At 44.4% G+C, this 131,342-nt stretch overlaps 1 protein-coding gene across 9 annotated transcripts; it reads right to left on the bottom strand.

Annotated features, from left to right (window-relative positions):
* Positions 1-23,130: 23,130 nt before the first annotated feature.
* On the bottom strand, positions 23,131-121,050 carry KCTD1 (potassium channel tetramerization domain containing 1). 9 transcript variants are annotated; one of them, XM_084511894.1, is made up of 7 exons: positions 64,320-64,337; positions 62,989-63,245; positions 62,173-62,228; positions 56,486-56,664; positions 30,297-30,441; positions 27,668-27,973; positions 23,131-24,127 (listed from the first exon to the last, which is right to left on the bottom strand). In XM_084511894.1, the coding sequence occupies exons 2-7, from the start codon at positions 63,062-63,064 to the stop codon at positions 23,969-23,971; spliced, it is 921 nt and encodes a 306-aa protein (XP_084368020.1). In that variant the 5' UTR covers positions 63,065-63,245; positions 64,320-64,337; the 3' UTR covers positions 23,131-23,968. The 9 variants fall into 9 exon arrangements, with proteins under 9 accessions (XP_084368020.1, XP_084368024.1, XP_084368022.1 ...); XM_084511898.1 differs by lacking the exons at positions 62,173-62,228; positions 62,989-63,245; positions 64,320-64,337 and adding an exon at positions 120,957-121,050; XM_084511896.1 differs by lacking the exons at positions 62,173-62,228; positions 62,989-63,245; positions 64,320-64,337 and adding an exon at positions 120,816-120,889.
* Between the last annotated feature and the right edge of the window lie 10,292 nt (positions 121,051-131,342).

The following is a 131,342-nucleotide window of genomic DNA, read 5'->3' as shown; positions in this document are numbered from 1 at the left end:
CTGAAAGAGAGGCTGGAAGTTGCAGAAGATGTGTAGATACAGCATGATCTATTTGACGTCTTGAAGGTGAAGCAGTTTTCCTGTACTGACGTGAAAAGAAAACATGGACGGAGGCTTGCAGCCCATGTAAGCATCTGCCTAAGCATGGAGCTGACACAGTAATCAGGGCCGTGCTGCCTCTTGTCAGGGCTGGGGCTGTAATTGTCTGCACTCTGCCTTTCACCAGCCGGTTCATTATCCCTTTGCAACACGGCTGGAAGGTGGTGCAAACGCAGTCAGGCCTCGTCTCACAGAGCTCTCAGTCCTTGCTTCTCATCTGAAAGTTTTAGCCGCCTTTATTACAGAGGAAAAAATTTGAAAGTGACCCAAACTTCAGGCACAGAGGGCAAGTATTAAAATCGAGGTGGTTTTTCCCTTTGAAATTCCTTGCTTCTTAGAGACTGCTGGTGAGTGATGCCCTGGAGCTGGGGAGGATGGCTCCAGAAAGAGATCCCCTTGAGTGTTTAATCAGCCCTTCACAGTAGTCTGCTGTGGATGCTGAAACAGAAATCAGTGTTTCTAGTTTTTTTTCCCATGCCGTAAAGAAGAACCTGTGGGAAGGTTCTGACTGTGTCCTTACACAAAACCAGGATATCCAGTAATTAGTGAGATACCTCCAGGGCAAGCTCAAATTTTGCAACACTTCCCAAGGCAGGGAGAATGCCCTGGGCTAGGGCAGTCTTGGGAAGAGAGTGAGTCAAGAAGCTTTTTTTTTTTTTTTTCTTTCTTTTAAATGTCTCTATAGTCTTGATCAAGTCAAAACTTACGAAAAGTTTGCAGGGATCCAACTCTTCCAGACCTTGCTACATGTGGGTGAGGCTTCTTCACCTCCTGGGGTAGATGGCTGCCTTTTGGGGCTTTTTCTTTGTAGCAGGCTGAAGTTCCGGGAATTAAAAGCTGAGTTTCTGATGATAGCCCAGCCTAGCACAGCCAGCCTGGGGCCACAGGACTGCCCTGCCCCTCAGCTCCTGGACGTTGAAGAGGTCTCCTGGATGAGCCAGGTTCTCTTGTGGGCATTAAGCAACACGTAAGGGGCTTGAGCCCTGGGGGATTTGGAGATGTGGCACAAATACTCTGTGGCTTTTTGAGCTAAGAGCCCTAGATGTGGCTGACTGAGGTCGGGGTGCAGTGACACAAATGATGCTCTCAGGGCCATGCAATTGCTGAAATGGGTGTTCCTACCTTCATCTTGCGCAGCTTTACAGGCACTTTTTGCACGTCTGCTCTTCCCAAAACCTTGTCTTCCCCTCCAACCTCCACAGCTGCTCTGGTTCACCTCCCTATCCCTGAAATTATTTGTTTCCTTTTGATGACGACCATCCTATCCCAGCTTTCTTGAGGCTCGGCACTTGGGTTTCCTTCCATAGGAGGACATCTGCACACACAACTCTTCAGCTGCCACTTGCCTGGGTTGCAGGACCACAGATCTCTATGGCAGGCCTGATGTCCTCTGTGCAGACAGAAATGGTGAGCTCTTGGATACCCTCCATATGTGTTGAAACGGTAATTGAGATTCAGGGTTCAGTTACTTCCTCTTCCCATGATCTTCGTTAATTATTAGGCAGTGTTGCTCCTGTCACACTTTCCCTCTCAAGAGCTTACAAATCTGGGATGTGACATCTGGAGGGCCTTGAGGCTGCAATGTTCTGCGCCATCAGCTCGGTGTCCCCCACCCTCCAGCCCTCCCGAGGTGTCAGGAACGTGGACTCCCTTTCCCCCCCGAGGAGGACAACACGAGTGGAGCAGTTTTCCTTTCCCAGACCCCTCTATGGATCAAAAGCAAGGAGCAGGAGGAAGGCTGTCTCACGCGGCTGTAGCTATTTTAAGCTGTCGAGCTGTTTTCTCTCGGATGTCTCCTTCAAGTTGTGCTTTGCTGTACTGCCAACAAAAACTTGCTATTGTTAGGCTTCTGCGGCATTGCAATGAACGCCGTAAGAAGGAAGCACTTCTCAGCAGCCCGGCACCTACGTCCCTGCGTCGGGGATTTCCCCGCAGGTAGTTTTGGTAGTTTCCCCTCCCAGTGTGCCACGTTTTGGGGATCTCCTTGGCACATGGCTAGCGGTAGCGGAGTCCATAGCCCTGCAGCAAGGCTACCTCTCGCAGCACCTCCTGGGCCCATGCGGCCAGTGGGGCTCCCTTGGCTCTCTGAGTGCTCCTCTGTCCCCAGGCGGGCAGGGATGCCTCTCGCAGGGAACTGAAAGCAGCCTCCACTCCCCTGGGCGTGGGGCTGTGCCTCGTACCCTGCCAGCAGCAGGCTGCCCATGGGAAGCTGAGCAGCGTGCTGTGGCGGCTTTGGGTAATTAATGCTGTTTCTCTGCACTGAGTGCTACCTAGCACTTATGCCCTGATTGATATCTGCACTGATAAAGATACACCCTGCAACAACTGGATGAAAAAAGATTTGAGAGGAATCATACTATGGACTGGTTTGGGTTGGAAGGACCCTACAGACCAGACAGTTCCACCTCCCCTGACACCTCCCACCAGCCCAGGCTGCCCAAAACCCCATCCAGCCTGGCCTCGAACACCTCCAGGGATGGGGCATCCACAGCTTCTCTGGGCAGCCTGTGCCAGGGCCTCACCACCCTCTGAGTGAAGAATTTCTTCCTGATGCCTAATCTAAATCTCCCTTCTTTTAGTTTAAGACTATACCCCCTTGTTCTATCCCTACACTCCCTGACACAGTCTTTCCCCAGCTTTCCTGTAGGCCTCTTTAGGTACTGGAAGGCCACTATAAGGTCTCCCTGGAGCCTTCTCTTCCCCAGCTCTCTCAGCCTTAAAAAAAAAAAAAAAAAAAACAAGGATTTTTTGCTACATGATTGAACGTGGGTCCCAACCTCACATTCACCCTCCCAAAACACAGCCACCCTCCACTTGGTGACCCCCATAAAGGCTCCTAGTGCTCTCCCCCGAGCCGACCTGTGTATGTTGTGCCCCAGGCCCCTGCCTGGAGGTGGGGAAGGGGCTCAGTGCCCCCCACACTGCTCATGGGGACACCAGGGCTGGACTGGGGTCAGGGGCAGCACCCTCCTGCCCCCCACCTGCCTCTGCCCTAAGGCCGAGCAGGGGGAGAGGAGCTGCTGCCACCCCCCCAGCTTAGTGTATGCTGTGAAGTTGTGGGGAATTTGTGTGTGTGTTGTTTAGTGAGCAGCTCGCTGTGAATTTAATGGTTGAGTTTTGCTATCGGTTACAACTCCCCAAACTCCCCGAGCAGTTTATTTCATGTATACAGGAGTGAAAAAGGGAAAAGTAAGAACACCTCTGGGGAAAATAAGGGGTTGGGAAACGGCTCGAAATGTGAGCGCGAGATTGCCAAACCCACACATTCAAAAAGCATGAATCAGATCTCCAGGAATCACAAGACTGGTGGTCTGAATTTCAAATATGAAATCTGGGCAGTTTCTGAAGGGTATTTCCCTCCTTGTTTTCAGTGCTCCGGGGGAAGCTCATGCCCTGGCTCTTGGAGCCAGCACTTGTGGGCTGGAGGCGAGGCTCACAGGAGCCCGTCCTCCTCAGCCTCCAAGTCCCCCCAGCCCACCAGGTTGCACTGCTCCCTGTCCCCACTCTTCCTCTGTGGGACATCACTGCCGCTGGTATCCCCACCGAGCTGCCTGGAAGGATGTCTGGGCCCTCTGTAGGTGGGAAAGTGGGATCTCTGTTTTGGGTGTATGGACTTTAATGAGACAGAGCCATTGCTTCAAGTAATTCAAACACTTGCATAGCCTGGGCCAAAGCAGCGCTCCCCAGGGCAAGGAGAGCTGCCCCTGTTTTGGAGGGACATGAATTACCAGAGATTGCCCTGAAAACCTCATGCTGGAGCCGACATGCCTGCACTGGGCAGCTCGCTGCCTCTTGCACCGTCCTTCCTCCCTGAAGATAAGGGAGCACCACGACCTTGTTTCCAGATGATGGAACCTTCCGGCCAAATGCTGCATCCCTTCTCAGAAGAGCAGAGCACCATGGCATACTTAGGCAGTGCTAGACTAAATCTCCCAATTTGCTGGAGCCCAAAGCCTGAGGCAGCGAGCAGCCCTCACCCACACCTCCAAATATGTCTGTGCTGGCAGGAGATGGGAGCTTCCTCCCTCTCCTGCCTCACTTGAGGGCCTCTAGATCTATCACTGATCTAAACTGCTGTTGCCCAACTCAGCCTTGCAGAGTCAGCTTTGCTGCAAGTCTTTTCTTGTCTATTCCTCTGGAGTCCCTCAGCCACTGCCAGTGCCATGGCGTTGGTCCTCTCAAGTTCCCTGGTCATGCTGCATCTGCTCAGCTCCAGCTGTCCACACCAGAGGACCTGTGTGGTGACCCTTTTGGGAGAAGACTGCCAAGGATGGTTGCCGATGCACCACCATGAGACCTTCTTCCCAAGCCAATGCACATTAGCATTGTCCCCCCTGCACTGGACCAATGTCTTCTTCCTTGGCAGACGTCACCCTCACCCTGTTGTGTTGCCCCCTTGTCACTCCTGTCCCAGCTCACAGTTACACGAGCGTCCACACCGGACCTCATTGGTGAGAAATGTGGGGAAATCCCAGGCTGAATGGCTCTTCCCGAGCTCCCGTCAGTCAGGCAAATTACCTGTCACAGGGAGAGTGTTCAGCAGTTAGAGGGAATTGCATGCAAATGGGGAGAGCAGCCAAAGAGCTCCAGTTCTCCCAGACCTGCTGAGACTGAAGTCTGCAGTCGGCAGTGCACCTGCTTCGGAGAAGGGTGGAGCTGCAGTGGGTAAAACCTCACAGGCTTTCTCCTTCAAAGCTGAGCGGTGCATTATGCACTGAAGCATTTGTACCAGCCGCCCATGGCGGAGGAATCCGGGTGACTTCTAAGCCAGTGGGCAGAGACAGCAACCAGCGGGCAGCGAAACCACTAAAACCTAACAGGAGCAGGAGCTGTTGCAACGGTAGCTCATGAGCTGGTCAGCTTCCAGCGGAGGAATGACTCAAAGCCAGTTTATGGTTACCTGTGAGCTGTCATGCCCGGCCCTGGGCTCCCCGGGGCCTTGTGCAGAGACGTTTTGCTTCCTGAGTTCGGTGAAAGGGAAAAGGTGCCTCGGCCTCTATTGATGAGTATGAATTAATCCACTCTTGCCCTAGGTTGGAGGTAATACCAACAGCACCAAGCACTCCCTCCTGCTGCATAACAAACAGGTGTGGGAGTATCCTGGCCTGAAGGACCAAGCACATTAGCCTGTCCCATAAGCGAAGTGCCTACATCAAAGACGAGGTGAGAATAACGCGTACGCGCGCAGCCAGCGGCACCTTGTAAACATGCCTGCTCACCTTGTTAAAGGCTCTTTATCTGTTAGATGGTCTCATTATCTGGTAGATGGTCTCATTTGCCAATATGAATACACAGGTCTGCTTCCATGCTCGCTAGTGGGAGGCACACCGTGCATGCAGCACAGAAGCAGAGAGAGGGAGGCGAGCCCAGAGCATGTGAAGATCCAAGGCAACGTGCGCAGTCACAGCCCCAGGGGAGCAGACCCAACCACACCCCAGAGAAGCTCTTGCTTCCACTCCTCTTCTCCCAGTCCCTCCCAAACCACACCTTCCTGAGGGGGAGAGAGACCAGGAGAAGCCCTTCTCAATGCTTACTGGGGTCATGTGTAGTAAGTCAGCCTACACTCCTGGTTGGAGCTTGATGGAGCACCTTTAGCTTCTCCCAGGCTGAGTCTCTTCAGTGTAGTCTCCAGAGAGGGAAATTTAACCCTCTCTTCACTCTCAACCCATAGCTGGCCCATCATGCTTTCTAGCTGATCAGTCAACACCATGCATGGCCTCCTGGGCACTGGGCATGGTGCTGGCTCCAGGGATGAACGACGTGGAGCTCCATGGCAAAGCCATCTCCAGCTGCTCCCTGACAGCTGGGGCTGTGATGTCTCAGCCCAAATGCTGCTCTAAGTCAACACAGCAAGCACCCACCCCAGATCTGTATGTGGTTCCCACTCTTCCTTGGGGACAGGGAGTGCACAGTGCAAGGTGCATGGATCGCCCTCTCAAGCCTTTCGTCCACACTGCAGACCTGCTGAGCTACTCACTGAATCCCACCTGCCCAGTTTCCTGGATACAAATTTCCATTCCTTGAGGCTGCCAGCACTCAGGCTGGCAAGCCATTCCTTTTGGCCCCCTTGCACACTTCTCCCACCTGCTTCTCTCCCTGGAGTTGCCCACAGTGGTTGTTTTGGGACTCAGAGAGTCAGCCGATGGGTGACTCTCTGAGTGGCGAGTGAAGAATTTTACTCATCTCAAGCTCTCCATCAAGTTCGTCAGTGTGTGCAGGCTCTGAAAGAGCTATTTTTATGAAGCAACACTCATCTGGCTTTAGCTACGTGTGCCATCAGCCTACTGAACTTTCCTTTGAAGGAGAGGGATTTCCCAGCCTTTGCTGCAAACTTCCAGTGTGCAGAGAGGTGCTTTGGTCTAGGCAAGATGGCCTCGGCGGGGATGGCTCTGTTCTTCATTTCTGAATACCGCTGACTCTTCGAAAGAATGGATTTGCTGCTTGCTCCTTGGCTTCAGAGCAGCAGCCCTTACCCAGCTAAATCCAGCTGGGGGAATTCCACCTGTAAGACGTGCAAGTAAGGGCAAAGACATCCTCTGCTTTGTCCCTGTCAAGTTTCTGCTCCCCAAGGCCTTGCTTTCCCTGTTGGTAGTTCCTGCATGCAGCAGCAAGTCTGCTCCCCATGTGTTTCGCTAAAGCAGAAATGCCCACACATTTTTTCCATTGTGAACCTGGCTACATCCCTGCCAGCTCACGCAACAAGCTATTGTTAAGTAATTGTTTGAGTCATCAGCCGAGCCCACACCCAAGCAGGCTTTTTAGATTTGACACATGGAGGATTCACTACCGTTGGTGTTGCTCTGGGGTACTCGGCCTCCTGCCTCGGCCCAGGATGGGGACAGCAGTCAGGGCTGACCGTGGCCATGTCCTGCTCCTCCAGCCACCAGCAAGCCTTTTCAGAGGAACAGAAGCTGAATGTGATGCAGAAGAGCCACCAGATTGCCCCACACAGGAGCTCCTTCCCCCCTTCCCAGTAGCTTGCCTATGCTTCCTGACGTTGCTATAGATAGAGGTCTCTCTTGCTCTCCCTGTCCCCGCTGTCATTACCAGGTAATGCAGAGCAAATATCAGCGCTGCTTCCCCAGCCGGTGCCGATGCCTCCTACTGATCCCTGTTTGACGTGTGGGATTTATAGTTCAATTTAAGTTTGGCACAGTTGCTACTCCCCGACTCCGGCAATTAGGGGATTTGAGAAGTGCATTGTGGGACCCTGATTTTTCATATGGTCATTCTGGCTGACACCACCCTCTTACCGCCTTTTTACATACACAGCCAAAATGCTCGGCACATTTTCAGAAGAGGGAAGATTAAAAACCCAACCAAAAAAAAAAAAAAAAAGAGGCAACAAAAAAAGAAAACAAAGTGAATTACTAAAGTTTATAAGGCTAATACTTTATAGGGCTAGTATGCACAGGCCTGAGGCCTTCCAGATAATATAATCTAATACTTGGAGATCCCCTGATGAAAGGCACTATATATGCAAAGTGCTTTATAAACATTAATTAGTTAATGTTGAAAATTTTGCCCAGGGCAAAAAAAAAGAAAAAAAAATACCAAAAATCCCCCTTCCCTCCCTCCCTCTAGTCCCTAACTATTCAACGTTAATGATTCTCTGTGTGCAAACTTAGAGCACATTTTAATTTCTGTTTACTTCTGGGAAGATGGAAGCACTTTCATATATATTATATTTCTGCAAGCACTAGTAACATGGTTCTTTTGCCTATCTTCTGATTTAAGCTTTGTGAATCAAGACACCTCAATGCCTACAGCATGATCTTGGCCGCAGTGTTTGCAGTAACACTGTCCAAGCTCTGCCATCAGTCTCAGCTCATCCCTTCATACTCTGTAATCACCAACCAACCAGGCCATGTGCCCTTGTGATGATAGCTTTCATACCACGCCACCTGCCCAAACCCTGGGTGCTCTGGGCAGCTGCTTTCAGTGTCATCACACCCCTTTACATATGCACAGGAGCAACAGGCACAGCAATAGACTTGTTAGTTACTGAAAAATGAATGAAATAAGGGGGTCTGAAGGGAAAAGTAGACCTTGCTTCTGTAGCCTGTTGCGTGTAGGATGAGGCTGTGTTTCAAAGCAGCTTGTGTACAGGACAGCAAGTTGTATGTTCAATATTTCCATCAAGAACATTTCATGATTCTTACTGAGGAAATGCTTAGCTTCTAGGTAACATCTCTGGAAGTGTTCAGAGTTGGGTGGGATGGGGCCTGATCTAGTGGTGGATGTCTCTGTCAATGGCATGGGGGTTGGACTAGGTGACGTTTAAGGTCCCTTTGAACCCAAACCCCTCTGTGGTTCTGTGGTTACTGGGGCTCCTTTCAGCTGAAGCCTACGTCTGTGCTGGTCTGCAGTAGAGACACTGTGCAAGATCCCCTGACAAGCGAGCACGTTGCACCTTCCACCACAGTCCCTCCTGGTGCTTTCAGAGCACCGTGCTCACCTCCAGACTTTGCAAAGTTTGGGGACCCCCATCTATCACCCTGGCACCAGCTGGGCTACCACAGGCACCAGCAGCAGGACACCCAGACGGACATTTTGTGTCCACCACAGAGAGGCAGCACCAAGGAATGAGACCCCTGGTAAGGAGTCACCATTTCCCTCAGCCTGAGACTTGGTAACCGGTTATGAGCAAACTCCTCATGTGAGACAGCCCAAATAACCGCTGGCAGCGCATCCATCCCCGAGGAGTGGTGAGAGCTGACTTCAAAACGCGCGTCCCCAGCACAGAGGCAGGCAGGGAGCCAGGGCAGCACCTGCAGCAGGGCTCGGTGCCGGCGGGGCTACCAGCCACACGCTGCCTGGCCTCAGCCCTGCCCAAACTCAGCCCAGTGTTGCCGTACAGTCTGCACCGGGGAATGTGGAAGGAGCACTGGAACAGTGGCCTGGCCCTGCTCTTCTCCATACCTAGGCTGTGACAGGCCAGCTTCAGCCAGCATGACCCAAACGAGCCCCATCCTTGCAGTGGCTACCAGAGCAGGAGGTGGGGTGGCCCCAGCCATGGGGCAGGAGGACATCTGAGGATGGGTCCAGACCTCAGCAGGCAGGCTGGGGAAGGCTGGCTCCTTCCCACCACCACAGATAGGGCTGGAATAAAACACAAGGCCCCAGTGAAACTGTTGGAGGGCTCTGTTCGGGACAAGGGAAGCTGGACTCTTGGACATGTCTTCTGTTCAGCCAGACTCCTCCAGCCCTGGGGTCCTCATGGTCTCCCAGTGTTGGGTCCCAGCTCCTCATCTTTAGAGAAGAGGTGAGTTATCAAGCTTGAACTCTTCAAGAAGAGTTTGGACAATACTTTTAGACATACATACATACAGGGCAACATACTTTGCCCTGTGTGGAATCAGTAGTTGGGCTTGATCTTCATGGGTCCTTTCCAGCTCAGGACACTCTGTGATTCTTGTTGGAGAAGCATTGCACCACAAACCCCATGTATTCCTGAGGACCTCCAATCTTAATGACAAGCCCTCCTCCTATCAGCCCTCTTCGTATCGATGACAGCTATCGATGGGGCCTTCAGAGAATCAAAGTCTGCAGGGATTTGCCCTGGCCCAGTTCAACCGCTGCCACCTCCGGGCATTGTTGCCGTTCATCTGAGCATCCGAGGCAGGCGAGCCTTCCTGGGGGAGTTTTGTCTGTACATGAACGCAAGATCAAGCTAGCAAAGAGTAATCACTTACACACGTATCTAATGCAGACGTACCTGAATGAGCTAAGCTGTGCTTTCATCTCGCACAGCTAAGGATGTTTAATTTTAATCCTGTGTCAATGGGGAGAAAAAAAAACCTGTACTGAAGTTCTAATAAATAAACCATGCCACTGAATGCTCAGATCAGCACATCCTTGCTAGCAGCAGTACAGAAAAAGCCGCCTTCCAGCACTGCAGACTGTTAAAACATCCCTTCAAATAGATGCTATTGCAAGGCAGTGATACACTGGTGCTGTTGTGTTGACTTCAGATTGTGAAGTTGTTGCCATTCTGAGTGCATAAAACACCAAGGAAGAAGAAAAATGTGAAATATTTAGTGGCTTTTGATGTTTGGCTTAACTCTTGAAGACCTCTGATTTTTAGAAACCATTCAGCATCTGCTCTCAGACAGTCTGGCTGTTTCAAGGTGCATCATGCTGGGCACCTGCCAAGTCAGCCACTGAAATCACGAGTCTTCTTGGAAAACCCAGATCAGAGATCGCAGTGGGGTAAACCATCTGCGCTGCTATTGCTGAAGTCATTGATTTTTACCTCTTCTGCTTTTAAATTACTTTGTGGCATTATCTGCTCTCAAGGAGAAAACTGGAAAACTGGAGAAAACTGGAAATTTCAAAAGCAAGAGAAGTCATTTGTAGTGCAACAGGCAAAAGACCTGATTTTCCTGTGATTTCTTGAATACTTAGACCCTGGTTAGGCTCCCACGACAGCAGCTAGCACAGTGAACTGTTGCGTCTCAGTCAGATGCTACCAATTTTACCAAAGCCGTCAGTCTGTGCCGCAGCAAAATTATTTGCAATATGTATTAGGACCAAAGCTGTTTACCACCCACTGACGAGCTTTTATGTGTAAAACGTCCCTTTCACTCTCTGTGCTGAAGCAGACACAGGTTTGTTGCTTTGATAGTTATATGAAAAACCTTAACTTTGCTTCAGGATATTTATAACCAAAACATGCAGAATTATTGCACCATAAAGTCTGCTTCACTGGGTTTTGCCAATATAAAGAGAAAAAAGGAAAAAGAAGGTTAATATAATAAAGAAAAAAAAAAAAGACAGATGAGTACACGGAACACAGTTCAGATCTACAGCACTATATCGTCCCAGCAATGCCACCAATTCAATTTAAATCCTAAGGAAAAAGCTAATGCTATTGAGGCACGGCAAATTAACAACAGCGCTGGCCTTGTACATCACCTCTCCAAGACAACGAGCACATCAAACACCTTTGCTGCTCTGTGCAGAGACGGAGCAGGGGAAAAGTAGCATGAAAGTGAAATGGTTTCTCTTCCTCCGCCATGCCAGAGGCAAGTGCCAACTTTTGCTGCTGTAAACTGTAAGGCAAGGCAATCTGAGGAGCTATGGAGAGAAAATGAATGCTACACTAGCAGGCAGGCAGGCAGGCAGAATGAGACAGAGGTATTTTTAATTGATGCTAGACGAACATAAATACCTGAAGCTGGCATTAAGCAGCACAGCCTTTTTTCTCTCAGTGCCAGGTACCCATTTACCCGGGCTCATAACCAAAGGCCAACATGACATCAGAAGCCCTATGGTGTTTTGCCTTTGGGCAACAGCCGGTAAAACTGGTTTCATCTGGCAGATGAGTGTGTGAGCTGAGGTAATTGGTGTGTTCTTTTCTGCCTCAGATTCCTTATCTCATCCTGAATATTCCCATAACCTCCCTTTTTCCAGCCCTTTTGTTTCTCAACAAAAAAATATTTACATTGAAATAAACAGTGGGAGCCTCTAGATTGCATCACGGCGAGACACAGGTGCCGGGAGCAGCGAGCAGCGCAGCGGCAGCTGCGGGAAAGGGGAGCTGGAAACGGGGCTTTTTCTGTTGGGATGTCTCATGTGGAGCAGAAGGCAGGCACCATTTGACAAAGGAGCCCAGCTCAAAAACAGCTGCCACTCTATCGGTCTTTCACTCCCGAGATCTGTTTGGACTATTTTTTTGGTTTGTTTCACAACCGAAGAATAAAAAACCTCTGAATGTGATGGCAGTGCCACGAGGGAGTCTTTCCTTCTACAAACCAAAACTAGAAACAGTCCTGGCTGTTTCCAGCGCTGCATGAGCAGTGCTTTGCTAGTGCAGTCAGCCCGGGTTATGCAGATGTCGAGTGGGCTTCCTGTGGGCATCCCCCCGTCAGTCCTTTCTTTGCTTGCTGGAGAGAGCAGGCCACAGAACAAATCCTGCTGGTAGGAGCATAGTTTCCAAAATGTCAGTGAATGCATGTTATGAATTTTTTGTTAGTTTGGCTCTGTGGGTGAGGTGCTTCACCCATCGTTGCTGTTGGTTTGGGAAGACCACAACGTGTCCACAGCATACACAGTAGCTCAGAAAGCTACTGTGGGGCAGCACCACAGTCAGGCAACATGTGAACCTGTCATCTAGGTCAATGGGACAAATATTTCCAGCTTGCCAGGAACAAGTGAACCTCTATGAGTAGCCCCTGGTAACACCTTGAAAGGGAATAAAGTTTGGGGGATAAAATCCCCTTCTTTCCAATTGTATTACTGACAGGCATAAGTATATCATAAGGACTGGGCATGATGCCTAGCAAAGAAAGGCTTTCCAGAGATAAGGTCCCTGCTCTGGCACGCTGGATCAACCCTGGTGGGATAAAGCCACCATCACCTGCAACCTAAGGAGATGTGCCCTGCTTTCCAGTGTCCTTTCTACCTACAGATCCAGCTGAAGCGGCAAAGGGGTGCTGGGTGCAGAGAGGAGCCTGGGAAATCTGGCCAGGTACAAGTCCAGAAACTTAGTTTTAGTCTCCCATATTGGAACATTTTGGATGTTTTCCCTGACCCTATGGAAATCACTGTTGAGGTTTCCCACTGAAGCCGAGCTGGATCCCAAGTCTGTCAACCCCAGCCTAGATTAAGAGGCAGAAGAAAAAGCAGATGATAGAAAAGGGAGACTTTAACTTGCTGAACAAGGCTAAAACACAAATCTAGTGGTTATGTTAAACAGTCCAAATGAAAATTATCCAAATGTACAGGATTATAGGAGAAGAAAGAAAACAGACGACTGGAAGGAGATGATGAAAAATGGGTTAAGGGAGGAGGAATATATAAAAGGTGGGAAAATGAATGGGAAAATCCACTCTGGGATGAGGGAGAGGCTGAAGAAGATGTGAGAGGAGGCCACATGGAGGAACATTGGTGTGAAAATGTGACAGAAGTGCAGGAGGTGCTGGGGGTGGGGATGGACACAGGAGGTTCAACACTGGGGTCTGAGCCCCATCAGTGACGTGAAGAGGGGGGCACCAAAACCTCTGGAGAGGCTGGAGACTCAGAGCTGTTTGTGCCTGATGCACATGCGCATCCCTTGTTGCACACCTGGGGATAGCCCTGTCCAAGGGGCTGTGGCACTGCTGTGGTGTGCCACCACTTCACCCCTACCTTGGCAGGTAGTTTTTTGGCAAAAAAAACATCTTGAGAAGATGCTGAGCCCACCCAAGAAAGTGCTTCTCCCATGGCCCAGCCCATAATGACCAGACAGCTCAGTGACCACACATGACGGTCCTTGGCCACCATTTTCTAAAACAGGTCCGTGGCTATGAATTTGGGATCACGGTTTGGTCACTGCCCTCTCTCCCCTGCTTGGGAACTCTTGGCCCCCTGCTTGGCCAGGGTCTCCACGGCAGAGCAACTCGCCTCCCTCCTGCTTCCCTCTTTCTTGAGTGAAATGCCTGCCAGCACACAGCTTCAGGGACTGGAGGAGATGAATGCCTTGCATTCAGGAAGCATGTTTCGGACTTTTAAGAATGATGAAATGAGGCAGCTGTCCATTGTGAGCAATTTAGCCTAGTGTGATACCGAATTCATCTGTTTAATACACCCAGATGCTCCAGCAGTGAGTGCATTAAAAAAAATCTTCAATAAATAATGGAGATGTGAATAAATTTTTTTTTCTTTTTTTAATGAAAATGGCAAAAACAGTAATTTGCTACTGTACATCTGCATCAGTTATTTAACATGACATCTTGCTGTAGTAATAATCCATCAACATCCAGTATTACATATGGATTCATAAAAAGGTTTATGCTTGTGTTGGTGCATTTGCTGTCTGCCAAACCAATTATATACATTTTACAATAAATTATACATATTGAACTGAGAACCTGCTGTGTTAATTGCTTGCATTTTTATAGGGGAAAATGTGGTCACAGAGTGATTTTTCTTTTTAAGCATATTGAGAACATGGCAGAAGAAGACGCTATGTCTTCAGTTTACAGAGCTGAGAAATCAATATTTAGCCTGACAGTTTACCATCACTAAAACAAACAAAAAGATCAGCAACAAACACTCGGAAAAGCTTTCTCTGGTGCCTTCACTTTCCTCATTCCTTTAGGCATCCGTGCATTAGCTTGGAGAAGTATGGACATGTATGCACAGTTTTAGTATGTGAGTGTCCCATGGAAATAAAGACTAAACTTCAAAGGTACCAAGAGCTAAGGGGACTTTTCCATGCCTTCCCGTGCTGGGGCTCCACGAAGAACTTGTGAGGAGCACTGGGTCCACCTTTCTCAATGCTCTGCTACTAGCTTGTTCATTCTCCAGCAACAGTGCCGTGTAATTATGAGCTTCAGCTTTGCTGCTCTCAGATGTTCTGTGAGTAATGCTTTAAATATGGTTCAATACATCAAGCTCAGCACTGGCGCTTGATGGTTTTCAACCCCCAGTAAGACTGAATCCCCATTCAGTTCCCTACTGAAAAAAAATTATATATATTGCAAAAGACCTCTGTCAATTGAAAACAAACAAACAAAAAGCAAAAAACAGAGGGCAGAATTAAAAACCCAGATAATATGACCAAGTGAGGAAAGCAGAATTAAGTGATATCTTAATTGTAAGAAAATCTGAGACCATTTTGATGACTCAGAAACAAATGGTGTAACTTTAGAGTGACACTTGGAGGGAGAAATGCTCTTTGGATCATTGTAAGTAGAAGGAAGCACACATGTAAAACCCCTTTCCTGATGGTTTTTATTTTTGAGGCAGTACATGAAGACTGTTCTGTTTTCAGGGAGAAAAACTACAGAAAATACAGCAGTTACAGTTCCTGTTGTATAAAAGAAGCTGAAAAGTGAAGCCATTTTCCAATGCTGCTCGAAAGGCTCTGCTTTCCTTTACCCATTTCACCAGAGCTGCTGGTTGTCACCTTCAAGAAGAGCTCTTCCTACAAAAGAGTAACAGCTTCATGCTACGGCACTTCCCAAAGCAAACTGTTACTTAGACTCTGCCACGTCCAGTTTCTCTCAAAATATATTAAATTTTAAGTTGAGGGAATGGATAGATGCAGAGTGCGTAATCGCTTATTAAGAAAAACAGTCAGGTATAAATAATTAAAAAAAAAAAAAATCAGAAAATTGTTTCTGCTTCTTTTGATGAACTTGCTAACAGTCCATAGCACATGCTGCTGAGCAAGAAAGAATGAAGGGATGGCCAGGCAGGAGACTGACTTCGTAATTAATGTAGAGATGTTGGAGGAAGAAAGTAATGAGAACATTTTCTGTAACAAAACAGGCTTTTTCAGGTTGTCTTTTCCACTCAACATCATGGTTTTTTTTTTTGTTATTTTTTTCCCTTTTTTTTTTTTTTTTTTTTTTCCCCTGTAGTACCATCTGTAGCTGTAACATTTTCCTGTCTAAAGAATGAAAACAATCATGAGCTCCTCCTTGCACTGTCACTCAGATTACTGTCCTTCTCCCACTCTGGCATGCCATGTAGAAAGTGTGTGTTAGTCCCTTCATCTGATGAATGTTTCACTTGCCCTCATCTTTTATCATTCCCGTGTTTCATCATCACAAACCTAATACCAGAGCTGCCAGTGACCTTACATGCTGCTTTTATGACAAGCTTGTTAAACATTGCTGATGACTTACAACCTCGTTCTCCCACGCTGGGACCCTTCCCTGTTTACACAGCACTTTTCCTCCCATACTCTCTTTGTACCCCTGCAAGGTTCAGCTTGCCCTGTGGAATGGCAGGGCTGGGACACGGGATGCCAAGCCCTCAGTCTGGCTAATTACTCAAAATGCACTTGTTGTCACCTGGGGACACAGCTGGCCTGTCCCTGTAAAGTCCATCTGTCACCCTGAAGTTCTTCGCCTGTACTGTCACCACCAGGGAGGCCTCAGTGCCAGTCCAACACAGGATTTGATGCCCTTCCTCAGTCTGCTTTCTTTGGCACATATATATATATATATATATGTATATATAACATATATGTATTTGTTTTAACAATGCTTGCTTAAGCTTACAGCAAAGCTGTAAAGAGTGTTTTCCCTGGTCTCTTCACAACTTCTGTAGACAGGATAATTGTCTCCCTGGATTTATTTTATTTATTTATTTTTGAGCTACAGGCACACCTTTCAGCAAAAAGAGGAAGACAATGGGTGGCCATTGGTCACCCATGCTGTTCAACCACCACATCAGTGCTGTTGAGCACCTAACTAGACCACACCGTCTGAGGCTGCTGCAATAAAAATAAAGCCAAGCAAGTATTGAGGAGCGGTAAATACCCTAATTTTTAATGACATGCATTGCAAGAGGTAGTTCGTCTTGTACTGCAGCTGTTACCAGGCCAATGAAAACAGCAAGCAAGCAACATCCAAGGATGAAGCTAAATCTCTACAGTTAAGAATACATAGCAAGGTAAGTATGTTTAAAATGAAGGCATACTGCCTAAGAGGTGCTAGCAAAAGACAAAGAGCAACTTCATCACAGTACAGCCCTGTAACATGCCTTTGATATATCTTATGGAATAAGTCAGAAATAGAAACAGTCCTGGTCCTGGGGAACAGGAAAGAAGCATTTCCTGCACATTTTAAGAAACACCTTTTTTTTTTTTTTTAATTCTTTTCCCACCAAAACAAAGTATTTATTATCTGACTGATTTATTATCTCAGCCTTTGGGCTGAACGGATATATTAACATTAACAGGTAAAGACTTAAGGATCAGCTAAAACAGAGCTTGCAGCAGAGCTGTAGATCAGACTGATCTGTGATGTTGTTTGGTGAAAAAAAAAGGACAACCAGAAACATTCTGTTAAATTTAGGCAAAAACCCAGTTGTGTTTAAAGGCATCAGTGAGAAGGAGGTGTGACAAGAGTTGGTCACCTGGGAACACTGGCCCGTCCAGAGATGGGATCTTGTGCCAAGCTGCTGTGTGAACACAGTGGTGCAGTTGGTTGGGGCTCACAGGAAGATCTTTCCCGTGAGCCTGACATTCATTCACTCTCTGAAGAGCAACCATAGGATTTTCTTTCTCTTTTCGACGAATGAGAAGATCAATCAAGAATGAACTTGACTGCATGCAACATGTTAAAGCACCAAGTTACACGCGCTATGTTTGATTTTTCTTCAACATTGTTTCTCTGTGCCCCCCCCCCAGCCTTCGAAATACTCAAAGAACTTGGCTCATGCAATATCTGGTTTCAGGCAAGCAGTGTGGCAGTTTGCCTGAGCTGAGAAAATATGCTTGAAGTCTGCATTCATAGGCAGCTTCAACGTCCTAAGGAAAATGCTTTGTTTTTCTAGCCCGAAAGTATGTCACAAACATGAATAGAATTATACGCTCACTCTCCCTCGCCCTCAATCCTCTGCACCTTAGGAAAAAATTATACACTTCCAATTACAGGGCCAGTTAAAATCAATACAAAGGTGGGAGAAAACAGATCATTTTTCTTATGGAAGTAACTGTTTTCATTAATTTTTCATTAGTCCTGCTTTTGTTGTGCTATCCATCACTGAAGGAGCTGGTATGCAGTAGATTACATTTAGGTTATCTTACATGCTTCCAGGATTTAGTAGATATTGCCTGATAAAGCTGCAAGCTTTATGGCTTTAACTTACATCTATCAATAATGCATCAGAAGAGATTTTTCTGCACAACAGCAGTCCCTGAGCCAAGCAGCTTTCTCCTGGAAGAGTTGCACTGGTTACGGCAGATATGCTAGCACAGATTTCAAGCTACTCCTCTAAAGGCTACAACTGCAAGAAGCACGAGCAGATGCTTCAGGAGGAAGACAGTTTTGGGAGGGTTTAGCCCTAGTTTCCTGGTGTTGCCATTTTGATTTTGGAGCTTTTTAAGCCAGGTGCCAGCCGTGCTTTGCTTGATGTCAGCAACCACAGCTGGAAACCTTCCTGGCATTGACCAACCTGGTGCATCTGGGGATTTTGTCACGATCACTTTATTGATGACCAAAGCTCTTTCACAAATTACATGGATTTGTTGTTGCAGGCTTTCCCCCTTCATAATGCCCAAGTTCTGCGGTAAGGAACCGAAACATCACAAATAGAAAATTACAGTCACTACTGAAGAGCAGGGCCAGAGGAAGGAGAAGACATCAGCAGAGCCCACTTACATCATGAAAGGTGAGGGGAATTTTCACAGAATAGTCTGGGCTTGAAGGACCCCTGGAAGTCACCTGGGCCCACCTCCTGCTCAGCCAGGGCCACCTAGGACAGGTTGCCCAGGACCATGTCCAGCTGTCTTTTGAAGATTTTATTTCATTTATTTTTCTCTTGCCAGGGAAGGAATTAGAAAAAAATCCCCAAGGTGTACCAAGCCTAACAGTGTTACTTTTTGAGCTTGTTCAGGTATCTCAAGGGTGCCTTGTATGTGCTCAGCTTTAAAACCGTGTGCCATAGCACCTCACCAACTCCAGCTTCCTTCCATCCTGTACGGGCATTGCAGAAGGCAGCTGAAGGTGAATCCCAAAGTGCAGCTTGCCACCCACTGCTTGGAAGTCAGCCCTCACGAGTCCCTCCCCCAGCTGTAAGACGAGCTTATTGCTACCTTTTCTCCTTACAGGTGGAGAGACGCTTAACTGAAGGTTTGCACGATGCTTTGAAGAAACCAAGTACGGCGCTGGGCCAAAATTACTACTCTTGAGATGCCTAGGCTTAGCCTCAAGCAGAAGAAAACCAAGCCTCCTGAACTGCAGAAAATGAGGGAAAGAAATGCATGGCTAGTTTTGTTATTTATTATCTGGCAATACATGTTTTTAACGTGAGCCCTCAAGATCTTAAGCATTTATTCATTCAGAGGCAGTAGGAATTAGTGAAATTTCTGTTACAGATCTTCAGAACCAGCATCCATACTTGGGTTGTTTTGCATTTTGCTTTTCCATTGACTGTGATTTCTTTGGGACTAATCAAGAAAGCATCAAACATCCCCTTGTATCCTTGCTAAGCCCCCTGATTTGAGCGGAGCCAGAATGAGAGCAGTAGGGGAGTTCAAGGGACTTCAGCAAATGCAGTTTTTGCTTTGTCAGTGCCCAGAGCAAGGTACACACTTAGCATGTTGCCACCCTGCCCTATAGGCTTGTGTGCCACCAGCAATGGGCTGTCTGGAGAGAAGACTCTGTGGATCTGCAGCTCAGCCAGGCTTGGAGAGAGGAGTCTGATTGAACGAGGCTTCCTACAACCTTCAGTGGGAAACAGTGTTGATTTTAAAAATGGCACACCACAGGGACAATGCACAAGTGCGTTTGATGCAACCGTACAGCTGACCACCATGTGGTGCCTCTTCTCATAACCCCCAAATTACACTGATCTATAATTCCATTCACAACTTGGGTGTGGGGCAAATTCACAATGAATATAGAAGGCAGAAAATGGGATCCAGCCCACAGAATCTAATATCAGTTGAAAAATAATGTACTCTATTTTAGGGGCACAGAACTCAGTAGCATATTAAGCTGCTAGATGACAAATGTGAAGAAAAACACAGATTCAAGGAAAATGGACTTTCTCCATCTGTCAGAAGACACCCCCATTTCTGGAGTTCGCTCTTATACAAATGGAGGATGCTTTTGGGGGTTGGCATCAGCATTTTCCTCCAGCATGGACATAAGCATCCCAGTTACCAGCACTGTCTCAGCTTACAAAGGGATGAATTTTTGTGCTATGCATGTGCATCTTTTATTTGGAAGATATATGGTTTTAAGCAATGAGACTTTAACAATTTTGATCTGAAATAGAGTCCCCCAAATGCCAAGTCAGTTTTGGGGTCTTCAGTAACCATATCAGTGAGGTGGCAGCCAAAGCCAACACAGGGACCTGATGCAATGTATTGATTTTTGGTGGTGGCGATCCCTCCAGACCCTCAAGAAATAATAAACCACTCAAACTAAAGTCTGAGAAAAAGCAACTGATCTACAGGCCCTAAGGGTGTCTTGGTTTCATTTCCACTGTAAATAAACCTCAGGCTGCAAGAATGACTACATACAAATACCAGTTGTCCCTAGAAATAATTCATAATATAGAACTCTGCAGTCAAGAAATGACAGATGGAAATAAATGTTTTTATTTCTCTGAAAAAAACTGCCTCATTGTCAATAAAAATACTTTCCTCATCCTCGCCCCCCAAATCAAGTCTTCTTCCCCCACGTCCCCAAAAAAGTGAACATCAAAGAAAAATGCACTTGATGACTTATTTCAGTCATCAATTATCTGTAATTATCAATCCATTTTTAAAGGTTGTTGTAAAAAAATTATGCTCATGAACAAAATGTTTCTCTTCCAGTTGAAATCAGGGCCTATTTCGTGTAAAGAAAAGTAACTAAGGCTCAAATTTAATGTTTTCAGCGGGTGGTAGGATGTCCCCATTGAATTTTGTTAAGGATTCAACCAGACCTCTAGAAATAGTGCCTCACCTCTACGTGTCTGTGGCAATCAGACACTGAAATTTGTTCTGGACATAAGGCAATGGAAAGGTAAAACATCAGCTGGGCTAGACTGCCTGGCCAGTAAGATCTTGGAGATAAAATAAATTAGCAGCGCTTGTTTACAGGCAGTACTGCGGAAAAGAGAAAGTCATGACTCTGTGGGACTACATGCATCCCAGCTGGTGAAACCAGCTCAGTCTTCAGTGGGATACTCATGGCTTAAAGGTTCATCCAAGCATGCCAGGATCCATATTTATTTTATGCACTTATTTAATACATTAAGGAGGCAATAGGGAAAGAATTAAACCTCAGGTTGATGGCTGCTGCAGGAATCCAGTTGTCACGTTGCAGAAAGAAACGATGAAGAGCCAGCTCCTCTGCCTGTGTCTCACCATGAGAAAGGGTGGCAAGAGACATCTGCCATCTCTGCATGTCCACAGCGCTTCTCCTGACAACTGCTTGACCAAGTTGCTGAAGTACAATGTTGGCAGCTACTGTTCACTGTAACTCTTCCTCTTATTGAACACAGCACCACTGATAGCAACATTTTTAATTAAAAACATTAGGTAAATTTAAGCTATGGTACATGTCAACACTACTAACCTCCAGAAAATAGCTGGCTGTAGAGTCTGGTCTTTCCCTACCCTCCACCCCCTTGAAATATTTCTCATTTGTCTCACTTTTTCTAAAGAACATTTTAAGAAATGTTATTTTTAACATTTTTTTCTAAAGAACATTTTAGAAACACATGCTTACAGATCTCATTTGCAAACAGGACTACCTCACTTGTTCTCCAAAATCCACGTCCAGCTTACTCCTGCATATTGTTTGCCATCAGGCATGGCTGTGTTTACTCATGACCTCCGACTCTGTGACAGCACTGTAATCACAGAGACATTCACATCCAGGGTCTCGGGGTGATTTGTGACTCCTTTAACAATGAACACGGCCTCAGTGGGAGGCCATCCAGCCAGCCAGAGGTGTGGAAGGAGCACAGGGGTGTGCCTTGGTGCTGTCAACTCAAACACGTATGGACTGAGCAAGCAAAACTGCTGGCTGAGCACAGCCTGACGGCACGACAAGAAGCAGAAGGAGCAAAAAGTGGGGTGAAGATCAAGTGGATCCACACCAAAGCTGTGCAAAGGCACTGTGGGGCCAATTTCGGGCCTGACAGTGCTCCCAGGCTTTGCCTCTGGCCTAACCGGAGCCCATGCCCACATACAGGCACAGGGCAGGTCTGGATCTGGGAGTACCTCTGGGCTCAGCAGCCCGGAAATGTGTCCTTGGGTGCATGTGGGGCTGCACCTCGGAGTGCAGGAAGGGTTTCTGCAGCAAACCATCTCCAAAACACCACGTCACCTCACACCAACGTCAGTCGGCGCATTGTCAGCCCACGGGACCGGCTTCTTTGTTGACATTGCTAACACCGCACCACTTCCAGAAGCCTGAAAATCTGTTAAAAATATTTATTTCCCATTTTTTTTTGTTGTTTGTTTTCTAACCGACTTCTACGCAGACTAACAACCAAATTTTAGGCAGGAAGAGTAAGCATTTATTTGTTAAGAGGACTACTTGCTGCTGATTGAAAGCAAGCACTTGTGCTTGTTTGAGGCAGCTGTTTCAGTACTGGGAATAGACCGATCAGCGTCACATTGAAGATCTAATAATCTGCTAATGAACCTTAATTTCTGGAGTCCCCCTCCCCCTCCCATTTCCGTGTTTCAATAATTTCAAAACCCACTGATTATGTGCCGACAGAGTTATTTAAATATGCCCTCTGACAAATTTTAATAAAAACCAGCAAAATTGTAGCTTTGAGTTATCAGACTATATTAAAAACCTTGTTACATGTATTTACTTTAACAATTTCTTTTTTTCTTTTCTTAAATAAATAGCAAAGTGTCACCAAAATGAATGGAACGCCGGCACCATTGCCTCGATAGAAACTTCCATACCAGGATGAGTACACAGTCATATTTTGGAATATTGCATAAAAAGATACTTTGGAGGAAAGAAGGTGGTTGCTGGTGCATCTTACGTGGCGAAAGCATCACCCTGTGAAGAGGCTGTGCAGCAGCCTCGTTACGTGGCATGTTTGCAAAGCCTCGCCGAGCCGGGCTGGCCCCAGCAAGGCTCTGCAAAGGAGCAGCTAGCAGGACAACCACGCAGAACTTACCGCCTGCTGTCACAGGGACGGCCTGACACAAGGGGCTGGCGGTCTCACTCTCTCTAGGCAGAAGAACGCTAGCTCTAAACAAGGGAAATGAAGGGCATGAAAACAAACAGCCTGGCTAACACTCAGCAGGGCAAGGTCTTTGAGAATTGGAGCTGCCAGGTCCTAGTTAAGAGGGAATGATGCAACGTGGATGCTTACAAAACTAGGCACCCCTTTTTGACAGGCTTCCCTGGGCTGGACTGGTATTTTCTGAGCTTGGCCAGCAGCTGCTCTTCAAACTGGGACAAAGCTTACAAGGGACAGTGCTGAAGGAAGACAAGCGCACTGGACTGACCCCACAAAGCAACCCCACAACAGCACCTGCTGCCTTTAGCTCACTCCACCGCGCCGGACTGCAGTGAGCTAAATCCCACTTCTCTGCTCTTGTTGGCTGAAATCAGACCCTCGTTACTTTAAACAGAGTTTATTGTATTTAATACATTATAAAATTTGAAAAATTGTAGGAAAGCAGCAGATTCAAACCAGAGCATCTCTACCAAATATTAATTATTCTGGCCCCCTTTGAAAAAACACAAAACGAAACAACAACAAAAAAAAACAACGAAAAACTCATTCAAAAGAAAAGTTAACCTTTCACATCTGTGAGGGCAGACAAAACGTGTGCGACTTCTGTACAAACTACATTTAAAATTTCAGTCGACTAGCTTTCCAACGCAATGGATGGTCGTCTCCTGAACGCCTGCCCATCCACCTCTAAAAAAGACAGACATAAACCTCCATATGCAAATAAAGTTGAATCAAGGTGTGTACACATTAAAAATTGGATGGTGTTTGGCAATGGAAAATGCATTTTGTATGAGCAGTCTATGTATTCCCCAATGGTAATGGCTTGTACACCGTTAAGTGGGCCCGAGTCAGGCCTAGGACACTTAATGGCCATCACAGCACCAACCTCATCTACTTCTTTGTTGTTGCATTTCCTACTCTTTGACATATACATACATATATGCATGTACATACATACCTATACATACATACATATATATGTGTGTGTGTGTGTTTTCATTTACACCTTGAGGTTATTATTATTACTACTATTCCAAGTGTTCCCATATGAATTCAGGTGTGGTCTCTATATTTGATATAAATGTGTCTTTTATTCAATTTTAGTTCCAGGACGTGTTTGGAGTCCAAACTGCACATGAAACGTCCCCCTTTTTTTTTCTTTTTTTTTTTCCTTTCTATCTTTTTTTTTTTTTTTTTTGCATAAAGAAACATGTCCATTTTAGTCCAGAGGCTCTTGCTTTATTCGAATGACGGAGGGTGCACGAGATGTCCTTCTGAGTTCTCGTCTCAGTACGTATTCACTGAATTGGGAAGAGTCCACCCCACCTCCACACGAGCCAACAATCTCAAAACCTCTTTGCTGTAACCTCTCAAGTACCTGCAAAAAGAGGAAACAAAACACCAATGTGTAAGTAAATAAACAGACTACCCGTTGTCCAAGGATGATAGTTGCTGTGTTCAAATGGATCCAGCTAGAAAACAAATGTGGTTACACAGATCCACTAAGTGGTTCCCTAAGCTCCATTGTATTGTCTGATTTCTGCTGACTTTTGGGCACAGAGCAATAAGAAAAATGGAGAAAAATAGGTATTCTTTAGTACTGTCAGCAAATACAGTATTCTTCTATCCACAGATTCATGCCTCAAAAAATGCATTCTCTGCTTCACACAATTTACAATACAATAGGGCAAATACAGGATTGCACATCAGACACAGAAGCATGCTGAGCAAACACTTCAGTTCAATTGTGATAATGCAGATACTGTGGTCGCAATTTCAGAAAAGTTACCATCAGATTTTCTAGAGATTTAAAAGGTACCGTAACTGCAAAGATCTAAAGCTATACTCGTACCAGTGGCAAAACCTGGGACCTAGCTAGGACACGTGCTAGGACAGTAAGGGCAAGCAGAGAGCTGGGACAGGGGCAGAAGCGAGCTGGGATTCATAATGCCCATAAAACTACAAGACACGTCACATTTTTACATTCATTAATTCATTACATTACATGCTTTAGGTTAGCAAATGTCTTTCCAAAATCCAGCTAATTAACACAGCAGACAAATCTCAAAAAGCAGGAGGTGGGAAAAGAGTCTCAGAAACCCCCAGTGAAGAACAAACATCAAAACTTCAGTGCAAGTTTTATTTAACCTGAGCTTTATCTTTTAATAATATAAGCCCAAATACGTCTCAATGCAAGCCACTGAAAAATAGAGGAAGAGAATTTCAGTGCTGAGAGAAAATGTGATGGGTCAGGAAACTAGTGAAGCCCTGGGCGAATCACTGAGCCTGCACTCCACTTTCCAGGCCTACCACTAGTCCTTGTCTTGCCTCATACTGTTCTTGGAACAGATGCTTACTTCCTCCAGAATGGAAGATTTGGCATCATCAGCGTGGGATCAGCATCTCTCTTGAACCCTGTGTGTATTTTGCCACTCTGACTTGAGTTTTGCACATCACTAGGCTTGGCAATCCTTATTTGTGTGACAAAAATGTAAATATCAGGAAAAAAGCTAAGCTGCTGATGGATAAAATTGTTTTGACAACTATCATACGACATTTGTCCCCCTTGGAGTAAGTACTGTGTCCAGGTCCGGGGCCCCCAGCACAAGAAGGAGGTGGATCTGTTAGATCGGGTCCAGAGGAGGGCAACGAAGTTGATCAGAGGGCTGGAGCACCTCTCCTGTGAGGAAAGGCTGAGAGATGTTCAGCCACGAGAAGAAAAGGCTCGGGGGAGACCTTATTGTAGCTTTTCAGTACTTACAGGGGGCTTATAAAAAAGATGGAGAACAACTTTTTGATCAGTCAGATAATGACAGGACAAGGGGAAACTGTTTTAAACTAAAAGAGGGGAGATTTAGATTAGACATAGGAGGAAATCCTTCACTCAGAGGGCGGTGAGGCAGTGGCACAGGCTGCCCAGAGAAGCTGTGGATGCCTCATCCCTGGAGGTGTTCAAGGCCAGGCTGGATGGGGCTTTGGGCAGCCTGGTCTGGTGGGAGGTGTCCTGCCCATGGCAGGGAGCTTGGGACGAGGTGATCTTTACGGTCCCTTCCGACCAGCCCAAGCCATTGTGTGATTCCACGGACATGTGGCTAAATATCCCTCTTTGCATGCAATATCCCTTTTCCATTATAATCTTGCATGCAGCGGTGTTCTAAATTTGAATTAGTCACTCTGACAAAACAACTTTGATGTTTCAGCATGACAATAAAGGCCAATTATTTAAGAGACAACTGTCCAAGCATAGCATGCATTAACCATGTCTTGACAGGTCAGATAGGACTGTTCTTTCTCCTGTGTTGAAGCACAAGCATTATATGCAGCATCTAGAGAGCCCTCAGCACATACCACATTGCTCAACCCTCTTCATCAGGGGATGGGAGCAGAGCTTTGCTACCTGGAGAGCAGGACCTGGCAGCAGAAAGATGCCAAGCTCAATTGGCAAGTCTCCATGTACGAATTTGCTCCTAAGTCTGGAGCATTTAGGAGGTGTACCTAAACCAAGCAGCATCAATAGTGCTAATGATGATTCCAGATGTTAAAAAGTGCTCTCACTCCAAATTGCTGCCTGTGCATGATGTACGAACTTAGATGAAGGTGGGTGTGGATTTTTGTTTCAACTAACAAAGAATAAAACAGATGACACTACAGCTTGTAAGCTTAATGCAATTCTTCCAGAAATTACCTGCGTTTGTCTCACAGATTATTTTACCCATTTCACAACTGTTTTTTTTTTAAACAAATACTACTGATTTTAGTTATTGCCACATCCTCTGAATGGGGAAAAGGAGGCCCTTCCTTAAGACCACAGAATTAGATAGGTCAATTTTTGCAATACGCAGATGTGTCACTGTTGTTGCCACTGAATGAAGGAGAAAGAACGAGCCAGTTGTTTTTGTCCAAGGTAAAAAGCATATGGTACATTTGTTCAAGAAACATTTAAGGATATCATAATCAAATGCAAATGACCTGCGTACCACTGGAAAAATATACTATAGTTTCTACCAAATGTGTGATAACTTCCCCCCTACTGCCCTATAGGAATCCTTCATATTTCAGCTTGCCTGACAGTCTTGCACAAGGGTCAAAGGCCCACCAGGATGCCCCCCATTCAGGTGTTAACAGAGAGGGCTGAGAAGCTCCTTTCTCCTGTGCTCCCTTCTCCAGAAATACTGGGTCCTACTTCAGGAGAAGGAGGAGGAACAGGAGGAGAAGGAGGCTGGCTGTGCTCTCCTTTTGCAGATGCATGACCCTCATTTCAGAGGCTGGCCAACACTAATGTCCAGTCACCTTTCTCACTTTAACTCCCTTTTCCTCTCACTTATCCTGTGTTATCCAGAATAAGAGAGCAGGACTTTACTGTTTTTGTTCTTCTCTCTATTCAGTTTCCGAGCTCCTAAGGACTCTAGGAAATCAGAGTACCTCCACCACCTTTCTCGGTGCATGACAATTGCTACATTCCAAGGTGAAGGGACATAGCCTGATGCTCTCACAGTTGCTCTGTGGAGATGTGGCACCCTCCTTCCCCAGCTTGAGATGTCCCTGGGCCCTTGCATCAATCCAGAAAAACAATTTATGACAAGCAGGGCATGGGACTGGAAGCAGGGTTGAATAGTCGCCTTATGTTCAAGTGTCAAAAAAATGTTTATCCAGATATACAGTGTCTTTATAAATTGAGGCAAACATACCTCTTAGAGCTGTTTTTTAACACTAGCGTAGTTTGTTTTGCAAAGAGATTTGGTGATGATGTGTGAGAATTAAGTTGAGAAAGCAGCCCTGACCCACGGAAGTAAATAACTAGCTCAGAGACTCCAGCTGATTTTGTTCATTGAAACCTTCCAGTGAGAGAGAAGTGCGTCAACCCACAGGTACCTGGCCAGTAAGCTCCCCTTCAATAAATGTGTATGTGACCTCCTACCTGAACTGAGTTGAGGTGACAGTATCCGTTCAGTGGAAATCTGATGACATGCGTTGAGTCATGATTCCAGCCGGCATTGACAGAATTACACATCACATCACCGATTTCTGGAAACACTTCTTCTATCAACGACTTATCGCCACTCAGTGTAATCCTCTCTCCGAGATCTGGGGCAACTCGCACCACCAGGCACTCGCAGGACTTCGAGAAGCGGCCACTCTCCCGGTCCTGTTTCCACCTTTCCATCTCTCCTAGCATGGGCTGAAGCTGGAAGTACTTTGCTTCTTCGTATAGCAAACTGTAGTCCTGAAAGACATGCATATTACTGTGCATAATTAAGAAAGAGACATTGATAATGTACCACTTAATGTATATGGTTATTCAGGCTAACACTGTTCTATATCTGGAACCTTTTAGAGCTCATAGCTCATAAGTAGCTCATAGCTACTGCGTAGGAAGGTGTAATAAAATAATAGTGCAAGCAAAAAAATACATATATAAATTAAAAAAAAAACAACATCAGCAAATTGAAGCAGACTGAGTATAGCAGAATTTGTGAGGGGAGGGGGAGGTTACGCTTGATCAGGTGCCTCATGCTATGGAATAATCCAGGCAGCCACATTCCACTTTTCCCCACATCTTTATCCCCACAGTGATGTCATAAAATAATGACCTCATTGAACAGATGGAACAGAATTCAATCAGGATTCAGAAAATTCATCATTAGGATCCATCGCTTCTTACAGCAATACTAGCAGGCATTGTAACAGGTATAAGAATGTAAATGAGAGAGACTGCAATGGTTCTCAGTGCAAAATGCTTCAGATATTTGCATAATGAATTGCACATATTACTGCATTTTAAAAATTAAGTATTTTTTAATACCTCTCAATTTTGCCAACAGTATTGTTTACTACATCATCTCAAGCACCAGAGCAGAGAGAATGCATTTCTACGCATAGCCAGTACAGATGTAATTTAGAATTGATGATCCCGAGTTTGTCTATTGCTGTATTTTAAATAAATAAATAAATAAAGATCGAAATCCTGTTTTTCTACGTTTAAGACCATAGGAACATTTGGAAAATATACAGAGAAAAAGAAAGAAATGAGAACTATAGAGGGCAGAGGAATCAAATGACCACAAGAAATGATTGTTAACAATCAACACAGCCCTGATTTGGGCTACAGATGGAATACTTGATGGGTATAGGACACCTGAAGCATATTTAGAATATTGTTTATATTTAATGTCTAATTAAAAAAATCATCTATATATTTCTAAAGAAACACAGGGCTGAAGTTCACTTTAAGCACTGATCTGTTAGATGACTTACAGCACAACTGGAAGGGACACCCCTTTGAACATCATGGTGGTTGGGTGAACTTGCCAGGAGTTAACGTCTCTAATTTCAGCTGAGCTATGGTATATTTATGTGGTTAAAGCATCCTGAATATGTAATTTCTTAATATTGCATGGAAAGTGGCTTTTCCTTTCTCTGTACTTCTGATTACTTTTAGGACAGGCGCTCAGAACAGCACAAAGACATTCCAAGGCTTCAAAAGAGGGACACGATGCTATCAGCCGTTTCTGAACTCCCACATTATTCGGGTAGGTCTACCACATCCCCCAGGGAGAAATATGTAGGTATCTACAACAGACAATTCAAAGATTGCTCCTGAACCAAACCTCACACCTATTATGCCTCAAACACCTGAAAATGTCTCAGGTATGAGGGATAAAAGACTGCACTCCAGTGTGAACTGCTCTAACCCTTCCACATCACCTCTTCTGTTCAGTCTAAATTGCTTCATTTCCTACGGTGAACTAATGGTGCAGCCAGCCACACTGATATGCATTCATAAAGTAATGATAAAGATCTCTTCTGATTGCAACTTTGGTCTCCAGCACTCACTTCACTGACACCACAGGTACACCCACATACCTGCAAGCACACAAGAGTCTGAAGGTCTGCCTCTGTAGGCTGAAGTCTGACATGGGGAACTATTACAAATTTGTTATCAAAAAGAGAAAAGCAGACTTTTTAATAAAGGTTAAATGATAAACATAGAACTATTCATCCCTGACTTCTCTAAAAATGTAAAACTAAATTGCCATTATGCATCCAGGAGTCTGGGGAAGAAAATACTCTTCTATGACTTAATGCTCAAATATTACCACGCGTGCTGTTTATTTTGTCAATACCATGATTCCCACATGGTTCTCTAAATTTCAGCATGTGAGTGGAAGCTGGAGTTGCTGCAGTCAGAAGGGAATGATAAAAGAGGATGACAGGACAAGTAACCAGCAAAGCTCATGATCGGTTGGTTGCAGATGGTAACATCCTTTGATTCCACCATCATCCTGCAATGTTTAATTTCCCTGGGTCAAATGTGGCAAGATTACTCCACCACACTAGAGCTAGGAGGGGAAAATGTAATATTGATGCCACTTTAGGAAAGCCTGACAGATGCCACTGTAGCAACCCCATGCTTACTTTTGCCAAGTACCTGAAATCAAACACCGTATTCCAGAAGTACCCCCTGTCTGGGGCTCTGTTTTGACTATATGTCAGACTCTTACTTCACCAAGGTACATGCAAAACATCCATGTCCCTTGAAATCTCACCTTGAAATCATCAGGAATGAGGAGTTTTGATGTTCTTAAAAAATTCAAGATATATCTGAACATTTGCCCATCTCTGTCGATGAAATAATGCTGCTTGAGGCTGTCGAGGACGATGGGCTCCGTGCCATCAAAGAGCCTGCCGATTCTGGAGAGGAAACAAGAGGTGAACGTCAGTGTCAGACCACACACAGTTCAGCAGTGACTGGGAGAACTTGCTACCCAAGCCCTGTCTCATGAGATGACAGTGCTAGAGTATTTGGGGCACCTTTCTCAATGGCCCCTTGAGCAGTCGCCATCCCACCCTGCAGCACCAACCTCCTCGATCAGCTCCGTTTCGCTTCCTGGAGGAAGTACGTGGTGAATTAGCTTGAAAATTAGACTCGGAAAAACTTTTTATTTAATTATTTTATTATGAAATTATTGTTAAACTCAAATCATTTCTGGATGCTATTTACTGGAACCAATGCTTGGACTGCCGCAATTGAGGGAGCAGTAGCCGGGGAAACAAAAGTTATAATATTTCAACGTGAGGTAATGATTTCATAGCAAAACCCAGCCATTTGTGGCAGGTATCAATTAGCATGCTTTAAATTAATCAGGAGAAATGCCTCAGCATTTACAGAGACCACCCACCACTACGCAGTTGCCCAGAGAACATCCGCTTGCTAAAAACACTTGCAACATCAGCTGCTGGCTGAACGCACATTTTCTAAAGGTGTTCCTTGCAAAACCTGATTTAGTCGGAGCTGTAGGAAGGACTAAAAACTGGGAACAACCCCCCTGCCACAGTAACACGAAATACACGCCGTGTTTTTGCACTGAGGTGTTTGCAAAACACTCCGGAGTTACTCACAATTTCCCAATGAAATCACCAGGGGTGACTGGCACGTCTGATGTTGTGTGCATGTTTATGTGCCTATACGTGCATGTGGAAGCACTTTTTGACTCTTTCCAGTTCCACCCCTCCAAAGAACTGTAAACAAAACAGTCTCAAAATAGCTAACTTGTGATACGTCACGTGGGCGCTTTGCATGAAACCCTACTGACATTCTTGGGCACGGCTTTTGAGCCTTGTCACAAGCTGTTAGATTCTGCTATATTCCGCAGATTTTGCACCTTCATTGTTTTAATGAAAAAGCTCATTCGTATGTAGTTTTTGTCCTAATATAATCAATCTGTTTTGGGAATTAGCACAGAGAAACCTATGCAGTTCACTAAGGAACGTGCAATACCACCACCGTACACCAGCATGCGGCTAGGGGATGGACTCTTGTTCCCTGATCACACTCTGCTTTTGGTGTAGGCAAGGTACAAGTCTGTCTTTTTACAAAATGAATCCCACAAGCCCAACAAATAGCCATGACACACTGTTTTCCTTTTAAAAGAAGCAAGGAAACACCATTCCTCACCACCATCCTAAGGCTGCTTTGATCTCTCACAGAAAACCAAACCCCAAACCAGCACAGCTCAGACACGACCAACCCTCCTGGCTGCACAGGGCATCCCAGGATGAGATACACCTGCACTTGAGCAAGGAAAGGAGATCTCCAGCAAGGGTTCAAGAGGCAAAAAGATGGAAACAGCTCCCAAAGTTGGAAGGATGGCAGGGCTTGCAGTGAGGTTGTGGGGAATTGCTGAGAAACTGAGCTTCACGTTATCATCAAATGGTTGGGGTTGGAAGGAACCTTAAAGATCACCTTGTTCCAACCCCCTGCCATGGGCAGGGACAACTCCCACCAGACCAGGTTGCCCAAAGCCCCATCCAGCCTGGCCTTGAGCACCTCCAGGGATGGGGCATCCACAGCTTCTCTGGGAAACCTGTGCCCATGCCTCACCACCCTCAGAGTGAAGAATTTCTTCCTAATGTTTAATCTAAATCTTCCCTCTTTTAGTTTAAAACCATTACCCCTTGCAATAAGTCTCTCACCATCTTTCCTGCAGGCCCCCTTTAAGCATTGTAAGGCTGCTGTAAGGTCTCCCCAGAGCCTTCTCTTCTCCAGGCTGAACAACCCCAACTCCCTCATAGGAGATGTTCTCCAGCCCTCTGATCATCCTTGTGGCCCTCCTCGGGACTCACTCCAACAGGTCCATGTCCTTCTTGTGCTGGGGGCCCCAGAGCTAAACTCAAGACTTTAGGCAGGGTCTTGTGAGAGCAGACCAAAAGGGGAGAATCACAGAATGGCCGAGTTGGAAGGGACCTCCAGAGATCATCTAGTCCAACCCCCCTGCTCAAGCAGGGTCACCTGGAGCATGTTACACACGATGGCATCCAGGCAGGTTTTGAGTATCTCCAGAGAAGGAGGCTCCACAGCCTCTCTGGGCAGCCTGCGACAGGGCTCTGTCACCCGAACCATAAAGAAGTCCTCCCTCATATGTCAATGAAATCTCCTGGGAATCACTTCCCTTGGCCTGCAGGACATTCATCTTTTGATGTGGCCCAGGCTTTCTGGGTTGCAAGTATACATTGCCAGCTCATATTCATTTTTTCATTCACCAGTACCCCAAGTCCTTCACCGCAAGCCTGCTCTCAAGCCATTCATCACACAGTCTGTACTGATGTTTGGGATCACCCTGACCCAGTGCAGGATGTGAACAGAGGATGCTTCACACCCACAGTCACATATCCTTCCTTTAAAACAGCACAGCCAACCCGATGGGTCTCCTCTCACTAGCCAGGAGAGGTGAAGACTGGGAAAGAAATAAAAACCCATTAACCTTGGCTGGCCATTTAAAATTCTGTAGGAAATGCCAGAATCAATTCAAACCATGTGAAATCTCTAACATATAAGGAATTAAACATATTTTCCAGAATGATCCAGCACAAAACATTTTTTCTCAAAGCTATCCCTTAGAACAATTCAAGCTTTCTTCCAAGGTTACTTGTTACTGCCTGCCCCGCTGCTCAAAATTTAAGCTGTGACAGGCCATATAATACAGACTTCTGTTCACTAGGTGGATGAGCAACATTTATGTCTAATATGCTAAAATGAGGCATTTAGATTTGATTTTCTCCCATACTCAAGCACGTTGTCTTGGAATCTGTCACAGAATTCACACACAAACCATATATATTTGGCCAAGTCAGTCATTACTGAAATGTATAATTGTAATTGGTTTCTGTAGCATTTCCCTAGATCTAAATTACTGTTATAATTACATATTTTAAACCTCTAGGCTTTCTGTCTTCATTTTATTAATTGTTTAGAAGAACAACAAGATAGTATCGGAGGCTGGAGCCTTCTGACAAAATCACAAAGCTGACACCAGCGCACAAACAGCAGGGACCTGAAAGCCAGTCTGTCCAGCTTGGAGGAGCTCGCAAAGTGCCACCTTCGTGTGCTGCTGCTTTCCAGCAGCAGCAAACCACGAGGAAGCTGCTAAGAGCTGAGGAACTGCTAAGCACCAACTCCTCCCCTCCCCAGGACCACTTTGCGGTACACAATGGTATTTTCAAATGGTACAACAGCTTCAGGAGACATTTGTAAATAAAATTAAAGCCTTTTTCGGACCAAAAACTACAGATTCCAGCTTCATAGGCTGTGATAGCTCGGTGGCAGGGTCTAAGTTGCATTTGCAGCCATGAGAAGAGACTGGAGACCAGAAGAAGCACAGCAGAAAACTCTGCCTTGCCTTGAGCTGCACACTTGCTAGACGGTAATATCTGAGCACCCATCCTCCCTGTCACCCACAGCTCTGCTTCTCCTTCTGCTTGGTCTCATGCTGAAATTATAAATGCTTTAGTGACACCAGACTGCTGGCATGAGAAAAGACTGTGAAACCATGTTCATTAAAATTTTGCTTCCCAAGAAAACCTAGAAGATGCTTTTCCCCATCTCCTTCTCGACAGCTTCAGCTGATGACTGACAAAAGATTTATATATCTATATTTTTAAATGACAAGCACAAAACAGCTGAATGGATTGCTAAACAGCAAAATGCTTTGAAGGATGCTTGCAAAATAAGTTGATATTTATATGAAGAATTAGCCAAATATCAAGGGTAAAGGCTAAAAAAAACTGTAGTCTATTTATAAGGAAATTTACTTCTGAAATGTTTAATTAAAACTAACAGGCTGGAATTTTCTGTATATATGGAAAATTAATGTCCCATGGGTTGAAAGTGCGACCTCCAATGGGTAATAATTAACGTCTTTGGCTTTAAGTATCATAATCCATTGTCAGAAATCGAATGCTTTAAGGGTTGAAAATATAACCATTGTAAAACTCAGCTTCCACCAGAGAACTTGGGTTTACTTTAAGGACACAAACCTGGTTTTAGTGGGGAGAAAACAACAGGACGTGGAGAAGATCAATGTTTTACTTCCATAAAATACTACAGGGACTCTTGTCCCCACAGACCAGCACTTGCAGAACAGCATTTCTACAACAAAAAGCAGGGGAAGATGACATTGCTTACAGGGTTTCTCAAGTTCTTCAGAAACAAGTCCTGTTTGTCAAGTATAAAAATACACTCAGTCTGCAGCAAAGCTGCACAGCATAAGTGTTTATATCCTTGCTCTCTGAGCATATAAATATTTACATATATTATTATAGACATGGAGAGAAAGTCTCTCCTTTAGTATATTCTGCCTCAGTTGAGTATTTGGGAAAGAAGCAGTAATTAAGAACAAGATGGACAATATTAATTGAACAAGCCAAGTACTGCACAGCTTTCTCACCACTATTAAAATGTCACAGTTCTGCAGATTGAGTGACTTCACTGGACAGAGCAACAATTCTCCTCTTTTGTATTTTGTATTCTCAGAAGGATACAAGGAACATGGAAAGGCAGCAAGCTTTGTTATCTGCAAGCATGCAGAATATTGCCTTATGTTTAATCATTTCAAGAGGTAGAAATGAATGTGTTTTTTTTTTTCCCCAAGAAAATACAGAACTCTTATTGCTGAATATATTCAGCATATTATCACTCATGTTATTATTATAGACACTACAAACTCAGACCTGATTTTTTTTTCCAATAAATCCTTTTCAACTGTTCCAAGTTGCCAGCTTTTCTTGTTCTCTGTGCCTTTCACAAAACAGCAAAAAGGGAGGAAAACTCACGGTGCAAAGTCCTTTCAGTAACCTGGCAGAGGAAGAGGTGCAGCATTGGTGATGGGGTACCTGCAGTCCCGTGCAGCAACCTGCCTGGGACTTGACTGTGCTCTGACACCCAAGTGGCAAACCCACCTCTCCTTCCTCAAATAATGAATTGCATGGCAAATAATTATAAATATATATATATATATATTTTTAGTTGAAAGCTTACATGGTTGGAGCCATGGAAGCAAAGACAGCAGGGATGAGTGAATGCAGGTTTTCCTATCTCGTCATTACATTTAAGTGGCTAATGCGAATGAATGCTTATTTAACACTCCAGGGTGTGCAGAGAGTGAGTTGGAAGAAGCTTTTACTTTTTTTTTTTTCTCTGCGACTTTTTAGTCCACATTGTCCTTATTAATTTCTTTTCATTTTCTTTTGCTGAGTGCTCAAAGGCAATTTGCATAAGAGCCCATTATAAATTAGATCTGTTTAATGGTATGCTCATCTCATGGCTATTTAATTTTACTTCCTCATATGTCTAAATTATATAATTTTGCACTCTCCCTAGAAGCTAGTACATTTGAAGGGGTAGCCACACCAGGGAGAAATGCTATGCTACCCAAGTGGAGAATGACGAGGCTTTTATTCATTTTTCAGAGGACCACTTTAGCAGTAACAACCTGCTCATCTTTTTTTTTTTTTCCCCAACATCTCATGTCATTTGGATCCACAGCGACTGAATACCTAGCAACCTTCATAACTCTGCATAACAAAAGTTGCCTCATAAACATGATATAAGAGAATAAATTTGCAATTTTCAGTAAGACATACATTATGAAAACCACATTTTAACCAAATACCCTGTTGTAATCTCCTGCTCTCAGTGCTATTATAATTTGTTCTTATCTCTTCCTCCTTACATTTAATTTAAGGTTTCGTGTCCATGAGTCTCAGGAATTCCTTGGCACAGACAGTTCCTAAGTTATTAGAAGAGGCATGAATACAATGATTGTAAAGTGAAGGTAACGGGGGAAAAGTGTATTAACACCTAAAATCTTATTAAACCTTCTAGAGAAAAGGTATTTATATAGGAGCCAAAGCAGACAAAGCAAGAAGGAGAAGACATTAAAACCTCGGGTCTTATGAGATTTAAGAGAGAATGTTACATGGCATTTTAAAGAACAGATAAATCCCAGATATTGAGTGGAAGTGATGTCAGAAACCTTTGTGGAAATATTTGCCAAAGATTAAAGGACTGAATCATTTACATGGAGACCATTTCAAACATCTTATGATTGTTATTTGAGCATGGAGGCAAAAGAGAGGGTAAGGACAAGCTCAAGGGGCTAATAAAACACTTAGAAGGAATTGAGATAGATGGGAGGTGGTGAGTAGCCTTAAATGCAGAGTAAAGTATATGAGGAGCAGATGGGAAGAATTCAAAATGATGAGTGAGGTGGTATCATGAGGGAAGGCATCAGAGACAAAAAAAAAAAAAACAAAACGTGGGATTTGCTATAACCTGCTTGATCAGCAGCAGCACCAGGAGCAGAAATGAAAGCAAATCAGGCCTATTAAAAATGAACCAATAGTCACCGGATCCAACCCACATGGACAAACTGACACATTAACTGGGAGAGAATAAATTGCACAACTCCGTGCAGTCATGTTGCAGGAATGAGACGGCCACGAGAGACAACTGCAGCTTTATATGCTGCAGATGAGTGTGGAGATGCTGGGGATGTATAACTGAACGACAGCCACGCAAACGAGAACATGTGGGTCACAGGAAACTTTGGGGTGAACTAAACAATGGATGGCAAAGGCCCCAGAAGACAAAAGCAACAGCCTGATCTGTTTGCCTGAAAAGGAAGTTTTTCCAAGAAAAATTAAAACCTGTATTTTCCCCACTAAACAGGTGATCTGGCAACCAAGGAAATTCAGAGCAGAGGCAAATAATTATTAAATAATAATTCTCCTGTGATGTTCAAATGCCCACATTCAGGACCATCAGCCACCCAGATCCAAATGGCACTTGTAGAAATACTGATGATTTAGAAAGGAAGGCAATAAATAATTGGGATGGGATGTTGAGAGCTGGTGACTCATGGCTAGAAGAGTATATATGTGGGCAGACAGAAACCCTTTCCCCCCACTGCATGACTGCAGCCTAGGTGAGGCCAGCACAGTCCTAACTCCAGACTGCAGATGACGGGATGGGGAGTTTCTGTTTACCATATACCCTCTGTCTCTGCTCTGTACCTCTCAGCTTCTGGTATAACAAAAGAGATGCAGACAGATAAGAGGAACAGCCCTTTTTGCTACCATACAGACCCGTCTCCCAACAAAACCAAGCCTTGCAAACCCCGAACAGGCTGTCCCTTCAGCTAAACCACTATCTACAACACAGCCCCTCTCCTCCATCCTGCAGGACCCTGAGACATCTCTCCAGCTGGCCAGCTCCCTGATCAACCAGACCTACACGCCAAGTCAAGGACTGGGCACTTGACCATTGATGTTTGATGCTTTGTTGTGCCACCTTCTCCTTGCTCCTTTATTCAGGCTCACTCATGCACTGGATCTGCTGCAGAGCAGGCTGCAAGCCTTTAAGCTCTGCATCTCCTGCAGTGTTTGATATCTTGCAAATAAGTCCCAGAAAACTTTTTAGTTTTCCAGTGTGTATCAAAACCACTTTTCCTAAAATCATTTAAGCCAATGAAATGTTAAATCAATTATTTACGCAAATACTTTCTCCATCTCTATTTTTTTGTAACCAAGTTTTCTTGGCAATGATAACATTTCACAGAAAAATTAACAAATATTCTCTTTGCTTGCCAAGATAATTTTACTAAGCTCGAATCCGATTTCATTGAGGTACGTTATTTATGTTTTATCTTGAGGGAAGCTGCCTATTAAGTTAGTAGCAACCGTGTCCTTTTGCTTATGATACGGTTATTACCAAGTTATCAGGAGTACCTTTAAGTTATTAGGGTGCAATGGCAAATTAAGTACTTTGCGTCATAATTAGCTAATAACTTTTGAATTATATTTTAATCATGTTTAAGATGGTCAGGTTTGCTGTGAGTACAGATAATGGAGGATAGGAGCAGAACTGGAGTGTTTATCGTTCAATACCAAAAGCCAGAAAGCAGCTAAACTGGTGAATGTGCAACATCCCAAAGGCCAGGATGCTCTATATATGCAGAAGACTGAGCTCCTTCACAGTCAGCAACGTATTGAAGTAGAACTCGTGGCTTGGGACCGCTTTTAGGTAGAAAGCAGAAAATGTATCTGCTCCAACCCACCTTCCTTCAAGCCTGTCATTTTTTAAAAAAAGACATGTTAGCAATAGCCTTCTTCATAGCTCTGTCAATAAACCCTGTAAACCTAGATTACACAAAGAGACAACGCTAAAAAAAAAATAAGAAAAGCTACTAGAGACATCTCTCTTTCAAAAATCTTGGCACTGGGGAAAAAAACCACCCCAAACTACCTTCCCAGAACGGGGGAAATTCTTTGATGTATTCTTTCGTATATCAAACTTGCCCCTCAGCTTTCATGAATTTCATTCAAACCACTGCTAGCTCTCAGTATTTCCTCTGTACCCTGAAGAATGCTCTGCATTAAAATTCCACATTCAAATCACTGGAAATTAGGAAATACTGCCATGAAATTGTAAAAGATCAAGCTTTCCAAGATCTTCACAACTCTGGCTACTCAGCCAGAAACCCTACCTGTGTTGTTTTGCTAGCTGCTGCCTCCTCTAGAAGGACAGATAACCCATTTCTGCAGACGGGACAAGAAGGCACTTGCCATAAAGGCATCAGAGTGTGAAACCAACCTCTGTGTGCCACACAGGGGGTCCTATGAGGACTAATTCTCGAGAGGCCACTTCTACATTGCAGCCTAATTAACAGCTTCTCACCAATGAATAAATTTCAAAGTGCTTCTGAAACCTCTAGCTGTTAACTACAACGAGCCTGTGTCCCCGGAAAACACAGAAGCCAGCATGGAATAAAGCATCCCCACATACTGTCACAAGGCAAATTTGCCAGGGAAGGTGCAAAGTTCTTTTAAAGCCTTCTAAGAACAGACAAACGGGGAAAAATATACATGTAAAGAACATTGTCCTAGTCAAAACAAGCATCGCAAGTTAAGATGTCAGACACCGGAGGTCCTTCTGCAGCTTCTGTTTGCAAACCTCCCTGTGCCTGAAATGTGACTTTTTTGTGATCTTTCGTGACCTACAGCCTTCCCACAGCACCCTCCACTCGGGCAGCACGGGATGTGGGATCAGCCAGGTCTGCAGAGTGTAGCAGACCCTTGCCCATTGGGCCCTTGCTTCAGCTGCTGGACGAGCTGGGAGAGGCCGGAGGGGTGAGGCGAGGGGAGGCAGGAAGGGGCGGAGGCCATGCAGAGAGGGACCACACTGGAGAAACAAACTCCATCCACATCTCCTGTGTGATGCTACCAAGTGTGTCTGCCTTATTTTGTGAGCTCCCACCCCACAACACGGGGGCCAGCTCACAGAAGCACTGAGAGCTCATGGCCTGAGGTGCCGCGACACCTCAGAGAGCAGTGGCCTGGTGGCCAGAGCACAAACCCAGCCACAGCTTCCACATCTCGCCACCTCAGCCCTTTTCACATCACATCTCTGCCTTCAAACACAATCTGCCGTGAGTGAGGCAAGAAGGTGCCAGGCTATGGAAAGCTGCAAGAAAGCATGCAAGAATGACTCCTCAGAACGGGACTTGAATAACGTGCAGAAAATACAGCCCAAGGACACGTGCTGAACAGTGAGGAGGAACAGGAGATGCTGACGAGATGTTTATTAATTGAGCACCACATTTCTCTGTGCAGAACAGCAGGCAATCACGTATTGGAGATGGTATTACTGCACATATACCATGAAGATGACAGACTAAGGTTGCCCTGGCAGCTCTAATAACGTTCTTTTCCTATTAAAGCTGACTTTAATTGCACGGAGAAAAGCTGCAAGGCCAGCTACACGATAACAGGTTTACTACATGTGTCTCGAGCACTTGTGCTCTGCTTTAGTGCATAGATCACCTGCTCCCACATTCCTCCACCCGGACCGAGGATGTGCTTCCAGGTTCACAGCTCAGATTACAAATTCCTTGAGAAAGGCAACCCAGATAGCATGAGAGCACGCACAATAGAGGCAAGGAAGATGTGGGCGTTACGACCACAGAATTTACTATGAGAAACGCAGGGCCACGCACTGCTATTGTTCTGACTAACTCTAGCTTATATGCATTACAATTACATTGCCTCGATTCCTAGTGTGGACACCCGTGTGCCTACATAGAGAGACGTGTTTATACCTGTCTAATTTATTCTCATACATTTACATGTTTAACTGCTTCCACGCTAGAGGTTGAAATGATTTAGGCATTTCAGTAACTAGGAAAATCACACCATTAACCAAATCAGTTAATACAAAACCTGTGTGCTAATCAGTTAAGAGGACAGGAAAGTCCACCTAAAACATCTTAGACTGTGGCTCTGAGCAACAAACAATGCTTAATGCATAGGTTAGAAATGCCAAAGCCACGCCTGCATATTCTGCTGGTGGTGGGGGTGATAAAAAGCACACAGATAACATTACTTCCATTGACAAACTTTACATATACTAAACAGTGGCTTTATTGTTTATTAAATTAGATGCTGTCATGGTGTAATAGTCCCTGCAGCCATACCAAACCCCACAGTAAGAATGTATTTCTGTGGAGGAGGTAAAGAAGAAAGGATAAGAACTGAGATACCATACAGAAGCAATACAGCCCTGTAAATAGGGTGATGAGGATTAATTAATCAATGTAGCTGAAAACAGACAGCATTATTCTGGCAAATGAAGCCCTCAAAAATACCATGTCCAACATGAATGTCACACCATGATTCTTTCAAAGCAGGAAAGCCAGGATGCAACTAAACTGTCAAACTGAAGGTGCCTGGTGCCATTTGGGATGCTCGAGGGCATCCTAGGGACCCCTAAAGGGCTATGGACGATGCAGGGAAGCTGCCAAAGGCTCACAGAGCAGCCACGGAGTCCCAGCAAGAGCCGTGAATGAGCACTTGCTGCCCATGCTCAGCCAGCATCTCCCACCCACGGGATGGCCAGATCTTACTGGTAGAAACCAGGGCAGCCCAACAGCCAGGATTTCCTTGTGGCAACACCAGGCTGCTAATAAGCAAGTTGCCTCCCTGGAAAGCTGAGCACTGCTTTTAACCCAGCAGCTAGACGTTGCTCATGGAGTAGTCTACTGCTTGAATCTATATATTTTTGTTATTTCCTATGCTTAATTTGAAGCCTTTCTCTAAAAAGACAGAATGAAATTTAACTATGCCTGGATTAAAGTGGGGGGGGGGGAAACAGACATTGCTTAAGGGTCTTTCCATGCTGTATCTGTCCTCATCCCCAGACACAGGTACTGCTGCTGCACATTTCTTCTAGCAATAGCTTAAGTTGCAGCTTGCACTAACGATGGATACTGAAAAACCTGATCAACGCCTAACACGAGTAAGTGTACACCACAAGGCGACAATTCCCTTACCAACAACAAGAAAAAGACCTACAAATTCTGTAAGAAAAATCCTGAATTTCAAAACTGCAATTTTGGAGAATAACACAAATCCCAACACAGGCATTTCCAGGGACAGAGAAGTGTTTCAGTGTTCTCTTCCTCTCTGTGCTTGCTGAAAATAAAACATGTTTCAACAACCTTGCATTATCCCCTCCACTTGTGTAGCTACTTAATACCAATACATTTTTTCTCTATTCCTGAATGTAATAAATTTTTAATTTAGCAGAAATCCAGGTGTTTTGTTAGATTTTTTTTTTCTTGCATCACCACCAGGCATAGATGTAATTGTTTTCTGCTATCTTTACAGGAGATCTACAGAACCACATTCTGGTTTGCCTTAAAATAGTTTGGGATAATCAAAAGCTGTGCTGTTTCATCAAAGCTCTGCACCCCCCACCTCTCCAGAATTTGTCAAGGCTGCAATATATGGTTTGAGGCTGTGGGACGGTTCTGATCATTTACCACTACCTTCCCGAAAGCCTACTTTTCTTGGAGTTCAGAGGCAGGTAGAAGCCAATTAGCACAACACAAGTCTGGAAAAGATAACGTCTTTTAAAACAAGCAATTCCAACCATGAAGCAAGACCACCAACCTATACTTTCTCACTAACTGCATCCATGAAAGTCTGTCTTTATTTGCATTAGCCATGCAGACCTCTGTGAGGAAAAATTATGGATTGTCCTGTTTGGCTGCTCACTATTGCGCAGCTTTCTTCCCCTCTTGGTGTATGCTGCAAGGTGCCCAAGTTGCCAGGCAGAAGCTGCTGCTGAGCACCAGCTTCGTGATGAGCTTTACCAGGAGGGAGAAGGCTCTGAGATGGTTGGGCACTGCGATGTTAGCAGCGATATTGCAGTGATACAGCCGACAGGAAAGCAGCAAGTGCGATGAGGATCTGTTTGCAGGTCTGCTGATTGACATCAGTCAAGACATGCTTGCTCCTTAAAGTCAAAGGCAAAATTAATACAAAAAAAAAAATACAGGTAAAATTAAACTCCCAATCCCATTTTGGGAGCACATTGCTGGCTTATCATCACAGGACACGTAGAGAAGACAAAGAGGGGATTTCTCATGGACCCATGGAGCACGGAAGGCTGTTGGGAACAGCGCAGAGCCCTTTCTGACCGTAGGGACCAGCCCCGCTCACACACTGTCCCACAAATGTTTTGTTACTACGGCAGAATAACATTAGCACAGCGATGAGGAAAATAAACTCTCCGTGCTATGATGGATGTGCCCTCCTTTTGTACGTAAGTTTAGTCAGCAATGTACTGCAACAGACCTGACCTTTACTGGCACTGGGTTTCACCAGCCCTGTTTTTCCAGACCCCACCCCGTTTATTTTGTTCTGTCTGCAGCCTCCTCAGCTTCCAGCTGATGAAGCTTTCATAACTGCTCACCTTCCCCAGAGGAAGCAGTTTGCAAAGAAAGACACCGAGGCACACGAGCCGAAGGTCCTTCGCAGGACGGGATGGGGCTGCAGGGAGATGTGCTGCTGGAGCAGCCCTACCCAGGCTCTCTCAGTGCTGCAGTTTGAAAACAATGTGACTAATTATTCTCCTATGGATGAGAACTGCACCACCAGCTTTATGATTTTTGCATGGTCCAAAAGCCAGGTGTATGTTCTCCATTGATTCCTCTGGCCTGTCCTGTTTTCAGGACTCCGTTAGTAAGAGAAGGAAGGAGGACTCACACCCCTTATTTAGCTACTTCGCATTTTAACAGGAAATAAAGTGACCCACATAGAAGCTAAATGCAGTTGAAAGTTACAGCCGTAGCAGCTGTTTCTATTTTCAGACCAATGCTTTACACCTTATAATGACACCAGACAAGCAGCGACTTCCAGCAACATCCTTTTCACCTCTCCTTTTGTTGAGCCTACCAAAGAGAGAAGCATGAAACGCGCCTGATTAGGGCTGTTATTTCTGTATCTGAAGTGAGGAATTAGAGGCTCACCTGGAACCAGACCTCTGCAGCCTGGAGAGCAGCATCCGTTCAGTCAGAGGGAGCTGCGCCATTAATCCAAAGTGGAAAGGGGAAAGTGCAATTGTAGCTCTGCTGATGAGTTTATCTGGGTTAGCTACTAAGCAGGGAAAGGCCGGCATGAAAGGCATGGCCCAGGGCCCAGCTTTATGAGACAACAATAATAGAAGCTGGAAAAATGAGAATGCCTGACAAAAAGCGGAGCCTCCAAATACACATTAGCTACTGAAAAGCAGAAGTTTTTCTCTCCTCGTCCTTTCCCTTGAGTTAGGTCTTCCACAAGGAAAATACAAGCAGGGAGGCATCTTTCCCCTAGCTTACTTCTGCCGGTAACAGCATGTTAGCAAGACTTAAGAAACATCCATTCAAAAATAAGACACCGGAATACTGGGAGTCAATCATGACTGGCAGCAAAATGACTTGAAAACCAAAGAGCAGAAAACAAATACAGTATATATGTTTGAAAAGTAATTGTCTGCTTTTCAAACGCTTGCTGGTGACTTCATTCATAGGCAGCTGTACCAGCAGCACTTGGAGAACACGCAAATCACCTTATTTTTTCAAACACAACACACGCTGTTTCACGCGACAAGCTCCAAGTGGAAAATTAAAAAAATACATTTTTAAAATTCTGCAATTATACAGCTAGTAGAACAGAATTTAATAGCCAAAGTGAATAAGCAGTAGGTTTTGAGGCTGGAGAAATTACCATCGTGGTATTATCTAATCTCTCCCCAGAAGTCAAGAATTATGACTAAGCCCTTCCAACATAGATGCAGCCTGCAATCCTATGTCAGAAGTATGTCCAATTGCATTTGGCAACCCTTAGTCAAGAGAGAGGCTGGATATAATTGGATGAATATTTGAAGTACTTCATTATTCATGTAGGAAGGCTAGGTAGAAAGTATTTTGTAGTCCCAAGACACTCGAGGGTGTGCGTTATTGGGTAATAACCAATTAGGAATGTTGACAGCACTCTGCCTTTAGGATCACCATGGCCAACAATGCACCTGGGTGGATGTTGTTGTGCAAAAGCACACACCCACTGCTTACTGCCCAGTTTATTTAAGCAAACCTTTCTCTAAAGGAAATGGAGGACACCCCGAAGGACATAAGCTTGACGAGTCAGTTGTATTCTGGAATACTGTCTGCGTTCTTCCCGTTGCAGCTGCCCTCCAAAAATACATTTTTTCACTAGTCCTCCTGGATTATTGATACTACTGATTATTGGAATTGATCCTCATTTCTTCTCTCTTTTATTTCATATAATTTAACAAAGAACAACATCCTTATTATTTGCAGCAAGGAAACACTGGCAGCAAAATATCAGCTTCTAACCACACAATCTGGTAAAATAACACCAGTAAACACTGCAAACTCAGAACAGCTGAAACCAAGTATCTTCCTTTCATGCTCGTCTAAGTAAAACATACAAATCATTAATACAGGCATGCAAAAAATTTAAAAAACGTCACTGTTTAAAAACTAACAGTTGTGACACACTCAACTCACAAGAACTTGAAATTCAACACCAGTTTAGCACATGATAGTGCCGTCTAACCCCTTGACAACCTGCCAAAACAAGGCTAGAATGCACTGACAGCACATGACACTGATCTTTTTCTTTCCTCTTTTATTCTCTTTATCATCGTAAAGCAAAAAAAAAAAAAAAAAAAAAAATCGGAAAGAAAGTTTGTATTCTGATCTAAAGCAAAGCAATTATTGTAATAGATGCCCAACAGGGCTTTCCTACCGACACAAGAGGCACTCAAAACTTTTCCTGAACGATTTGTTTGTGTTTCAAACATGTAAAATATGAAATCAATTTGTTATAAAAAGGAACATATCAGTTTTGCTGCAGCTCTCATTTTCTGGCTTGTAACGTGTTTAGCCTATCCTGTGGCACTGGGAGCACCGCAGTCTTCTCTGAATTCCCCAAACACCGCCTCACCCTCTCCCCCCACGTATCACTGAGATGATGATGTTTTGATGAAGCACCACACGCAGGCCCTCAAGATAATGGATTCAACGGGATACACTCAAAAGATCATTTTTCTCTTTTGTATTGACTGCCTGCACTGCTCTAAGACAGGAAGGGTTTTCATTTTTTATGCACGCCGCGAGCCCCCCCAGGGCCCTCTGAACTATTTAAGAGAAATCAATTCTCAGATGGGCGAAAGGGGCCTGGCGGAGCTCCTTGAATGGGGTGGCTGTTTTGGGAGGCTTCTCCTTTGGATTGCCGGCAAGTTTGGGCAGACCAGGAACCATCTCCCAGCCCGGTCGCTCTCTGGCACAGCGGCGCTTCCTAGCATTTAAGCTCTGAGGTTAGTGCTCGCGAAGAGCTGCAATTTATCATGTGCATATGGGCAAGAAAATAAGAAGAAAAGTTCCACAGAAGCAAAATCATCACCGCTGCTGATGGAGATAAACAGCAATATTGCTGCTAAGCAAAGCAGTCCTTGGCACTCACATAGCGGCAGGAAACCATTGCCCCATGACAAGGTTTTAATACCCTGACATTGTTGCAATTACATCCAGGCAACCTAACAAAACACATTCACTGTATGGCAGAAAATATTTCCAATTCAACGTTGCAACATTTATTTTTTAATTATAGCACAAAGAATGCTTTTGGGGTGTGGAAGGACGTAATCCATCATTTGCTCTGAAGTGACACACTTACGGGAAATGCCCCGTACTATAACTTTCTACGCCGCAAGAAGTAACTACAAGCAACGTCTCAGGCAGGGAATGCAAAGAGCCTGGGTGCGGCCCTGGGAGATGCTGCTTCTCCCTCCATCTCCCTCCCTGGCAGCAGGCGCCGAAGGCAAGCCACATTTTGCTGCTCTGGACTTCAATCGCTCCCGTTTCACGTGTGTATCACACAGCTCAAGCCAGCTCCTTGCAATGCGCCTTGCATGGAAAGGGCTTCAGCAGTTTGGGTACGGACTGCGCCAGGACACAAATACAACTTTTAATTAAAATGAATGGTATTTTAATAGGTCACTTAAAGAACAATTATGCCTACCATTTGACTGACAGATGAGTCACATTTCAGCATGGAAACCCCACTGAGGTTTAGGAAGTAGAATTAATCTTTGTCTTTATAAATTGATGAACTGCTGAAGTATACTGCCATTGAACTTAATATTGCTATGCTCTGCCATTTAATCTTACGAAGAAAATCTCTGTACCTTTCTATCACTCTCCCCTTTCACCTCTTTTACTCCTTCACAAACAAAGCTGATTTATAGAAACTGAGTTGCCAGCATTGCTCTCCTTTCACCGAGTCCCTCTGCTGCAAAATGCAGTGGTGCATAGAAATATAAAATATTGGTCTTCAGTAATTAGCTTGGGTACCAGCGGCAGCACAGCTGAGTTAGCTGGAAGCAGGATAAACAAGTCCAGGTGGAGCGTTGTACTATATTGCTCTGAGCATCAGGGCTAACCCAAGTGTCTACACAGACAGAGCTGTGCAGTGGAAGGACTGGGTGGAAAGGTGACCGTCAGACCACTGCTCTCCTAAAGGCATGCTCCTGCAAAGCAGGCCGTGAGAATTAGCTACAAGCTCAACTCAAAGCTGTTGTTCCAGCTGTTACAGGAGCCCCTTGACTCTCTGAGGCAGGCGGAGTGCCTCAAAGTGCCTAGGAGATTGTCCAAATGAGGTGCAGAGACAACTGTGCTGGATCTAAGATAACATACCCACCACAGTTAGTAATGCTTTATTTTGATCACCGATTCAAAGATTCAGTGGTATCAGTGAGTCTCAGAGCACCCTTTCAGCTGATGTCACTATGAGTGAAAGCATCATATGAGATATCCAAAAACCAGGCTGGCTGCTTAACTACACCAAGAAAACTCACCATTAACAGGAGTCAGAAACCTAATGGTGTGTGGGGAGAAAGAGACAAGAAGTAAGCAATGTGCCTTGATATGGCCAGGTAAAGATCACGTGTGATCTTTGTGAGCTCTGACTCCCTTCTGACAGAGACAGAAAAACACAGGTGAAGAAGAAATGAAGACAAAGCAATGAGGGAATTCTGATGGCAAAATTAAGCTCGATACTCAGAGATGAATGCGGACAGAAAAAAAGATGTAGTCGAAGAGACAGCGACATCCTGAGAGCTGAAGATTATAGGGAAAGAGACTGAAAATGAATGACAAAGGAGAACTCAAGCCTGTCAGCTGACAGTTGTCTGATTATGACACGACTGCATTTGAATACGCTGCAAACCAGTTAAGGTAGAGGACGTGTTCACATAACAGGAGCTGGTGACAATCCCACAGTATTTATGCATTATTTGTATTAGAAAGAGCACAGATAAACATTGGGTCCTAAGCAGTTTTTCCAAATTCCTATGCAAACTTTGCAGATAAAGCCCCAAACGGCAAACACACTTGTATGCCTGAAACCCAACAGGAAAACTGACCATTATCAAAAAGAAGACAAGTCAGAGCCTTAGTCCTAAAGCTCCAAACACACCCAATCGGTGGCCAGGTGTTGATGGCAAAACTGGAAACCAAATGTTTACTTCTGCAATTGCGTACGTAGGAGATGCCAATTTCCTTAGCAACTGCATTGCAGTTCACGAAAGACCAGCGAAGAGCAAACAGCCCATGTGGCAGCAGAATCAGGACCTAGTGCTAACGCACAGAGGTCCTCGAGTGCAAGGACTGGGTACAGCAAAAGGCAAAACAAACCAGTGAACCTCCAGGCTGTGATTCAAATCTGGACCCAATCAGAAATGACCGATAAGCACAACGCTTCAGTGCCAAGCAGGAAGCTGCCACCTCAGTTTCTCATGGGCTTGTCCTTATCAGAGCAGCACAACTCACAGGCTGAGCACTCCCTTTTCTCTGAGCGTTTTCTTGGTCAGTTAGAACGAGCAATACAGCTCGGGTGGCTTTCTTTATGCTGGTTTATGAGCCACGCTACCAGGCTACAAGTCTGAAAGCTCCTCAGCTGTTCCTCACTAACAAATTTCCACTCACGGAGCTGAAATCAAGCAGCCTGTGCAATGAGAAGAGTTATTGGAGCACTGACCCTTCACAACCAGTAATTACTGACTGATAGCTTGAACCAAACCATACCACCTCACCAAGGCCTACTGGTACATGGACCTGTGAGCCATGCTGACAATATGGATACAGATTTTCTTCTTTTTCTTCTAGAAAAGCATTTGTTACCTCAGAAGACTACTAGCCTCAGAAATAAGGAGATGAAGCCTTTCACTTTGTAACACTCATGAGGGTAGAAATTTATTCTGAATACTTCTACCCACACCATCACATTCATGGAGCCATGGCTAAGCATGGCACGAACCCCTGTGATAGAAAGTCCTTGGGCCTGCATGTGTGAGGAGTACTCAAACACTCTACTATCTTGATTTCACTATTATTTTACTCATTAGACTGAAAAAGTATGTAATAAATAGAAAACCATTTAATCCTACAAATAACTAATACACAAAGACAATTTTACTGACACTTATAACAGGAAGCCATCAACTTGATGGCCCCTTTCAGTGATGACTCACTACCAGTTACTGACCACACGATGTGAAAACCTGCTAATCTGATCATGCTATTTCTTTCACCCAGTCACTAGCCACAAGCAACAGCGATGGCTTGCCGACCTTGCTAGGTAAACATAGTACAGGACTAAGACTCAGAAAATACTCGCTTCTACCAAGGAGACAGTGATGGCTGACCTGTGGTGATCATTCGTTGAGGCAAAGTGAGGTCAATATATACCTTGAGTTCAATATACATACCTAGAGATACAATTAATCTCAGTTCAGCCATGACTAGAAAATACCCCTCAGAGCAATTTATTGACAGATGTGTGTTACAATAGATTTCTCTTTACAACATCAGTTGTGTAAATTCTCTAAATTTCTTGAAGTAGGAATGAAGTATACTATCATTTACTGTTCTGTTTTCCCCCCAGATCTGTATACGTGGTTACAGCAACCAAGACAAAATAAAGAACAGCAGCCCAGGAGTAAGAAACACCAGTTGACAGCACAGAAGTTTTAAACTTTGTTGAACTAACTGTATTGTGCATGGTCCTTCTGAATCAGCATTTCATTTTTCACTGATACATGCTTCTGTTGATAATAATGTCATCAACTGTTTCTATCGCTGTTACTGGCATCTATAAATATTTATGCTTAGAGACAGCAATCTTTTACACTTCAATCCTCATCATAAAGCATTTTACAAATTGCTTTTTTGTTAACCTTAGCAGGAAGCAACCAAAGCTCAAAGTCAAATCAGTTATCTTGGGTCACAGAACACATCAGTGGTAGAGTGTTGTCCTATCCCAAACCTTTTGTCTTACCACAAGACCATGCAGCAATCAAATGATGAAATATAAAAAGTGAATAATTAGATGAGCAAGCCAGGGTAGGTAACAAAGATTAAACCAAGACTTTGCCAACCTCTTCTGTCTATTCCCCCTTGCCAGGACAAAAAACAAAAACAAAATATAAAATAAAAAATACAAAATATTAAAAAATTGCCACCTGGACCACTCATACTGAGGCAGCTGCCCGAGTATAACAACACTGAAAACTCTCAAGGGAGCTTGCTCTTTACAACTTACAGAAGAAAAAGCTGTATAAGAAATTTAGCACAATGGTTTAAGTAATATTACCTCAGCCAGCTTTGACGTTGCTACTCTAGAAAGATCACCAAATAGTTCTTCTGATACAGATGTGCCTTCCAGGAAAATTAATTCAAACAAGGAGACTAGAAGTAAAGATGTAATAACACCCATTCTGTTATCATTTTCATAAAAACAACCAAAAAATCAAACATAAAGCTCATTAATTAGAAAACTTAGCTTTTTTTTCTTTTTTTTTTTTTTTTTAATGACTAACCTCATATGACAATAGTTTGAGAGGTACCATGAGTCAGAAACAAGTATGAGGACTGCTCTCATGAGGTGTTGCATGGGGACTCCTATGCACAGCACGGAACAGCCCCACCACAACAGGCCTCCTACCTAACAAGAAGCCTCCAGCATGGCCTTGCAACCTAGAGAAGCATGAACCAAGGGACATGTCTTCTTCTGGAACTGCAGACAGCCTTCAAACAGCAGAAACTGCCAAAGCTCTGAAACAGGCAAACAGCGGTACCCTGCCTAATGCACAGGATGTCCTTGGGGGTTCACATACGCAACCTATGAAGGGTAAGGCCTGCTCCCAAACTCTCAGTAAGGGCCAAGGGCAATCTGGGCATTTTCCTAAGTAATTTTATGCTATTGATGCAAAAGAAACCCTCGTCAACCAAAAAAGCCAGTGTCCTAACTAGATCCAAGTGTGTGAAATTTAATTTCCCTGAGGGCTGAGAATGAAGATTGGGTAAGAAAACTGGGACATGAATGGATTGGTTCATATGAAAACCTGAAACAGCCCTGGGCAGAAATTTGGAAGTATTGTGAAATACTATACAAGAAGAACCCATCTTTGTATGCAGGGAATAACTCAAGATGGGAGATGTAGCAATGCAATCAAATACCCCAAAAGGTTCCAGAAGGAAAAATATCTAAAGTTTTTAAGAAATCTTCTGCTTCTACAGTGGGAATATAAGATGTGCCAATTTGATGCCATGGAATTATGCAAAGGTTTGTACTGTGTGAATCGGACAGAACTAATTAAAAGTCCAGATGCTTTGAACCTATGACAGACCACACTGCTGATATTGCTGATAACAGAGATATCAGAGAGCTGATGCTCATACGGATCAAAGTCAAACATCTCATTTAGCTACGACAGTCATTTGAGGTTGTCTTAGCCTGGTGCACAACAACTTTTGGTAGACAACATACAGACAGGATAAGGCTGAGAAATGTAGGATTGCCATCTCCAAGCAAAGGGTTGATCTTATGCAAGATGATAATACACTGAGAGAAGGTGAGTAGGCTGCTCGGGTTCAAACATGAGAACTAACAGACCTGTTTCCTCTACTCATAAACTCTACAAACACAAGCTACTTTCCTCAGACTCTTTGGTGGCCATGAAGAACAATGGAAGAACTTGCACATGCCTCAGCTCTCAGGTGAGAAAGTCACTTCTAGGAGATCCTCATCTTGTATCCATCTTCCCATTAAAAAATGTGAGGCTTATTCTGGGTTGTTAGAAAGCAGGCTCATTTTTGAAAATCTTTATTTGCAAAAACAAAGTAATAAGATAAAAAACAAAAAAAACAGTGCATCCAAATGCTTAACAGAAAACCATGTTGCCAAATATTATCCTGCATAATCTAGTTCAAAACAGAACAAATTCTAAAACCTCAAGATTTCTCACAGAGCAGAAACAACCACATCTGGTCCATTCACATGGACATATGCATCACCATTGGTCAACAACTGAAAAACGGGAGGAACAATCTACACATGAGTGAATGCAGCAAGTTTACAGTATTATAGGGAAAAGGTGCACAAAAGGACGCTTGCCCCTGTTCAGGTACTTAAAGAAAAATAGCTTTTTAATTTTTTTTCCGGCCTTAACACTAGGTCTTGTAGGTAGATACACTGATTCAATCTGCCTTTTCATGAAGCCTAACTCTGGCAAATTTTATTATTCAGCTGTATGAGATCATGTCTGAGGCATGGTTTCACTGATGGCTTGGGAGAACCTGAAGTTTGTTGATGAGATAAAACAATCATATGAGATCTTCCTTGTGAAAACAGCAAGTTCTCCCTGGTCTGAAATATAAACTGGGCTCCCCTGCATTTTATACTGCTGATTCGTTATGAATTGTATTTTTTTAAGCATTATTTCACCTTCAGAATTTTACATTCCAGGATTACTTAATTCAAAGATAAGCTGCTTGTCTGCTGGATTTCTTCACTGCAATCAGCCTTTGGCCAGAATACAGTTAGGTCCTGATTCCTTGGTTTCTTTGTAAGAGTATTTGAGAGAAGCCCTCGATGGACTTTCCATAGCAAAGGACAAGGGCCCAGCATCATCAGCAAGATGCTTTTATACTCTCACCTAGGTTTTCTTTGGAGGAATGGATGGATGCTTGTCAGTAGGCGTTTTACATATCAAGTCACAAACTGGTTCTGTGGATCTAACAAAAGAATTACAGAAAACGTGCCCTGCAAGGTGCAAGTCTTTACCTGGTACCATTTAAGGAACCCTTTTTGAAGTACTCTTTCTAATTCCTAGTATCCTGTCCAAGAAGGGAAGAAGGGAGAGGCACAAGAAGAGATGTTACTGAACCCAAAAGGAGAAGGAAGAGTATACTTGCTCCAAAGCAAAGACTGCTCTATCAGGACAGGTCTCCTCCATACTGGCAAGTCGCAGTGACTCCAAAGCTGCTGCTTTGGATATCACCCTTTCAATCTCGCAAAGAAAGATGACTCTGGTACCTGGCCCACAGATGAAAGGTTCATTTTAGGCTTCTGGCCCTTAGACTGCATGTAATACGAGTCAGGAGCCTAATGACTTTCATGTCTCAACCTGTTAGATGCTGGAGCCTGCAACCTATGCCTTGACTCATCCCTGGAGCAGTGCTCTTTCAGGCAAGATAGTCAAGACCTTATTTTTCAAAGACAATACTTCATGTGACAGTAAGCCTCAGGAGGCTTCAACTCACCCTAAGAGATTGGTGAGGCCCTGCCTTAGTTTTGATTTCATTCACACACATGATATTGGTAGAAAAAAAATAAAAAATAAAGCAATGTTGACCAAAAGCTTGGATTAGAGTGAACCAGCACTAACAAAGTTAGTCTGTGGATACAGACTGATCAGGTCAGGCTACCTACAAGGAACAATTTCTAGTAAGGCCCAAATACTACTAGATAATGTGTAACCAGCACTCACCATGTTTATACACAAACACAACATTGGAAATAAACGTTAAGGTAAGATCTCACAGACAAAAAACAAGCTACAATATCATGATTGCCAGCTTATTGCTTCACGCCACGGTCTTGACATCCAAACGAGTTTAGTAATTGCTCTTTTGAAGCTGCTAATGTTAAAAAAAAATATATCTCAAGTTCTGGAAGTGTCTGGGAATTCCAGATTCTAATAACTGTACTGGAATTATTCACTCATCAAGGGGTTCAAAAGACACTTACTGTCAGAACTGAAACATAAACGCATGTCAGAACGACTTGAAACGGAATGACTATAACTTAGAGTTTGGGTTTTCTTTAAATTATGTTTGAAGAGCTTTAAAATGTTTAATTTATTAAACCAGCTTTGATACTAGAGGCATAGCTTCCACTTTAAAGTGTTACAATAGCTCAATTGAATGCAGAATGCATTAAGCTTAAATTCCACTGCTACCAAACACACTTATGAAAGACATTTCAGTGTTTCTTCACTTAAAAAGGAATATGCTGTCCCGGTGAATTTGACATGGAAACAGAAGCTGTATGCATTATTAATAGAAACAGCCACTTCTACTGCACTGGAAGAAGGAATACACAACAGGAAGGCACTTCCCTACAGTTTCAGACACCACCACTACTACAGCTACTGAGAAAAACGCTAAGTAATCACCACTTCTAGTAGCTGAACACAATCAGGTCCTAAGAAAAGTTTCTGAAAAGGGCAAATTCCATTTTTGACGAACAGTTCAAGCTTTTCCAGACATAGCTTCAATCTCTCCTGGCAGGCCTTTGCTTTGGCAATGCTTCTATTACTTTGCTCTGCCTGGCCTTCCTTGAGGAGGTTGTCATAAGAAAGGCCATGTGTTTAGCTGTTTCTCTTTCATATGCCTTTATTTACCATTCTCTTCTCATAGCACTGTCAGCTCTTACTGTTAGAAGCGCTGTCCCAGTCCTATGCTGCAGAGGCAGTAGTACCAGTGAAACCTATGCTTAAAACAAAATTATATCCCATGAAGTGTATCTTGTACCCTCCGGAAAGGCAAGTTAGAGTTGTGGGATCAAGAAACTCACAAACTCGCCTCTGGTCTTCACCCTCCACAACCCAGTAGCTAAGGGCTGATGGAAACAAAATCTGAGAAGACAAAAGAAATTCTCTGAATAAATGCTTCAGTTGTGAATTGCTGCTATTAAAATAGCTGAAAATAATGGGCAAAAGCGACACTGGAGACCAGTCATGTGATAGGACAATAATTAATAGAGGGAATTGCTCTTGAAGCAGAAACAGAGAATTGGCTGCTTGAATTGCAATAAGGATCTTTCTGGGTAATTGTTAAATGAACCACTTAACTGAGATTCAACTAGAGCGATAGGATTCCACCAAGACATGGACTAACCTGAATACTTCTATTCTAAGTTTCTCTTAAAGCCTTAGTCAGGACTGATTTAATTTCTTTAGGTCCCAGTGCAAGAATTACAAGTCTCATCGTGGTGGACAGGATCACTCAAACCACTCACAAAATCAAAAATAAATAAATAAATAAATAAATAAAAGGATCTCAATGCTGCCAAGCACCCCTCTGGCCAAGAATCTGACAGACTGCACCTTCCTTCTTCCACTAAACCCTCGTACACCAACCCATCTGTCCTGTTAGAAGTAATGAGACCTGCCCTCACCCCTCTGCAGGACACATGTCAAGGTAGCAATGGGGCCCCTCTGGGTCTTCTACTCCCATGAACTTATGCCGACGACACTACACAGAGTTTCTTTTTTGCCCTAGCAGTGCAGAGGTGAGAGGGAGGGGTGTACAAGTGGCTGAGGGGAATGGGAGCTGCACCTTAATTTCTTCCCCACTCAAAGGCTGGCGTGGAAAGACCATGAAGATAACCCTGTCTTCCCGCAGGATCAGGCAGTGAAGGGCAAGGTGTAGACTAATACTGTAGACACGATCAACCTCTGATAACTGATAACCACTCTTAGAATTACAATATCACTACAATGTTTATCTGCCACCACAAAACATCCACATACCATAATATGTTCAATGAACTCTTGTTCTCTTAAAGCTGCACTTTTGTTACATGAACTCTACATACACCCTTTGCTCATGCACCCCACATTTTTCTAACTGCTTAATGCTAGTAAGTTACCAAAGCCACTAAATTCTCATTTAGAAGATATATGAAGTGAGAGTTAAGAGAGTTAATTATGTAAAAGATCCTAAGATTCTATAAAAAGTATGAAATTAACGCTGTCCTATATTCTGTTACATACAACCTTGCCTTTACCTCAATTGACACATCTGCAAATATACTGTGACAGTACAGGAAAGTAGACCCAAAAGAAAAAAATCCCAGCACTTCTACATTTAGACTTAAATGCAGTACCTATACAGTTTTGGATTGTCATAAACCACAGAACAGGTCCCAGGCATCAAACCAGAATCCTACGTGGTAGAAAGTCAACCTACTTTACCATCAACTTTGTTTTAGTACATAAACATATGGATCTGTAAAGATGCCATTTGTCTGAAACACAGTGGAGCAGGGGAAGAAAAGTCAGTGTCTAACCTCCTAAGAACAAAGAAACCTCATTTAATTTTGAAACAAAAGGAACTAAATTTGTCAGTCTAAGACAGCCCAGGGATGTCCGAGCATGAAATTGAAGAAAAAGAGTTGCCAAAGACATGCAGAACAATCTTTTTAAAGTTACCTGGAATCGGGATATTTTGTAAGCGTGGCCAAGCTGCTGGTATACATGTGCCCACCCACATCAATGTGAACTGGTGCGTTGGATTTTGTGAGTTGTGCTGGAGTGGGGATGCCTTGATTGTTCAATGGAGATGCAGGGGATCTAGTGATCAGAGGTCTTGACATATTGGGCCGACTGTCCTGTGAAGAGATAGACGTGGGTTAATGATCTCCTTGAAAACCTCGCAGAAACCCACAGTCTCGAGTCAATAGCACTGTCTCGTAGTCTCAGCTTATGATTTTCATCTCATTACAGCACAGACAAATATTTGGCAATCTTTAAAATCAATCCAAAAGTCTTAACTGGCTATGTTTTAAGTAGGTAAAGTGTGGCAAAACACAACGACCAAACCCAGAAAGTAGAAACCACGTTCAATACAACAAGTTCTTCCTGAACCCTGCTCATGACAGACGACCCGTGCAGAGAAAAAAAAAAAGCTCATTCTCGCATTTCAGAGCTGATATAGGCTCTGACAAAGACACCACGAGCTGCAGACAGAAAGCCTAAGAACAATTACTATTTTAATTAAAACCCACAGGTAGAATATCTGCGCTCCTTCCCAAGCCCTCCACAGTCATTGCGAGGCAGTCAGAAGAGAAATACAAACCCTCAACTCCTCCATTCTGCACACTCTTCTCTCGAATTTCCAACTCACATATCACGGAAACCGAAGCAGAAACACCTGGACTAGTCAACTGTTCATGCACTGCAGACCACTGGACATCGACAGCCTTTGAGAAAGACATTTTCCATTTAAAAGTTATACGTATAGCGACAGATGCCCCGGCGTGCCCCACATAGGCGGCGGGTCTGAGCGGCTTCCCCGGGCAAGCGAGCTCGGAAAGTGGAGCAGGAGCAGATGCTTGCTGATGAAACCAACTTTTAGTCACAAAGGCAGAGATGTAACGCCGGTAAACAGCGCGCTCGTAGTCTGTGCGCCCAACAGGGTGGGGCAGGGCAGAGCGATTTGCTGGAGCCAGTAAGGCAGGCTGCATTCAAAGTTGGGGATTAAAATAGAAATGCATTCGAGAGCGGTTTTGAGACAGGCGAGCTTTCTGCTGAAGGAAAGCTCCACGCACCTTGGAACCTTACAGAGATGCCCTGAGAACTAAAAGCCCTTGCAAATTACCAGGTTTTACATTTAAAAGGTAAGCAAAGCAGCGAGAAGTCAGATACACTTCATCACAAAACTCTCTTTGTTCTTTCGACACATCTTTTAGCTGCACAAGGTAATGGCTCCTTTGTAAACATCTCCGCAGAGCCGGGTACTGAAACCTCGCCGAAGCGGGGAATTGCGGGGAATTTGGGCCGGCGAAGCCCTTCGCTGCCGAAAACATTTATACATTTTTCACGGCTGTTAAAGATTCAAAGCATAAAGGCAGCATGAGCCAGGTAAATGTCTAACTGAAATGATTTACAGGCCAGCATTGCACAATAAATCCAAGTAATATGTAACAAAAGGCATCTATAAACCACAAGGTACTTAACTAATTTTCTTTCATACGCAAAAGCAAGCTTAGGTCAAATACCGATAAAAACGAAGGGGATGAAGAAAAATGCCTAGTTTAGATGTTGAGGGGGGAGGGTTGGGTTTTGTTTTTTTCTCCCCCTGTTTCTGTATAAGCAGAAGTTAATATATTATTTGCAGAAATACCACTCTTAATCACTACAATTGCTCGAGGAGGTGCCTGCAGCGCAATGAAGACAAGTCCAGACAAAATAAGGTACACACGCTATGCAAAACTAATGTCTGCTATAAATGCTATGTGGTACAACCACCACCCAAGATGCTACTGATCTGCAGTGTGATATTTAGTAAAATAATGAAGAAAAAATGAAAAACAACAACTGGAAAGGTGAAAGTAAGAAGGCAAGAAACGATACGAAGTGGGGAAAAAGCACACGTCATGGGGAAAGGAACACCTTTCAGTGCTTAAAAGCAGGCAAACAGTTTGAAAAATCAACAAAGGAGGCTGAAACTAAAAGGAAAAATAAATTCTGTAACTTGTATGAAATAGATAACATCACTCCCCTCACCAGGATCCTCTCAGTCAGAAAAACACAGCCCTGTTACAATTTAGCAGACTGCAGCACCGCAGAGCCTGTAATAGTTTTTCAATTGGACACATTCTCCTGTATAACCTGCCTGGGGCTGCTCGGGAGAAAATGAACAGATTTGCAGGGTTAATATTGTAGTTAGGCTGGGACCTCATTCAGCATAGCTGTGATAGCACTGGGTGTACAAAATGGGAGAAGGTGGAGTAGGATAAACATCACCGCGAGGATGGGATATTGGTCAAAGGACCGTGGGTCTTTCACAAGGCAAAAAGAGGTATGAAAAAAGAACTGGTTTCCAAAAGTGAGACAACCAAGCGTCCCTTTACAAAGTTTACCTCCTAAAACTCCCAAGAAATATAGAATAAAAGTACATACAATTTTATCTTAAAACCTTTGCTCTTTTATTTCGCCCTCCTTTTCAACATTCCCCCTTCAAGTTACCTGCAGTAGTTGTGCCTCAAAAAACAATGCCCCATATACTTAATATTTAGATATTAAAAACTCTAATGCTAATATTGCTCCAGCCTTAGCTCACAAAGAGCATTTCCCTGGATGAAACCTGTTCACTACCATTTTGGCGGCCACTTTGAAATGAAGCAATAGTATTACTATTATTTCTATTTCTATCCAGTTGCCCCGGAGAAATTAATGCAGAAGTGGGATTCAAAGAACCTGGCGATTGAAAACCAGCTTCTTTTATGTGGCGCAATCCACCAGCGCAGCAGAGAAGATCACCGCTCTGACATTTGCTTAACAGATTGGAGTTAAACTGTTGTTTTAGTTCAGCTATGGAAAAGATGATAGGGGCAGATAGTACCTCTGAAAAATATACTGCTTTTGCTGGATTACTGCAAATACGAGGTGAACAAGCTCAGATTAAAAAAGTGGTTAGAATAAGGCGGTACTGGTAAATTGGGCATCCACTACCATGAAGTGTTTACAAATATAATTCCTTACACACAATTAGAGGAGGAGAGAAAGCAGTTACAGAAATCAAACTCAGTGGGACCCAGCTGATTTCAAGCTATTTAAAACAGCTGATGATAAAGAGGGCTGAAAGGCTCGTCAGCAGCCTTCCTTGGGGTGTTTGGTCTCACATAGGTCCCTCTGTGACCCAAGAAAGGTCTGTAGCTCAGCCATGGCTGCTCCCAACCGGCAGGGAGATCACAGAGGTGGTTTTGTGCCTCAGGAACTGCACTGACTTTGTTCACGAGCAGGACACAAAGCACAGCCAGAGCCCATGCAGGCTATAGGGGCAGCAACCTTCCCAATCTGCTAGCAGTTCATTTTTCACTTTGTATCTTTCCTTTTCAAATATTTCAATTTTTGCCCTATGGAAAACTTAAAAAGAACAGGAAATCTCAATGTTTTACACCACTTCCCATGGACCAAAATGCTTGAAATACCTTTTAAACATTTATCATTACTACTACTCAATGACTTTTTTCCCCCCAACAACTTTTCAAACTAATGAGTTCGGATTTCAAACAGAACAAATTTACTGCTGGAGCTATATATTGAAAAGGACTACTAAAAATCTATGCAGTGGGCAGCTTAAAGATATTTAGCTTTCAACAGCAAGCAGTTAGTCGGCCCAGGTCGTCAGAGTATATTTGAACCTCCTTCTCACTTTCTGCCCTAGGAAAGCCTTCCTGTAGACTCAACAGAAAAGCAACCTTGCCTCAACTCTCAACTCCTCCTCCCCTGGACCTACAGAAGTCCTTAGTACTAAGAAGCCTTTCTACCAAAGAGGACCAAAGATCGTGGAGGAAAGCTTTCACATCTCTTCTCCTCCCATCTCTTCTCCTCTCACCAACTCCACTGAAGAGGGTTGGTAAAGAATAAGCCTTTACATCCAGGCTGACAAAACACAGTAGCTGTAGGGCTAAGATGTGCACCAATGCCACTGGTCCACCAAAGGACAACACAGAAGCCATATCAATCTTCTGGCAGCAAGTGGAAGAAATAAGAGGTATATAAACTCATATATATATAAATATAAATAAGCTCAAGAACACGAGCTATTAAAATGTGCTGCTAAGTGTACAAAATCAAAGAGACAGGAGGCTTCCTCCTCCCCTGAAAATATGTGCTCATGTTAGGCTTCTGTGATTAGAAGCATTTCAAAAGTGTTATTTACACTCTGTGGTCTTGAGCAGTCATTTCAGTTCCCTTCTTAAACCAGGAACCCTGACATAAACCACAGCACTACAAGACAACCCGTGCTCACTCAACTGGAGGACCAATGCTCAAGTACAAAGAATCCACCTACCTGACCCACAAGAGTGGGGTATCATTATTGGTTGTGGTTAGTATAGGCAATATATGTCCAGGAGCCAGCCCAGCTCAAGCAGGAGCATATAAATGCTACTCGATATACTGCAGGTCTAGTCTTTGTATCATACTGGATCCTCCCTGACACAATTCAAGGAATTATAATTGCTGAGAAACTCCAAGTTACATATTTCAAAGTTTCTTGGATTTTTTGGGGGGAAGGTGAGGACAAGCTTGTCTCACCTGGACAGGACAGCAGAAAAGACAGTCATGCAACAGCTTATTGTATTGCATCAAATCTGTCTGTACCCATTATCTTTTCTTACAATAGAAAGCCATGAGGGAGAGGTTTCTCTTCACAGAAGCTCTGTGCTTAGGGATCACTTCAAGTAGCAAAAGCAGACAGCATAGTCACACCAGCAGTCTCTGGCAGAAACATCTCCTCCAAAGACATGCAACCCCACTGTGTGGAAAATGAATCCAAACGGTGAAAAAAAAAAACTTCAGAAGATAGAGACACAAATGCCTATTCCTTCAGTATGAAGTAGGAACCACTCAAATCTCATGGACAGCTGTGCGCCCCACCACTGAAATAAACAGCGGGCTGCTACTTAGGGGTGTCTGAGGGTATGCGCGATACCCTGCTTCAAGTCTCTCATCCAAACCAGAAACATTAGGATGACTCTCTCAGATTTGGCTCCTGCAGAAGTGTCCTCGTTTTGAGGCCAAACTTTTTCAAAATAAACATTTCATTAAAGATAAAAAAAAAAATCATGATCATGTCTCACCACAATGCTTAAGCAAGTACCCCCCACTTTTTTTCAATTCAGCAGAAACAGTCACCACAACAAAGAGGCTGGAGAATATATTTATTCAATATAAACAATATCAGTAGAGTACAAACAGCTCTTCTGAAAGGTGTAACAAGCACACAGAGATACAGAGCTACGTGTCCAGGAAGCCCAGACACTTTCTCTTGGAAGGGGAAAACCCAGCCCTGGGTTCCTTCATGGGCTGAATCCTCTGAATTCTCTGGCTACAGCCATGGTATGCTGCATCCACAGTTGACACCAGGTTGTGCTGGCCCCTCAGAAAGAGCCCACAAGGTGTTCAAAAGACGACTACATGCACAGCATGGAGCGTGACAGATGCTTTTCAGTCTCCTAAGTCATCGTATGCCATCGTGGTGCTTCTCTTCATCTTCGTTCTGAGTAACACAGACACCAAGAAGTAGCCCAGGCTACTGGCCAAACCCTAGCAAAAGGTGTTTACACATGAGTATATCAATGCTCTTTCTTCTGCTTCTTCACCCTTACCCTGACAGGTGGTAGCAGTCTGAGGAGATGGTTGGGCTGTACTGGAGCCACTGGGTCTGCAAAACAAAGAAGTAACGCATCACTTTCCCCAGTGAAAATCTGCCGATTGTGCTGTAATGTTTTGCCTTTCATCAATATAATGAGTGTTCTCTCCCTTGCAGCTGCGAGCTTTAGGACTGCTGACTCTGAACATTAAGAATTGCATTTATAAAGCAAAACTCCAAAACAATTGTGTTTGAGTGCTGCATGAAAGACAGGCCCAAAACACTATCAGATGCAATTTAGTGCCACAGTAAGCTGAGATACTAGATCCCCTGAGATGCAGCGGTAGTAGTAGAAGAATTATTTTAGACCTCTGGAGGAAAAGCCTCATTTTACATCCTGAATGTCTGTCAACATGTGATGGAAGACCAAATTATCCTATACAAGAAAGTCAAGTACAACAGAGAGCTTGAGAAGTTAGGAGGGTTTTCTTGAGATGCTAAAGCACTGTACACTAAATGAGTACAGCACAAAACCAACTACTACACCAAGCAGCTGCTCACTGCCCACCACCAGTGCCATGTCTGCAGCAACCAGTACGATTTGCAGAAACACATGGCTGCCTGAGAGATAGGACACAGATACCCAGAGGGGTCCATCATAGCCGGGGGTAAGGTACAGGCCATCAGAAGACAATGACATGGCTCAAACCATCTCCTAGAGGTAAGTTCTTCTGCATTGTGCAACAGCTCAAACACTGACCAAGTCTACAAAAGCAATGACGAACCTTTGTCACAGCAGGGTGGCTACAGCGATACTGAGTGGAGCACTTACCTGACGGGACAATTTTAACTGCTACATCCTCCTTGTCCCAGAGGTGCTGTCCCCAGGGGTGGAGCGCCGATCCCATCCCTTGAGATAGGGGTCCCTTGCTCCATATCCTGCATGCCGGCTGCTCACAGCCTCCTCCTTGAGACCTGGGCACTGCTGAGCATACCCGCCCAGTCAGTGCTGCGAGCGCTGGAGAGAACGTGGTTGCATTTCCTCGGCGTAACGAGCCTTGCTGGGATTTCACCGGAGCTGATCAGGACCTAGGATAAACGCCACAGGTGCAGAGAACCATGTGCAAGGCAAGGGATCGAGGGAAAAAGGAGCGCTGCCTACCTGCAGGCTCAGGACAGCTAAAAGTGCCCTTGGACAGGAGCCTGAAGATGCTTTGAAAACCCCAACACCCAGGTGGACAGTAGCCGAACCTGTAGCTCACGATTGACTTCAGCAGAACAGCTCTAACCACAGCTTCATCAGAAACTGTCCACTGAGAGCTTAAGAAAATATCTAATTAACCAGAGAAGGGAGGCTTTAGGGATAAGGGCAGGAGCTATGCTTATACCACTAGTGCAGCAAGTCTGAAATCTGGAGAAGGTCAAGTTTACAGAGAGAGGATATATTTTTTCAAGTGCTTATAAACTTTTCTGAAGCTTCCCGTAGGCCTTGAAACTGCATACAAAAGTTTAATACCTCCCTCAAGATATTCTGTAATTTTGTACTCTTTATGGGAACTCAGCCCCTTGCCTGTTTGGGTAGGCGCTGCTGAGGCCAGCCCAAATGTTTTATTACCTTCAGGCCCTGCAAGTAAAGCTCTGTTCTTCTGCACCACCTCCCCATTTCTCGCTGTGCACACCCTCTACACTTTGGTCAAGCCAGTGGTGAATGTGGCCGGCACAGGACTTGACCTAAGCCCATGATGCAGGCAGGATCTTCTGCATACATGCAACCCACTGCACTATTAGAATAAAATCCCCACGAAACTTGGGGGCCCAGCCCAGGCCCATTGCCCTCCCCCAGCACACATCCACTGGCCACTTTGCTTTTCTTAATGGAAGCAGACTTGTACGGTCTTGGGGCTTGCTGCTGATTGGATTCTCGCTCAGGAAAAGTGGCAATTTAATTTACAAGCAGAACCGGATTCGAAAGCTGCTCCCAATTACCGTGCAGCACACAATGCCCACCCGACACCAGATAATCACAGGGTGCGCACCCCAGCACGCAGCTGGCAAAAACATCCCGTAAGCACACGGGAGGACGCAGGAGGACATCAGACCAAAGGTCAACAGACCTGCTGTGCCACTTCTCATGGCGTCCCAAGATAGGGATGGGCTAGATACCTGCAATTTCAGGCCGTTTGTTCCACGGGGAGCTTGTTTGTTCTGCACCGGCTTCTACTCAAACCTACAATAAAGTTGATTTAGGAGTGACCAAAAGGAAGTGCAAGGCCCCAGCCTGAGCCTTCCTGAAGTAATGTGCCCAGCCCCAAATATGTGAAGGTTTGCATAGCTGGGCACCTCAGTCACCTCACTCAGCCGCCTGTGTTCTTGTGGACAAAAAGTGGATCCTGCCAGATCCTGCAGAAATTATCACAAGACACAGACTGCCAACAGATCCCTCAGTCTCGATGGATAAAGACCACAGTCATCTCAGACACCTTTATGTAGTTATTTTTATTTTTTAAAAGGAAACACATGACAACGAGCAGTCCCTGGGAAAGAAGCTTGCAGGCCTGAGAGCGTTTAGCAGCCTGGCAGCCCTGCCCACAACACTACAGCTGATACAAAAGCCTTTGCTTCTGCTGCCCCCAGGACAGTTTCATTCACTTCCCTTTAAGCCTGGAAAATAGGTCACTTTTCTTCTCTTTCCTCTATCGAAGCTCAGGTAGCAGAGAGGAGGTGAATTCTCTTGCCCTCCATACCACAGCAAGCGCATGAAGGGAGCTTCACCTTTTGGCGAAGGACGGAGGTGACAGACCCGTTCTCCTCCGCACAAGGCTTCAGTTGTCCAGCGGCAGCGTTGATCCAAACACCTTGGACCACTTCATCCCTTCTGCAGGAGGTGCAGTGCCTTTGCAGATGAGATACTTACCTGCTATGGGCCCTCATCCGGGGCCAGTACCTCCTGCCTGGAGGTGGCAGCTGCCTGAGCAGCTCTCCCCGGCCCTTGGGAAGAGCCCAGCCATCAGCTCCTGCTCTTGATGACAACCATGCAACAGCCACCTTAACCCCATGTGTGTACATGGGATTCAGATCAGGAACGGAGGTGGGAAGGGGCAGGGAAGCTCCGAACACTGGAAACCATCTTCTAACTCCTCCCAGGTGGACACCTCGCAGCTTGAGATGTTGATATTAATAGCATAATTTTTGTCAGACTTCTCACTCGAGTGTTGCCTTTCATCCACTTCTAGCAGGCACTCTATGCATATTTTGTAAGAGTCTTTACATAATAAAAGCACAAGGAAAAAAAAAAAAAAGCAACAACAGAAAAAAAAATACAACACTCCCTCCTGGGTTTAAAAGAAAAGAACTTATGTTTGCCAGGACCATGTTGGTACATTTGAATGCAAAGTTAAACAACTCCTTAAAGATGCTGTCAAAATTTGAGCGGGGGAAAAAAAACACCAAACAACAACAACTGGTTACATTCTTCTTGTACTGAGTTTGTAATTTGTCCCATAATCTTCTGGTGAGAAGCAACACCAAAAAACAAGCATTGCTAAAATCTGTCTGTTTTGTTTGCGAGTTAAGATCCTATCAGCAGTACATGAATAAAGATTACCATCTTGAATTGCAGTCATATCTGAAGATTTTAAAGACTCATAAAAATGCAGACTTCAGTGGGATAACTGGAAGATTGTCATTAACTGTCAGAATTTGAGAAATGGGCCTTTTCTGCAAATTTGACTCACAACCCCAACAGAAATAAGCCCACACTACCTTATTTAAAGTTAATTTACACTACAGTTTGAATAGCACCTGCCCTTGGGCATGTTCCAGAAGAACGTCTACCTTTTCACAAAGCCAGGCTAACACCCATTGTAAAACTTCCAGAGGCACATTAGATGTCTATTCTCCCCCCAGCAATTTCACCCTTAGAAGTAGAAGGAACGCTGCCAGTTACAGCCTGTGCTGAGGAAACATGAGTTATAATTTTACCCTGGGAAAATTGCTGAACTGGGAGCTTCTGGTGTGGCATAGGTCTTGCCTTCGCAATCCAATGGTTCTTTTGATTCAGAGAGGCTTTGAAAGGGTGGTGATGAAAAACATAGCCTCTCCCTTTGAATCAGCCAGCCGCCTGCTTTCCTCTGCACTTTTTGAATTTGTTTTATTAATTTGCCTAGGAGCAGAAAGAGATAATACTGACCCATCTGGAGCACACGCATTTTCGGACATATCAACAGAACATTATCTACTTCAGATTGAACAAGCAGCCAACAGAAAAAAAAAAAACAAAACAAAACATCTTCAGACTAGCTAAAGAAGTTTATATCTAGAATCACCTTAAAAAAAAAAAATTAAAAGACCCCAAAAGCCTCTGTTAGCCCTTCCTGCCTTATGAAAAGGAAACAGACAAATTATAAGGATCCAATAAAACTGTATCTATGAAATGCCGTAGCACACTCAAGCTCTAAGCACTCTCCAGATGTTTCTTGCAGCAACCAATAATAAAATATTCTCAGCCTGAATCGTAATTTTGAAGACATTGTGTCCACTTAGTAATTACAAGACTAGACAATACAACAGACAGATAGCTTCATCTATCACCTCACTGCAGAAAAGAGGCACAAAAGGGCTTTAAAACCATACCTTCATAATTATCTAATTTATGACAAAGATGTAAACACAACTGCGTTTGACAGTTACAGTTCAAGCTGGTGCAGAATTAGAAATACAGTGGAAAATTGCAACTCTAAATTATACATCCCTCACTCCAGAATTGATGCAATGCAACACTATAGGCAGAAAGGACAGGCTTTCAGGAGCCCTCTGCTGTCATGGGGCTCTCCTCCTCCCTCCCGCCCACTTCCCCTCCCAATGCTGAGCTATCAACGCAAGGATGCCACCGCTCAGAAAACGATGATCTGCTGAAAACCTGCCAGATGGACTGAGACCACCGAAAGGACAGTGCAAGGAAATGGTAAAGACTGAACTTACTGAAGCAACAGGGTTTTTGGGAGTCTTGGTGAACGCAGACTGCAATGAGGAGAGTTTGCTCGGCTCTGAAATGATCCCGTGCATTTCCAGGGCTGGCTGGAAGTCTCTCTCTCCTCTTGTAACTCTCATTGAAATTATCAGCCTACATATTTCATAACACACAGGAGAATGAAAAAGTCCAAGCACTATCATGAGAGAAATCACATTATTTATCATTATGCTATTTCAAAATACATGTAGGTTACTTAATACCTAAGGACAGGCGGCACAACAACATACAGGTGCTTGGAGAGGAAACAGGCTTTTGCTGAAGAGACACACACAAGGTGGCACAGGACAGTCAAGGAGTCCGAAGAGCTCTCCAAGAGGGTTGTTCACACGTCGTGCCACATATGGGAGGTGAGCTGAAAACCCTCAGCCATCCAGATGCTTTTCTATCCCTGCCCCATACTAGAAATGTGATGCTCTTCAGATGTGGAAGCCCTCAGAGGGGTACGTACACAGCTGGTGGGAAGGGGCTAAAGTCTTGAATTAAATTCAAAAAGCTCCTTCATGCAGTAATGCATGAACATTTTTATTATTATTTTTTTAACCTCTTTTCTCTTTTTTTTGAGGTTTTCTTAAATGCTGGGAAAACACTTTGGGATGAAGGGAGAAAAGGAACAGTGTGCACGCAACTATCAGGCTCAAGCAGCGACTTTTTTGGGTACGTGGAGGGCAGGATTTGAGGAGAGGAGAACGCAGGATCCTGCTTTGGAAGGCGAGAAGCGTGCTTGGCAAGGCAGCAACCGTATGGCATAGGAACAAAGCATACTTTAGGTTTGGTTCATTTGATTCCATTATGTGTAAAAGATACTTTCAGATCCAAAGCTAAGAAATACAGTTTTGATTATTATTGTTTTTAAACCTGTAGGGATTTCTCCAAGTAGTCATTGTAGCTCATATGATAAAAACATCCATTTGGCAGCTAATTTTAGCATTTTTTGCCCACGAGGGTAGATTAACCACGAATCTATATAACCATGTGCTATACGCTAACAGAAGCCACCATCACCACTGCCAACTTCATGAATTAGCAACTGGCTAACTAGTTTTAGACAGCTGCTAACTAGTTCATTAAATTTTTTATTTCATATTAAAAGGCTTTAACTTGATCCTACACCACAACAGAACACATACGCATACTCAGAACACCAGTCAAAATTTTGGTATCTTAATATACATTAGCTTGGATTGCATGTTCTGTTTGAACCTGGTTTTGTGCTTCTCTGGTTATTACTAACACATGAATTGCCAGTGCTTGGACAACAAAAGGAACTGAAAGTGTCTAAAGAAGCATAAAGACAACATTGGTTAATCGACAAGAAATGCCTATCTTACTTTCTCTAGCTACTGGCTGTTATTGCCTCAAATGTTCAGTGAACGTTTCAATAAAATTGACAAGCAAGAAATACAGACACGTTAACAAAGTCATGCTAAAGATAGCTGCGCTATGGCAGAAGCCAACAACACAGAAGAAAGACCTAATGAGATGATTCTGGGACAGCTCGAAAGAAAAAGGGCAATGGGCAGCTTCACCAGGAAAATGAAAGCCAGACTTATAACACACACACAGTTACCTCATTTTTAAAACATGCAGAAGCTACGTTAGACAACCTAAGGACATTCACTGCCACTTGCCAGAGCTGGTTCAACCACCGTGTGGTAACCACTCAGGTATGAAATTTCTCTTTGGTAGGCTGTTCTGTAACTGGGTTCTCGGAGAAGTCGGACATTGCCAAGAGGTTAGCCTAATTTAACCACTGATGAGGCAGTAAGCTTGATGTGAAATTATTCTCCTTCAAAACAATACTTGAAGAAATCTTGTGTTAGTCTTGGGGGAAGACTTCACCTAACTAAAGCTGCAGGAAACAAATCCACTACCTAGAGGGGTAGCAACCACTAGTACTAACCAGTAAAAGCATGTCAACAAGGGGACACATCCTTTATAAACAGCTCAGGTCCCAAACTGACACCTCCGAACTACACTGCCTTCTGTAATAGAGAAGAACATTTTAGGGAAGGATCGAGACCACAAGATCTGAGAGTATCTCCAAATGTCTACGACAGCAGTTTGAGTATATGATAATTAAGTGCTTAGAAGATTGAGTAATTTGGGATCTGTTACTAAAATGTAATCACTTACTAGAGCAAAATCAGCTTGATTTCCAAGGAAAAAAATAGGTTAAGGAACTGTTTTCTACACAAAGTAAAAGAAAAAAAACTTACCTCTACCCAAAACAAACAAAAAAACAAGAAACACAACACACAAAACCACACACACACAAAAAAAGAAGAAATGAACCACACACCAAAACAAACAAAGGCAAACAATGATTAAGACCCTGTCCCTTCTTTAGAGAGGATGGACCACATGAGGCTTTCTCCTTAGGCACACATGGGAATACAGCTCTGGATGCTGTGAGTGGTGCCCACCCACTGCAACACGTGGCAGGCTGCCGATGCTCAGTGGCCAGGACAGCAGGACAGAGGACACACTTTCTCACCCCTGCAGGAATCAGAGGGAGAAAAATAACCCTTCTTCACAAAAGTACTGCTTTCACGTGAAAAAGCAAACCAAACCACTGCATTCCAGACACCTGAAAAGTGGGAAAAACCATCACAAGAGAAAAGCTTGGCAGCTGAAGGGGCTGAAGAGGGGATGGTCACCCACAGTGACATGTTGACACATCTCAAGGCTTTAAAGAGCGGTTCCAGACAAAGTCTGGAAGATAGCACCTGCAGAGGACTTTCTCTGGATGCAGGCAAATATGGGGGAAAGGCTGGGGAAGTGGTGCAGGACACCAGCAGCTCCGTTCCGGCACAGAGTGGAGGGAAGCAGGGAGGCTGCAGTGACTGTGAGAGGCGAGAAGAGCAGGCAGAGGGACGCCAAGTGTGCCTGGGGAGTGGGAGAGGGGAGACAAAGCATCCCCTGTTGGGGCAACAAAGCCCTGCCAAAAGAGAAAAGGGTAGGCTGGAGGAGGCGGCGTTTAATCTGCAAGAGTGTGGAGAAGGGTGGTGAAACACAAAAAACATTTAAGTTGTCAGGCTTTGGTCTCCCCTTTGGAACAAAAGCTTGCCTTCAGGAACAGATGAATTGTAAGTGACAGACACGAGTACGAGCACTTGGAACAAACAGGAAAAGTTTCACAAGTCCTGCGATGAGCATCTAGCAGTGGGGAGCACAAAATAACTTGACCAACAATTCCTAAATTATGGATTTGTCTCGTGGCTGTCATCTGTGGCCCCGTTATAGATGTACCCAGGCTGGGCACCTGATTTCTGCTGAATGCAGAACTGAAGGGGATTAGTTTGGGGAGAGGGGGCAGTGTGGGAGGATGTGGAGAGACTGCCTCATATTTCAGCAGAAACCCCCAATCTCTGGATTTCCACCCGTGCTGCCTTGCAGAAGGAACAAGGTTTCAGCCCAGAAGACAGCAGGCAGTGAGGGTATGCCTTCCCCCACATATCTGCGAAGCCGTGTGGAATGAGGTGTGGCGGTGGAATTTATACACCCAGTCCTAGCTGGAAACTGTGGCGGGATGCCAACCACAATGTAAAGGTCCTGTCATCTCGACTCCAAGCAACGTCCTGACAATCCCAACATTTTCTCGTACCAAAGTGATCCACAGGTACAGAGAAAAACTACCTTTTTCTGTCAAGAGGCCCAGCAGCCACAGCAGTCTTACCTGCCACATGCCTGCCTCAGCGAAACCCTGTGACCCATCTCACCGCGACGGACCTTGCAAAGGGCTCAGCACCGAGTAGCTCCATGGAGAATAATACTCCTGCCAACAGCGATTTCACTTGACCACAAGCAAGTCTGGAGGTTTCTAGCAGGCTGAAGCAGGGGTAGCTGGTGGTCGGTACCCAGCAGTAAGGCTGGAGGCTCGCCTGGTGGGGCCAAAAGGAAGCGCACCGGAGACACGTCACTGGGACTCAACACCCAGAAGAAGGCTGAATGCATGGCGAAGCTGAAGCAGCAGCAGTGACACCAGAAAAGGCTTTTAAACACAAAAAGGAAACTGAAGACAGCCAGATAGACTCCAATACTCGCGTGCAGATTACAATCAATGATGACTATTGTTTTTTATAAAGGGCCTAACGATGCAGCGCAAGCTAATTCCTCCCATCTGAAGCCTGGCACCATTTGGTATTTTGAATTAAAACAAAAACAACAACAAAAAAACAACAAACCAAAACCCAAACAACTGAATGCCTTTTTTCTCTCCCCCCCTTCTCCTAGCTCTTTTGCCATGCTAACGCTTGTTTGCATTATGTCTATTTTGAGCTAAATTAAATAGGAGCAGCAGAGTTTTGATTCAGTAGTAGCAATAAATGGGGTTAGCCTGGCATTGATCTGTGTAAAGGGGCCAAAGCTAGGACTGCCAGCAGCAAAACGTGGTCAGTGAACTCTGCAGTACCACAGAGTGACCCTGCAGCTGAATTCTTAGCCCTGATTACAACAGAAATAGACTTGCCTTCCTGAACAAAGAGTATTTCAGGCAGCAGATTAGCAAGAGAAAGTGCACTTATAACAGCAGATTGAGGAAGCAGAACAAAAAAACAAAACCAAAAAACACAGCAGACTTCTGAGTATTTTAGAAAGCTCCTAAACAGTGCAAAACATGCATTCATTGCTCTGCATTTCTTGTAAGCCAACACTAGACCCAAACAGTAAAGAAAATAAATTTATTTTGCATTTCAGTTAAACAGCTTCAGTAAGCAAGCATGCAGCAGGGAAGATGAACCAAAACCACGTTAAGGATAGCAGACTGAAGAAGTCTGCAGACTGAGAACATCTGCCTTGCGGTCCTGCAGGAAGGGAAGTCCTGCTTTCTACAAGAGGCAAGGTCCCCTTCATAAATCATGCTCCAAATTCAGCCAGCAAATTTATACACAGCCAGAATTTCACAATCCTCAGGGAACACGGATTAAATCTGCTAGCTCGCTGGGTGTTTGTGCTGTTGTGCAATGCAAAAAAAGAGCGAGAGCGCACCAGTAAATCCATCCTCATGACTATGGGGTTTAATCAGAGTGCATCCAGGATGCAGAACAAAGCGGCTCTTGTTCGCGCCGCGATCCCCTTGCTCTCCAGCCGAGCGGGGTCAGCCCGGGTCTTTGGGCAGGGAGCCCCATCGGGGTGAGCCCCCGGTGAGGCTATTTCATGCAGCACGAGCCCATGAGGTGCTGGATGTTCATGGACATCCCAACCAGCACCACTGGCTGCTGCTCCCACCACCTGGCAGGTCCGGAAGCCACAAGACCGGCCTTGCTGAGCCCTTCCTCACTTTTAGCCACTTTCTTTTCTGTGTTTCGCTGTAAATGCTCATTAACACAAACATTTCCTTAAAAGCAAGCAGCACAAAATACCAAGTCACTTCAAATCCTTATGAACAAGCCCCTAAAGGATTTCAGCATACCCCCCCTCCTTTTTTTTTTTTTCCCTGCAGAAAGTCCCACTGTGGATTTTTGTTGCTTTGTCAACCTGCAAGGACACTTTAAAAGTCTTTCGGTACACTGACAGTCTGCAAAAAAAAAAAAAAAAAAGTCAGAAATGTGCAGGACAGCACCCCGCCTTTTAAATGCCACTCATCTGACTTGCCACTCTCGTTGCGAGCTGATTGCACCCTTCGCCAGGGCTTTGTGGTGGCTGCGATGTCAGAGCATGGGACATGTGGTTGTCACAAGGACTGGGAACTTGCCGACTGATTTATGGGAACTTACAAACCCACAAAACCAGAAGATATTTGTATTCGCTTATATCCCAAGTGCTCCTTTCACCTCTCACTGAGTAACTCTCATGCAAGTGAAAGTTTATGTATGGTTCAAAACTCTCTTTTCCTTCTGGGGTAGGCAACATCACGTTATAGCACAGCGCCCAGCCCAAGCAGCTCGAGGCCAGCACTGGTAACAGCAGCTGGAAATTAAGTTGTCATCTTAACTGGTTAACAGGTATTGAGACATCTCAAATAGATTGTCTCATTATTTAAAAACAGGGCAATTATCCTAATTTACACTCTTCACAAGAGCAACAGGCTAAGCTTTAAATACGGTACCATACCTGCCTGACCACCCTTTTTGAATGAGGAGAGCTGAGGGCTCCAGCTCAGCCAGTGCTCAGCAAACACCTGGGCATTTTGGGACTGCTCCTTGCAAACATCCCACTCCCCAGGGGAGCTGGCAAAGCAGGGGCCACCTGCCTGCTGGGTCCCCAACCAGGCAGCATGGCACTGGTGACAATGACAGCCCCCAAAAGCCATGGAGCGAGGCTCAGCACAGCTGCTGAAGCCCGGGCACACCGCCGTACCTTTTGCTGACTCCGCAAGGGAGCAAAAAAGCTCCAGCAAAGAAGGAGGGCAGCCGAGGGCAGCAACATCAAGAGAAGATTTGCCAGGGCTTGTCTGCCAGAGGACGGAGTCTAGCGTTTTAACCATTTTTGGCACATTCCACATTCGGTATTTTTCAGAAGCTTTCTAGGATGTTTATGAAACAACTGCAAGGTAGGCAGCTACATTCACAGCGGTACGAAGAATTCCTTCCCACATTCCTCTCCCATGCTCTGCAGTCGAACTAAATGAAGATGTAGTTTATGTTTCTTTAATTACAGTTTGTTAAAAAGAGAACAGGTTGTTAAGTTATGGTAAGGAGCCTATGAGCCTGTACCCTGCTTTGAATACCAGAGCGGTGTAGATTTCACTGAATCAGAAAGCCTGGCCAAAACATCCCTCGGGGGGATGCGTCCTCTGCTATTGTTCAGCAGAAAAGAATACACCTTTAAACCAATCATGGTAATCAAACCGATCAATTAGAAAATGATCTTAAAAGATCGCTTCCAACATAGAGAACACTGTCAAGTTTCAGTCATTTGATATTAAATATCACAAGGGTAATGCTGCACGTTTGTTTTATGACATTTTTATACCATCCATCTTCTGCTGTTTGCTTTTAATCCTGCTTTTCCCCATTAAATACTTACAGTATTTATATAGCCTTGTAAAACTCCAGTACAAAAGAATAAGCAACAAGAACTTTTCCCCATACATTACTTACCAACTTAATTATGTAATGTAATGTGAAAGGTTTATGTACACCAGCTGGATCTCATTACTGCTACGTTTCTCTCTCTTTAAAGCGCACTTTATCTGGAATACTCAAGTTGCTAAGAATTCCACTTAAAATACATTCGGCTGGCACACACACAGGCTCACGCTGCACGACGCTAACTCATTAGATAGATTCACAACAACCTGAGTTTGTGGATGCTTATTTCTGAATGTTAAAATGCACTGGGTAAATTAAAACATTTGAAGCCAAGCAATTCAGTCTTCCCCTCCTAAGCATCGCAGTAACCTCGGAAATGCTCTTCCATGTACAGTGAGAATCAGGAAAATGAGAAAGAAGAAATTCCACGAGACTTTTGCTTTCATGCCCCCACCGAGTTGGGGGTGTGCCAGCTTCATATACCTGAAGATACATCTAAAAAGCAGATTTCAGAGCCATGAAGACCTCAGCAGTAAGAGCTCCTCTTCAGGGAGGCTATTAAACACCCAAGTGAACCGAGGCAAGCTTGTCGCACGCCTTGGTGCCACCAATTGAGACATTCCTGTTCAACCGTGAGGCAAGAGTTGTGGTTTAATAAACGAAGAGAACAAAACCAAGCATAAAAAAAAATCCTGTGCAATGGTTTTATTTTTGTTGTATATTTGACTGTAATTACTGTCTTAAGTACTTTAATTGCCTGGCTTTTCTTCAAGTGCCTTGCCTGTGGGGAGGGGAGGCAGGGCAGCTTATAGTTTGTCATTAATGAATAAAGCACAAACAAGTTTACCTTGTCTCTAATCAACATTCCCATCAAAACAGTTCGAGAAGAAAGTGCAAAGGGGTCCGTCCGTTCACCCCACAGACCCAACAGCATCGTGCTCATATCTGATCTATAATGATTAGCCTCCTCCTGCCACACCACTTACACCTCAGAGGGGAGCTGGCAAGCCTTTTTACAGCACCCACACGAGAAACATCCGAGCCCACCACAAGCATCGCCCCCTTGCCCGTTTCCAACCCTTCTCTACAGAGGTTGCTCTTGGCCACCGGTCTGGGGACGGGGCACCAGGACAGCCAGCCTTTGGGTCTGACCCCGGATGACCCTTCCTTGCATGCACGTGAGGTGAGAAACAGAGGGAAAATCAGTTCTGCTGTTTGCAAGCAACTCTGTAGGGCCATTTACAATTTTGCTGTGCAACAACACGCATCCAGCCCTTCTCAGCTGGAAATAATTTTAGCCTGGAGTGGAAACGGAGTGGAGGGAAAACAAAGAGTGACAAAAGGAAGCCCATGCAGGACAGAATAAAATACAACCCTCTGCTTCATTAAGAACTGATTAGGTGCAAGAAGCCATCAGTAAAAGTCAGAGCAGTTGTATTAAGGAGATGGTAAAGCCAGGAAGATGGTGAAGCACAGGGCTATTTTTCACAACAAGTGAAAAACATGAAGACGACAAATTTGGCCATTAGTCTTGTTTTTCCACTTAAATTGGTGCAGGAGTCTGCTGCTTTTCCACAACACGTTCCCAGCCCAGCAGACTGTCCCAGCAGCCAAAGCACCACTGCCACCAGCGTGCTTTGTCCAGCAGCAGCTCACCTCTGGGAATGAAGGCAGCTCTTCCTCCCCCTGCCTGGGGAGGAGGAGGAGGAGGAGGAAGTGTTGACCACACTCATCCCCTAGGGTCCTGACTGAGACCACCACCTTTCCCCTAAGTCACAAAAAACCTGCCTTAAGAACGACTAACAGCTTCACGTTACTTTGGATGAGGGCTTCCTTCCACACTTTGGGCTAAAATTGGCGGTGCATCCTGATAACATCTTTTATCACTTCTCTCAGCAGTACATCTCCTCTGTTCAGCCTCAAATCAGCTGGTACACCATCCCCAGCACCCTCATCTCTGCCTTGAAGCACACCGTTCACCCTTACAGGACAGTCCTGCCAGCACACGGCCCTGCACTTCTCACTCCGGGAGGTTTTATGTTGTGTTGGCCGCTTCTCACGTGCTTCGTTTCCCCCACCAGCAAGACACAAAGCTTTTATTCTCACGGCACGACAGAAATAGCATATCCGACAGCGTCTCCGAAACAATACTACTGATTTGCAACAGCACTCAAAGCATCTGCCTGCCGCTGCCAGCCGAAAGCACTGCTGATCAGATGAACACCTCTCCTGGAGTAAGTTTATAATAGAGTGCGTGATTATATATCTTGATACAGCCACATACATACAGGAGGGAAGCAGATGATTTAAACACTGATCTGAGGTCTTCTACTCATTAAGATGCACAGGCAGAAGCTTGATAGAAGGGAGATCTGAAAAGACACTGTATAAAAGTTTAAAATGGGTTTATGAAAAATGGGCTACAGTATGAGAGCAGCTTAACTACTCCTGAAGAATTACGTGCTGAATGCTAGCAAGCAGCCATCTACCTCCAGATCCACCAAGGAATTCCTGATGTCTCGGAGCTGTGCCCTTGCACTTGTTTCTTTAGGGGGGAAAAAATAACGCATTTTGATTAAGCACACCACTGAAGCACCTGAAGTTGTGATATATAGCACGAACTGACTACACAATGAAAACACGGGTATTAACACACAGCATAGGCCAGCGTACACAAGTAATTTTAGACACAGACAGCTCTTCCTAGTAGAAATTTAACAAAGCTGGTATTTCACTAGGAAACCATCATCCAGATAATATACAGCAGAACCAAGACCCCAACCCTGGTGCCAGTAAAGCTCCCATCTCATCGTGGTGCTGCGGGAGCCCGTGTGGCACCCAGGTGGGATAAAGCTTTCTCTGGAAGCAGGAACACGCTGGGTTCTCTGCAGCAATTTTATGAAGTAGCTTAAAGATTAATGGAGTAGATCGCCAGCTCATGCAGCACTTTGATCAAAACCATGTTTTCCCAACTTCCTCACCGAGTTTTAATACGATGTGAATGAGAAATTGATCTGGACACTTTAGTTTACAAGGAGTATTTCGAGTAGCTTGAGGAAACTAGTTTATTGTCCATTAGGAATAAAAACAAACACAGTGCTTATATGCCATTTTACTGCAGTGCTGACAGTGGATGTCTTCTGGGATGCACACCCAAGAACCAACACTGACTCTGAAACAAAACTCTGTAGGCAACCACGGGTGTAAATGTCTCCTTTTTTAAGGTTAAGGAAATAAAACCTTTTAGATGTCAATTTCCAAATTCAAGAATACAATGTATTTAATTTACACCACACTCAGTTTCTTTTAACTGACTTGGAAGTTGAAGAAAACCAAGACCACACTGCCCCCAAAACCCAACCACTACCACTCTTTCACATTTTGCTCCAGCACTTCTGCTCTAAAGAAAATACACAATTTTTCTTTGCCACTCCTCAGCTCTCTCTTTTCCTTGATCAAATTGTGCTTCAGTGCCTTTCTACATGTGTTATTTAGTATTAAGAAGGGCGATTTTTTTTAATTATATTTCCTAATTCTAGCTCCATTTCTAAGAGAAGCATTATTTCCCACCCTTGAACCCACCAAAGTCACTGAGCAGCAGTGCACTGGCCCTACAGAAATGAATCTGTTTCCTACCTGATGTACTGCAATGAGAAGATGGGTAACTCTTTCTCACCCTGCTTTCCCTCACTTCTTCATTTCCTACGTCAATGTTTTTCCAGCTCTTTTCCTTACCACAGAATTCCTACGTCCTAGCTCCAAAACCCAGCTGGCACAGTTATTTAGCCCCACTTGCTGGCTTCCAGATGGGTCGGAGGGCTCATCCCCGCTCTCCTCCCCCGTTCAGGTATAACAGCTACTTCAGACCACTGCCATTAAAAGAGAATAAAACAATTTCAGACAGCATGCTCGCTTTGGAGCTTTTCGGCTTTTATAAAGAGTGTTTGTGTAGGGGGGAAATGGCAACGCTTTGGTTTTTCCTTACAGCACTTGTTTACAGTTCTGGAGGAAAACCCAGGGGGCTCAGGGAGCCGCAGGCTGCCTCGCCACCAGTGCCCAACGTCCCCAAGGCAGGGCTCTGCGGTCGCTGCTCAGACAGCAGCACTGAAGGGTTTTTTGTTTGGTTTGTTTCTGTTTTAGCTAAAACATGGTCAGGGGCCTTGTGAAATCTACAACAGATCCACTTATTCCTCAGCTATTATATCTTTACCTGGACATATGATGGATTTCACCTGATGCTTTAGTATCTTTCAACTGCTGAAATAACCAAGCTTTCTAACAAGCTTCTAATGTACATGTACATTAATGTACAGTCTCTCTGTACATTTCACATGACTGCCACAGTTACTGCCATATCATCGCCCTGCACTGCAAACCTAGCCCACTCTTACATTGCTGATCCTGAATGCACCTGTTAGCAGTATGATAGTTCAGCATACTGAGCAAAACTGGTTAAAATTCCACTTTAGCATGGGCATGAGGAATCCTTGTCTAATGAATTACCACAGTAAACTTAGAAAAAAGCATTTGGTTATCCTGCTTTCTGCTATGTGGACACTTTCACCATGTATATTATAGCTTAGTGCTACTTCCACACCCCGATGCAATGCACTAGCACATTCATTCATGCTACGTTTCGTATTATTTACATCACCACATTTTAAACTGGATACCCATTTTAACAAATTTGTATTTGCTGGTTAAAATGAACCTGGATTTTTTTATTTTTGTCTGTTTGTTTGTTTTGGCTTTCCTCGCTTCTGAGACTTTCCAATGCCTAAAAAAAAAGAGAGCGCGGTTTAGGTCCAGAAGTACTTTTAATGGAAAAATTTGTATGCACTTCCCCCTTAAGCAACACCAAAAAGACTGGGAATGTTTCATTTCAAAGCAGCTGACACATGCAGGTGCATTTCAAAAACAACGCTTAATTTATTTTATTTTAAGGTAATCTGCAAGGTATTCTAGAGATTAAAAAAAAATACAGAAATTAGACTGTTACAGAAGCGTGTCAAATACCCCACAAAGTAAGCAAAATTTAAATTGTTTTGAGAGGACATTAAAGTTGTCTCTGTTTCTTAAAAGTCAAACCTTAACTACGTTACACATGCTGCTCTGGATTTGCAACAGCTTCAAAAGCTGATTTTCCAGCAGTGTTTTTCTTTTTTTTTTCAGCCTGACACCTAAACCCACGTCAGTCCCACTCTGCCTGTTTTATTTTCAAACAGCACTTCGGCAAAAGAGCTGGAGTCAAAGGCTGAGCGAGGAGGGATTTGCACTGCAATTCCTGCTAAAGAATATAAACTTGTACAGCATTTGTGCTGGGGAGAGATCTCATTCCTACCGACTTTGGCCAGTGGTACAGAAGGGAGTGTTGCAGGGCTGTATGTGACCCCCTCCACCGTGAGAACGGCTGCTCCTCCACTACCCGCAGTCCTTGCGACCGTGTCTGCCACTACTGTGTATTTTTAGAGAGAGCGTGCTTTTTCAGAGAAGCTCTATTTTCAGAGATATAATCATCAAAACAGTTACTTCAGCATTACTGAATTAAAAGGCAATAGAAAAAGAAGGCGTAAATGATACTGAGAGGCTACACAGTTCTTTCTCAGCCAGTTATTTGCCAAAACCCACACACTTAGAGCACCTTATTACCTTTTTCCCCCAACAGCACTTTTAAAAAATCAAGTAGAAATGTGAACCTGGTCTTAGCTGGGTCTAGGAAGAGCTTCTAGAAACTGGTGTTATAACAGAAAAAGGGCAACACGTTTTCTAAACCAAGATGGGAACTAGTATTCATAAACTCAACAAAAGCCCACAGAAAGCCTCATCTCCCAATCCAAGCAAACCTGGTCTGCAATAGTTCTCTAGCTACCTATGATATCCAAGATGAAGACAAAACGAACAGCACACAAGTAGACACTGTGAATGCCATTAGTAATAAAACTATTAGAAATGTAGGAAAGCCCTCAAAAGTGCAACTAATTCAGGCAGGTTCCCTCTTTATCTGACATTCACGCATCATCCACACTACAGCCTGTAGATTTGTCTGTTACGACATCTGTGTTCCCATCTACACCTTCCAGCTTGCCACCCTAACCATCAAAATTAGGTCCTCCAAGCCTGGCATCAGAGCCACGTGGGTTAATTACAGCACTTAGGGCAACTCACACGCTTGGGGGCAGCATGATTTTGGTACGAGGAAAGGCTGCGTCGAGAAGGGAGGTAACTCCTCAACCCACCTGCTCCCAGCCTGCAGGCACTCGGAGGGAGAAAAGCCTCAGCCCAGCCCAAGCAGAATCCAGGTGGGGAGGGCAACACCAGAGGATTTCCCCTCCTCTTTTGTGCCAAACCCATGTATGCCATTCCCCCCACACGCTTCTGCTGTTTCATTTCCAGATGAGCTTCATGCCAGAGGATGCTTAGTAATTAGCCACTGATTGCACGCAATAGTTTTGGTGCAGTTGGCCATTCCTTCAGGTGTGCTGCAGGCACCTCACCCATGAAAACAACAGTTCACACCAGCAAGATGGGCATGGGCTGCATGCCTGGTAACCCAAAATCAGAGTAACAGCTCAAGACTACTCTTTCGGACCTTAATAACACCAGACGGAGCATGCTGTCTTGCTTCTGAGCACCTCCTCCCTGCCACTTTTGAAGCCTATTAGAAATACACAGAGAAGAATCAACAGCAGTGAAAGCAGCATACATGTATACACACGCACACACGCATTATCTATGTAACTGCAGTTACTGAAAGCTCAGGGTTCAGCTGAAGGGTTGAGAAATCACTCTTGAAATTTCTCCTGCAATCCCTAATTTTAAGCATACGTAAACGGACACACACACACAGACAGAGGAGCTTAAAATACTGTGGTGTTTTAAGGAAGTCATTCATTTACGCATTGCATTTCTGACAGACAGATGCAGAAGTAGTAACAGCATACACAGGCACCAATTTACGGGGAAGTCCGCGAGCTGCAGCCCCTTCATTAGAGCTACCAACCACAAGAGTCACAACTTCACAGCCTCCTCTTCCTCCCACTTCCCATATCAAAAAAAAAAAAAAAAAAAGAAAAAAAAAAAAGAAAAAGAGACAACCCACAGACTAAAACAAATGACAGCATTGCCAGATCCTGGATTTGGGTGCTTAAGGAGGAGGGAGTGAAACAGAGCCCCATAATAGACATGAATATTAGACCAGAAACTGCCTCAGTGCTTCCACAAGCTCTCTAGGATAAGGAAACAGAACAAAAACCAGAATTGATCTTTGTGCCTCACCTCTCATAGAGAGATTTATTTTGCCCTCACCCTGTGCACCCCTGAACATCCCCGCACATTCCTGAGCATCCCTGGGCTTTGTCCTTCCACACTCCCCTGGCTACCAACAAAAAGGCACGAGGACAGCAGAACGCATGGGTCTGGCACCGCCAGGGCCCCCACGTCCAACTGCAATGATCTGTCCTAGCCACAGAAGTGTACAGACAGACACAATCAGCAGGCATATCAATTAACTGAGAACTTACTGAAAATGTACATGCTGCATCTGTGCGCTGCAACTTTGATTATTTCCCAAACTAAAAATGGCACTAAGAACAGATCAAAGGCACTTGTCCTCATTAGGGATTAAGTCCCTAGCAAGTTTGAAGGTTTTCAGATCAACTAAAATTGGCTGAGTGCAAAAGCACGTGAATTTGTAAAAAGCCTGGAAGAGCCATTTTTCTGTGTGGATAATCCTGAAAAACAACGAGAACAGAATTCAATCTCATGTCTTCCGACATTACTTTCAGATCAAGGTATTGTGAGAAGTTGCAATCCCTTCCTTCCTCCCCCTTCGAATGCCTGAAAGGCTTACAAAGCATTCCCCGAAAACATGATTATATATTTTTTACTATCACAACATTAATAAATCTCTTCTACATCAGATAAAATGCAGTTACTAACACTTGTCCCTTGAATCCAAAAATGCGATAAAAAATTATCTTGCACGTACATATTTGGCTACATGCCCTTAATGATTTCCTCCTGAAAAGCAGGGTGATTTTATTGCTTCAGAAACAGAAAAGCAAAATAATAAGAAAAAAGGACACTGGGAGAAGGATGAACAGAAGGGCTTCGAAAGTGACTGAAAATCTACAACATAGCTAATTAGGTTCCAGCTTCTAACACAATAGTGGGTGTACCATGGTCTGTTATCAAGTTTATAGCCAAGGGCACAAGACAATACAACCCCACATTCAATTTAATTACAGCCTATGGCTTGTGCAGTAGTGGTGTGTTTCAAAGGGTTTAAGCACTCATTTATTTCTACACCACACATGAAATAAGGCAGCTCACTGTCATACAGACTCACCAATTAGACCGAACAGTTTCTGATCTCTTGCTCTCTAGCAGGAGAGCATTGGGCAATGGGAAATCTTTTACAGGATAATCACAGAAGACTTTTTTTGTTTAAAAAAAACAAAAAAACAACACACCACCTCTGCTGCCTTTAAGTTTGTGCAGCTTACCTCTGATGTTCGCAGAGGAAGAGTACCAACTTAGTCATTTCAGATTCTGTACAATTACAGAAGCATCAAATACAGCAGCACTCCAGAGATGCTGTTTTCCCCCTAATTGTTATGAAAAGGGTCATCTTCATTTAGTTTACACAAAAGGGATCGCCTCTTGCATTCTTATCAGCGTCACTGAAGGCTGGACTAGGCAAGTTTCTCACTACTTCACACAGTGCAAATAAAGTCTAATTTCCAAAAAGTAAAAATATTTTAAGAATTGACATGCTACTGGACGAAACCACCACCTGAAGTTGTTACATAATGTATTTTCTCCAATACATCACCCCAATGCATCTAAGACCACCTACCAAGACAATATAGCAGATGTGCTAGACTTTATACGCCAAAAATCTAAAATCTACCTGCGTGTAGCAAAACACCATTCTCACATCTTCACAGAAACTCACCCCGAGTCACCTTCAAGCAATCTCCTCCCCAGCAGCCGACCCAAACAGACCGTTTCCATTCCAGGAAAGAAAGACCAGCTCCCTTCATTCATTTCAGCACGAGCACAGCCCCCAGAGCCTAAAGGAGATCACTGACCCCAATCTCTATTCTGCTTCTCTTGAGCTTGTCTTGGGGCACATTCATATTCCCACAAACCTCCTGTTGGTTATAAGAAATACAGTTTGGGATGTCTTACCATCTTCAAAAAATAAAATAAAATAAAAAGCCCTGTTCAAATTTTTATTTTATTTTATTTTTTTAGAATAACTGCGAATTACAGCACTGAGTGACTGAGGAGAGCAATAGCCAAGATTTTGCTATGGAGATTGATAAGAACACGGGTTTGGGGGTTTGATACCCCTGCCTCCCCTGTGTTTAAGAGCAACTTTAATGACCAGCAGGTATAATAGGTACCTCCTACAGTTGATCACTTTCCATGTCTGTAACTCTAATGGAAAAAGAAACAATTTCCCATTAACAAAAACAACCAAGAAAACAACCACAAAACAAACACCCTGTAAAGTAGGTACAGTTTTTATTGTTCTTTTCACCCTCACACTTAAAGATTTTAACATTGGTGCTCCTTTTAAAAGAGACACCTAGCAAACCCTAGGTTTTCTTGCAAGCTCTGATGATCCATTAATCAAAAAGGATGGCACTCACCAGACAGTAGCACAGCCACAACTAACCTCAGAAACTAAGTAAACAGATATACTCCCACGAGAACTAACAAGGTATTTAGAAGTCATCAGTCTTAATAGCTGCTGTGCTTTAAGCCGTTAAGATAGGGATATTGCCCCATCTATTATCTGTATAGAAATAAAGCCTAGCATCCTAACGCTGCCTCCCGAAACATCCCTGGAGCTTTCTGAGGAGTTCTCCTATTCTGCACACTTGGAAAGCTCCTAGTGATGAACCTGGACAGAGTACCAAAAAAAATTTGTACAGAAGCCTTTTTTGTGGCTACTTTATGGAAACATGGGATGTTCTCATACCAAACATTAAGCAGAAAGATTCTTATCCATTTCCAAAAGAAAAAGATTAAAAAGAGCTAGACTAACTTATTAATTACGATGATTTGTTGCAGTTTGTGCCTACTCCTTACTTATATTCATCATGTACTACTGTTTTGCCTTGCTTTGCCAAACCTGCAGTCAAAAGAAGACTTTTGGATCTGGTCAAAGTAAGCCCTTCAAAGAAAGCATAAGGCAATAAAAAAACACTTGCCAGATCAAGAGAAAACACACGCACAAACAAAGCTGGCCTTGGGTTGAAACCAGAAAGAAAAAACCTTCAAGTATCTCCCAGACACTATGACAAACGCATGTGAGCCACGCTTAAATGACCAAACATTTGGTAGATATCTTAAGAGCCGATGAAACTCTTCAGAAGTAGCCCAGAAAAACCCATCTGAGTTAGAGAACTGATGTAACAGAATCATTTCAAAGCAACCCGTGACTCCCCTCACCCATGGCATAAACCAACGTATTTCCTTAGACCTACTTTGGGAAATTTGTACTGCAGGAAGTTCAGCATGTACCAGACCTATAAATCTCAACAGCTACCACCAGACTGTAGCATCAAAGGCTTGAACTTTAGCTATTGTTCATCTTTCAGTAACACGAGAGATGAACAACAGACAAATTACATCCCTCTGTCATCAACTCGAGCTGAAGCACTGCTGTCAGTGGCAGGAAAATTGCTACACTTCAGAGCAAATAAGTACTGAAAAGAAAGTTGTGCCATGATGGCACAGTATGCTTAAAATATACTGTATAATGCTGCTCTCACGGCTGCAACTGAAAGCAATCGCTGGATCAAGTTGAGCATTTGATGTACCTTTCCCCAGCTCTGGAGGAGGCTCCTACAAACCAAGTGCTACAAACACGTCCTGGGGCTAAAACAAAAGAAGGGAGCAGCCACGACAGAAGAGAATAAAATTACTATCCTTGCTCAGATCCTTAAAGTTTGCAGACAGTGCAAATTCAATACCTTCAGCTTAGTGCCTCCATTTAACCTTTTCCATACCTTGCTTAAGGTATTAATGCTGTAAGAAAGCATCCGTACACACACACAGCATAAACATGCTGAGAAGCCCCCTCCTTGCACTGATATTTATTCAACGGGGTGTTTCACCTGCCCAGGGGGCAGCAGAATCTGTCCCCCGGACCAATAATTACGGACGGGACCAATAAAACACGGGCTTCTGACCTTGGTGCTTTCAAGAAACCAGCGATATTTGTCAACAGCGGAATTCAGTGTCACATTGCCTGATGAGCTGTATTCAGTGAAAAGGCCTGGAAAGTCTTTGTTTATAATTAAGCAATAACGATTGAGGGCCAGGGCATTTCCTGGGGATTAATGACCAGCTGGGAGAGTTGATGGCCTGAGGCAGTGCCTTGGGCCATTAACCCCAGCCAGTCATTAATTTCCCCAGGAAATGCCCTGGCCCTCGATTAGCGTAACTATTATAAAAGGTAGCTAGGGAGAAAAAGTTTAGCATTAACAGTCTCCCAAGGAAACCCAGACAACGTTTTTTCATCGCGTCCCAAGAAGAAGTGCATAAGTTAAAACTGACACGACAAGAACCAGCGATTAGGAAGGAAAAAAAAAGCTCCCTTCTCCTAAAGACTTAAATTACTGAGTTTTGTAGTGCAGGCAAGATTTAGCTACAGAAGTGGCTGGGCAGCTTGTTTAGCTCATTAGATTGTGAATGGAGATGAACATTTCCATATAATTACTGAGAAAACCCACACTGTCTAGTATCCTTGCTGATTGCTCATTTTCCTCCTTGCTGTAGCTAAGAAGGCAGCACATGGCCGCGTACGCTCCCGTCTATTCAAGCCATTTCTCCCTTTTCCCCCGATACCAGCCACTAATGAGAATCACAGCTCCGACCGTGCAGCCACACAACGAGCGGTCCAACAGCTGCATTTCTCCTCGTGTGAGCTTTACGGGGATGTTATGGGATTTGGGGGACAGGCTGGGACACCTCGCTGTGCAGGTTATGGGCACGCGTACCGCGCGATGCTCCCTCCATCACCATGGGTCCCTCTGCCCCATCCTCATGTTCGCAACCTTCCTAGGAGCCAAGCCACGCCTGAAGTTCCCAAATTACCCTCTAGGTCACGAAATGCAAGCACGAGAGGAGTCTGGGGTGAAATACACCTGATGTAATCCCTGACATAAGGAGCTAGAACAAAAGCACTATCTGCACACAACCGAGCCTCCGAGCCACCCGCAGACACCAGACCCGCGCAGCAGGAGGTCAAACCGCAGCACTCCGCTGAAGTGGTCGAAAAACCCCAAACCCACACAACACTAGAAAGGAGAGGTCACAGGTACCGTGAAGAACATCGATGCTTATGCAGGCGTTCCCAGAAAGCCCCCCTCCCGCTCTCCCCTCCCCAATTAGCCCGGGGCTGGCTGATTAGCCGGCAAGCTCCCTGAAAGGGTCACTCTGTCCAGAACTGGTATTTCCACTTCGGGAGCAGCTCAGGCATGTCGGATACCTGCGTTCACCCCACAGCACGGCCCGACACCGAAATCCCTGTTACTGCTCAACACCAGCACGTCGCAGGGTGGGGGGGGGGGGTTGGTGACCACGCAGGGCAGCGAGCATTAAAGCTGCTCGGGGTTTTATGGGGCGCGGCGTAGCTGCAGAAGTTTTACAGAGGGAGTTGGAAGGACTTCCAAACTCGGAGCCAACTGTAAAACCGTAGCACGTTCCTAACTGAAACGCGGCACGGTAATTTAGCTCCAGCCATTGAAAAAAAAACTAAAACAACCCAAAAGGAGATGGATTTTGAAGGGTCCGGGCAGCACGTGCGGCAGAGGGGACTCGCAGCGCGGGGCCGGGGGCACCTCTCCGCTTCGCCCGGCCCGCCTCAGCGACACGAAGCGCCTCCAACAAACTTGGTCTCGCTGCACCTAACCCGCCTAATTGTGCTGCTGCTGTATATTTCGCCACTATGGCAACTAATGCAACTAAAGCCAATTTGCCTTATAAAAAAAAAAAGAAAAAAAAAAAAAGAGGATCACTGCCAGGAAACAGAGCTATTTTAAATAAACAAATACAAGATGAATGCAATTGCCATATTAACCCTCTTGTTAACTTCTGAAGTTTAAAATTACACCCTCATTACTAGTGTGTAATTGAGTATTCTCCTGGCTGTTTCCTGCATTTGAGGTTATTCAAATAGTTCATTAGCACATCAAGAACACCACACACACTAATGATATCTGACGCCCTTATCTACTACTTTGGCCCGACTTTCGTAACTCATATCTTCTGCAAAAAGAGGGGGGGGGGGGGACAGAACACAAAAAAAAAAAAACAAGGAAAGAGGAAAAGAAAGCAAAAAGGAGGGAGAGGGGGAGCCGCAGGACTGGTGCCACCGCCGAGGGGGAGCAGGACGGTACCTGGGCACCTCCCCGTGGGACGAGCGGGGTTTGGCCGGCTCGCGGGGGGCTCTGGCTGCCCAAACGCTGCCACCGGCCCTGGGGGAGACGGGCAAGCGAGGGGGGAGCGCAGGCTACGTGGGCCGGGGTGGCCAGCTCGGGGGTTGTATTTATCTCTATTTTTTTCCTCCTCCTCTCCTTTTTCCGGTTACCTGTGTGGGGGAAACAAGAGCAGGTGAAACTACTGTGGGTGAGGTGGTGCTTCTGTGCCCATTGGCTTCGGGGAGGAGGTGAGGCAGGGGGTCGTGTTTCACTGAGACCACCACCACGGCGGGCGCGGCGGCGTCCAGGGGCTCGGCGGGGCGGCGGCAGAGTCTTTTGGGGGAGGCCGAGGGCCCGCAAGCATCGCCGCCGGCCGCGGCCCCCGCCGGGAACACCGCCTCGTAGAGGGCACGCTTGGCCGGGGCCACCGCGGCTGCTTCCGCCTTCACCGGCGCGGCGTCGCCGTCTTTGGGCAGCACGTAGGGGTTGGTGGCGGGCGGCCGGGGCCGCGGCCCGCCGTTGAGGGCGGCGGGGGTGTAGCAGCCCCCGCCGGCGGGGTGGTGGAGGAGGTGGTGGTGGTGGTGGTGGTGGGGAGGGGGGTGGTGGTGGTGCGGCGGCGGCGGCGGCCCCCCCAGCTTGGTGCCGATGCCGGCGATGCTGTTGAGGGTGGCGATGGAGACGGCGCCGATGCAGTGGTTGGTGTAGGTCTTGGAGAGCTTGGCCGCCTTGGAGAGCATCTGCATGCGGGTGCCCAGCAGGTTCTTGCCGATGGCCTTGTTCTCGTACCAGGTGATGTCGCCCTCGCTGCAGTGGTCCCGCGGGCGCTGGAAGAAGGCCTTGCAGAGGGGGTTGCGCTTGGAGAGGTACTTGACGAAGCTGGCGTAGGGGCAGAACTCGGTGCCGGTCTCGTACATGCGGGGCAGGTTCTCCTCGTCACTGCTCTCCGCCCGCTTCTTGCTCCAGGAGGACGAGCGCGACTTGTGGTAGGGTCCCAGAGCCTTGAAGTAGACAAACTTGCGGCCGTCCTCGTCCACGGCCAGCCCGAAGGAGTCCTCCTCCAGCTCCCGCTGGTTCTCCCGGCCCCGCGTGCAGAAGTACATGCAGGTCTCGAACCAGACCTTGTTGAGGAGCCCGAAGGGGCTCTGCGTGCTGAAGACGCTGCAGGTGTAGAGCTTGCGAAGGTCGGCGCGGGTGATGGCCTGCTTCTGCACCACCGGCCCGGCGCCCTGCTCCTCCAGCTTGCGGATGACGGCCGCCAGCGTCAGGTTGGCGGCGCGCAGCTCGGGGTCCTTGGTGAGGTCGAGGGTGCGGCAGTAGGGCGGCTCGTTGAGGTAGCGGTTGAGGGAGCTGCGGATGCTGATGAGCGACGACTTGGAGTAGAGCTGCCCGCTCTTGGAGCGCGCCTCGGCGTAGAAGGAGCGCAGCACCCGGCACAGCGCCCCTTTGTCCATGGTCTCGAAGTCGGGGCTCTGCGCCTTCTCGCTCAGGTACTCGCGGAAGATGCGCACGGCGTAGCGGGTGGCCAGCCGCGTGTTCTCGCTCAGCCGCGCCCGCTCGGGCCGCTGCAGCAGCAGGGCCGCCTCCAGCTCCGCGTCCTCCGACGGCGCCCCCACGACCCCGACGCCGCCACCGCCGCCGCCGCCGCCGCCGCCGCCGCCCGCGACGCCCCCCGGGGCAGCGCCCGCGGCTCCCCCCGGGGCCGCCCCGACGCCGCCGCCGCCGCAGCCGCGCTCGGTACGGCCCGGGGCGGGGGGCAGCGGCTCGGGCTCCTCCTCGCCGTCCCACTCCAGACCCATCTCCTCTTCCTCCTCCTCCTCCTCCTCCTCGTCCAGCAGCAGCCCCCCATCGGCTCCATCCTCCTCCTCCTCCTCCTCCTCCTCGTCCCCCGTTATCTGCACCTCCCGGATCTCATCCTCCTCCTCGCCCTCCTCCTCCTCCTCGCCGGCGCTGCAGTAGCGGGGCGGCCGGGGGGCGCCGCGGACACGGCCCGGCGGCCGCTCCCCCGCCTTGTCCCCACCGCCCCCTCCGCCTCCGCCGCCTCCGCCGCTCCAGTCGCCGCCGCCGCCGCTGCCAGGCATTCTCGCCATATTGCCGTCTCCCTGCCAGTCCTCGGGCAGGGCGCATGCGCTATATTGGACCGCAGCGCCGGAGCGCTTTTGTGTTTTAATGACCTTCAGCTACCGGGAGGCAAAGCCGGGCTCTTAAAGGGAGCGCGCTCCCAGCGGCGGCGGCGGGGAGCAGACGGGGCGGGACGGGGCCGGGATGGAGCCGGGACGGGGCTCCGAGGTGCTGGGTACTCACCGCGCCGCTCACCTCGGGGCCGTCCCGTCGAGCCGCGGGGAACGGGCGAGGGGGGAAAGCCGCCCGGCCGGGGCTCCCCCCTCGCCCGTCCCGCTGCGCCTCGCCCCGACGGCTCCTCCCCGCTTCTTTATGGCTTGCAGATGTGGCTCGCTCCGTGCCCCACAGCCCCGGAAAGACACTTTTCCTGCGCACGGAGTAGGGGGGGTGAGGAGGGGGGGATGAGCACACGTCGAGGCGGCCGGTCCGGGGAGGTTTGGGGGTGGGGAGGGTTGGGAATGAAAGGAGTGGGGAGATGAAAATCGTTGTCGGGATTTTGCCAGCCCGGAGATGTCGCCCCGAGGTCTCTCTTTCCGCTCTTCTTTCCCCATTTTATTTTACTTTATTTTATTTTATTTTATTTTATTTTATTTTATTTTATTTTATTTTATTTTATTTTATTTTATTTTATTTTATTTTATTTTATTTTATTTTATTTTATTTTATTTTATTTTCATCCCCAACAGCTAAAAAGAAATCCCTGTCCTCAGCCGGGATGCAAGCCTCACGCCTCCAAACACCTCGTCCGTTCAACTTTCATCAACAATACCAAAAAAAAAAACAAACACAAAACCCCCAAACAAACAAACAAACACCTCGTCCTCATAACTTCAATAAACAATGCCAAAAAGAAAAGATCAATACCCGAAAACACCGCAAACCACCCCGCACGGCGCCCTCCGGGCTGCCCTCGACGGCAGAGCCCCGGGGGCAGCCCCGCGACGCGTACCTGGGGCGGGCTCGGGGCTTTTGGGGGCTCGGGGCTGCTGTGAGACGGCTGCCGCCCCCGCGGGGCTTGCGGGACCCCCAGGAAGGTGCGATGCAGGGAAATGAGGACTTTGGCAGAGGGGAGTCCCCAGGGAGCCTGGCTCTGCCCTCCGCCGGCTCCGAGCATCCCCAGGGAGAGCCGTCGGGGAGCTGCCTTACCCTTACCCCTTCCCCGGGAAGGGGACGTGGCCGGGCTGGGACCCTGGACGGGACCCCAGCAGCTCCGCAGCTGCTCAGCCCGAGCTTTTCCAGAGCCTCCCCCATTCCCCGGCCGGCAGATTTTCTCCTCTTTGCTCCGTTGGAATAAATATTCATTACCACCACCGGGCTACACCTGAAATTAAAGTCTTAATTGCAGAGCTGCCGGCCTGAGTTACCGCATTTGGGGTTTACTCATCCGTAGGCGATTGTTCAGCACCGGGCACCAGCCGCGGGGTTACCGTGGGTCGGGGGGGGGCTCAGCACCGGCCCCGGCCCCGGTCCCGGTCCCCGAGCCCCGCGGCCGCCCCCGACGGGGCGTCCCGGGCAGCGGCTGCCCTCGCAAGTCCACGCAAAGGGGCAGGCAGAAAGGATACGCGAATCGTCGAGCAAACGAGGCCAATTCGAGACAAACAAGCGCTCCAGGAAGAGAGCCTGCCACTCCCAGAAAATAATTGAAGAGAAAGCCGGCACTGTTATACTGATGTAAGCCCGGAGTAATTACACGGAGGTCAGAGTTGTTGCATGCACTGAAAAAGTTGTACTTGCTCTGTAGTTTGACAGCGGATTATGTCGATGGCATATATATATATTCTAGCTTTTTTTTTTTTTTTTTTTTTTCCTATGCACATAAAGAGCATAGAAATATCTCTCTCTCCCACCCCCCCACCCCCCATCATATGATATTTGCAACCCAAAACTGAGTCAAAATCTCTAAGACCTTCTGATGAGGTGGACCAGATGCTGAAACTGACAGCTATCAAGCAGAAAGACCATTAAAACCTAAATGCCCCAAACGAGCTCCCGAACTCCCGTAAGGAGCTATAACAGCCCATCCCAGGAGACACAGAACTGCAGGGCTTGCAGCGTATACATTTTCTGTGGAGATCTGTTTCCTTTATTGTTCCAGGAGATGCTAAAAATGATGTGACTGGCAATGACCTTCGAACTTGATTCTGTGTAAGGATCATAGAAGTGGTGATGCCTTTCCCTTTCCCTTTCCCTTTCCCTTTCCCTTTCCCTTTCCCTTTCCCTTTCCCTTTCCCTTTCCCTTTCCCTTTCCCTTTCCCTTTCCCTTTCCCTTTCCCTTTCCCTTTCCCTCTCCCTGGTTTTCAGAGCCACATGAGCACTAAAGGTAATTGAACTTTTTTTTTTTTTTTTTTTTTTTAACTTTAAAAAAAGATGAACACCAGGTTGACAGCTTCTGTACTTGGATGTTCATTTAATCACCATTTCCTGATTACAGGAGGTGAACTATGTTGACAGACTTGGAGATGAATATGGAGCCAAGTATACTAATAGTAAGTATAAAGGACATAAAGAACTTGCAGTGAGGTTGGAGGGGAAAAATATATATGGAACATCCATATTACACACATCACTGAGAAGCACCTCAACAGCCAGGGGGAAATCAGAGAGTAGCAAACGAGGTGTTTAGGGTGCTGCAGGCGACCATAATTGGGTAGACACCCATATAACCTATATACCTGTATAACCTATATGTGTATGTATATGTGTGTATGTGTATGTATATATATGTATGTTACTTGCATATATGCGTGAAGCTGTCTATCTCTCTTGGTTCCTAAAGATAAAAATTAGCCTAGTCAGTTGTATTCCAGAAGTCGAAATCCTATTGTTCCAGCTCTCCAGCTATGCCAGGTAATCGAACTGCATTCCACAACTGCCAGAGTTGCACAAGGTTGTCTAATTGAGGTTGGCATAATGACATTAAACTTAAATCTACCCCACCCTCCACGTCACTAATCAAAGTTTTATCCTGCGGAGTGCTCCACATAGGCAGAGAGAGCCTTCTCCCCTCTGACTCGAGGTTTGGGGCTGATTCTAATGTGAGCTCTGTCCACACTATGAGAATGAGTTTCATTACTGCTGTCAGCGAAGAAGATGTAATTACCCACAGAACACTAATAATGCACTTGCCCCGCTACGGCTGAAACTCTAGACCTGATTTTCCTTCCTTTCATATACCTGGGGATCAGTTTATATGCAACAAAATTAGCATTCCAGGTTAAAAAACAACAAAAAAAGACCACTTTCACAGTCAGTTGGTTTACAATAAAGGTAATGCTTGTAACCATGCTACCAAAGAGTTTCAGGCCTTTCCTCACGTCTTTTTCAAGCTCCTCTTCCCCCTGGCCCCTGGTCTGGCTCCTGGCAGGCATGGAGCTTAGTAGAGCTGTGGTCTTTGACAATTAGACCATTGTACTAAAGCTCTCCACAGCCTTGTTCTCCTTCAGACGAGCACAGGCTACTTCTCCTGTAGCCTCCGTAAGTGGTTATTTGACTTAGATCCATCTAAGGCTTCCCAGTTCTGTGTTTCTCCGTACATATTTCATCATGAAGCCTCGCTAAAATGGAATATCCCCCAGAAGGCAAGCAGCAAAGAAAATCCACTGGACTTGCTTGTTCCTTGGGATCCAGGCTAGACATCTAGAAGAGATTTTCAAAATCAATGTTTAAAACAAGCTTGCTGGTTAACCCTAAGGCTGACTACGTGGCACGGTGCTGGGAAAATAGCTTTTCTCCATGTACGCTTTTACTGATAGTTTAAATACAATAAACATGTTCTTAAAAAGTGTTAATATGTTCTCTAAACACAAGCTATTTTCCCCATAGAGGCAGGCTATGCAGAAGTTGGTATGAGAAATCCACACTGACACTATAGAACTTGAAGGCAAATAACGCTTGTGACTCCTGGAAAATTCACTTAGGGAAAAAGCATGTCCTAGAAATCTTTCTCCCACCCAGAAATACTCAGTTTTTAGGCAAGCTCTTTTAGCATTTCAGAATTGTCACTTCAAAATGTTGATACCATTTTTCTTTTATTCTTTTACTTGCATATATGATATTTTTAGTTGTTTCATTACTTCCTGATACTAGGGACAGCCGATACTGACATGCTATAATAGATTTTAAATATCTTCTAGTTTAATTTTTTTATTATTATTTTTTTTTAGAGTAGTGGCTCCTGTCTGCGTGGCAATGAAACAGCTTTATATAACTCAACAAAGGAGACATTGATTAAGAAAAGCAATGATGTATCCATCAGAGCTAAGTTGCAGCTGTTCTTAATGAATTTTAAAACAGGGAAGCTATTTCACCTATTAGATTGTCATATTATGAAATGTTAGCAGTAGCTGAGCATATCAAAGCGCCAGCTCCTACCGACACGTTGTGAAACGTGAAGGCAGCACCAAACCACCCCCCTCTCCAAGCCCCATGCAGTGAATCGTGAGCATATTGCAGCGAGTGCGCTCACTTTTTTTTTCCCATAGGTACTGGCCATTACTCACTTAATCTTTTTTTTTTTTTTCTTCCTTTTACAAAAGCAGTAATTTTGTTGCTGAGGACACGTCTCATTTTCTGACTGCTCTGTTTCCCAAGTAAAATGAAGAAAACCCGAGTCATCATCTTTGCGAGAAAGCATGTGCTTAGTGCTCGGGAAATTAAAAGCCAAGACTTTGTGAATTGTTGTTATTTTCAGTGTCAAGCAGCTGGAGCAGTCTTTGCTTCCAGAAACACAGACCACTGTCAGACAGCTTGCAGGGAGTCAGGTAGTAAATTGCATTGCACTGCACAGAGGTTTTAAGGGGCTTTTAAAATGTGCTGGAAGTAGGTTGCCAGGAGATATATTAATCTTTTATTTATCTGTGTTTGAGCTTGTGTTTGTCTTTGCTTCTGTGGTGATGACGGCACTCGAAACAAATTAGCCGCTCTGTAAGGCACGGCTGGTACAGTGGCTCCAGCGGTTGTGCAGTCATTTGTAGGAACTGCTGACGCTGAGCAGTCCTGTATGGCAGGGACATAATATTTGTCCTCTGCGGAGGGAAGCAGCTCTTCCCGTCCAGGCTGATAATGTAGGGTAGCTTTCAGTCCTTCTCAGCAGTGTCCGTAAACTCTGTGGGGTATGGAGATGAAGGAAATTTGGAAGGAACAAGCCAGTAACTTGGAGAGAAGCCTCAAAAAAAAAAAAAAAAAAAAAAAAGATCCCCGTGAAACCACAAAGCCTCGTTTATAGGTGTTGTAGTCCTGTGGAAGTATGGGTTTTCACTTTTTATAGTGCTTTTAGTAGTATGTAATGGAGCATAAATTAATACTGTATTGGATATGGACTTCTCAAAATCCTATTTTCCGTTCATAATCTTGCAATAAAAATTTATTTTGAACTAAGAGCAGAGGCTGGAAGTCAAACTGGGCTGGATGAAATCTATACATTCAGTGGGGAATGAACAGTTATATGGCAGCCAGGCTTCTTCAGAAGATTTCTGAAACGTTCTCAAAAAAAAAAAAAAAAAAAAAAAAAAAAAAAGGAAGAAAAACTTGAGCCCTTACAGTTTAACAAACAAAATGTTGCTTTGGAGACTGTGAAGAAATGCCACTTTCCAACTTGTTTCTGTGCTGTGTGGGTTCTGCTTTATCTTGTTTGTTTTCTCCATCCCTAGCAAATGAGCTGGAGCCTCTGGGTCTCTCCGAGGTGGGGCTCAGCTCTCCAACTCCCGCATGGGGCCAGAGGTTGCGATTTACACCCAAACCCCCTCATTCACGCCAGGCTTTTCTCAGGACTTGGGGTCCCCGGGGCACAGGGCAACAGCTGGCTTTCAGCACAGCCTGGAAAAGGGAATCTTCCTCCCACCGCCAGCTCGTGGCTTTAGAGCCTCTTTACACCATGAATTCACAGTCAATATACTTTTGTTTTGACTTAGTGACTGAAATAAACTGATTATTCCCCTTTTCCACCAGTATTATGTCCGTGTCACTGTGGATTTGGAAATTCCTTTTCAGGTATTTATGTAGCAAAAACCACAGCACCAATGACCTGTCTGCTTGGATTTTTTTCCCTCGATTGAGTTGTCTCAGCTGGGCTGACACAAACCCCGTTCAAGCAACTTTAAAACTGGGTGAGTTCAAACAGAGCACACAGAGAGTGTCACCAGCCTGCTCACAAGTGTCAGAGCCCTGCACGGGCTGTCACCCAGACCCACCTGCCTGCTGCTGGCTCAGGACATTTAATTGGATGTTGTACAGCCTAAACCAGGAGCTGCTTAGCTCCTGTTTATGCCCCTCTCTTCATTCACCCATGTTCAACTTGGTAGGATGTTGGCCTGTGCAATTTTTTGCACTTATTTTCTTTTGAACTGTTATTTGGTCACAGTGGTTTCCTGCCCTAACAATGAGATTCCACACTCCCTTCTCCATGTGTGAGATGCTAAAGCCTCTCAGGTTATCCTGGTAGACCTAAACGCACAGGAACTGTCTGCATAAGGTTTGTATCACAGACTGTGCTGACTATAAAGCAGCATTTTAGCAGTAGGGAATAAATTCATACATCATTTGGAAGAAGAATAGAGGGATAACAAAGTATAGTGTGTTTATTGCCAGCCCTCGCCACGTCCTCTATCAGTCCATGATTTGATTCACATTGTGAAAATAGAAGTAGAACAGAATGAGGTGGAATATTACTAGATAAGCAGAGCTAACTGTGCACTGATTTTAACTGGACCGGTCCTTTATGTGAAAGTACTTCCACAAAGTGAATGAGTACGTGAGTTCAGATAAAAAATTGTAGTACTATCTTCAGGGTGTTGTCAGGACTCTCATTTGTTGTTTGAAGCCACTGACTATGGAGCAAAGAAGGTGCAAACTGCAATAAAAAGCTGTATTTTAAGTTTTATAGCATAAAGCCCTCTTTAAGTAAAGCCTGGACAAATATACTAAAAAAAAAATAATCAAAATTGTTCTTTTTTAAGACAAAGAAGCCTTAGAAGGTTTCGCAAAAAAAGACTGAATGCATTGGTTATTACCTCTCTTGTTTCCCCCCTATCAAATATTACTAAAGCAGATGAAAAATACTTTCTCACAGCTGGTGAGCATCAGTATTCTGTGAAGGTTTGGCATTATGAAAATGTTACTTCTATAGCTGTTGAGAATGCTTAAATGCAACAAGCTTTTTGTCCATCCTTGAGGCGTATCTTGTTTTGAATAGCCTTGCCTTCTTATATTCACGAAAGATTAAGCTGTCCCCACTCCAAAGTTTCCTTATTTGGTGATCAAGGCTAAAATTCAGTTTCTTTTCACAGAACTGAATGTGTCACCAAATAAATAAAAAATAATTTAGAAAACTCTCAGCACTGGCATTTTGCATGTTCATGGACTGGGTCATCTAATTACAGGCAAGGAAGTTATTAGATAGCAAGGATGCTGCTTCTTAGGATCAATGAGCATTGTTAAAATAAGCAAGAAAAAATGATAAGCTTTTTTTTTTTTTTTTTTTTTTTTTTTTTTTTTTTTGCCTTGGACAAAATGAGGTCACATTTGCAATCCTGGCAAAGGTTTATCAAGTTATTCCGAATAATTTCCTCCAAGTTGCAAGGGTGTCACTTTGCCTGTTACAGGACAGTCCCTGCAGTTTACTCGACTGTTTACCTGTGCATTGTCAGGCTTGACAATTGGTGATTGGTGTCAAAGGAAAAAAGCAGTTTTTAAAATCAAAGCTTCAGTGTGGAAGGATATAAAGTGTGAAATCCAGACCCATTGCTTTCATTCTGGCTTTAGTAATCACAGAAACCTGCTGTAGGGCAGGAGTAATCTGCCAGAAAATTATTATTGAGCCCTGGTAACTCAGATATATGTGCAGACATGAAAATGTGGTTCTTAGTGCCAACTCAAGGTCCTGCAAGAACCTCACATGCCATCCTCCACCTGGCTTGCAAATATGCTGCATTCCAGCGTAAAGGAGAGGAAGTTTGTTAATTCCCAGGCAGCTGTGAACAATTTAATTTCTTTCCAGACAGCCCGGCATCCTATTCCAATTGTGAAGTTTCTCGGGGGATGGAGTTTGAAGAGTTGCTGAGAGATAATAGGGCCTTTATTCCAAGGTCATTCCTACGTGTTTGGCCTTGACAGTAACATCTTGATAGTGAGGCTGCCAATTTGTGCAGTCTCATGATAGAGTTTTTGGAGTTTCCTCTTCCATATGTTGGAATGGAGAGGTGGAAAATTAGTGATTGGAAGGAAGAAAAGCTTGAAACCTTGAATGAATGCTCCGTAAACCTTGGACATCAGATGGAGAAGCAGTGTGGTAATTTCAGAGAGGAGAAATCCCTGTGATATTTTTAAGATAATTTTTAAAACAGACTTCTCACTCTGAATACTGGTTGTTAGTACTCCTGAGATTTCCTGAACAACATGCCCATGAGGATTGAGCTGGTAATTTGACTTGTTTTTCTGGACAGATCTCTAAATTACTGACTTTTTTCTCCTCTCAAGACTTCTTTATATATGTTAAAACAAACACAAACAAACAAACACAATCAAAACAACAAGCAAAGACAAAACCAAACCAAACAAAAAACCCACCACCACCACCACCCCAAAAACACACTACACCATCCAAACGGTGTGCAAGCCCTTTTTTGCTACCTCGTTGGGAAGACGTTTTGAAGAATCAGAAAATCACTAGGAGCTACCTCAAGAAATTCATATCCAGCTTTCTTCAAGCTCTCAGAACCAGTAACTTTGCTCAGGTTTTTTGAAAGTCTCTGCATTCAGAAGCAGTTGTAGAGGCATTTAAACCAGCTGTACTTTCAAACAGGCTTGCACCTGATACGGTTTCCATGGGAGCTGCTTGGTGCTTAGCCATTTGCAAACATGGCTACTTATGTAGATAATTTAATTAGAGTTAGTGAACTTCTGAAAACCTGACCTTTGGTCTTTCTGGCACACCGGTAGATGAGTGAAGGAAAATACATCTTTTCTGTGCTTTACCTACCCTGCACCTCCATTAGCCTCTAAAAGCAGCTAGATGTCACTTTTGGGACTATTAACAAAAACTCTCAGTTTCACTGTATTTTCAGCAACTACAATTGGATTATTCTGCCCAGCTGTAGTTATAGTATTTAATTAGCTCAGTTCTTTCTATTTTCACTGTATTTCTCATATTTTAGAGCTTTTCTTTTATTCAGCAAGATATATTGGGTTTGGATTACACAAAAATGTTTAGTAATATTCTCTAAGTAGTTTTATCCCATCAGAAAGTAATGACATTTAAGTATTTAGGAATCTTAGTCAACTGTAAAATAGAGAGGCAGAATTACAGGAGCTTTGTTTGTGAAGCTAAAGGGATCAAAGTATCTGGATTAATTTGTAACACTTTTGGGATGGGCACTTTATTTTAAAGGAACTTCTAAGTTTGGTTTGTTAACCCATCACTCCAAATGAACTTGTCAGATCCCAAACAGCCAGGAATGGGATTTTGTCTTCTGAATTCCAGTTTGGTCACCAGTGCATGGCATAATTTAGGGCCAGGTAGAGAGAAGTCTGTGAAGTCCAAGAAGCTTGGTACCATTCTGGGAAGTCATCGTGAGTTTCTGTTCTCAGCAGTAGGATCTTTACCACACTAAATCTACACAGCCACCCTGGTGTTGGGGAAAGAACACTTCTGAATGAGAAATGCACAGTCACTGCTCCAAGAACTTGCTTAAACAGAAAGATACTGACCCCCTGGAAAGCACATGTATAGGAGATAGCAGAAAGTTGCCCAGTCTTCATCTCTTCCCTCTTTCTGACCACAGACTGAGTTTTCATGAATGCCCTCCCTACTGCCATGAACAAAAGGCTCCTTCCTTGAAATGAAGCCCACCAGGCTGATAGGCTGATGATGAATTCTGGCTTTGTGCGGGCTCTCCGCATGGCTGTCCAGTCTCTTAGGCTTTGTCTAAAGCTGGGTGACTTGTTAAAACAAGAAATACACCCCAAATGATACTTTTTTAGTATTTATTGACATTTTAGTGGAGTAATTTTAGGAGAATTTTGAAATAAGAGAAGTTTTGACTCTGAGTGCTTCAAGCACAAAATCTTTCACCATAGTCTGAACTTAAGCACCATGATATTTATATTAATCTAGTCTCCTCCACATAGTACATCAGTAAAAATACATTTTTTAAATCAAAGGTGGTAAATACCAGCCCTAGAGTAGTTTCAACAAGTCTTATGAATAAACAACCATTTTAAGAGGTAATAGAGCACTCTCCTACATGAAGGGTCTACCTTTCATTTTAACCTGAGAGAAAACCATTCCTCTCATTTTCTTCTGCTTTGCCAAAAGGACATAAAAAAAAAAAAAAAAGAAAAAAAAAAGTTGTGAATGTTCTATAGTTTTGGATATGTTTTAAAATTTAACATTAACAATAGTAATAATGATCATAATAATAATAAACTAAGATGAAGCTAGCTTAATATAAATAAGGAAACTGAAAAAAAAAAGATAAAAAAAATTATAATAAAACTTCTGTTTTGGGTGACAGAAGAGGTTTATGCACTGCTAAATGAGGATCTTTTCCGTCAAGTGTATATAAAATGTCACTGACTCAACAGAACAGTATGCAGAAATGAGCAATAATTGCATTGTATTGGAATAGTGAATTTGAAAACAGTCAGCTGGATAATGAAGAAGAAACATTTGTCATGTGGAAGCTACCAATTAAAGCAAGGCATTACTTCAAGGATCATCCCAAGAGCAAGAAAAGGGAAAATCCCAAATCTAAGATCCCTGGTTGCACCTCTGCTTCCTACCATGAGGAGCAGACTCAAGTTCTGGCTTGACACAGAGGATCTCCCAACAAAGTATGGCTTGGCAAATAGGCTGGGCAAAGAACTGAGTCTCAGCTGTTTGCAGACATCTGAGACCTTGTGGTGATCTATGCCATGTTGTTTGTGCTCACTGTGAAGTGTTGACACCTTAGGGGGAAAATGTTAGTAATCTGGGCATGAGAGTTAAAGACTTTCCGGTAGAATAATCTGCATTTTTTGGCTTAGTTTCCTCATGGGAGAAATAGGAAGCTCCCTTGTTGTGCATAGTCATTCAGCTTACCATTTTATTTTTAAATGATGTTCTCAGTAAACAGCAGGGATGCCAAAGCTGCTGATGTGCCATAATAACGTATGTGAGACCTTCATGTTCCCATTAATACAGAGCCCAAATTCCTGAAGATCTAGGCGAGAGAAGGAACTCCAGAACATCTCCTGCCATGTTTGCAAAACCAGCCATACTGGGAGAGCTCAGCTTGGGCTCATGACAACCAGTCTGACAAACAGTGACTTGTAAAGGCAGAACAAATAGAAGTACAACTTCACCATGGACATTCCTCTTGAGTAAAGAACCACCCACCCACCCAAACAAACTAAAAACCGCTGGAAACCCAGACCAAGCAGATGGCTGTTTTCTCCAACAGCATCCTCTCTTGATCCTGTTGACCAATGCCTCAGCCATTTCAGAGCAGATCCAACACCACTATGTGCGGCTACTTTGGGTCAGCCAAGGAAAAGAAGGCGGAACAATGGTGAATGACAGGAGAAGGCAGAGGGGCTGGTGTTGGACCACAGAAGAATATGGACTGGTTCTGAAATTGCTCTCATTCAGGTTGTTTTACTCCAACAGTCCCTGCGTGTTCTCTAGGTCTGTTGGCAGTTATCTGAACCTTTACAGCCCTAAAGCCATCCTGATGTCAGACTGAGTGCTATTCATCTGATACTTTGCTGAGAGGAGCCTTTAACAGAAGAAGATGTGGTCTGGTTGCCTGCGGTTTCTCCCCATCAGCTGTCCCAGCATGTAGAATCACTGTGGGAGCATTCCTGTAGCCCTGATGGTATAGCCACGTACAGATATTTGTGAGGTCTATACCCAGCACAGGGACAGGCTTCTCAGTAGTACAACTAGATTTGAACTTTACTGCCCCAGTGATGGGGAGTAAGGAACAGGTGTGACGAAGCCAGAAGGAGGGTGCCATAGAGCCAGGTACCACAGTGGTGCCAAGTGACACACATCTTGCAGAAGTCATGTGTCTCTCTTGCAAGTGTCTCCATTGGCAGACAGAGCTGCTTTGCCTCCAAAATGAACAGGAAGTCTGGCTTTAAGGCACACTAAGGCTTCTTGCATTTACCCTTTTTTCTTTTTTTTTTTTTTTTCAACCCCCGAAGAGGTATAAAATCTGCCACTTTCTCATTCCTCGCTCCAATTAAATGCAGCTGTGGAGAAATTCATCTCATTCCCCTTCTGGTTTTTATTCCTTTGATACCACTCTCAGCAGTCCAGCCCCATGCTGGTAAAAATGGCTGATTAATGTCCCATGCCTGTCACTCTCCTTTCCGATGCTGTTCTCCTATGAGAAACTCCCCAGTTTTTCCCTTCTCCCTTGTGCATCGCATGCAGGTAACTGAAATACTTCACAACGGTCCCAGCTCAGAAAATGCTTCCTCTCCTCTCCAAATCCCCTTGTTCTTTCTCCCAAGCTGCACCTCCCAAGCTGTGTGAGCTGTTTCCTAGATTTCTATTTGTGGGGATGGAGAAGATGAAAGACAGAAATGTGCAGGAGTAATGTGCACTGATCTGGTGTGCAAAGCTACCTTGTACTTCTAATTCTTCTAATATCTCCGCCTGCTTTATCCCTTCTCCTTTGCAATGCCTCGAAAACAGGCAAGAGAATACCACATATTTGTCAGCTTCAGAGTAGGGGAAGAGAAAAAACCCTTCCTCTCTGAGCTGTGCATATGTCCCGGGATGGGTGGCTTCCCATACTTATTGGGGAGAATCTCTGTTACTGTTGCTACTCTGTTGTTTCTGTGGGGCACACAAACAGATGAACACAGTGCTGATATTTGTGGGAAAGTCAGGATGATCCTCATCCTCCTTCTCCAAGTGCTTCCATTATTTTTGCATAGCCCTGCCTGCCTTCTCAGGAGGTTTCACCTCCTCAACTTGGCAAAGGCCATGAAACAGCCGTGATGCTCCTCTCACATTGGCACCATGTGCTGTGGCAGTCTGCCAGTACTGATCCCCATGGCCATGTGTAAGGGAACCTCCGTGCTTTCAGCTGTGTGTCATTGCAAATGTTTGGGTACAACAGTGCCCACCCATTGCCAACCTCCAATATTCATAAGCACAAGATGTCCCCCAAAAAAGAAGCATGAGGAAAAAAAAACAACTAAACCAAACCAACCAACCAACCACAACAACAAAAAGACCAACAACAACCTTGATTATGTATTAATTAAAAAAATATATAATAATAACAAATTGCAGCATATCTGGGGGTATTCATTTAACTTCTGATTTTGAGTTTTTGAGTTTTCAGATTGCATTTCATTTTTCAAGTCCTCTTCTGTCTTCTCTTCTTCCACTGCCCTACCAATTCCCCCTCCATCCAAAACATAAGGCTGAGAAAGATTGTTTCCCCCTTTGAAATCTGAGAATCTCTTCGTTCCTGGATATAAGGCTCTGAGAAATAAATATACTGAGAGGTGAGGTGGGGGAAGTGGCTTGGCAGCCCAAGAAAGAATGCAATAAACCAGTCATTTCCTTCCCAAGCATTAAACTCCACGCCCTAGAGTTAGTGGTCTTTATGACAGCCTACTCAAATAGGAAAGGGCTCTCAGAAAAGCGGAGGAGAAAGGTCCCATGTTTCAAAACTAATGCATGGACAAGGTGCCAAATGATTGCATTTCTTTCATTTGCCGCAAACTGAGTTAGCTTTGAGCTTGAAGGAGCAGGTTTTTAAGTACTGCTTCTGGGCCTGGCATGAACGTTTCTGTTGCCATAATGAGTCAGACATCAGAGGCAATACACACTAAAGGATGCAGGCCAACACCTAGGCAAATGCAAGCGGGAAAGGAGGGCTTAGAAAATACAGGCACCTGACAGGGAAGAAGGACTCCAACCCCACAAATGTTTTGAAATGATAACCTCAATTTCCTGTGCTTCAGCAAATAAAATCACTTCAAAACAAAAACAATGAAAAAAAACCTCTAGAATCTGTGCAAGGTTAATTTGCCAGAGGCGGATTTTGTTCTGTTAATTGCCATTTGCCATGTACCAAAGCCACAGACCCCAAATGCTCTTGCACATTTCCCATCAGGCAAGCAGACACACGATTAAGAACATTTGAGCAGTCATCCTTAGGACCGTAAAAAAGATAAATCTTTAAATGAAGGGAAATTAATCTTCTGAGCCACAGAAATCAGAGCCACAGATGCCCCTTCCGCTTGTCACCTGCCAGGGCTCCTGAAGGGCTGCTGGATGGCTGGGGGTAGGTAGCTGGCTCTGGGGACAGAATATGGGGTGGAAAGTGCACTGATGGAAAACATTTGAAACTGATTTGCACCATGATTTGGGCTCCACCAGGAACTCCAGCCTAGAGACACTTACTTGATACCTCCTGCTTATTTCAGCTATTGAGTAAATTTCATGATTTGTTCTCATCTGCCTCATTTTTTCCCCTGTTTTTTCTTCCTCATGAGTTCATTTTAAGACCATCCCTCTTCTCCATCTCCTCTTTGAACTTTCATCATGATCTGGAGAAGTGCTATGTTTTGCACAGTGCTCTTCTTTATTTTCTGTTAGTCTCTCCAACACTTCATCAAACACAATTTTCATGAAGAAAGTATTTACTACAAGAAATTGTAATGATCTGCTAACCATCTAATACAAAATGACCAACTACAGACTTCTAACAGACCTCTCCTGTTTCTTCCTTTCTCTGTTAATAGGCTTCTTGTACCGTTTCAGGACCAGACTAACTTTGACAGTTTTATTAATGAGATTGATTAATGGGAATAATTTTAATTTTATTCTGACCAATGATTGTACTGACAGAGCCTCATCGCCATTATTGTAGTTGCATTGTTATGAAGATGACCTACACAAGTCACCTTTCTGATGAGACCACCACCACCAGACAAAGCACTGTGCAGCTACAAATAGATATCTTTTTTTTTTTTTTCCTGAGATGTATCACTGAACCTGCCTTCTGACTTAAAAATTAGAGCGACGTGTCACAAACTTTGTGTTATAAAGCCATGTGATGTAAAAAAAGAATCACCTCTACTAATGCACACAGAGATCAATAACCATGTTTAAAAACCTCCAGTACCTCGATTTCCATGGTGTTAGAGAGCACTAACACTATACAAGCCTAAATGGTGAGGTCACCGCTCCGACGAGAACAAAATAATGAGGTCCAATACCCACAAAGAATTTGTATTCACATGCCATTGTTCTGGAGCCAGTTAATGATTTACCCAGATTAACTCCTGTGCCTTGTGGACATAATGCCACGGTTTCCCCCAAATGCAGAGGTACACAGATATGGTGTAAGAATTTAGAAATAGATGATATTTTTAAGACAGCATAGTGGTTAAAAGCGAAGATCTTACAGAACATTAAAAATGTGTACATTTCCCAACCAGCCATTTCACATGCAGTGCCGTAGTATGTCAGGTCATACCTACTTTGTGTGATCCCACATACACACTACAAATACTGAGAATGTGATAAAGCAGAAGGTTCATGATTAAGCTTTGATGTGAGGATGGATCCTGACTTTACCGTGCTGTTGAGCGTTTGTGGGCACCGAAGGGAATATGGAAAATTTGATCAGGGAACTAAGGGTGTGACATTAGTGCAAGTCACCCAACAGTGAGGTCTTCCACACAGCCATGTCTACAATAAAGCAGTTTCCCCGCTAGTTAGATTAAAGCCAGTGTGGCTATGCTTCTTCTTCTTACTGCCACATTTTCCTTTGCACTTAATGATCTAATCACATCCTCTTTTTTCTACAGGGCCTTTGCCTCATTCAGTGCCCAGGATGGATGGGACTCATTGAATAGGCATCTGCAGTCCGACAGTTTGTCTGCGGAATTGCCTGGAGCTTCAGATACATCCTTTGATTCTATCCCTGTCTGTGCCACAAAGTTCCTGTGTTAGGATATGGGGCTACTCACTTAAACCAAACCAAACTGGGCGCCTGACTCAAATCACTCGAGATCTCATTTGCAGGAGAGCTAAGCACTCATTGTGTGCAACCAGAGCAGAATGTTCCAAAATGCTAAGTGTTCAGGGAAAGGTAGATACTAGGAAGTTAAAACTTAAAATTAGGAGATGGTTTTAGCCATGATCTCCCAGGACTTGTCAGACAGCTGCCTTATGCACGTTTCCTATCTGGACTGCCGAGACTGTTGCAGGACTCCCTGAAAAGAGCGTACCAGTCCCTGCTTCCAAAGGTTGTTGCTTTGGGTGAAGTCTAACTAGGCTTGCAAAGGCAGCTCTTTCATCTGAACTCTGTTGTGCTAACTCTGGATGCTCCAGAGCTCCTGGGGAGGTCACCTGGCTCAGGTCACCACCCCATGCTACAGACTTGGTGGGTGACCAATCTTTGTGGAAAGCCCAGTAGCCCTGGTTTCCCACCTGAGATGCCTTCAGTTTTCCTCAGAAGGGTACCCTGCTTCTGACTTACAGTATTTATTTGGCACAACTTCCTATAAACTATTAGAATAAAGCTGCCACCTCCGTAAGCATCCAAGCTTTATTCCTTCTTCCCATACATATGTCCTTCTCTATACTGCATCTGAATCTCCTCATCTCTCAGGGACAGAGAGAGAAGAGAGATCAATTGTCCTGCAAGGCTAGTGCCCAGGGGAGACAAGGAGCATCTGGGGTGGCCCTGTTTATGCACTGCACAAGCCAGGTAGTCAAAGCTCTTCTGAGGAGAGGACTCAGCCAGCCTGTCCCTCCTAGACTACAGCTGGGTATTTCTATACCCTTTTTCAGCAGTCCCTGGAGGATGAAAAAAAAAATAGGCAGGACTATTAAAAGAGAGGGAAAGATGTCAGCAGGTTGTGGCAGTGACTGTCTGCCCAGGCTTTGCTGTCTGGGTGCTGTGCACATCACTTCTAACAGGGATCAGTGCAATCTGGCACTTAGGCAGCTTTACAGGGAGAGTGATTCTCTCCTGCAGCATGCTACAGTTGCTTGCGCAGTGTCAGATTTGGTATCATTTCGACGTCTGGTCTGTGGCACTCATCCATCTGTTGTAACTGAGTAGGTGTTGGGTGGGGTTGGCAGGAGAGGCTTGTTTAAGTGTTTGTTTTCATCCTGAAGGGGAACTGCAGCGTCAGCTCAGCAATTAATTAAATACTTGTCTTCTAAAAAAATGTGTGTACTGATATTCTAAACAAAGGGTGAGTAAGGCAGCTGGTGCTTCTCACTACAGAAATGCGGAGAATTTGTTCCCATTTCTCCTTGGTTCCATGCTTTGTCAGGTAGCTTTCCCCACCAGGCTGGCACTCGGGTTTCTCCTCCTGACTGAGCCAAATGCCCCCTGGCTGAATTTGGATAGGCCACTCCATCTTCCGTGCAGCAGTTCTCCTCTCTGTAAAATGCATCTAAAGTTAAACACCTCCTTTGTTAGAGGCTTTGAAACCTGCTGATAAAAAGCGCCGCAGAAGAGATGGCCGTCACTATTAATATCATGATCTTGTTGTGTGGTTATTCCATTGAAATAATCATAGCTTTCAATTAAGCTTTGGTGTCATCTACCCATAACAGAAGACACATGGTCTCGTGACACAATGGGAACCTAAAGTTGCCTCTCCAGGTAAACCTGTGTCCTTTGGGAACCTATTTCACTCATTTCACCCAGAACAGAGCACAAAAGCACTTCCCTCTGCTTTACTGCCTGCCTGTACCTATTCATAAGTGCCCGGTGTACCAAGCAACCCTTTTCTCCTCCATGTTTGACTAGGTAACGCTCCACCTGCTCTGTTTGAGCTTGTGGACAGACCCTGGTGTTCAGCTCTTTGCCTTGGGACAGTGACTCCTGCTGGCTTGTTTTCCAGTCTAGCAGGATACAGTTGTACTTTCCGTCTAGCAATCAGCTTTAACCCCATCCTGTCCATGGATCAAAGAAGTGATCGATAGGACTTATTGCCACCTTCAGCAGAACATTTATTTGGGAGCATGATAGATTCCCAAGGAAATGGGGGACCTTCCTGTGCACAGCTAAATATGTCCAGTGTGCCTAACCCTATGAAGTTCTGACCACCTCCACCGAAACCTGGGGACAGCAAGGGATGTCCTGAGCAGCTCACAGACTGCTATTTTGTGGCTGGCAGGCCTGAATGCTGATTTCATTAATACCTGGGATATACTTAAAGATGTACACCCACCTGTGGGGATTACAGGATCTGCCCTTGTGAGCAGATCTGTGATCTGGCTGTTCCCTTTTCTCCCCTCACCTTCTTACAGACACACAGCAATAGGCACTGCCATAGAAGTCTCTGTAAAGGAGTTGGTGGGAAGATCCTCGCCTGTTGCATGCTTCCTATTTCCTGGCAGCCCCTGGAAAGCCTAGCATCTTAGTTCTCCCACAGGTTCATGATTTTGCTTCTAACATTACCAGTCCTGTTGAACAAAACCATAAATCAAATACCAGGCTTTCACATGCAGTTTCTGATAAAATACTCTGGAAGAGCCAGACCAGAAGCATGCACTGGGGCACTGATTGGAAGGGACAAAATGGGACTTTCATTCTTGTTTAGTTAAATAACAGAAAAATGTCAATGTTGGCAATATCACTCTGACGTCACCTGTATTTTACCTATACTGACACTCTTTGGTACCAGAGGAAGGTGTAGGAATTAAATCCTTTATATTGGTGGATCAGGCTAGGAGAGGGGCTGTGTATTATTATTTCTTATCTTGCAGACTAAAGCACATACTATATGTGGGAAGAAAATTTATTGTTCTTTTCTCCACTGTGATTTGTGTCATAATAAACTTTACTTTCTCCTCTAAATTATTTCCTTCTCTATAATTTCCTCGAGTGACTCTTGGACCCTGAAGTGCTACCAGTCACAAAATTACCAATCGGAGCATTTTGGACTCTAGTTATTCACAAGAAACTTGTACTCCTGACATCCCACAAACACTGTATTTGCAGTAAGATGAAAGGAGCACTCTGTGCTTTAATCATGTCCTGTTCATTTCCATAAACTAGGATTTCTCTTCATTCAAGTGGCTTTCCATTTCTTTCTTTTTTTTTTATTTTTTTCTCTTCATTTGTGAAAAAAAACCCTCTACCATCAAATACCCCCATACTGAACTGAGCATTTTTCACTAGCAGTTTTGCAGCAGAACATGACCACTACAGGAGGAAGGGAAGGAAAAGACACATGAACAGTGAAAACAACCTTTGGATTACAAAAATCATTAATTCAGCTGTAATACTGGTGGTGCTAGATGTGGCTTTCTCCAGATTTGCTTTCAGGAAGTCCTCACCTCCATCAGATAGCTTGAACAGCCCATGCATGATAGCAACTCCATTCTGACTACGTCCTAGCAGAGTTTTTCTCCTTTCTCTTTTTCCACTTCTCCCACTTCTGCCTTTCTCACTTTTCTACTCATCTTTTTCTTCCTTGTCTCCTCTCATCTCCCTGCTTATTCTTTGGGAGAAGATTGCTTTATTCTCTATTCTTTATATTCTTTTATTCTATTGCTTTATTCTTTATTCTTTGGGAGAACATTGCTCTGGCCAAGTCAGTTTGCAAAGGTAAGGAAACCCAGATAGAAACATGTGGGAGTGATGGCTGCAGCCAGTATGGGCAGAAATACAGAAAAGCTGAGTAAATTTTCCAGGAATAACACCAGTTTCCTTGATGGCAATGGGCACCCCGCGGCTGAGCACACCCAGCACAGGGTGAGGAGCCCAGCTGCAGTACAGGAGCCCCTCACGCTGCCTTTAGGCTCTGTCCATAGCAGCTGGGCACCACTGCCTCATCGGCTGCTGCTCTGCTCTCAGGTGACACGTGAAGTAAAGCCTTAAGAGGGTTTTCATAACCTGATAGCATAACCTTGGGTCCCCACGTTTTTCAGCCTTGTCTTGCTCTGGGTGACTGAGGGGCCAGACAATTTTGTTGATTTGATTACATCCGAATACCACACCTTATTGTTCAGATAATTCATCAAAGTATCAAAAAATACCCTCAGGGTCTATCTGGGGGTATTCTGCTGCCACCTTTGCTAACCTTGCTAACCTTTCACTTTTCTTTCTCACTACACTTCCTTTCTATTTTAAATCAAACACCAGAGAAGATTTTTGCATCTTCCCCACTGCTGCTAGATTTCCCTAATAATAGTTTTTTTCTCCTCTTGTGAGAAAAGCTATGATAGACTTTCCAAAATCCCCCCTAATGTTTATATTCTGCATAATCCATGGCATCATTGAGAAACTTCAAGATTCTTTTTAGGAAATTAAAAAGGCGTACTTTTCCCTGACTGGCTTCATCAAGTCTAACATTAAGCTCATCTGCAGGTTTTATAACTCACTCCCTTGTAGTTCTTCCCTTCTCACGTGTGTGAGATTATCTTGATTTTAAAGTAAAACACTTGCCACATTCCATTTAGCTGGTATAGCAGAATATTATAGATATTTCTAAGGGAAAGTTGCATGATTTTCTCAACAGCTATCAGCCTTGATTAATGCCATCTGCTCTGGGAGGCTTGTAACTTTAGCATGTCAATCCTGTAGTTTCTCTTTTGATACCTCGGTGTTTGACAGGCCCTCATCTTTGGTAATTAAATGAAATATGTAGAGAGTGAAGATATTTCCAGCCAGTACAGACTGATGGGACAATATAACTTAGGCTCTGCAATACACTTGTCATTTTTTAATTGCCTCTTTGATCCAGCAAATCCACTAATTCTCTTTCAGATACTTGTATTTCTCAATTGTTTGTAGAAATGTGTCTGTTTGCTTTTGAAACTTCCTCTCCATCCTCCTGGTTCCCATCTTTCACCTTCCTTTGCCAGTTTACACTCGTTTCTGTCGGGTTAGCCAGGGCTAGATTTCCTTTTCCTGAAGGTTACCTGTTTGGTTCATCATACTGTGTTTGTTTTTTCTTGCCTTCCTGCTTCCTTTTTGGTTTCGGGGTATGCATACCTTCTGTGATGCAATTATGGTATGCTTAAGTAGTTCCATGCTGAGGCTCAGGATTGCAGTGTCTTCACTTCTGACTCGTTTCTTTCTCTGTACTTCTCTCCAGCCCTCCCCTCCCTGCAAATCCAAGAAATTTAAGGGATTATATTTTAATTGCAGTACAATTTAGGTGCTTGCTGGCTATTGGATTTCTCTCTCCACCCTGGAAGGCTTTGTGTGATGTTTTGTGTTTCTGGTGCTGTACTGGGGCGGGAGGTATTTGCATTAGCTTCTTTATTTAAGGCTGGCCCAGACCCAAGGCTCTACACTTCTAGATACTGCATGAAACCCAGTCGTGACACAAACAAGTGGCAAATGCAATTTCAAACAAAGGTCCTGCCAAGGCACTTTGAGGGGAAATGACAAATTAAGATTGGTCAGACTGTTTGATGCTGGAGCATGCTTCAATAAGTTCAAGGGCACCACCGGGTTTTGGAAAAAATCTGGATGTGTTATCAGGCTGGCATTATCCAGGAAGGGAGGAGTTGCTTTGTTTTTTCCACTGTGATCTTGTTTAACTATGTTTGCTAAACAAGAAACTAGGGGAAAAAAATGCAAAAAAGAAAAAAAAAAAAGCAAGAAAAATCCTGGTTTAAAACCAACAGACACACATGCTTTGTTTTAGTATCTCTCTGCCGTGGTAGGACAAACAGCTTTAATCAGTTTCAAAACAAAACAAAGCGAAGCAAAAAACGTGCACAGCTCTGGAACCCAAAGGGAAAAAAAGGCATTTACAGAAAAATGCCAAGAGCACTGAGAAGGAATGAAATGAGAAGGTCGGGGAGGAAAGAATTGACATCTTGCCTTCTGCTCACACGCTGAAAGTAAGGGTATTATCCATAACTGGGAGAGACAGTGGGGAAAAACGAGAAAAAGTCATGCAAGGCCCCAAATACGAACAGCCTGCATACCAAAAATTACACCAAATTACTGGGCTGCAAAGCTACAGCCAAGTCCTCACAGGTCCAGCGTGGAGTGGGGGAACTGAGAACATTTCCCATCTCCATGCTACATCCCAGCTCAGCTCTGGGCAAGAACCCACTGCCCTTCCCCACCAGGCGGCACCCCCCAAGCTACACTTGCAGTTTGGAGGTGACAGGTGCCACCACACACAGCAGGGGACACTTTAGAGAGTGTCGCCAAATTCCCCGGGTGGAAGTGGCTGAAGTCCTGCAGCATGGCAGCATTGCATTCACTGGACTTTGGCTTTAAAAGGAGATGTGTAAAGGAGAAGAATAGCACCGATGTATTTTTAGGACACAGAAAATTTTTATAAAAAGATACGTATTTTGAAACTGACCCTTGGAGGCCTGTTTAAAAGAGCTTGAAACTATCTGAACTACATAAGGAGGAAAAAAAAAAAAAAAAGGAAAGAAAAACATGCCCATGAGGGCTGAAAAATCACTTCAGTAATAGATGACTTTTAACTTTACATCAGAAAATGTTTGGCAGGCATAATTTTAAAGTGTTAGGGAAATGTGTGTGATAACTGCTTGGGTGAAAGAGCAAATGTAGTCCACAGTGAGATTTATCAAATGTTCACATAAGCAGTCAGAATCTGGCAGGGCCAGCTGCCGAAGAGGGACAAGGAGGATCACAGCTCTGAACTTTGAAAATCTAATGAAGCCCAGTGATTTCTCACAGGAAATTTTTCTTTGAGCATGTTCATGTGTCGTGGGAATGCTAGGGAGCAGAAGGCTCTGAAAAAATGCCAGCTATAAGGCACGAGGGAAACAAAACCCTACATGACCTACTGAAGGCCAAACCACCCTTTCCCTCTTTTGAAGCCGCAAAGATTCTCGATGCACCAAAACCGTGAGCCTTATTGTATTCTCCTCAAGTACACAAACAGGCCTGTAGACATGACTGGGGTTATCAGGAGGGTCTTGCAGGATTGGTCCCTTTTCAAAAGAGACCAGAAGAGCATTGAACAATCTGAGGTCTGTGTGGGATTATGAAGGCAGTGCCACTTGGGGTTTTCATGGGAATGGTACCTGACTATCTGCTCGCAGAAGAAAAGAGGGACTTCAAAGCAAAGAGTTACAGGGCTTGGAGGAGAATGGCCGGAGGAAGAAATGCAGCTTAAAGCAGAATTTAGCTAACCCTAGTTTTGCACTACAACTATGTAAGCAGCTTGCTTTTGCTGTCCTGCTACAGTTGCATCCTAGCAAAGAAGTGCACAATTTCAGCACCTTTTGTGTCACAAGATGCTTTAAAATGGTGGATTTTATAGCTTAGACACCTTAGAGATCTTTTCCCGTGCTTAAGGCCTGACCATTTTCCAACGCGATGACATTTGGGAATGTGTTTTCATGTGAGGTTCCTTGCTGCTATGGAGCCATAGCAGCTGGGTAGCCCTCAGATCCCATGTGCCAGAAATGATGGGACAGTCAAACCTCTGAGGTGTCCCAGACCTGAACTGGGCTTTTGGAGAGTGCTGGATATGCTAGAAATGTGTAACAGCCAGGCCTAGCTGCAAATGTCTGAGGAGGGAGCCAGATGGGTGAGTCTTCTGTTCTGTGTGAGAGTCTTGACAGGTTGTGGATAATTAGTTCATTTAGACTGGAGACAAGCCAGCACTACCTTAGCCTTGATCCCACATGCCTGAAGTATGAGTGGGAGTGGGGGGTACCCAGCACCTCCCAGGAACAGGCTGTGTCCTACATGTCAAAAGCTGGAATTTGATTCTGTTTCTCACTTTCAGCAGGACTGTGCTGGTTTTCCAAGTCCCCGAGGATGCATGAAAGCCATGTGTCTGTTTGGCCCAAATCGGTTGTAACTCATACTTTCCATATGAAGTTCACCATACAATAACAAAGAGAAATGACTTAATTGAATTTGTTTGGAACCCAATATCAGAGCAGTGTAACAAATAGAAAACAGTTCAGTGCTGTGCAATCAAACAGTTAGGGAGAAGTTACAAATTTCAACACACATGCAGCTGCATTGTGGAAAAACAATCAGAACTACTACATGTAATATGGTTGTGCTTCCATAACAATTTCCATCCAGGCATAGAGAAACACTTTGCATATTTTACTTGAAATTTCCCAGCGCTGTTTCCTGGGACAAAAAGGGGAGCTGTGGATCTCTGCAGCTGAATGATTAGCACAGGGTCACAGGGCAGGAGATGTGGAAGCAGGACTTTGGACTCCTGGTGATGTACTTTAACCACAAGACCATCCTTCAGTCTCCTTCACGCTGATGACTTTGGAACTAGCTTTAAAAGATCCAGTGAGACGCAATGATGGGAGTGCTAGATAGCTGCACTAGATAGCCAGAGGCAACAAAAATGATTAAAGACATGTGGGGGTATTTCTAAACAAAAAGATTAAGACCAGAACTATTTTATTTAGAAAGGAAAACAGTAAAAGATGATAGAATTGAGGTATATAAAATAATGAATGGTGTGAAGGAGAAATCAGATGCCCTTCATAAAACAAGAGGGCACCTAATGGAATTTAAAAAGGCATTAGCTTATAAATGGGTAAGGATATCACTCTCCAGCTTATCTCTAAGCAACCCATGTAACTCTCAGTTGCAGGATATTGATGTAAATGGTTCAATAAGATTAAGGAAAAAAGGAATGATTATATATAGCCAGTAATAAACACAGAAGATTTGGGGGCTAAAGAACATACTTCAAAGCTATGGTTTTGTCCTGAAAGAACCACCTCTTTTCCTGAGGAAGAGCTAACTCTTCTCATTCCCAGTTGTGTCTCACCTGCCTGAGTGCAGAAGGCCCAGCAAAAGCTGCAGCTGCTTTCTCAAATGTCCCCAAAAGAGGAGCACTCCTGCACACATGCTTTTCAGGAAGCCTGTTCCTCAGAACAGCACCAACACCTTAGAGATTCAGTTCTGCTAATACCCCAAATCACGTCCTCATCTTGCCTCCAGGAACCCCAAACTGTCTTTGTACCACAAAGCCCCGTCCAATACAGACTGTAAGCCTGTCTAACCCCTTTCCTGACACGCTATTTAGAACGAATCAGGCTGCTGTATATAAATGGTGCCAAATTTGCCTGTTGGTGGCAAGCTAGGAAGGCCTGTGCTAACCTTATGTGAGTGATCCTTAGTGCTGGGAGTATCTCTCTTCACTGTTTAGAAAAGTGTTTGAGGTAATGGACACATGAACAGTTAAAAAACTTGTAACGATCATTTTTGACAACTACTCAGCACTGGTCCCTGGTGTTGAATGGTCATGCTCTCTGAGCATGTTTCTTTATTAAGTCTTTCCTCTCCTTGTTATACAGTGTGATGAAAATGAATCAGAGAATCAGAGAACATCCCAAGTTGGAAAGGACCTGAAAGCATCACTGAGTCCAACTCATGTGGAAGGGAGTGAGTTGAGCAAGTGAACTCATGATAAAATGAATGTTACTAAACAAGTCAGAGGCAAACAATAAGCATGAAGGGTTTGACTTGAAGAAAAAAAAAAAAAAACTATAGAAAAAGAAATAGTTTTGCAGCTGGAACAGGGAAAAAATGAAGGATATATCTACAGGGCAAATCAGAAATTCTCCTCACGGACAAACACATGCAACATTTTCACTGATCAGAACAACAGGCATTGACTGAGTATTTTTTCCTCTGAAAAATTCAGATGATTTTTTAGATTTTTTTTTTCTGTCAGATGGTCTTTTTCATACTTCTATTTAATTAAAATTCAAAATAAATAGTGGCTTCCAGTTGTGAGAAGGATCTGGTTTCAGTTTTATAACAGAATCCCAAATTGCTTTTTGACAGATGTGATTTTTTAAATGAAAATGTATTTTTTTGCTTAAGGAAAGTAAACTTTTTTTCCACTGACAGTAATGCTGATGAAAAAAACCTTAGTTAACTACAGCCTATTGGGTCAGTGCAGGTAAGCTCACCAAGGTAAAAGATAGGCTGGGCTTTCTTTGTAAATCTTCTCCAAGTAGCTGAAGCTTTGAAGAAATGCCCAAAGCAGAATATTACCGAATTAAAGGCATCTCACTTTAAATGGCATCTTCTAGATGTTGTATCAGAAAACGTTCTTGGACACAAACACTAAACAGGGACACATTTATTGTCACTTAGTTTGAGCAGATTTTCTCTCTGGGATTTACTACCTATGTATACTTATAAAGAATGCTCATATCTCTTTCCAGACTGTGTTTTGCTAATGTGGACACTCAAGCCCCTTTGCACCTCCTTTCACAAGACAGATACTCCACTCCCTGGTCATCCTTCTAGCTCTGGTTCCAGCTTAAGTTCATCGTTCCCCAGGATGGATGCTCTGAGCTGCACACCCTGCTCTAGATTGCTTCACCCGTGCCCTACGCAGAACTATTAATATTTCTTTGTGTCTGCTGGAAATGCCTGGCCTGGGACAACCTCCCATAATTTCTGCCCAGCCAAATCACAATGGGATTTCACAGTTCTTTCAGGAGAACCAAAGGCTATGACAGATGAAGCCTGGCAACTCTTGCTACAGCAGTAGGAGACAGTTTTGTCCCCACACCAGCTGCGTGTTTGACAGAGGCCACCATGCTCACCCCAAGCCAGGAGAGGGCTGCATATGGGTGAGCTGATGCACTGCCAGTTACAGCCCCACATCACAGCTGTCATGTAAGTCATCTGGAAGTGTTCCTGTGAAAATAAAGGAAACCACATAGATGCTCACCCTGAACCCAAGGTCTGGGGCCACCGGTGCTGGCTGAGGGGGAATGACTGCAATTGTACAGGTCTCACTTGGGAACCACAGGCAGAAAGTCTGGGTGAGACAGAGCACCTTCCCTATCAGAGGGGACAACCTTCTTGTGCAGTGCTATTTTTATTTTATTTTATTTTATTTTTTTCCACAGGGCTGTTTCTTATTCAGTGCGAGTACATCAGGCAAGGAAAAAAACAGTTGAGTAAAAGTCACTAAATAAATTGTCAGGGTGAGTTGTCCTCTGCCTCAACAAGCACTTCTAAGGTTTGTATCCCTCACCTGTAGACTTCGGCTACAAATAAACCACCTGCAAAGCCGCATTTATGCTAACCTGCCAACCACATCAAACCGGCAGCTTCCTTTGCCAGTGGGGGCAGCCAGCCCTACGAGCAGCTATCAGGAGGTTATCAGGTGAGCCATTTATTTCATAAACACGGGCTTAAAGCGACTGAACATGCATCGGCACCCACTTTGGTGCAGTTGGGTATGGGATGATTGGATTTCTGCATCAAAAGCTCGATTAAAATTCACAGCAGACAACCCAAGATTATTAAAACTATGATGTACATCATCAATGTGGAATGTGCTCATGGCTTTCACAAATATCTAAAAAAGTGCTCAAGGTATTATCAGCTAGAAAGGTAGTAGTTACTGCCTCCCCCTGCCCATACGTATTCTCTAAGCGTATAAACATATTCAACACCTTTTAGCAAAGAAGTAGGGAAAGAAGACCCTACTCTGCCTGCACAAGGAGTAAAGCAGACAAAATAAAAATGAAGATCTGCATTTTATATTATTCACCTTTGATATGAAAAAAATATATAAATTAATTTGTATTCTACAGAAAGTAGGACAACAGCAATCTGTATTTTAGCACAGTAAGGGAAATTAATTATTTGTGAAACAACACAGAAGTTGATGGAACTATACCAGAGATGAAAGTTATCCAGGCTGTAAAAAGAAAACATAAGTACAATGCAGACCAACAGAAGAGATTCAATTTAAAGTAAGAGTTATGTTTCTGTCAGGAAAACAAAAAAAAACAAAAAAAAAACAAAAAAAAAAGAAAAAAAGAAACAACTAACTTAATTTGTTTCCTGGAAGGAGATCCAACTTGGCTCCATTGCAGCAGTGTAAAAGTGTCCAAAATAAGTAACAGCAGGCATCTCTGCTAAAATTTGCTTCTGATCAACATTATTTTTCCTCTGGTACCAGCGCAGAGCTGAACATATATTGCCAGTGAGGCACAGAAGTTTACTGCACAGAATGGGGAAAAAGGGGGCTAAAGCTCTGGAATTTAAAGCTCAGCTCAGCCAGCGAAATGGCTTAAGCACGGTCTTAATTCACATGCTTTCTGTGAGGCTAATTCCCACCTAAATGCTTAAATTTCATGCACACATAAGGCCAAAGCTTGGGGAGGGGGAAAACTCTTAATTCCACCCGTGTTCTGTGCCCTCTTCCCCACTCATCAAGGTGGGACCCTCACTGAAGGAGTGTTAGCAACACTGGGGGACTATCAGCTCCTGAAACAGCAGCATCCTACTGAGTCCAGCTGATGAGTAGTTACACCAAAGCAGGAACTTTACATCGTGTTTTAGTGGCCGTGATTTGTATATACCAGCACACATTAATAAATGAACAGCAAAGCACCATAATCACAATCTGCACATCTGTGTCTGTTTTACGGTACCCTGAAAATGTTTCTAAAGTAGCTTGACTACAGAAAGCAGAAATATCCTTCCCAGCTGGGCTTATGCGAAATTGTGCCCGACTGTGACTAGCAGATATGATATTTTGTTAATTGTGAGAGACCCCACTTTGAATAATGTCCTCACATTTGCTATGATCAGTGAGTATTTCCTTTCACGACACATTTTCTCCATACATAAACTTAACATAATCCAATAAAAAGCCTGTGTGTGCAGTTCTTCTACATGCAGCCTTTCCACTGTGCAGGGGAAGGGCTGGCTTTTCTATACATGATAGTCATGCGATTTTTCATTTCTGCGTGAGTAAGACCCACAATGAGTGGAAGCCTGCCTCATGCAAAATCGTTTGTTCTCAGGTTGTTCCAGCCTAAAACCAAAGGCTTCATTCGGAGACATCTGGCAAGTAGCGCTTCTCAGAAGCCAGCAACAAAAGCTGCACTAGACATGAGGAAATTGTTCATTAAAGAAACAATACCAAAAACCAACTAGGGAACTATGCCGATGTGACAGATGAAATTGTAACGAAAAGAACAGAAACAATCCAGAGCCAACACAGTCCCAAAGTTTTGCAGTAAATTGTCTTTTGCAAATGAGATGTACGCCAAATATCCTCCCTAAATTCTCACGTCTAATTCGGTCGTGTTCAAAATGGAATTTAAAAGGAGGCGGTTTCTGAGGGACAGAGCAACACCTAAGGTCTGAATCTGGCTCAAATCCAGAAGAATTCTCCTGAAATCAACGATTACAACAGTGCAAATCCGCAAGAGATCTAAATCTGTCCTAGCTGATTCCAGATCTATCTTTTATTTGCTATATGGCTTGAGGCAAGTCAGTGACCTTCTTTTTATTTCTCAGTTTCTCCATCCGTAAAATGGTGATAATACCGCTTGCAATACATGAAGGCTGGGGGGGCGAGTTCTGTAACATGGTCTGCATATGAAAATTGCTTGGGATAAGTTGCTTGTGGTCACCTCTATCACCTCTCTAGGCTCTTTATAATCTTAATACTCTTCTTTTCACTGGCTTGCATATTTCTCTTTCGAAAACCATGAGCCGTAGCCTGAACCCCTCACTCAAGTTTTCCGCTCTTTAACTCCACAGCGGGATCCACACGAGAAAAAACGAGGGTGAAATTTGGTCCTTGGCCCCCCAAACAACAACGACCTGCGAGGCTTTCTGCAACGAAAGGCTCAGTGCAGGGAGGTCTCGTCCCCCTCTGCCCGGGCTGGAGTCCGTCTCGGTGCGTTTTTGCAGAGCTCGGAGCGCCACACACCAACAAAGGTGGCAGCTCTGCCTCCCCTCGCACCCGAACCACGCATCTCTAGCAGTGAACCCCCCCCAAAAAAAAACAGTCTGAGCACACCCTCGCCCTGGCAGCTAGGAGAGGGACCTCTAGCGTGTGCTGCCGGGTCTGGCCGGGTGCTCGGGGCGTCACGAACACACCCGAGGCACCGCAGTCATTTTCAATGCGCCAGGGGAAGTTTCGCTGAGTGCCTCCCAACTACTTCGCAAGCATCCTCGCACGGGAGCAGTTTAACCCAATCGGCATCAATTAAAGTTCCACTTTTATTATTATTTTTTCTTTTTCTTTTTCTTTTTTTTTCACCCCTTTTCTTTCCTCCCCCGGCCAAGGCACCGACTCCCTTGCCTAACCCCCCCCCCCCCCCTTCCCTTTTCCCCCTCTGGCTCGCCCTCCCCCGGCGGCCGGCGAGGGAGGGATTTAAGGCGAAAAGTTGCGTTTTGGGCGAAGCGCTTGTGACAGCGAGGACGCGTGAGGGAGAAGAAGAATAAGCGAGGAAGGGAAATAATAATAATAATAACAACCGGCCGGGCCCCCACACGCACCGGGCGATGCCCGAGGCGCAGCGGGGAGGCTCCGCGCCTCGGGGGCCGGGGGGAGCAGGCGGGGCAGCGCTGCGCCCATTTTTCATGTGCCCCAACAATCCCAGCACGCTCGGTGCCCGCGGGGCATTCTCGAATAAACTTGTATCTGGCTGATTGAAAACAGGCGGCGGACGGCTCTTTTATTTATTATTATTTTTTGTTGTTTTTTTTTTTGGGTGGGGGGCACGACGGCCGGTCCCGCGGCTCCTCAGCCCTTTCACAGCCCCCTTGGCGGGGGGGGGGGACACCGCGGAGGACGGGCTGCGGGGCCGCGCGGGCGGGGGGGAAATGGCCGCGGGGCCGCCTCCCCTTCGCCAACAAAGGGCGCTGAGTGCGGGGGGGGGGCTCCGGAGGGGCTGCGTGAGCCGCGAGGTGCCCGCAGCTCCCCGCCGCGCACACAATGGCGGCCCCCTCCCCTCCCGCCGCCCGCCGCCGAACAATGCGAGGCGCGCACCCCCCCCCCGCGCAAACACGGCCGATGCCATGAAACACCCCCCCCATCACCACCGCCACCACCACACGCACACACCTTGGAGGGGCGGCGGGGAAAGGAGGAGCCCCCACCACCCGTCCGCCTCCCTCCCTCCTTCTTCCCTTCCCTTCCTTTCCCTTCCCTTCCCTCCCTTCTCTCCCTTCCCTTCCCTTCCCTTCCCTTCGCCGCCTCCCCGCGGCGCTGCGCGGGTTGCGCGGGGGAGCGCGGCGGGCGGCGAGGCGAGGGCGGCCGCGTCCCCGCGCGGGGTGCGGGCTGCGAGCGCCCCGGCACATGCGTGGAAAGCAGCGGCACCCTCCGCAAAACAACAACACGCCCGGGCAGCCCTTACCTGGAACATCGCCGCCGACAAACTCTGTCCCTCTTTTCCTTTTTTTTTTTTTTTTTTTTTTTTTCCTCCTCTTTTTTTTTTTTTTTTTCCCCCTTTTTCCCACCGCCCCCCCCCCCCCCCCCCCCCCCATCAAACTCACACACTTCCGATATTTCTCTCTCCCGGCAGCGGTCTGCTCTCCTCGCTACACCAGAGAGAAATGCAATAGCTTGGCTAAGGTAGACAGAGCAAAATACAGAGAATAGTTGCTCCAGGGCTTTGAAACCCCTCAAGGCAAGGATCAGGATACAATTAGCTCATGTCTCTACCTCCAGTCTGAATCAATCTCCGAAATAAAAGTTAAATTAAATTAACTGATCACACGGGCATAAAATTGATCTCCTTCGAAACGTGCATATAGATAGATATATATATATATCGCGTCTAATTTTTTTTTTTTTTCGGATTTCTTTTTTTTTTTTTTTTTCTGTGTGGAAAAAACAGTCTCATTCCAGCCTCCAACTTGCTTTTTACTCTCCTCTTGCACAGAAAAGCTGATTTTAATCGTTGTGATTAGTTTTGATGTAACGTTTCCGCGGGCGATTTCTGCAAATGGATGGAGTGTTTCTTTGCCAGAAGAGGGAAAAGCAGCAGATGATGATAATTATAAGGATTGTTGGTTGTTTCTTTCTTTCTTTCTGCCTCTCTCCTTCTTTTTATTTGTATTTAGAGCTGTCTCTTCACTTTCCCGAGCTGACCTGACATTGCCATTGCACTAAGGTCGCACAACTTGTTGATTAGGATCACCTCCCGTTTTGATCGAGGGATATGTGATAATTTGGCAGTGGAGCAACACATTTTCTGTTCCCTTGGCTATATAACTTCCCAAATGACGTGTATAAAAATAAGCACATGGAGTCTGCTTTGCCCCAATCAAGTCTGAATCAATGCCTGGGGGTGATACACAAACTCATTTCAAATGTTCAACCATGCAGAATTGCAAAAAGATTGAAGGAGTTGCATTGCATTTTTTATTTTATTTTATTTTATTTATTTATTTTTTTTTGGAAGCAGCAAAATTAAAAGAAAACAAATCCATGTAAGCAAATCCAGGAATTTACCACTTAGCTTCATGTGACATTGCTCACAAATGCTACTAACTTTCTTTCCCCAATTATCCAATTAAAATGGAGCCCTGCACGTTTCCTGTCCTTCAGCCGGGAGTTTGCAGCTCCCTTCTCCTGATGAAAATGAAACCAGGGATAACAAAATAATTTGGAAATCTTTCTCCTGACCGGGGTTCACTTATACTGCCTCTCACTTACACTCCCACTCCATTGCACGTTGCGTCGTTCAAAGCTCCTGTGTATAGAAGTCTTCTTTTTTTTTTTTTTTTTTTTTTTTTTTTTTACATTGGGCTATTTTGTCATAAACCCATGGGTCACCTCCCATTAGTGTCACATCCTTGCAGTACACTTTTTTGAAACGGTATGTTTCTAAGCACTTCACAGTCCATTAATTCAGAGACTCTGCTGACATTTCTTGTGAAAAAGACCAGGCTGTGAGGCCAAAGCTGCCCAATAAAGCCCCTGAATAGGACCAGACATATCCAGCAAATACCTACAGTTAGCTTTTTATTTGTGTTTATTATTTTAAATAAAATAATGCAAAATATGACAATTGCCTTTTCCTCATAAGGCAGTTGATGTAACCTAAGGAATGAATAATTCTCTTGCTTAAAAGTAGATCCAACCCAATACACTCTTTTTACCTTCTTTTTCTCTCTAAACACAAGAATAATAACAAGGTAACATTTCTCATGTAGGAATCACATCATTTGCAACTGCTTTGCCATTGTGATATACCACACGTAGATGTACTGGGTTGATTAATCGAAAGTGGCTGACAGAAATTGAAAGGAAAAAACTTTAAGGAACCACACACTTTCACGCCCCAAGAAATACTGAACCTAGCTTCATCTGCAATTTTTAATTTTTAATATTCTTCCAAACAAACCAGTAGCACACAGGGGGAACACCTCCCCTCAACCATTTGTGCCTTCCCCACTTGGGTTTTTGTGGACCATGGTCACTGCAACTCTTACTGATGTTATGCAGCTTTAGCAACCGAGTCACTTTTAAGAACTTAACGCTGGTTTAAAAACTTAAAGTCTTATGGCTCGCCAGTGAAATGCAGTAAAGAAAATGCTCAAAGTTTTCCATCCAGTTGAAGTGAGTAGTTTATAGAGTTCAGTAGACCTGTGTCTTGACCCAACTTTATTTCTGGCTCACCGTGTGTCACTGCAAAAATTTTAATGTCTCTCTGTATGTGACTGTTTTAAATGCTTCACTGCTCTTCTCTTTCTAATAAATAAATAAAGCAATGCCAGCAGCCTGGTACTCATTAGCGACCTGCATAATACAGAGAGAAAATCAGGAAGGGAACAAATTTTAATTTTAAGCTTGCATGTGGCTGTTAGCGAGAAAGGTGAGGGAAATAGAAATGTACCTTCCTTTAAAAAAGCAAAAAATATTATTATGCTTTATTTTACCTACATTGAAGGCTTTATCAAATTATGTCAACAGTAGGTTAAAAAAAAAAAAAAAGAAAAGAAAAAAAATATTTTCTTCAGAAGCAAGAAAATGTTTTCATTATCTCATGAAGGCTCATTTGGTAAAACTTTCATCTCTGAGTCAAAAAATGATGGGCTTAAGTCTCACACAACATTTATGGGGTAGGGGACATGCACAATGGGGGTAGCTGCAAACCATGGTGGGTAGTAGATATCTACTAGTAGATATAGGGGTAGATACTGCTGCCTCTGTTCGTCTGCTGCCATTCCATGACAGGACTGCAGCCTCCTCCTTCCCATTATATGATGGTGAAAAATATGAATGCACATAAATGAGATAAAGAAGCCAAGGTTAATGGTTACGCTTAAATACCATCTGCATCTCTTTTTACATGCAAATTAAACATTTCCACAGTACTTTCTAAGCAGGGCAGAGGAAAGACCCAGCCTGTGGTTATCCTGCCCTCTCCCTGCAGCCCTCCTTCCCTCTGCTCAGGCCTCAATTTACTGCTGGCGTGGCCCTGCTCTGACCTGCAGATGTGTTTTTGACATCAGTACAGTTCACAAAAAGACAGCCTAGCTCATAAGGGCTGTCACACATATATATATACAAATATATATAGAGATAAATATGTTAGCAGTGTTTACCTTTATCAACTGCTTGGAGGTAATTTGCATGTAAAGGAGAATGCATTAAACCAAATTCTTTTCTATTTTACTCGGAGTTATCTTTTTTTTTGAAAACAGGTTTACATAAAACTTCATTGTGTTTGTGCATTATAAATATTTTACTGATGCTGAATAGCAACCTTAATGAGCACAAACTGAGTTCAATATTTGATTTCTGAATTTTTGCTCAAATCATCACCTGTTCCTAATTAGCCCCTGGAAAACTATAGTAGTTTTGCTGCATCATTGTCAATGTTAACAGTTTGGAAAATTGCAGCTTTTGAAGAGGCAGGGTTTCCAACGGCTGCAGATCATATGTGTCCACTTGCTAAAGGGCATTATTTCTGATTTATCTGTAATCCTGTCTGGAAACAAATACAGGGGCTCTTCTCAGGAAGTCCCTCATGTCAGCTTGACCTTCTTTTCAAAGTTTCCTCCTGCAGTTCGGTAGGTTTTATATATGTATCAATCTCGTTTCAAAAATATTAAGAAAAGCTGGGTAGTGTGGAAATAAAGGCTAGCAACAGTTGCCTACACTACATAGTTTGTAAGTGATTCCTTCTCCTTTTTAGTAAAAATTAGAGGATTTTAAATTGCATGCAAAGGGGGAGATTTATGAACACAGTTTCTCCAGATTTGTTTTCCCCAAGGACTGTTAAAAATACCATATATTTTTCTTTATTATCAGTAACATTTTGATGCAGAATTTGAAGAAATAGATTTTATTATTTAACTGTAATGTGAATTGAACAGGGCAAGCCCTAACAAGCAGGGAAGTAGCCTAAGCAATGATATCCCTTCTGCACTTGTGAGAAGAAATGACTGGAAATCAAGCCACGGGTGCACTGTAGGAAAGTGGCTGACCTCATTCAGCACCAAGTTCAACCCTGCCTCTTAAGGGGTCCGGTCGTTCCACTGCCACCTATGCCATTTATGCCCTACTGCATTTAGGAAACCAACAGAAGCTGAATAGGGGTATTTCTGTATCCCACTACAGTTGCCAGCTGTTTCCATGTGGATCCCCTCATTCTGCACTTAGCTGCCCAGAGATGACAGCTCTGCCTGCCCTGCTCCATGGGAGGAGATGATGTCCGTCCCTGCACCTGGGGCTCCAAGCTTTTGGTTATCTGCTTCAGGGGACGAGTGCAGTCTGTGGGTAGCTGATTTAAGGACAAATAGCACCACTGGATTGGGAGATAAAGTTCATTTAACTTTTTATGTCATTTTTCTAATTGGTATGAAAACTGAGATTGAATTAGGTTCTTCCCCAGAAACATAGGTTTTTGGTGTATCATAATCTCCTGAGAGTCTCTAGGTCCCTTGTGAAGATATAGATAAGCTTACAGACTGTATGGGTAATCCAGGGACCACAGAGCCGTTTTACAGAAAACCTCTCTTCATTTTAGGGGTCTCTTCTATGAGTGTCTTTCAGAAGCCTTCAGTGCCCCTAGATCCCTCTGCCAGTGATGGGAGCTGGAAATACTCAGACCTCTAGCAATTCATGAAACTTGTGGATAGGTAAAAAAAGAAATGCTTAGAAGATTGCATTCAAGCACACAGGACTAAAACTGTGAGTCTGGGTATAATTGCCTCCTATGTATATTTGCATTTATAATGAACTTTGGGAAATCCTCTGCATTTTTCTGATGTTCTCTACTTCTCTTTTCCCTCCCCAGTTACTCCTTCCCCAAGAAGCGTACCCCTCTGCTTACTTGGTGATTGCACAGAGAGGCTTTTTGAGGAGCAGAATGGGACAATACCACAGTGCCTTTGTTTCTTGCCTTCAGAGAGCTGTTGCATAGAAAAGTTGTGGAAAAAGAGCCAATTCTGCAAAACAGGTGGAAAAGAACCAATTCTGCACAACCTGTGATGGCAGACAGCAAACTGGAGTTCACCCGTTCTCCTGCTGTTACTTACTTCTTTTTTCTTCTTTCTTTCCCTAAACACACTTGAAACTTCTTCCCTCCACCCCAACACAAGCCAGATGTTTTATTCAAATTAGTGTGTCCACTTTACCAAAGGACTAATTCACCCATATGGTCACTGTAAGCTTTTCTGGGCTGGATTGTGTGAAATACTAGAAGAATTGAACATGTAAGAAATTTGAGTCAGTGTGGTAGATAAAGCATGCAGAATTCAGGGCATAACTGATAATGCATCTCATGAGATTGTACAAATTGCTCTAAGACCATTCCAACTGAACTGCTCAACTATTTCTAATTAAAGACTACGCTGAGGAAAAGAGGGTAAAGGCTGTGTGTGCGTGTATGTGTGTGCACGCTGAGACATGGAGGGGGGGAGAGGAATTGGTAGGGAGTAAAATATGTATTTGATTAACTTGTTTTTCCTATTTTATATTTTAGTACTCTATAACAAAACACACAGTTTCTAGAGGTAGTATAATCTGCCTCATTCTCAGTTCACCTGGTCCAGAACCACTTAGCTTCGCTTCACGGTCCTATTGCCTGAGCCAAAACTGCTCATGAGAAGCCCTATAATACAATGGTGGTACCTTCAGGGCACCATATAAATTTATGTTAGAGTATCTCTTTGTTCATCCTTTGGGTGTCTGAACCTCTTAGCTTTCCTGCCTATAAAAATATTCCCTGAGCACACCTATGCACATAGTGAAAATGAGCAGAGGTATCTGGTGTTGTTAAATAACAAAACACACCAACAACCTTCCCTTCTAGATTTTTAACGTTAAAACCACCATTCTCAGGATTGTTATTTAACTGTACCATGAGTTTTCAGAGAGAAAATTTGCACTGATGATACATAACTCTCTTTCAATATAGATATACTTCTATACACAGTCTTCCAGAAAGTGTGAGATAGTAGCAAAATATGGTAATACATTGAGATAGTTATTTGAAACATGAATTTCTACTCAATAAAGCATCCTATTCGACTGAGGAAATATTTCAGAGGGATAGAAAATACAGCTTTAAGAGAAATTCAGGCTGTAAAATCTGGATTCATATTTGTGTTTTGGATAGCCCAAAGCCTGGGAGTACATATGTTGGTCTGGGGTGTTCAAATGGCTGATCTGGATAAAGAAAAGGTTTGACTATAGCATTTGAACCTGGCTGTTACTATGTGCCCCCTTCAGAAGCAGTCTGTTCCAAGGTTTTAGATCTACAAATAATGACTGCAATTAGTGATCTGCGGATTTTGGAACCATACTCATTTACTACACTCATTGTAGACCAAGTGTATCTTTTTAAAAAAATCATTTGAAAGAGATACTGTCTGGCTTTCTACTAAAAATCAGGTACTGTTTGTAGCACTTTCCAAATCAAAAATGTATTTTGGTTGGTATTGTATTTCTGTAAGACAGAAATTACCCTATGCTTTCAATGCTATGAATGAGTTTTGAAAAACTGATGTTGTCAATGTACCTTTGCTCCCTCTTTGCAGAAAAGCAGTGGTACTTTTCTGCTTGGAATACTTTGGAGAAAGCCACTTTTAAATCAATGATGTTTTTCTCCTAGCCACTTCATGAAAAGCAGCCGTTTTTCACCTCATACCGATTTTACATCATTGTCATTTCCCAGGCTTGCAAGGTATTATAGGAGCTGGGCTAGTCTAGTCCTACTTGATGGATGAGCTTATATAGAGGAGGAGTGGTGCAAAAATGTTAAGCTACTGTCTGCTCCATTCTTGGTTCCATATGTTATGCGGATATCACACCTGCAGTTATATTGGTGATTTTTATGTTTTAGTAATGGCCCGATACTTTGTTTTATACAAGAAACTTGTAAGCACTGAGTAGTACTATACAACAGTAGGTTTTTGGGTAGAGACAGCAGCCAGAGATACGAACATTGCCACCTCATCACTATTCTTTTTTGTTCATTTCATGGTTGAAAGTAGTGGCTTGCCAGAAGCTCATCGATATTTTAATCCATGCCCTGCTGGTCCTGCCACAGCTGCTAGGGGGACATGAGGAGACCTACAAGTTTAAAGAGGATTTTAGTTGACTGCCTGTGAAAATAGAGACTGTCATCTCCTAAGGCAAATGCTGAAAAGGTCTGCCAGGGAAAAATGCCCATCTGGAAAAACTCTCCCTCTCATGCTACAGTCAATGAAAATTGCTGTGCTAGTTCATGCAAGGGCAGTACCATAGATACCTTCAGGCAACCCTTCTGTGTCCTAGCCAGCATGAGACAGATGTTGAGAGAAGTCCTACCTTGTCAGCCAACCTTCTGCTAGCCTTCTTGGGGTTTTGCTGTTGTTTTTCTTCCAGTCTTCAGTCTTCTTGTGAGTGACCGAACCATGGAGTGTACATCCTAGAGAGCCTCTAGGAGAAAGGACACGATGATCACCAAACATATATAGGTGAAGGTGGCATGAAGGAGGCATCTCACAAGGGCACGTTAGCAAGGAAGCGTTGCTGCCAAGGCCACGTCTATACTAGGAACACTCCCCTGACAGAGATAATAGCAAGGAGTGCTGGCAAAGAGTCAGTGGCTTGATGTAGCTGGCATAGCTGCTCGTGCAAAGGAAGGAATAGAGCTCTTTGTTAAGGCTGCTGATTGCCTTTTCCTCTCTCTGCAATTACACTACCTGTGCACACAAATAGCTACTCCAAAGTGCACTCACACAGGCAAAACTGCCTTATCTCTCTGCCTCCTGCACTTCTCTGCCCCAGCAGAAAATGCAGAGTTCTGCTAATGCAGCAGCTGCTGCTCTCCTTCTCCTCGTGACATCAGCCAGCAGTGAAAAACAGCATCCAAAATGATCTGAAAAGGGCACAAATATGAAGAAAATATTCTTTCCCTTTGCCTGGGCATTTGCTGCCACTCTCCAGTGCCTTGGCCATGGTATTGTCTCCTGATTTCTCTCTTAGAAAGATGTGCTCAAGAAAGATGATGTTCTCAATTTGCTTTTTTTCTTTTTTTTTTTTTTTTTTTCATTTTTCTTAATAGTCAGCTAACCAACCCACTCTGATGCAAGTACAGGAGCAATCCTCTCTGTTACTTCTCTGTGCCCACATACAGGTAGGTGTGGAAATGTGCAGGTTGTTGCTGTGCAGCAAAGTCAAACCAAACTTAATTCAAAGTAAAACCAATGAAGTCACAGAGAGAAGGGTGCCAAAGTTTATTACTGTACACTCGTCCAAGACTAAGCTCATTTGATCTTCAGTTATCCCCAAATTCAGGATACACCAATGCCTCTTAATTCATCTCAGGCTTCTCTCAATCCTCTTCAGCTGCATGGGACAATGAGTACCATTAGTAAATGTCGCTCAATCACTGTTTATTTTCCCCTGCCAGCTCACTAGTGCAAACATTTGCTGGGAGTGGTCTCTGTGTCCCCCTGAGGAGCAGTCCTTTCTCCCTTCTTTCTCACCAACAGCTACAGTCCAAAACCTGAAAGATACCAACCACACCAGGAAGGTCCTGGGCTCCTGTGACAGCTGTGGGAGGGGATTTAGTGTGTTCAGCCTTTTACAGGAACAAACTGAATTACAACAGGTATAGTTGGTGCCACAGCTGGATTCATTTTTTTATTATTATTATTATTATTTTTTTCTGCTGGTATTTATTTTCTGTAGCATGTTTTAGAATTTATTGGTCATGACTTTCCAAGAAGCTGAGTGTCCCTGCTTCCCTGGGAGAATCGGGTCAATACTCTTCAGCTGCTTTACAAACATTGACCAACTAATCCATGCAATACCCCCCAAGATAGGAAAAGGAGGCAGAGAGATTATATGACTTGCCCAAAGCAACAGAAGGAATAAGTGTCAGGCTTATTATGAACAGGGCATATAGATCAAAGGAAATACAATGAGAACTCAGGAGTTCCTGTCTCCCGGTCCAGTTTTTACAACAGAGAACAACACTTCTTTTCTACTGTGCAGCTTTTACAGGTTTTTTTAAGCAAGGGATCTTGTCAAAAGCTTGAAGAAAATCCAAATAAGTCATCTTAACTATGTTGGTGCAGATGACTTATGTTTGTGAAAGAAACTTGCAGGCTTGCCAGCTTTCAGTGAGAAATGATGTTGTAAGATTACAAAGGCACAATCTCTTTCTTGAATAAAGTTGTTACAACGACTTCCCTCTATGGCCTTAGCTATAAAGCTACAGGATTAATTTTTGTATTATCTCTTCCCCCCCTCCCCCCCCCCCCCTTTTTTTCCCCCCTCTTAATATGTGTTTTAAGCCTTCTCTTCTTCTCTAATTTAATTACAAAACTTTACTAACTGGAAGATTTGAGTTTCAAACCTCATTGTAATGAATTCTTGTCTGTTTTAACCATAACACTTTGGTAAATTAGGAGCTTACAAATAGGTGGGTACTGGCCATCACCCTTCTGGACTCTTTGGAGACTTACTTGGTTCACTCCAGCGATATGTATGTCCCGAGGAAACATCATTTTCACTAGTTCCACTAATTTCACTAGTTCACAAGTTCCTATGGCTTTAAATACCACAAAGTTGTACTTCTCATTTCTGATTTGTTATGTAAATTCATTTTTAATGTGGAGATCATATCCAAGTGTAAGCTTGTGGAAACAAACATACTGCAATTTCATATTAATTTTAGTACTGGTGGTAAACATGTTCTGTTAATATTTTGTTCAAATTTTAAATATCATGCGGTTGTATAGGCACTCCTTTACAGGTGTGGTAGTTCTGAGTACTCTTCTGCACATACGTGTATGTGTGTATATAAACATGCATATCTCTATCAATATATCTATATATCTATCTATGAGCAACAGAGAAGACAAAGATAAGATGAACAAAATCCTTACTTTGAATTTTCTAGCATTTAAACAATGAGATATGCAATCAATATTTTATTCAGAACAGTCTTCTCCTCTTAAAATAATTCATTTTTTTTTAGAAAAAAATGGAAAAATAAGAAAGACCACTGGGCAAACTGTGGAGAAATTTTCAGGAAGGTACCTAAAAACTGTGTTCTGAAATGTCTGGTTTGGGTCACAGGCAACCTGAAGGCTCTCTCAAAGTCCAGGTGCCTATCACCCCCCTCAACCACTGCGTGTTTCTGAGCAACTGTAGGTGACAACCATCTCTGTATGCAACAGGATCTCCAGTGATGGGAGGTGGACCATTTCCTGCCTATCATTGGCAGAGAATCTCACCCTCTCAGAAGGTGTTTTCTTAGCACTTAGACTTGTTGGATTCTGCTGCATGATGGTATTTGATTACTTTTTATCTTTATTTTATTTTTTATTTTTTTTTTGGTATGAGTATATGCCAACCAGCTCGTCCTTTGAAACAGTGCTCACAGTAGCTACAAGATGATTCACTGGCTTTAAGTGCTTTGTTTTGCCCT

This window comes from Aythya ferina, assembly GCF_964211825.1.
Source record: "Aythya ferina genome assembly, chromosome: 2".
NCBI lineage: Eukaryota > Metazoa > Chordata > Aves > Anseriformes > Anatidae > Aythya > Aythya ferina.
Note: the sequence above shows the minus strand (reverse complement) of the source record. Positions and strands in the feature narration are given on the sequence as shown.

What these genes read in the sequence shown, in the direction of transcription:
- KCTD1 (XM_084511892.1), bottom strand. Translation starts at nt 89,394, where the DNA reads ATGGGTCTGGAGTGGGACGGCGAGGAGGAGCCCGAGCCGCTGCCCCCC. An exon ending in CTCTTGTTTCCCCCACACAG is followed by an intron (nt 56,665 to 87,768) that starts GTAACCGGAAAA and finishes ATCTCTTCACAG; the next exon opens with GACAGTCGGCCCAATATGTC. An exon ending in TCATTCCTGATGATTTCAAG is followed by an intron (nt 27,974 to 30,296) that starts GTGAGATTTCAA and finishes CATGTCTTTCAG; the next exon opens with GACTACAGTTTGCTATACGA.